This window comes from Spea bombifrons, chromosome 1 (genome assembly GCF_027358695.1).
Source record: "Spea bombifrons isolate aSpeBom1 chromosome 1, aSpeBom1.2.pri, whole genome shotgun sequence".
Lineage (NCBI taxonomy): Eukaryota > Metazoa > Chordata > Amphibia > Anura > Pelobatidae > Spea > Spea bombifrons.
The window spans coordinates 33528196-33672374 of NC_071087.1; the positions used below are offsets into that span (position 1 = coordinate 33528196).

A 144179-nucleotide genomic window follows, 5' to 3' on the forward strand; every position below is an offset into this window, starting at 1 on the left:
ATGATGTAAGTCTCTTCTTTATGCATAACAACATGAGCAGGCTAGACGTTGAATCACAAGCTAGAATCAGCCAGTCCCTTTGGAAATGTGGCTGAAAGAATTTCAGATGATTAATAAATTATTTTTGGGCAGAGAACTGGGCGCTCACAATGAATAAGATTCATTTTCATATTGATTTTTTGTGATTGGAATTATTTAAAATTTTGCACCACTTTCTAATTTTATGTTTCAGTACAATCTTACTACCATTAAAGCCTACTATTGATTGATCCTAAAATTGGTGGGGTTTTTTTTTATTAGGAGAACTGTTCTGAACACACACATAAAAAAGAAAGTAAAAAATATAGGCTTGATATTTTCATATGGGTTTTATAAATACTATTTTTATAATAGTGTATTTATATAATTCCAACATTTTCGCTGTGTTTACAAAGGGTATATAGAATAACGAACTAAACAAAGACAAACTTTAGGCTGTGAGGGTCAAGAGGTTGTAGGTTCTTGTTAGAAACAGAACACGTTAAACAGAAAAGCAAAACACTACATAATGTATGCACACAAACTGAACCAGGATTAGTATCAAATGCATAAGATCTCAGTTTGCCAACTTTTTGTCCTGCGTTATAAGTGGAATTTCTTTGGCTCCTTATCCGAGTTCCAGCACCTGTTGAGTCGCCAGGTGGCAGTCTGTATTCGCTGTAACTTTAGGAAAGTGAGAGGGAAAGAAAGAAAGAAAGAGGAGGGGGAGAAGGGGGAAAGAAGGAGAGAGGGAGTCAAGTAATTTCATCGGCTCTAAACTCTTTCCCATTTGTTACAGCAAGGAGAAAACTTTAAACAGACACCCACACTGAGCTCTCTTCAAGCTAAGGAAATTGTTTCCCCTTTTTTTTCACTTCTGAGTTTCTCAGAGGCACAAGAATCCTAACCTGCAAAGCAAGCAAACCCCTGAGTGACCCACAACTCTATTAAGTGCCTGGAAGGATCGCCCTGCTGCGTGGAACCTGCTGCCAAGCAGGGATCTCACTTGCTCTATTACTTACATGCTGTTGGGTCACTGCGCTGATCAGGAAAGACCGTGTGAGGAAGTCTGGTGCAAAGCCAAAAAGAGTAAGGTAAATAATCAGCACAGCCGTGGAGCACAGACTTTGTTACTGCCTAAAAAAGGAACTGCCGGTGAGAAAAAAAGGGTGGTATACGGAGACACATTTTTATCTCACATTGTCCTAAGGGGACACATTTGCTGACTATCACATTGTTTTCCCGCAGGGAGTCTTGCTATAGAATCAGGCTTTCTCTTAGCAAACATAGCAATATTTCTTTTCATAACAGTTACTTCTGTCTGGATTGCTTACTTACTTAAAACTTAATTTTATTAGTAAGTTCTTTTTTTTTTTTTTTGAAAATAGACACTAGCATCTTAAACATAATTCTTTACATTTTATTATCATGTAACTTTTTATTCTTTTTTCTCGTTTAAAATTGAAGTGGACTTCTTGGAAAACAATATATTTTTATTTTAATTTTTTTTTTGCCCAGCTTCACTTTCAAAAGGTTTTCTTTTTAAGCAATTTTGCCAGCTGGATTTTAAAACTGGATTTGATTACTTTATCATATTTTGAGTTTCACACTGGAGGAAGAAAAGAAACACAATATCGGAAAAGAGTTGTCTTTTCATGGGATTATGAGGGATCTACCCCGTGATTATCTGCTACCAATGTTGCCAAAACAGGCTCAGAGCTTTCTTGTAAGTGGTGCAGTTATCATGCACTTCTGCTGCTGAGGTTAACTTTGAACTTGCAAATCTCAAGTGCTATTAAGTGTTTTTGCTCACCTCCCATTCATCCAAATGATCCTCTTGGTACTTCTCATCAGAGTCCTGACTTTTAGCCTGGACTCCCGGCTACATGGAGTACAAGCTGAATCCAATTTGAACAGCAAGTTTCACTATGGAAATGCCAAGGAACAAAATGGTAAGGATTTATATGTCTTTTAAGAAAAAAAAGTTTACAAGTTGGCTTAATCATATACTTCTGCTGCAAGTGATGTGGTACGGGCATGCAAGGTTCAGTCTAACCAGGCACCGCAAAAATATATACAAAAGAACGTCAATATTGAGTGGTAAGAAAATAAACTCTCTTTCCCTTTTAACCTAAATTATATTTGTGCCTCTAGACCTAGATCCGTTTGCGGTTTTGAACTTGTGAATGGCTTCTATTTCTTTCTATGCTGGAAACAAGCTAATCTTACATAGGAAATTAGAATTACTTTCAGCTTTCAAGCGTACCTGAAATGTTTAGAAAATCCTCAACTGAACGATCCCAGGGGCTAAATGTAAGCAAGTCAACAGAAAGACTTCTTTCATACAGCCTGGCTGCTTCAGGTAGTCTCATTTACTGATCCTTCGAACTCCACTCGATTGACATTATTCAGGTTCTAAGAAGCTTGTCCTGTTGATTTTAGATTCTAAATTCTATTTTTTTTTGTGTAGAGTGAATAATAAGTGCATTAAGTTGGAAAAGTAAAATTAAGTGCTGATCTAATTCTACCATTGCGTATGATGTTTGTGGTAAGGGTTTGGCACGAAAACACTCACCGTGTGAAGCCTCAATGTTTACCTTTGCTTCAGGAAACAAAATCAAAGGGTCTTAAAGCATTTTATTTGTGTACATGAACGTACGTTTTGTGGTTTTCATTAGGTTAGGAACCGTGAAACAAAGAATGGGTTAATTTCTTCTAAAGATTAAACGCACCTCGCACTTCTTTATCACTTGTACTGGAGCTGTTAGAGAGAGAGCCTGATATTGTTGCTGCATGCTGCTTGGAAATGTGTTGACATATGGCACCTGCACGCTGCCAGAGATCGTGATCAAAGACCAACGCAGGGATCAATCTCTAATCAGACTTTACCATGGAGGACCAAAGAAAACTGATCAAACAAAAAGTGGGAATCCTGCTATGTTATGACAGAAATTGATCAAGATGACCTTTGAATTCTCTCTATAGTGCTGCAAAAGAATTTATGTCTACAGTATGCTCTGAACCTACGCTTAAGTGTCCCCATGGCTTATTATTTTATGGCATTGTAGACGTTTGTTGAAGTTAGAAAGTTTTTCAAGCATGAAGATTATAGGGGGTTTTCTGAATGCATTGGAAGTGCCAGACATGTATAATTAAATTCAGGCTGGTATGCTACACATTGGCTGAGACTAGTAATATTGCAGCGTTAAAAATGTAAAACCTGGTGCATACTATAACACGTAAGATTATTGCAATTTTTTGTTTTATTGATGTTAATGTATCAGGGAAAATGATCTCATGAAAGGTCAAGTAGGCTTAATAAAATACAGCTACTCTTTACCTGCCTTGAAAAGCATGTAAAAATAAAAACAGATGTTTGAATTTTGTCAGCGATCTTTGGTGGTCTATAACGTATTCCTTAAGAAAACGTATATTATGTTAGGCAGATCTGATCCCCCCGTGTAAATGTACGTCAGTCCAGTATAACTCTTCAGCTGCTGCAGAACCTCCTTTGAAGCAGATTGGTGCCTGGCTGTAGACCAATATAGACCAATTACATTAAATAGAGTTACAAAAAGCTCAATAGGTTTTCTATGAAGCTTTCATCTGGTATTTGGGATACCAACCAAAAATCAGCCATGGGCCTCTGCCAGACTTTATGTACACTGAGATATGTCATATCCCTCAATATTCCAGGTGTTCGAACTTCGCAAAGAGGCAGCGGGAGCTACAAGGGAATTCTGCCTTCAGCACAGACCTCCATTGGCTTTTTTATCTCCTGATAAAAGGAGTCCAGAGGCTGATCTCCCCAACCTGGCCCATACTCCGTAGAGCACGCAAAAGCAGGATAGTGTGGCAGCTACATGCAGTATATAAACTGATGTATAGGTTTCAAAACTAAGATGTTATTTTATAGTTATTGTACCCATGGTGAGAAGTCAGTTTATGAAAAAAACTAGAAGCCTTCATAACAAGAATGCAGTAGGGCTAAGAGACATGCAGGACAATGGTAGATATGGCTGAAGGGTCCTCCTGCTCCATCAAGTGGTAACAGAACCTGGTTAAGATGACATAGCGTATTGGGAATGTGATTAATTATGGCCTAGAATCACACACACTGAGCCTAGTTTGGGAAGATGGCATGGATATGAAACATCAACTGACACATATCCCTTGTACAACTTCTTCATGGGTATTTTGTTATATCCTGGTACTATTCGGCATTAAGGTGAATACAAGAAACAGGTTGCAGTCATAGTTCTGTGTTTCCTCTAGAGAGGATGGGGAAAGTTAATGTTAGCCAAGCCCAAAAAAGCTTCTTTCAAACCACCTCTTCCTTAATATACCTCCCCCATCCTACCAAGCCTCATTAATCCTTCTCCTCAGACCTTTCCTTCCCCATCCTCAGCTCCATTCCCTTTCTAGCCCCATCACAATGTTCAATTTCCTCTCCATCCTCATGGAACCTCCCTACCTATTCCCGCTGCTCACGTTCTAAGGGCAGGTAGGTTGGCTTCCTCAACAGAAATTACTTTTGTCGCAGCAATGCCACAGTATTAAGTATGTACACTTAACTGATTGTAGTGGTGAATATCCTTACAGTGGTTTACGTCATGCGTCACTTAAATCTTCATTCATTCTTTTCTGCATTTTCTTTTATACTCTTCCTGATATAGTGAATAATGCATGAACGGTAGAAGACGTTGAAGGTCGAAGTAGGATGGTTAACATTATAGACTTAGGTTGCCTCACTGGCACTTTTGAGGTCTAAGTAACCTGCCTTCTTGAGTGGTCTCTGATCTTCATTTCAAAACTCCATTATGTTATTGGGGTATTCAGGGAAACTTCTTAAGTACAGAATATTATTTTTTAATATTTACCTACTGTTTAAAACCACCTGTTTCTTGTGCAAAACTGACGGAATGTACACCATCAAAGCAAAAATGAAAAAAAAAAACAATAAAAGATAATTATTAATCACATTGGTAGGGTAGTATAGTGTAGGGTGGGGCAAAGGGCAGGGCTCTCCACTTACATCATAATTATTTGTTATTTTAGGAAATTAGCAATTCAGAATGCATTCTATACTTTAATTGCTTTGCTGCTTTGAATGTCTGTGCTCGCCAGTTGTGTCTTTCATATTATGACCATGTTAAAAGGTCACAGGGGTATCACATTTCAATCTGCAGATTTGTGATAATGTTTTGACATACCCCTAGAAAAGGGCAATTAAGTCAGGTCGGAGTTCTAGAATGATACATTATGTGCATGAAACTTTTTGTTCTGTCCTGCAGGTTATAATATATTTATTTTTTAGGTCACGCTAAATGTGTGTGTCTAAGATATCTGTGTATGCAAATATCCAAGTAGCCTTTCTTATGCCGAATATACATTTGCATGGGCTACACTTTGAAAAGTAATTAATCTTAGTGAAATTGGATTGTTGTATGTGCCACAAAGCTAATCTACTAAAAACATACAAGATACATATAGTACGAATACTTTATTGAAAATCAATTACGCTAAATGCTACCAGAACCATTTAGAACATCGTACAGCCAGAAATGAGAAATAAACCCAATAACGTAGCATACTTCTGCAGGTCACTGGGTGTAACTACTGTTATACGAGGATAATGTGCCCTGAAGTGTTTTATAAGCCCTTGCTAATTCATCTCCACACCCACGACTGGATTGTGTTTTACTTGCTAGAATTATCTGCAACATGTGGTTCTATTTTCAACACTTACCTATATCCCTTCCAGTGTCTGGAAGCTGGTGACTTGAGACAAGAGATCGTCTATGGCCCTGCCATCGAGAGACTGGGTTTTTTAAACTTTCTAAATCAAAGAATACTGGTTTCAATTTACAGATAAAAAGAAAAAGTCAAATAAAACCTTCTAGCCATGTGAACTGCTGCAGGGCTCAACACACACCATTAATGTAGGTTCCTGGTAGCAGTAGGTAAGGTTGGAAGACATTTATATTAGAAATATATAGAATGTATGTATGTGTGTGGATGTATATATACATATATATATTCTCAACTGTTTAAAAGATTTAAGCACAATTAAGCACAGACAAACTATATAAAATGTTCATCGGTATTTGTTAACCTGTTTGTGGATCTCTGAAGAAATGACTTTGTTTCCGCTGAGTTATTGTTGGCTACAGCTATTGTAGGAGCTATTGGTGAACAATCATTTGATTTCTACGGTGGTTGCACCAGTTTAACTACTTTTCAACATGAATATCGTTGTCATATGGACCAATGTGCCCCATTTGGATGGGGATACATATGCCATGCTCCATAATGTTTAGTACCGCTGCTGTGCTGTATGTATTTCTTAATTCATAAACATTGAAAAAGAAATTATGGCGCACGTACTGGAATCAGTTTTCTCAAGAGACAGAAGAAAAGAAGAAGTTGTCTGCATATGTGCAACCCTGTAGCAATGTAGAATGGAATGTACGAGAGATAAGACCCGGGAGCCTTTAAGCATTTGGTTTGTACTGAGAATTGCTATATCAACATTAAGGTTCATGTTTAGTTTATTACCTTAGGGCTTAATAACACATTTGTCACCACTAGGAAATTCCTAGACCTGCCAGAAAAGATAGTGGTTTGTCTTATTTAGAAAAGACTCATTCACAGTAGGATAACTGAGCGATCCGCTAATATGATTACCATGTCAAGTTTTCTGCCTAATTAAAATGTTTTATAGTTAACAGGCACAGATTGTGCATTGGTTTGGGCATAAAACTGTGTTTTAATTGAAAACGACTCTGAAGAAAACTACGGGTGCTTGGTATATCAAATGTTATAGAATTTGAGTTTCACTTTTCTAAAAACTTCTGTTATTCTATGGAATATCATATTCAAACTGGTAAGTGCTGTAATTTATGGATAAAAGTGAATTGCAGTGAACAGCATTCTTTGCATTAATATTTTAGTTTTAGCATGTACTACATCTGAGATGTTTACCTTTCCAATCCCTTTAAGTGAAAATAAAATATTTTTGGCACGTTTCTAAACACTAATGTAAAAAAGTAATGATGGGCTCACATGAGAAGTGCACAAATTAAAGCATTTGGTGACAAACATTTGAGACTTCATTAGACTTCTGACAATGAGTGAAACATCTAGGTCCATTTGCAAACGGGCTATCAATTTTCTGTACTCGTTACACCCAATGATATCTACCCTTAGAACACTATTATTGTCCTAGAGATGTATTGTTTCCTTAAATAGCCTACTTTATAATTGACTCTGCATGACCCTGCTTACAAATATTGTAGAGAACCTCAAACAGCTCAGCCCTCTAAGCAACTGCAATGGTTACCTCTATGGTGATGCTGACCTTAACCATCCATTACAAACAGAAATGGATGTGTCTAATATATTCAGGTAAAAAAGAATGGTGCCAGTGGAAATCTGAAGCATTCCATCACCTGGATGGTTATTTACCCTAACTTATCTAATAAAGCTTAGGACAGATGAGGATATTTGAGACAGACTTAGTTGAAGAGATTCATTATATTAAACATAGAATTTGATTTATTTGTTTATTTAGTGCCATCTTATTCTGCAGATCTGTACAATTCATAACATAACAAGTTGGACTTACATAGAGCCCTATGGTTTTCAGTGGTTTGCAATCCAAGACAACACTAGTCTATAAGTAGGTTTCAAATTACCAGCCATAAAGTTCAGTTCATCATGGGTTATCTTCAACTACAATAGAATAGCAGATCACTTTTTGCTTTGCTTTCTATGACTGTGAATCTATTGAGGACTGAGCTTCGTTTGTGTTGGCACTGGTGGGAAACAAAGGCTTTTTGTCAGATTTTTTGTCAACAGTGATTATACAATCAAACAGCTGCAGTGTGTTTTGCTAACTACCCATTATATAAAACGTTCAGCTGCCCACTATTTTGAATAATAATATACAGTGTTTATAATGTGTTGCATAAGAGTAGTGGTACAGTATATTTAGGCTTGGGCTACCCTAGATCTGACCCAAGGCAGTGCCACAGCCACTAGCACATTCCTCTGTACCACTGTCCTCTCTGTTGAGTTGTGGGATATGATGTCATATCCTCTTAAGGATGCATGGCACGCATAACACATGTTGTGCTGGCCAAGCCAACCAGACAAGGGAGCACAGCCTCCATAGTGTAACTGGGCCAGTTTCAAGGGAGATCAGAGCCAACCCATTGAGTAAGCCCAATAGCGAATTTGTTCCCCTTCTTTATGTGAGAATACACCACTTCATGACAGAGTTCTAGTTTTTTCCTCTGCTCACGTTACTGCCCAGTACAAAGCCAGAAAGGATCTTGTGTTCCTGATCAACATTAGCCACTGATTCTAATTCATGTGAACTTGCAGGTACAGACTTTTAATCAGATAGTGGCAACTTTAAAATAAGATATAACATGTCAGCCTCTGGAAAAAGTTATGTGCTTATGATAACAGATGTCCAGAAATCATTTGTTTTTTGTAAAGTTGTTGAATATGTTCTCCAGTGGAGTTAATTTCCTTCCTCTCACATTTCAGCTTTAATCAGCAAGTGAACGACTGTCTGAAAGATCCAATTAGACCTGAGGTGATTTAGAGTTTAGATTTGTGTGATGGCATCTGCAAGTCAGTACAAATTTTAGCAATTAGCAGTCTGTATTTATGACCTTTATGGTTGAATTAGTTAATTAATGGATTAAAAATGGTTTCTAGTGATGTTGTCCAAAACCTTCATTCCTGTTTTTAAGGGTATAATGATCTTATTTTCCCTATACAACTGGGTGTAACGCTCCACACACAGTGAACAGACATATCACTCTTCTGGGACTCTACAACATACACCAGTTCCTCTTTGAAAAAAATCAACTTTTGGGACCCATCTTTGCCTTAGTCGGGTCCTTTTTCGTTTGCTTTTTTATGTCTCATTAACAATAGGTGCTGTAGACAGGACCACATTTGGAAGCTCAGGCCTGTGTCCAAACATATCTAATATATAAAGTAGCTATGTCACCATCAACTCGGTCTACAAGGACAAGTGTTTTGACCAGCCCCGTACAGCTCCACTGTGCTCTGACCCACACCCTTTTCACACCAGCAGGCATAATCCCTGCGGGTGGACAGAGATCAGGCTGTGAAATGATGGCCGGCTGGTCTCCCCTCCGACAGCTGGGGCCAAGCGTTTTTAAATTTAGAAGGGAGAGAGTGAAAGGAGAGGAGCAGACATAACAAAGAGGGTGTGAAAGAAGAAATAAAGGATAAAGAGGGAGAAGAAAAAAGTGAACATAATTTTAATGATGGACAAATGCTAGAATACATATACAGTATTTGTCACCACCAGAAGACATTTTGAAGTTTTGAAAAAACAATGCAGACTGACAGAAATATAAATATATTTGCATTAGGCTATATTTAAAGGTTAAAGCAAGTCTAAAGAATATTAATGGTGCTTAAAATAATGCTATGACTTCAAATCAAATCAGCACACCTCAGTTTTGGTAATGCTGACATACATAACCTTTCTATTTAAAGTAACTTTTTACAAGTACAGGCTACAGACAATAACATGTCTGAACGAAGTCTGAAGGAGGTTTGTCTACGTGCTGAGCCTAATATTCCACATAGCAAGTTCAGGAAAATGCATGTTAATCTTTTGCACTGATGTTTCCTCATTATCACACATCATTTGATCAATGCTAATTTAAGAAGCTATTATTTCCCTTGTGCTTCATAGTAATTGCCAGTACATCTTTCCGTGATTATCACTGCATCTACAACTTATCAAATATGTACCTTGGGTGACTTTTACAAAAGTGTTAGAAAATAATTAGCACCAGAAAAAAATAATTAATCTGAATAAAAAAAAGTCCTAAGAATTTAGTTTCAAATAATATTCAAAAATATTTAATTACATAAAACATTAGAAAAAAAATCTTCTGTTCATATCAGAAAATATATATTTTTGCATTCCGTACTTACAATATAGGGCTCTGATTTTGATTACCATATACTTCTTCCATGAAATTTATTTTCTACTACATTCTTTGTTATTGCAGGGTAAGCAAGGGTTTTACAGAAATGCACTTTTATACATTTGGCTTTTATTCTACACAGAATAAAGTTACTTAGTTAATAACACTTTAAGTTTAGAAATCACAACCATATCTCTGGTTCCCTTAGTCGAGCGTACGTTGATTATGTGTAAGCCACAGATTTATGAAAGGATGTATCAGCCAAGGGATGCGTCCAATTTTTGATTCCATGGTTATGAACAATTTGGCTACCAACATTATACTACTTAGCAAGTATTTTATATATAAACTAAAGACTTGACAAATAAGAGTAATTCCTCGTAAAGAAAGCCTGACCTTTATTAGTTTGTTGGGTAATAGATCTCTGACACAATAACTTGATACAAAACTGGATCCTGGACAGAGGCCCTATTTTGGGTCCACTTGTTCAAATGTCAAATGTAAATACGTTTTTCAATACTCGTTTACCCCAGGAACTGAACATGTGACAGCTTAGTCCTGTGTAATTGTTATAGCTCAGATGCTTAAAAACTGGATTTGATGACAGATAAGAACCATTTGGTCCAACTAGTCTGCCTGTTTTTCCTGATGTACACCTGATGAAGACTCAAACCTTAATAAGTCCTTGGTTTTGTCGTTCAAGATACCTGGCTGTGGAGGTATCAAATCCAAGCCATGGGCTTTGCGAACTCATCAGATACCCAAAATCTTTAATACACAAGATGTGGATAAACAAAACGAAACGCGTCTGACATCCGTTTCCTTTCTTCCAATAACTATAGTTACATGATCCAATGTATAGGAGAGCTGGCATAAAAAGCGGTGAGGTAGATCTGAGCCACGTCTCTTCAGTGCTTTGGTCCTTGCATGTATAAGGACATCTGGTATCCGGCATGTTGTGCTTTGCTCACCCGCTTCTTGTGTATTGAGGATTCATGGTATCTGATGAGTGAGTGTCTAAACCCGGAGGCGTGTATACATATTTGAAGAACAGGCAAAGTTAGCACTAGGCCCTAGTAAGTTATCAAAAAACACAGCGGGGGGGGGGTCAAAGTGAAAACAGTTAAGAGAAGAAATGATCTTAGCTCTCAAAAATCTGCTTCGTTTTCTTTTGTTACATGGGGAACAGAAATGTAACTGAACTGATTGCTATAGGCCATACTGTCTGGATATCTTGCCAACTATCCATATATGTGCAGCATGTCATGGTGCCAGGGGTAAAGCCATACTTTGAAGAATGCATCCCATAAGGATATCTCCTAAAACCACTAAAGCCCTCTTGGGCCATAGAGCACTTACAATCCAATCCTTAATCCTTCCTGTTTTTAAATTTGGCACTGTGACAAAAACCATAGTTTTTTAAGGATCAAATTCTTAATAATAGATCCCATTACAATATACATTATATATATATATATATATATATATATATATATATATATATATATATATATATATATATATATATATACATATCATTTTCCTTGAATGGAACATCAGACACAATAATGGGGAATATAGTGTCTCTAAGGGAGGGAAGTATATGGACTTAAAATATATTTGTAAGTAGAGTTGTTGACAGCAAGTGGATGAAGTTAAACTGAGTGAGCAAATTTTGACACATACTAATACCTCATACAAATAAATGAAATATATTCTCCAAATCACAGCTGTAAACAATCACAATGCAATGTATGAAAAAGAGGTTCCTTGTCCTTCCAATCCTTTTCAAGCAGACAAAAAAAATGGAAAAGATTGAAAATTGATTTTTTTTACTTTACTCTGTATCAATGTATGTCTGGAAACGTGTCAGCAAAGTAAATTACTATGTGGTTTTTGCTTTGCAAAACATGATGCAATAAGATATAAGTTGCTGATTTATATAGAGAGCACCACCCTGCCATCACATCTAGCATCATCATACTATAAAGTTGTGTTATAGTACTGCCTTTTACCTAATATTGCAGTATTCTTTTTTAATCCCCGTTGAACCGAAACCTGCTTCGATATTTATTCATATAATGCCAAATTCAGTCATCCAATGGCTGCGTAAAGGTTAATAAGTTTCCAACTGTAGATAAATTATAAAACGCATAGCTCTTTAGTGTCAAAGGCAAGGTCTCCCTGAAAGGCTAAGCCAGAGTTAAGTGAAAATATTTTTCTTTTGTTTCTGATCCTCGTGTTAGTTTGCATGACAAACTGGCTTTCTGTGTGATCGCCTTTGATATGCCAGATGCATGGATTTCATATTTTTCACCTTAGCTCTCTGTACTTCTAAAGCTGTATAATAACCTCTGAGAACCTCAAATGATTAGACATGCAAGTCTTTATTTAGGAGTGTCATTTGTCTGATCAAAGGAAACGTCGTGCTCATTTTATGATGCAGCTGAACGACTTACGCGGCACTATTAAGGCCCCAGAAAACCTTTAAGCGTTTTAAGTAGGTATGATGTCTCCAGACTACAAACAGTGTTTTCAGATTATTATTTTTTTTTTACTGGCAGCGGTGGATTATACGAGGCTGCGGCCTTCTGAGGTAAGGCTGTGTGACTTACTTGTGGTTCTGGGACTATTTCAAACACTCTAAAGCAAAATAAATGTAATGCATGTAATGGTCTCTTTATGGAGAAATCATAAAAAACTACATAGCCGTGAAAACATATTAAGTCATTTAGTAGAACTTTCCCTTTTTTGTGCGTGAAGGGTGTATATTTGCAGTCTAGAATTAAGGGTTTGATGTATATTTTAGAATTCTATAGTCAAAACATTACTTGCACGAAAGTTTATATGTCAAAGCTGACTTTTTTTGGCTTTAGAGCTATTTTTGTGGCTTCTGAATGGAACAAAACAGATTTTTTTGGCCTTAATCATTCTGTCCACAAGGCAAAGGGTCCAACACAGAAAAGTCCCTTCGCAAAAAAAGAAGTAGGCATGCGATGAGAAAATAGGGTTAATGTATGATACAGTCCAAGAATATTTCTTACATCACTAGATATTACATCATCATGGGATACTACTACAGTACCACGCCATAAAATCAGGATCATAATTACAGAGTTTTCCTTCTGGGTCTCTGCATGTCTGGGCTTGTCTTGAAATAATCCACTTCTAGTTTACTTGAGTGAATATGGGTCAATGCCAGAACATACCACAACAGCAAAGCTGCTAACAGAGAGTCTTATGTTTTACTTGACAAGGACTAGATATTAGACACTTTTTCTGTAATATCTACTGTGATCAGCCATGGCAAAAGCATGTCAATTATATAACAACTTGTTGATCACAGCGTACATTAACAATCCTTCAGTACAAAGAAAGTGTGATAAAGAAAATTAAGTTAAAAGGATCCTGTAACATGATGAACACACATTTGTTTTAGTTCATAAAGCTGTTTATTTGGCAAAATAAAAATGTAAATGCCGCCCAAGAAGCATCCGTAGCATGAAGTGTATCCCGTTCGGCAAAGAGTGAATAGATCTCTCTTTACCCTCAATAAATGGGGGTGAGACAGTGAAACTAGGCCTTAGACAAAAAGAAACTGAGCCAGCGGGCAAGTACAGGTCCTTGCATATGACCAGAAGATGCCACAAGGGCCCTTTGCCAGATAAGAAGAAAATCTGCAATAATACCAAATTCCACCTAAAGCCTACTCAAGCCGTTTATGTCATAGACAGGTGGTAGTGTCCTAATTGCTCTAGGGACTTTACATATAAAATAAACGCTGTATAAAAATGTTTTTGCATTTTCTTATAATTCACTATGTGGCCACTTTTCAATGCTGAAATTGATGTAATATTGCCATATAGTCTATAAAAATAAATCACAATTGCATCCACCAGTGTCAGTATCTAAAAGTGTCTCATCTTGGCCAGATAGTCTTTGGCCCCCTGTTAAACAAAAACCACATAGACCTACGTCCAACCTAAAGATTCTTTGAAAAAAGAAAATTGGCCCATTTTTAGAAGGTTATACATATACCTGCTCATCAACCCATACAGTGCTAGCCATGTATAACATACATGGATGGCAAACTGGGCTTTTCTATTTTGTAGCAGGGCAGCTGCCTTCATCAGAGGTCTTTCATTGTTTGAATGTACAAGTGAGACTTCTTCTACCTACTTAACCTGACCCTAGGAAGAATTTGAGTATTCTCTTGGGGTGGCTCCACTTATATGCCGGTGCTTTTACTAACACTCCATAAAGTGTATATTCTTTCTGCCTGTTTGCTAAAAGTAAATACTTGCAGTGGCAATATTTCAACATTTAATTGTAATTAATGTACAGCTGCAGTCGAATCGGTCATCATTACAAATGTGTACCAAGAACTCTGTGTTTCAAAGCCTCTTAATTTTTCTTACACACTACACTACAGTGTCTACCCACCTGTCATTGGGACAGAATGTGCTAATTATTGTGTCTATAAAAGTGACATAGTTTCCTAGCAAACCTCCGTAGTCGCTTCCATATCCAGTGCATTTTTCAACAACTCAAACGAGACAAATCTGGGTGGTCTGCATATACAATAAGTGTCTGCAAAGTTTCAAGATTTTTTTTTTTCATTTTTGACCTGACAGCACCTCAATGAAAATCCACGTAACAGTTTTTTGTTCTTTACTAACAAAAAAAAAAGGTGAGTTGAATATGAAGTCAGGATATCTTATAATAATAACGTCTGTAGTTTGCTACATGCTGTTTCCTGCGCAGAAGGTATAATAGCTCAAAATATTTTAAAAGTAAATTAACTGTTTTGTGTTGAATGTTTTAACTTCACCACTGTGGATTGTCTTTGGGTGGTGCGTTCTTAATTTCATCTGCCAAAACAGAAATCATTCTGAATTTCTTTATTGTACTTAAGTTGATATGGTTCTGCTGTCTTGTACAACTATACTTCTCCGTTCTGGCATCTGGACAAAACAGAAGCATAATCCACAGGGAAAGTTCTAGAATAAGCACATGTGATGTGTTAGGCTCTAAAGTGCACAGTGTAGGAAAGGAGAAAGATTAAAACCATACTGGTTGTATTTACATATGTACACACTTGGTCTGCTGAGTTTCTAGACATTTAGTACCTGGTAAATTTAAACATTTATATGTGATTTTTTTTTTTTTCATATTTAGTGATTACCCATGTGCTTTGTTAAATTTAAACCTGAAGTTGAGCCAAAAATAATTTAAAAAGTAGTTAAGAGATTCAAACCATACAAGTTTGGACCCCTGATATAAATTATGCAGTTTTCTGCGCTTCACAAGAAAGCCATACATTCAGTCTTTAACGCCATAACTAAATAAGTACTCTTTTTCTCTCTACTAGGAGCAAACATGTTCTGCTTTGTTACCAATGAGCTGTCAGTCCCAGAATTGGAAGGCATGTGGACTGTGATGTATCCTAGGGTGGCAGGTTCAGGGGACAGATTACCCTCTTTGGTGATCAGCATACTTGGGAAATTCTGGGCTCCGGCTACCTGGAGCCTTCCCTTGTGGGATGCGGCCGCTGATGATGAGGGGGGGGTGTCCCATTGATATCGGGGAGTGTTCCTACTGATGTCAGTGGGTTGAAATTGAGGGAAATGGGTGGAGAGTGTGGGGGTTTCAAGCTCCCGCGGCCCGGAGGATACATGTGTTGACCCAGGGAACTCCAGGAGAAGCACCACTTCCTCAATGGGCTGGTTACAGGGTAGATCTCTGTTCTCCCCAACCAGACCAATTAAATTATGAAGGCTAAGCCCGCACAGTACAGCATCCGTATACTGCATTAAAAGGCCTTGTATACCTCTAAGGCACAGAGTGCCAGGATATGACGTGAAGATGGTTGCCTCGGAGGGGACGACTGGGGGAGCTGGACTGGGTTGGGGCTAGGGCAGCTCCAAAGGTAAATAAAATACAAAAATTAAAAAAAAATGATTATTTCATTGTATTATATGTTAAAATATCCAATGTTTACCTTCTTGCAATATAGAAGATATGAGAGCTGAGTTGAGTTCGGTAACATCATTGGTGTCAAACTCAGAGAGATCTCAAGTATGGCAATGAGGTTACCCAAAAACTAAAAAGTTCAACCAATGCTAAGGACTGGGGTATTCCTTACAACACTTAGGTGGATCCACATCTTTACAAATCGCCGATTATCTCGCAGCTTCCTTCTGTTTTCCATCAACTGAATTCTCAATTTGTTTAAGACGCCACTTCAGTCATGTTAAAGGCATATTGTAGTCCATTTTTCATTGGACAGTTATTGGAGTTAGCAAAATAAACTCCTTTAACATCTCAGCACTCTACCACCATTTATTTTAATGGGAAAGCAGGTCGCATTGACTTCAAAGGGAGTGCTACTGGGCATGCCGAAGAAGAATGCTTGCTCATTACACTTCCTGATTTCAGTAGAGAACACCAGCAAAGGGGTTAAAGGAGACAAAAGTACATAAATAAAGAATGCATGCATTCAGTAAAATGCATTGGAGTTCATGCAAAATGGATTCACTTTTGAAGTTTCAGTATCACTAGGTTATCTTTTCTTTGAATTTTATGGATATCAGCAAACAGAACAATGTTAAAGAAAAGTTAGACGAAATGTAAAACAAAGGTCAAAGAGTTAACGGCCATCTGCAGGAAAAGTGGTTTGATGTTATCGATACAATGCATTAACACAATGTCCTTTTGTTATAGCGATCAAGTGAACTGATTTCATGTAGTAGTTTATTAGGAAAACAGATGCCTGACAATTAGGATAGAAAGTAGGGTAATTACAAAGGTCGATTTCCATTGGATCATTTCGTTTGCTTTATTGTGATATTACCACATACAGACATACAGTTGTGTGAAAAAGAAAGTACACCCTTTATGAATTCTATGGTTTTACACATAAGGACATAATAACAATCATCTGTTCCTTATCAGGTCTAAAATAAACAGGCTGGTACAACATGTCCTTCTGGGGCAGAATGCTGGGGCAGAATGCTGGGGTATGATCTCACACCCTGGTACTTCGCAGAGAGAATGGCAGGTGCAGAGATACACACTGCCATGGGTAAGGCCAATGGCAGTACCCATCTTAAATACACCATTCCTTATAGAGCAAGAGTAGAAGGATAGCCGATTACCCAAAAACTGTTTCAGGTCTGGAAAGGTGACTGGTCTATCCTACGAGAGAACTGTAGTAAATACATCTAAAATAAAGAAATATTTCAGGTATAGCAGCATGAATTTAAACAAAAATGTTGAGATTAAATGAGTTCCTTTGGACTAGATCATTTGATATCATTTTAGTGAAAGCAAAATGGTGAGCTGATCTTGGCAACTGAAATTAATTAGTTGATGGTTTTCTAGTACCCATTAATGTGAAGATTATGTGGATGTGATTTCTATATGTGGGCATATTGGATACTATAATGGGACCGGATGTTTTGGTTTTATACTGAAATAAAGGCTTTGGGGAGATAATTTCGAAGAGACATTAACATTCCAAATATTCAGGGAGGTTTTTTTTTAGTTAGAATTGGTTGTCTCTGATCCTTGAACTATTGTTTCTTGCTCTGAAGGCAGAAGCGGTGAAATGTTGTTGGTAGACCACCCATATTCAGCTCCTGGCTGACCTTTATTTATTGCTAAATGCTACGAAAGTGATGTGATGCCACTCTATTCACTAACATAGATCTTGAGCTCTACCTCTTTCATCCGCCTCCTTAATCTCCTCATTTTATGTTCTTTTCTCATCATATTATTAACTAAACCTTCTCTATGCTACTTCTTACATTTTTCTCTTTTTCTCTCTCTGTCTTTGTCTCCACCCCATCTCTCTCTCTCTCTCTCTCTCTCTCTCTCTCTCTCTCTCTCTCTCTCTCTCTCTCTCTCTCATATATATATATATATATATAAAGACTCAAGAACTGAGATCCTGAGATCCATTTTTTTTACTTGCCTTTGAAGTGTGCTCTGTCCCCATATTCCGGTTACTTTTCAAATACACAGCTCAATATCGTGACCTGCTACTTCTGGGGCTTGTTAAACAGTACATGTTTATCCTTTCTGCAAGACATAGCAGCAAAAAACATTAATCACAGCCTGTCAACCCAAACAAAAATCTCAACCAAATGAGGTTCAATGTCTTTTAGCCGTCAGATCAACAATGACATATCCATAATTATAATGCAGACTTTTTTGCTCTAGGTCACGTATAGTTTTCTCTGTCGTCTTAAATCGGCATGCGTACAAAAACAATTACATGTTGAACATAACAAGTACAAACTATGCTGAGGACTTAAAAAGGTTAGAAAACTGTGAAAACCTAATAACCAGTCAGCAGTAAATAAATACCAGTTTGGAAATAACAGGATGGCTGTTCTAGGGTACTCCGGTAATAGGAAAAATAGTATATTTTTCAAATAATTTTATCCTAAATTGAGTTCTTATGTAGCTAATATTCACAGACAGCTGTTTAACCTCCTCACCTCTCATTAATAATTTCCTGAAGCTAGTTTTAAAATGCAAAACTTTTTTTTGTTTTGCAAGAAAGGGTATGTTTTTTAATTGCTTTCAATGACTAACTTGTATAGTGAGAAGTGCTAGACTCTGCTGAATTCCTTTTAATAGGAACCTATTCATTCTTTGTCTAGTGGCGTACATTTTTCTTAGCAAGTGCCTGCATGCTACGTTGGCAAATTACGTCCCTGACATACTGTTCTGTTGCTATTTATATTGTACCAAAGTTTTTTTTTTAATTTTAAAGCTTAATTTTATTCCTTTACTTTGAAAATAATAATAATAATAATATTAATAATAATAACAACAAAAAACCACAAGGATGGGCACATGTATCTCATATTAAAGATATTTCTTTATAAATAGTATAACATTTTCTTGAATAGATGATGTCGGGAAAGGATGCTCCACTGTTTTTATGGAAATGTGCTAATAGTGACCCTCTCTCCTGAACCGCCCTTTCTGTATACGTGTTAGCCAGTTACATACACTGTGTATCTATGATGCAAGCTTCTTTGATCAGAAGCATAGAACTAGCGGTGATAACAGACCACACATTTTCGTTTTAGTGAAATAAGGTTTTTTCCATTTTAATGAACTCATTTTGTAGTTTGTTTACATTTCAGGAAAAATGTTCCCTAAGGGACTTTTTGGACTGGTAATGCACCCAAGGCTTGCAGGCACTCGGACTGATTTCTTCCCGGGCCTTTTGGCTTATTTACATATTTAGATTTGTGTAAAATATAGGACATGGCTCATCGTATAAACAAACAAGGCAGCTGCCTGAGTGACAGATCTGTAAGGCGTTCTCATTTGTGTTAGAAAGCAAGTGTATGCAGGACGGCAGTGTTAAGACATCATTTACCTAGGGAGCCAGGATCCCTATAGGTGGCCCTAGTGTTCCGGCTGATGTTTGTGCACCAAACATATCTGTGTTTTACGTATTATTTCTCATAAGGACTGGTTTTTAACTTTTCTATTGATATTGTGTTACATTAAACTACTTAAATTGTTTCAAATTACCATGGTTTCCATCATTTTTTCTTCTCAAATGCTTTTGAAAAAAAGGCATTAAAATCCCCTCCATTGTATTGCTTTGATTAAAACACTATACTTTTCTTGAAACGTTCCAGTACATGTGATTGGAAAGCGATATAGGCTAATGTATTAATTTAAACTTTTTGCCATTGTAGCCTTGTTGTTGTGCTAAGCAGAGACTGGCATTACCTGCCAATGTTTATATTATATTCCTCTTTATACAGTGCCATTCCTATGTGAGAAGAGTGGGGCATGTTTATTCCATACTTAGCCTCTAAAATAAAGCTGAAAAATACTGACTCTTACACATGTAGAAGGATCATTCATATACAACATTCAACCAACGAAGATCACTTAAACATTCTGTAATGCTTGTCATTATTATACTTATTATAAAAAATTATCATACATATTGCATCTGAATAATCCCTATGATGAATTGCGTTCATTGGCTTCACAAATATATGCTTGTCTCGTAGAAGCAAGGTTACTATGTAACAAAGTTAGCTTTTACATACATTTTAGACTTGCACTATGGTGGCGAAATGCCTGTATAGCCTGTGGAGTGCCACCCTGTCTGCTAATCTGTTTGCACTTACACGACTGTTGACATCTCCCCAGTGTTGTAAAAAGCTCACTCTTTCCTAGAATCCAGGTGCTATGTGAGTTCCATTTCTTCCACATGTTAAGCTATAGACTTTACACAATTCGTTTTATTTCCCCAATCCCCCAACCATTTCATTAAATTTATTGCTACTTTTTAACCAAGATGACTGGCAGAAAATAATCTAGACATTTTTGTCTCCTGATATCATTCTGGATTCATGCCATTGCTCATATACGGCATTTATGCGCTCTCAAGGTATTATTAATAATTTATTTTGGAATTTATATCTTTTTTGCTGCAGCTGCACTTTAGGCAAAACTATTTTTTTCAACACTATTGAGTGATAGCTATTTCAAATATTTTAGCTAGGGTAAATCATAATTTAGTGCACTATGTGACTAGTTTATATGAAGTTATAACTATTACATTATACCACATGCTGCCTGTTTCCAAAGATGGACGGATCATATTAGACATCACTGGGTTCATCGAGAATCCAACTTAGATCTGTGTCTTCATTAATGGTAAAGATCAATATTCACATTTCAGTCATTTTACAATGCAGATGGCCCATTCATATAGAAATAAATAACAGTAGCAATAAGAGCACTTTCATATCCCATTGTACAGCACTGCAGTACATAATAGTGCTTTATAGACCAATAAATAATAATGTAAAACATTTACTACAATAGTTGGAGGAACATGGATACTAACTGTATTTGTTATTCATCAAGGAGGAGGCCAAATCCTTGAAATTGTTGAGACAGGAAACCATTTGTAGAATAGTAGTTACTTGTTAAATTTGCTTTAACACCTTCGTGTTATTTTGGAATGGGGTGATTTCTATTTCCGGGAAACTTCTTTTTAGGATTACAAAGTTTTGAGGTATGAAAAGCAAGTTTTGTGTATATATATAAATATATATTATTATGTATGTGGACAGCCTTTCTTAAACCTGTTTTTAACAAGTTAAATAAATTGAATGTTTACTTTAAATCACTGTCAGACAGAAAGTGGACTTGTCTGTCTCTGAGAAGAATAAAACGTGTTCAGTCGTATATACAGCAGTCCAGCAGTGGTATATTATGGCCTGGGCAAACTAGGCCTAGGACGGCAGGTTTAGGAGTGACAGTCCTTCTGTGTAAAACTGGAGGCAGGTCCCTGATATGCTGCTGGTATTTACACTAGAAGGACTGTGTCTTTCTTCAGTGAAAGGGGCGGTTGGGGAGCTGCTCTTGGTCAGACCTTAAGTGGTTTATTTGAAGAAGCCGATCTAAAGCATTGTTGTACAGTTAGTCATATGGTTTCTATTCTACTGCCTATAGCAAACATGGCTCCAGCATCTTTCCCCCTGCATGCACCTGATGATAGGCCCAGTTTTGCCAATCTACTGCAAATATGGCTACCTCTTTGATTTTTTTTGTCAGACCGTCCATATACATGATGTTTATCATGTCTTGCACAAAAGGGTATTGTAACGTTTGTATTGTAGGATTAGCAGAATTTAAAGATACTTTTCTATGTCTCGTGCAGAATGGATTGTTTTCTACATTAATTTTGTATTCCGATTTTTATTCCATTTTCGGAATTTGAATTACAGTACCTACCAAACCTCTTTACAGGATTCAGCCTCAAATAGGTTCATTTATACAGCAGATGATACTCAAGGCATTCATTGGAGACTTAGAGATATTCTTGAATTGTTTCCATAATATGTGTGCCACCCTATCTATGCTTAACTTACATAAATTAGGGAAATACACTATAAATGATAATAAGCATCTAATAAAGTTACAGAACACTTATATAGACGTGCCCATATAATTCACATCTGAAATAATCCTATTTGTAACTTCTGTTCTCCCCCAAACACATAATATACACCTACACATAAACACATACACATACGCTACAGTTCATAAGGCATTACTGGTATTTTAGTTTTGTTCAATTTATGTAATTTATTTTCATTTGAGAGGTGCATAACTATGTGTTATTAACTATACTAACTACAGCTATATTTTCACAGCTTTTAGAAATATATATATATCATTCTTAACAAAATTAATCTATATACCTTAAAAAAAAACATTTTTTTTAGTTCTGCAAACCAGACAAAGGGATCAAAGTAATATAATAAAATGTGGTTCTGTCTTTTCAATTTATACCCAATATATAGGTCTGTCTGCCTCAACACCAGAGAATATCTAAAGGTGTGGATTAGGTAACATAAGCGAATGGAATGTGTGGACTGCCACAGGCACTTTCCCAGTAAAATTTGGCAAACTTAGCACAGCTTGACTTTTGCTTGCCAAGTAGATATTTGAATACGGAGTAATTGGCACTTTTTTCCTTCTTAAGTAAATGGCCATGTTTCTGTCTATGTACTTACTGTTTCTGGTAATTTATGATGCGCTGGATTAGCAACAATACCTTTTTGTGTAACTTTTTATCCTATATCACAGACCTTTTTGGTCCCTTGTAGACGAAGCTAGTCAACAACAGAAATCCAAGACATAAAGCGTACTTGAATAATGTATCGTGTAATTGAAGCTAAAAATGTATCTCTGTTTCTTCTCTGTTGTATATATGTTTATACAACAACATCTTCACCAATTCATAATATCCTCATATGTCCTGGGTTTGATTGTAGTATAAATACACTTTGTCACACTTCATGCTTTTTTTCCCTAAACTTATAATCACATTACTAACTGTCAACACGAAATAACCTTACTAAAACATTAATCCCCTTTCAATAATAACAATATTTTGAGTGTTGGCTTTGCTGACGCTACAATCTATTTTCTACTAATATGCAGCTATTTTAACCGTACACTGCTTGTGCCGCAAGGGCAGCAATTTTTATGTGGGCAGGATGGACAATTCTGTGCTGGCAAATTCTCAACAATGTGCACAATGAAATATATTTGTATGCGTCTGTAAATAAGCTCCTACACGATCCATTTCCAGTCTCCATTCACAGTTAACACAGATTTGTCCAACTGTAAGACTTTTGTTTTGGTTGACTTAGAAATATTTATGGTGGTGATCCCACAAATTACTATGTGTATCACTATTAAAACTTGCTAATACATTTAATTAGGCATTCATTTTGTTCATTTTGTACACACACATATTGCTAGAAACTGTCTTCTTTACTACTTTGTGCTGGTCACTGTAGTCTGCTTTATTCATTTTTATTTGTACTACCAACGGTCTTTTAAATGATTGCTAGTGTTTGGCCCTTCTTATGTGCCTGGTTCTATACATGTTGTTTTTTAGAAACCTACTATATGACTGAACTTTTTTTTATTTCATAGGATATATCTTCATTGTCAATATTACTATAATTAGGAAATTATAAATCAAGCTAAATTGATATTTGGGTTTTTGTTCACAAGATTTTGTTGCCCCTGTAATGCAAATGTTTTTTCCCTATTTTCCCCCCACTGGGAAGTGCAAAATATACAATATATATATATATATATATATATATATATATATATATATATATATCCATATGTTGGCTATAGCTTTGAAAGCGTTATAAAAAGATATGCACAATGCCTGTTGACTTTTGGCCAGATTTAGTGTGACTATGCCTGTAAATTATTTATTTGCCTCTTCACATGTGTAATGGTGTATGACTCTAAAAATCCAGAGGTATTGTTCAGTAGTGTGAAACGTATGTTGCCATCATTATAGTTAATATATTACATAATCACTTGCACTTTGATCAGTGATTTGCAGTTAACATTTATTGAGAGAACATTCAGTTCAGGATCACTGTTGAGGAAAAAATTCTGAAAACCAATGTGATAACTGTATACTGTATATTAATACTATAAACTGTATATATATTTTATATATATTTAATTTAATCTATTCAATATAAATGAGTTGGACACTGTGATTTTTAAGTGCCACTTACCTTTCTAAATGTAACCTATGTTTATGTTATGTCTTGGCTGAGATCCCACATCCACAAAGATCATAGACTGTCACAGTGTCTGCAATCAGAAATCTTTCATCTTATATAAATGTAAATATATGAAAAATAAACACCAGATTATTGTTTTTTTAATCAGTGTTAGTTTTGATGCAAGTTGGGGTTTTTACACATTATATAATATATTACAATATGGTAAACTGATGATTAGTAGCCTGATATAATAAGGTATTTTGTTTTAATATATCATAAGCTGTGATTTATTTTCCTGTAGTGACAAAAAGGGTTTTGTTACATGCCAAATTCTTTGGTCCAGCTGCTACAATCTCTTCATCTAACATTTTCACAGCTTCTGGAAGTCCCAAGGTTAGCTTTCAAGTCATGCCAGTATGGAAAAAACCCCTAGGCAGGAGTTTCAGGGAACAAAAAAAAAAGATCTTTAAAACGATACTTAGTTGTACTTTTAATGTAACAGGCAATTTATAGGTCAATGCCTTTGTATTTTCTGTGTGATGAAGTCCTGCATTTGTTTGATGGGATTTATGTTGTACCACATACTGTATGTCAGGCTCACTGTGTGCTTATGTTGACTATGAGCTGCACTGTATCATGTCTGTATCTATGTCTGGCTAACCGTATACTGATGAGGGCTATACGATATCACTTACACGTGCATAATTGAGGTTATAGCACACAAACTCTGGAGTCCCAAAGGATAATTTAATGTGCCATTCCCCCTAATGTCCTATTATGCTCATGCAAAACACATGTGCAGGTCTGACCAGCACAAAATGAGATTAAATGTATTGGTTTGGGGAAGTTTTCTGATATTATTGTTTATTCCCTGTAATCCCAAAAGCATTCATGTCCTTGTTACGTATTTATCTAAATAGCCTCTGTAAAAATAAAAGGAGTGTGCCCAATTTTCTGTTCTTCCTTGGGCACAAAATGAGCTACATATGGCCCTGGGCTGGGCACTGTCCCTTGTACTTTCAACTGTTTGGCACAAAGATGGCAATGACAAGCTGTTTTGGGACAAAGATGTACTGATGAACTATTTGGGCACATAGAAAGCACTGACAAGCTTTTTGGGGACACATGGCACGGGTGAACTGTTTTGGCACAAAGATAGCACTGGAAAGCTGTTTGGGAACTAATATAGCACTAATGAGTTGTTTGGGGAACAAAGATGGCACTGGTAACTTATGTGGGTACAAAGATGGCACAGACAAGCTGTTTGGGGGCATAGCTGGCACTGTTGAAAGTGATTGCTATGTTACTTGGTGAAGTCGGGGGCCCAAAGAGGTGGAGTAGTTGCCATAGAAAATGAGCGTGGCTAGAAATATTTAGGGGAGGGGTTAACAATATAGCCACAACCACCCAGGGCGACCCTGGGCTCGGCCCTGATCGTAACACTATAAACATTATGATATTTTAATATAGTCATGTTTGCCAATATCAGCGCTCAATTCTTGTAAAATAAAAATATTTTAAGTACTTATTCTACTTTTAAATCTAATTGACAGAGACCTTTGCTAGTTGAACAGGAGACTACAAAGTGGTAACTGATATATATTTTTGTTTATGTTGTGCTTACTGGTTTTGCCTGTTTATATAGAAATTTGAAACTGCAATCTCCATGGTGGCTTGTCTATTCCTTTTCAATAAATCTTATTCATTTGTTACCTAAACTCATTGTTTATAAATATCCCATGATTAAAGCTCCAAGTTGTCATATAAAACCATACCATTATACTTACTTCACCATAGTTCAGTTGAATGTCCTTGAATGCTACCAGCATATTAGGATTCTGTAATCCATAAAAAGTATATAACATGCTGCATTATGGGGCAAAATGTTTTTATATATATATATATATATATATATATATATATATGTGTGTGTGTGTGTGTGTTTAATTTATCTAGTTTAAGAGTTAGAGGTTCTTACCAAATATTCTCTTTAAATATAATTTAGAACTCTGTGTCTATGGACTCCAAATTCAACAGCACGCAGAGGTACTAAGCCAGGGGCGTCCAAGTTTTTTCTGCAGTGGGCCACATCATCAGCATTGTATACGTGCGCGGGCCGCACTCATTTTTCACTGTGAGAAAATATGGCCTTTAATAAAATATGCAGATTAAAATAAATTAAATGACACAAAACCTTTACTTTTCCTCTCACTGATTTCTGGGCCTAGAAAGTAGTTTTGTGACTACAGGATTCTGTATAAGTAAAAATAAAATAGTTCTATTTATTTTAGCGATGCACCAAAATGAAAATTCTGGACCAAAACCGAAAATTCAGGGTTCACTTAGCCAAAACTGAAAATGACCCCCCACACACTTTTAAAAAAGTAAGTTACACACCAAAATTGTACAAAAAATTATATATTATGATTGTTAACAGCAATCTCAGGCATACCCAGATTCCAGCATGTACTGGTTGGCTGGGCATTGTACCGGTATTTTTTGTCCAATTTTAGTGTGTAACCATGCTTTTATTAAAAGTAACACACCACAATTGGACAAAAAAAATCAACAATATGACTTGGCATGATAGGAGTGTGATTGCTAACAGCAAACACTCTTTATACCCAGACAACCAGTAAATGCTGGAACCTAGGCATGATGGGACTGTGATTGCTGTAAGCAGATTGCTGTTAGCTGTTAGCAATCACACTCCTATCATCCCAAGTCAGCCAGTACATGTTGGTACAGGGTGGCTGTAAGTGCAAACCCTATACTGCTGGCAGCATCAATACACAAGGGGGCAGCTAGCCAGGTTTCAGCATGTACTGGCTGACTTGGCATGATAGGAGTGTGATTGCTAACAGAAAACACACTCTTTTTATACCCAGCCAACCAGTAAATGCTGGAACCTAGGCATGATGGGACTGTGATTGCTGTTAGCAGATTGCTGTTAGCTGTTAGCAACCACACTCCTATCATCCCAAGTCAGCCAGTACATGCTGGTACAGGGTGGCTGTAAGTGCATGGCAGCATCAATACACAAGGGGGCAGCTAGCCAGGTTTCAGCATGTACTGGCTGACTTGGCATGATAGGAATGGGATTGTTAACAGCAATCACAGTCCCATCATGCCAAGGTTCCAGCACTTACACATCCATGCTATCACACACACAAATCCATTAATTCACAGATTCATTCCCTCAATCAGGCACACTCATTCAAACACACTCCCCCACCCCCTTACCTGCACTACAGCTCTCTCAATGCCGATCACTGACTTCAGCAGGGGGCGCGGCCTCCCTCGTTCTCCCCACAGAGGAGGCAGGACTGAAGCAGAGAATAGACCCTCCCACAAGTAAGTAGCAGGGCTCTTGCGATCCTGGCTGCTGATCTCACGCGGGCCGCACCTCGAGGTCCCGCGGGCCGCATTTGGCCCGCGGGCCGCATGTTGGACGCCCCTGTACTAAGCCATTAGTTAAGGCTTAGTACTTCCTATTCAAGGCTAATTAGTTGATTTGCAGAGCTTAGTACTACTGAAGGCTTAGGTCCTAGTAATGTTTGGATACCAAAACATTTAGCATCAGCACTGACCAAAATATAAAATAGTAACCTTGTTGTTAGTTTGACCATTGGGAAGATCTTAATTCCACTTTGTCAGATAAATATGGATATTAGCCTTAGATCAAAGTCAGAGTCAAACGTCATGCCTTTTATTGGGTCAACATAGGGCATGGTATACTGTTACTTTTACTGCTTCTTTACATTTCATCTGTAGAAGACATTACCAAGGTCTCGAAGGTTTATGTAACTCACATCTCTTTCTACTTTTTAATGCTGACTCCATAAAAGGTATCAGCTCATCAAAAAAGCCCATCAGTTCCTAAGCAAATTTTCGGAGAACTCTCATTTTTAGTTAATGGTTTTTTTTAGTTTTTTTTTGTTACACAACTCAAATTCAAAGAAAAGGATTAATAGTTCAGCAAAAAGGTTAATTACTTAGGTATATGAAATGCTTACTTACAATGCTGGTCCCAGACAAATTTTCTAATATGCGTCTATGCACTGATTGTGATTCCAAAAAGCTGCTGCCGCCGCCGCCACCACCACTTGTGATACACTAACTATATTACCCCAGAGGCCCACCTGTAATCCACCCCAGCCTATGAAATGACATCACATTAATTAGTGACTTCTGGGGAAAAAAAATATAGAATCAGAAAGGATTTGTTTCTAGTGCAACTGACTTATTATGATTGATATTTATAATGACTGTGAGCTTATTATCAATGGGACTGACTAATTATGATTGATACCAGGAGGAATTTTAAGCCACAGGTGTTAGAGAATGCAGTACTAATTGCTTATATATCTGGTATACTGTACCAATACATGATTTATAATACTACACTATTATTCTGTGATATTCTGTCTTGTGCTTCATGATATCTTTCACAATGATTTCATTTATACCTTTTTTATTATTATACTTCAAATGTCTGTGATGATTGATAATTGCAATATTACTTTAAACACACTTCCGTACTTTTTATGGCTACGTTTACTACATATTTTTTATACCATTGAATCATATCAGAGTAGTAAACACTGGAATGATTTTATATAAAAAGTATAAAAAAATAATATCGTTTTTTATAATATATATACATATATATAATCTATATTCCAGATAACCCAAATAGCTCATACCGTCTCATCTCTATTTCTCCTTTGTTTTGAAGCCCACCCTTCCTATGAGTAACTACATTCTAATGTTTCACCTCTGCATCCAATTTAGTTCTGGAAAATCCATTTAGTGAGCCTTAAACTAAAGTGCTCCCCTATCTAGCAGAAATAATTATGTTACTATCTGTTTATTGAACAAGACTTGTAGTGCTTCAGTGTCAGATTTTCTGCCTCATCAGCTTAACAATAATACACCAATTTCCCCGCTGAGAGACACAATAATTACACTTTCCTGTATTCCCGAAAAATGCAGCCACTGTATGTAGGAAATCCAAGAAACTAGGCTGTCTACAGACAAGCCTGGCAGGAACTGGGAAGGAAAGGATATAATGACACTGAAAGTCTGACCTTTGACGCTTGAAACCAGATGCATGACCCAAACACGACTTCTTTTGTTTTAGGGCTAAACTAGTGAAAATATGTGTGGCTTTGATCTGAAGTCAGGCTTGTAAAAAATGTGCTAGTCAGTACAAGATATGAAAAGTTACTTTAAAACATTGATATTTGAGTTGAAAGAATACAGTGTTAGTCACAATGCTTACAGTAAATTGTTTTTCTTATCTACTGCAGGCATTCTTTTTCTTCTTTTTCCCATCATATTCCACCTCCAAGTGGGTGAGAGGAAGGATTCTGAAAACTCTCATAATACACAGAGCAGTGAATATCTTTTTTTTATGTTTCCCGATGTTTCTCATTGCTCTGCATTTCTAATACTGAAACTGGAAAGAAAGTAGATCTTTCTGCTTCCTCCAACTGGACCACCAAGTGGTGGAATAAAGATAAAACAGAGTGGTGGTTGGGGGACTACCTCTCACAGCTGCACCTTCCGTGACCCCTATTATTACAGACATGTATTGAGACAAATTAGTTTGCGATTCATTTAAAAGTGGTTGAGTATGTCAAGACTAATTTGTTGTAAAGTAAACTACATTAACATTTCTAAAAAAGATGGTTAATGAAACTTATGTTACCTTGGGAGGGTCAAGTCAGAAAACTTCACTTTTCAGAACGGGTAGCAGATACCTGGAATAGACTTCTAGTGGAAGATGTAAAATAAATGAAGCTTGGGAAGTACACAAAGCTATCCTAACAAATTAAGAAAAAATTAATAGGGGCATGGTATCTAGCATGAAGCATTAGATAATAATAATAATAATAATAATAATAATAATAATATGGTTTATTTTATTCGGTTTTTTTAGCACTTTCCCAATGCAAGCAATAGGTTAATAGAACTTCAGTTCAAACACAAAAAGGATAATTTTGTGATGGAAACAAGGAACAGTATTACCCTTGAAACAGATGGGGTAACAATAAACTGTGAATAGCCAATTATCTGAAGACATGGGTTAATCAATAAAATTCTGTGGCAAGTCTGAGAAATGATCCTGTTATTTATGAACTAGCAGCAAAGGTAGATACTAAGCTAGAAATAACTACCACAAGATATGTACAGATTTTACATCAATTTATATATGTTTTTATATTGGTACTACAACCATATAAATGTACAATTATTTGTACTTTATATTTTATATTGATCCATGGGGCATATTGCCCTTTTGGGCAATCAGGGCCCCAGCCCATCACTGCTGAAAGGGCCTGTTACAAAGTAGTTACAAAGTAGCCTCTACCACTTTTGGTGGGAGGCTGTTATAGATAGATATGTCCATAATCTCCCGGCGTTCATCAGTTCGGTTGGCAGCTGAGGGCACCGGTCTGGGTTAGGTCTAGGGCAGCGCCCAAGGTAAATACACCACTGTACTGTATTTATGATAGCTGCATTATGTCCTTCCCTGCTGCATTATGAAGAATCCCTCTTCCCTCATGTTGATAACACTGCAACATTTGTTTGAAAAACCCTCAAACTGCTAATGCGTCACATTACATGCAGTAAATAATTGATGAGACTGTACAAACTCACATGAGAAGAGATAATGCTGGTTAAGTGGATAACAATGTTTCTTTATCTTTCCTATTACATAGGACTTACTCGACATCATACAAATGAGTGGCAAATAGATTTGTTATGGCAGTCCAATCTGTTTAGTTCATGTGTATATATTTGAACAGCACTTTATAATCCCATAAATACTAGCTTTGTGTTTTGGCTTACTCTATTTACTTTGGACCAAATCATGCATTTCTGTTTGGGCTGAAGACTAACCGGTATAGACTTGTAATTGGTTGTGTTACACTGTATTTCTGCAAGTGGGTATCCAAAAAAACAAGGAAAATCATACTTTCATTTGTAAAGAAGCACCTTTAGACTAATATATATATTGTATTCGCTCGATTATAAGACGACCCTGATTATAAGACGACCCCCCCAACATTTGAATATTAATTTAGAAAAAAAGAAAAAGCCTAAATATTAAAACGGCCCTATAGGAAAAAAGTTTATCCGTTTTTATTAGTAAATATTAATTCACATGTAAACTATTTTTTTATAAATATAATACAACCTATGAATGAGAAAAATCTATTTTTTGTTTTTATTTCCTTTTATTTGCTAACCAGCCCCCCAGTTATGCACATCCACCTCACAGCTTGCTACTCTGCCCCCCAGATATGCTCTTATATGCCACTCTGCCTCCCTGATATGCCAGATACCACCTATATGCCATTCTGTCTCCCTGATATTCCTTATAAACCCCTATATGCCACTCTGCCCCCTGATATGCCTTATATCTCCTATATGCCACTCTGCCCCCCGCCGGAAGTGTAGGGTAGCAGTGGAGGTTGTCTGCGCGCATCGCACAGACGCCCACCAGCTGCCAGAGTAGAGGATCCAGGTCTCCTGCAACGCTGCTGGAGATCTGGATCTTAGTCTTGTAGTCAGACCTCTAGTTGAGCATGTGCTCTGAAAAAAACTTGTCTTATAATCGAGCAAATATGGTATAAACGATAACCAAAAAAACATTCTAATTTAAGGAAAACATTGTTTTGCTGACCTATAGCATTTAAAGCATCTCTCTGGGACTTTAAAAGTTAAGCAGACAGTCTTAGCAGCCTGTATGAGCTTCATGTAGTGGCTTGCTCAGGTTCTGTGCATTCCACCACTGTCAAAATGTGTAGGGCAGCATGCAGCAGCAGGTTCCTCGATACGAAACATAAGTACTCTGTACCCTGCTTGGAATGTAACAGTTTTATACTTAACTAATGAGTCTAAAGCGCTAAATGAGTCTAAATGAGTCTAAACAGAGGTTTGAGCAATGTGACACTCTCCGCTAGATAATGTGTAGATGTTTTACAAAGTGATGTGACATTTGCACATAATGGTTCACGAGTTACTGTAAAATTATATTTATAAGCACTATCTCAAGAGAAATGCTTTAGAAGACTGCATGATGCTCTGTTGACACAGCGGGTGCATGAAACAAGGGTATTCTCACAGTTTAGCATACACAATGGTTATCTATAATGAAGTGAATGTATATATCAAGCTAATTTTGCTATTAGATGAAGACAAACACTCTCTACGTGCCGCATGCAATAATATCTGTTATTGGAAGAATTCATGCAAACATTCAGGGATGGTTTTAGGTAGAATCAGTGAAAAGCATACGTGACTCAAAAAGCAGGTTAACATTAGCTAAAGGAATGCAAATATGTGATTGAGTGGACCTGTCAACAAAAAATGTTTTACATTAATCAACAGAGCATAAAAACTGTCTACATGCCATGCACTTGATCCGTTTTCTGATTGGCTGGTAAAACGTTGTAACAATTTATAATTGGGACAGAAATTAGTAAGAGAAATTAGGTTAGCGGAACCATCTGCACTTTTAAAATGATGAGCCCCTTTGTAGGTCCACTGAATTATATTCTTAGTTCGAAACTTAATTTATTGTTTTTACTTCATTAGTATTCCGGAGTTGGACTGCCATGCAAATAGATTAATCTCTTTTGCACCCGGGGCATATCCTGTATTTGGCACCCCTCACACTTTTTAAAATGTAAAAACATCTACAAAATGAAGTGTTTGCAAGAATAGATTTAATTGCCTTATCACAGCATTTTTCCTCCCTTTCTGCACCCCCAGGAATTGCTTGTTTCATGATGAAAGTGGGGGACACAATGGGATACACAATTGCAGTCTCCAGAGTCTTGCTAGCTAGTAGTACACTTGAGGGAAACACTGAGCATGACATCACCAGTGTTCTGCATGTTACCCAGGGCAGCAGAGACTTGTCACACAGTCGCACAGTTTGTCTGTGCCATCTTTGTCCCTAAACAGCTTGTCTGTGCCATCTTTGTCCCCAAAAAGTTTGTTGGTGCCCAGTTTGCCTGGGCCCTTGCTGACATCTTACCTGTAAGAATAGCATGTCTCTCCGTGCTGTGTTCAGACTGATCCAGCATGCAGGACGTGAATTTGATGTCACTTCCTGCACGCTGGATCAGTCAGACAAAGCATTTAGGGAGAGAGCATGGGGAGGGCTGGCACCGTTTGGCCCGGTGACAACCTTGCATCCCCAACCATGCTAATACACTGAAGTGTCACATACGCAGTCATGCTAATACACTTTCTATCACACTCATTCTTCTAACACACACATACACACTCATGGCTGATGGCCCTCTCAAGTATGTCACTGGAGTTCATGGCCACCTTGTGAAATTCAACAAGAGTGCAATTATATTGTGGGGTCACTGATGGATCAGGAAAGCGAGGAAGAACTTGCCCTGCTGTAGGCATCAACAGCACTGTCACTAGTTATGTGTACAGAATCATCTTAGAAAAAAATCAGCCAAGAGAGAAATATCAGCCAAGGTTTTAGACTGCACATTTATACTATGATACTTCATTTGTACATATAATTAACAGTAAGATACCATCAATCAATGATTCCATAAACTAAGTAAAAATGCGAAAGTTATAAAATTTAAATTAACATATAGGAGAATATGTAGATTCACTATGACGTCACAATCCTTTCTCTGGCTCTAAACACACATTGTCAGTACTTATGAGAGGATAAACATTAGTAAATAGATCTACACAGTGTTTTAGGTAAAAGAGATCAAAACTCCTATTTTAGGAAGAATGTTTTCTGTATTTTAAATGATTTTAAATGAGGCATCGCTTCTGGCAAAGGAGATGTGAACCTTTCCATCAACACCTTCTTTTATAGATTCTGTCTGTTCTGTTGCATCTCTGGATGCGATGTCTCCTTCTACTCCAAGAAGGATGTGTGGTGTCAGGTGCAGCATACTATGGCGGCATAGAGTCAATGGGCCAGTTGAGCAGATCAGAAATCTCATTGTCCATTGAGCAGTAAAGCACAGAGGAGCCTGATCATCCATTAGGGCAATCTGCCCCGTGGACCTACTGTCCTAGGCCTTAAACGATTGGACTAGAATGTGCCACTGAATTCTACATGCATTCACCCGAGGACATCTACATTTGAATGGGCATATCCAGTCTTTTGATTTCTGTACCTTTTTTGCCTATAAAGGGTACCACCAGTTTTAGAGATAATGGAAACTGGCCAAACTATGATACTTTCTATTTACTTTCTATTCTATTTGCAAATACCATCAAAATAAATAACTGGATTTACATGGTAAAATTATAATGCACAAATAAAGATAGTTGGATGAATTGTTACAAACATTATGCCTCTTCCATAACCTAGCGACTTCCATATCTACTTTCATTTGTCCATCTGTCTACAAAGGAAAACTTTTGGGATCAAACAGAATAGATTAAATTTAACATCAGACATTTCAATAACGCACCTCCTTCTGGTATGTGATTTCATTATAAACAACATGACATGGTATAACCCTGCAGAAGATTTAAAGCACATGTTAAAGAATTAAAATAACGCGGTTTCAGCAAAACAAATGTAACCCGTGACTAAGTTATGAATATAAAGTCAACTTTGCAACATCTCAGCTAGGCTGAAGTCAGCAAAACGAAATTAGAATGAAGTCATATATCCTGATATAATGTTATTGATGATATAATTTAAACAGTTCTTGGTGGAAAAAGTAGTCTGTTTCACTATATGTAGTTTGCAGGCAGATCTAGTTCAATTAATGATGAGAATAGGGACTAAAATTAAAAGTTTAATGAAATAAGTACGTTTTCTCTTTCATGTCAATTTTATGACAATCCAAGTGATAGAATACAAGTGGGGCAAATTCTCGTCTTGTCATACCCCTTGAGTATATGTATTGTATTAAGCGCTGTGTAAATTGTTGGCTCTATATAAATAAAAGAAGGATAATAGTAATGATACAAATAATTATAATATTGAACAGGCTAGAGAAGGTAAACACAGATTTTTTAACAAAAATAACAAAAATGATTTTGCATTTATTGGCAAATGCATTATACGAAAAGGCAAATAATTTGCATATGTTTAAAGAATTACAGGGACGTTTAAAGAATTACAGGAAGAAAGAAAAGAGTAATGCGGTAACTTTGCTTTCTGGATGGGTAAAGCTTCATCTAGTCTGATCTTCTCAAAACGGTATGAAGTACGCGTACCACACAAATCCACATTTAACACATTTAACAAGTTTTGAATCATAAGTGAAAGTAGAATCAGGAATATTATCTGCCCATATCCCAAATTCAAATTTCTTAGGAACCATGCCATATTAGGTTTCAAGTCCAGCAGAGTGACATCTGAGTTTACATTTAGTCATAGATGGATCAACCACAGTTTAAATCCCAGGAGTTAACCCAGGACAATGTATGGTTTAGGGATTAAACATCAAAGGAAGCCGTAAAAACTGAACATGGGTTACGTTTTGACAGCGCGTTTCATGTCCTACCTATGTTTGAGACGGCTCAGCTTACTTTTCTTACATCTGTCTGTCTCTTAGTTTGATTGGGCTTGGATTTTAAGTCCTTTCTATCTTTATAGTTTTTGAGTGTAAACTATACGCAGATCATGCAAAGATTAAATGTAATGTTCATCTGTAGTAAGTTCTCAAGGTTTCGATTACATCAAAGCTAATTCTTATAGGCAAAACTAAATGAATCTTATCTAAAAATAAATGGAGTAGTAGAAGCATTATTAAACACTCATCTACAGACACCACACAAGCCAGAAGGCTTGTTTTTCCCTCAGAAATCTCATGGTGCTGCCACCTGTCTCACTATGTCTCCACTTTCTCACTATCTCTCTGCTTTCTCACTATCATTTCTTACCTTTTTCCATCTTCTATGGTGGTCCCGTGGTAGGAGGTGTTTCTGTGCCCCCTCACATCGCGCACAGCTTCAGTTTATGCACATATTCTCCCCAACCAGTCCTGCACCTCCAGTGGTAGGCACCACATGCCTGGGCCACCTGGTACCAACACAAGCCCTGTTTGCAATAGTTTGCAAAATGCAAAAGCTTTGATTTTAAAGTGAAATATCACAGTCAAACAGACATGTCTTATAATATTTTAAATATATCCCAGTCTGCAGGGGATCTGTAAATAGGTCCACTGACAGATGGAACAAATGAATACCATCTACGTAGGCAAGGTGCGCAGTTACAGCAGTTTGCAGGTTAACTAGGTCAATGTTTGCCACGAAGCCTGCTGTTGCCTATCCCTGAAAATCCTTAGGTTATATAATGATATAAAGTGAGGCAATTGAACAAATATAATAACATAAACTAGGAAGTGCAATTAAGAGCAAAACTATAGGATTATTTAATATGATTCAATGGAAATCCATTTGAGTGTGACCAGGGAGGTGGCTTAAGTGCATTAGTGACTTCAAAGCAGATAAGGAAAACAAACAGAATGACAGAGTGATCTGTTTGGTAACTTAAAACGCAAAAAGAAAGTACTAAGAAAAGACTAATGGATCAAGCTAGGCAAACAACCGAGCATGGGCTCGCTTTCAGTGTATATGTCTGGTGCTGAGCAAATGGTTGGTGCCATATTTCTTTCTAAATGTTTCTAAAAATATCCACCTTGTGGATTGCACTCACATTTATCTGGCCACGGTGTATTAACTGGTGTATCTTGTTCAGTAAAGAAAATCCTGGTTGGACTAATTTCTCATTTAATTTATAACAGTATGTAAATATCACGTCTGCAAAAATCATTTAATGATGTCATACATGTAAGTATGGTAGTCATCTGGATAATTTAACATTATTGAACCCACATGCACATTAGTTGTAGGAATAATTACACATTACACATTGTATTATCCATAGGTGTATGATCAATAAAGTAACTGTACTATATACTTAAGGTTGAAAAAAATACACAAGTTCATCATCTTCAGCTTTTCCACCCTGGGAGAATGACCAATAATATCACTTATTCTTCCCCATTTTTTCCTAGTATATGCCAAACTAAAAAGGTAATTGAAACTAAACATTTTTTTCCTGAAAAGTACCAAACACCCTTTGTTAATGTATCTATAAATGTGGTTATACTTCCATATAGATTGGACACAAAGCCCATGAAGTTGGCATCACTCACCTTTACAGCCTTTGTTTCTATTCTGGGCACTGGGATGCGATGTTGTTTTAAGGATGGGCAGCATTAAGTATGTTTGCTCTTGAGGGTCATTATTTTATTCTAAATGTTCCAATATACCAAACTGAAGGAGAGGTAGGACTCAGTGAGCAGAACACTATAATCAATATTGAATCTGAATAAGGGAAGCTGTTTGTTCATATGTTGACAGGCTAGTGTTTTTCTTGGAAGCCAACAGATAACTGATGCTATTCAGAAGAGAGCTGTATTGCTGAGTGTCATGGGCCCTAAAGCTTTTGATATCCCCTGCTAAACCAAGTGACTTCTCATTTGAGGAAAACAAAACCTGGCGTTGACCGCTGCACCGGAAGCCGCACTTGCATGTAAGGCTGCATATTTGCATTCAAAAGACATGTAATCCTCATCCAGTAAATGTAACCCATTTGGAATAAATCTGGTAAAGAGTGGAGCGTTTCAACAAAAACCTGTTACAATTCCATTTCAAGGGACTTGTTTTTGTTGTTGGCAATCACAAGTGCAATACATGTTTCCAAAATGCAGTTTGCTATAAATGCAACAAGAAAGGCCACATAAAGAAAACATGTCACTGCAGAAAGAGTACTAAAGGTGTACAACATCACAGTCAGCTGTCAGGCAATTGGAGGAATGTTCACAGACATATACAGAAGTGCTTATGTAAGTACAGTGAAAACACATACTATACGACAGAAGACATACACTGAGGTTTTACTACAGGGTGGTCCATGCACCATGGAGGTAGACTCAGGATTTGCTTCAGAAGAGATGTTTAAGGTATTATGCTCTCAAAGCAGCCCTCCTTTAGTACCTTGTGATGTTAAAGCCATAGATTATAAAACACAGGTTGTTGAAGTGAAATATGCTTGTTTTATTATACTAAAGTATGATAAACACGTTATTTAAATTACGCCTAACAATTACTGTAGTACAAAGAGCAAATTTGCTTGGCAGAGAGTGGATCCCCTGGGAACACTCCATGACTACAGATACGCTATAGAATGTGGATAATGAATTTGTTCAGGTCTTTGAAGAAGGTCTGGGCATGTAGAAAGGGCCTCCTACTCCTTTTCTTTTGGATCACACTGTGCCCCAATTTGTATGAAGCCTTACCGAGTTGCATATCCACTCTGGCCAAAAATCGATGTTGAGATTACTCACCTTTTGGAACAATATATAGTAGAAGCATTTATCCTAAGTGGTGTATGCCGATTTTTTCCAGTAAGGAAGCCAAATGGAGACATCAGAACACTATAAATGTATGATAAGCAAAACTTTGCAGGAGCATCCATATCAAATTCCACCTGTTACTCAAATTATTACTACATTTTGTCAAATTACACATGGAACAAGCATACCAACGTTTAACTGTGGATGATGCAGCACAAAATGAGCTTTCAAAGAAAAACATCTGCAGTCTTAAGTTTCTATTGCACCAGGGGTATTTCAGAAATTCATGGAAGACCTCTTCTCTGGACTCCCAGGTGTTGTGCCCTATTTTGACAATGCCCTTGTTAGAGCAGATTTCATGCACTCATTACCCACAAGACTGTGAGATGTGTTACAACTTTTTTTATGATGCTGGCCTAAAATTGAAATAGGAAAAATGTGTGGAGCAACCAGTGTAGAATTTCTCTGGTAAAATGTAATTAGATTGTAATGCCTTCTACATCAATCCAGAGTATATTACTTTGCACAGGTAAATTCTAGCTTGAACATGCACAGCAAATCAAAATGTTTTTATTGCTGAAGATATCAGTGAGTAAGAAGCTCTGGAATATAACATTTTGATGCAGACCTGAAGCATACACAGGAACAGCCAATGCATTTCTAGGACACTTTTGGAGCAGAATTATTAAAGAAAGGCAGAATTTTAACCTATACAGTAGATGTTGCCTATCTCCACTACATTTAGCTGAACATTGACTAATGCTTGCTTGACAGGAAAGGAAATAATTTAATGTAAATTCATGTCAATTAGCCAAAGTATGTGGACACCTGACCACCACACCTATATGAGCTTGCTGGGCTAAAGGCATTATGACTATGATGTTGCACTCCACCTGCACACTTCTGGGAAGGCTTTCCACAATATTTTGGAGTGTGTCTGTGGGGATTTGTGCCCATTCAGTTAAATGAGGAATTGCGACGTTAGGCGCTGATATTGGATGAGATGACCTGGCTCTCAATTGACATTCCAATTCATCCCAAAGGTGTTCAATGGGGTAAAGCTCAGGGCTCTGTATGGGCCACTTGAGTTGTAACGGCATCCACCAAACCCAGATTCATCAATACGACTTCTAGATAGTAAAGCATGCTTTATCACAGAGTACATGTTCACACTGCTCCAGAGTACAGCGGCAGTGTGCTTTACCCAACTCCAGCCGACACCTGGCATTGTGCACAGTGATCTTTAGTTTGTGTGGAAGAGTTTAACATTGTCAATCCATGCAGCTGCTCACTTCATGGCTCAGTTGTTGCTCCTAGACACTTCCGCTTTCACGATAGCAGCACTTTCACTGGACAAGCAGAAGTTTTGCAAAATGACTTTTGCCAAAGGTGGCATCCTATGACATTTTCAGTGCAACACATTCTTCTACCAATGTTTGCCAATGTGCTTGATTTTATATACCTATTATTAATAGGAAACACCTAACCTTAATAATTAGGAGAGTGTTCACATAGTTTTGGTCATATAGTGCATATACAGCTCATAGGATTCTAGGATAACCTGTGTAATGTGGGCCTGAAATAGAACTGATTAGCCAAGAGTACTAAACTATGAAGTGCAACGCATTGCTCTGCATGAAAGTTGAAAAAGATATTTATTTGGTTTGCTAGGTTTTCTAAAATTAATGTCTGAGAGCTTTCTTGTGGCTACTTAGAAAAAAAAATCAACATACCAATGTTTATTTTTATTCTTGTTTTTCATAAGACTGAGAAACATTTTCATTTACGGATCATAGTAGATTGCTACTTAAGCACTGCTGAGTGAACTCTGACCCAAGTATGCCTCAATGAAATTTCTTAAATAAAAAGAGTTTCATGCACATTAAACCGACTATACTTTATTTTTAACTCATCAGGACAAAATGTGTTTAAATGAATATGGTGTCAGGCTCTGCTCTTATTACTTTAAAACTCTGCTTAAATATGTAACTTTCTTTAAATTCTATACATTATTATAATTATTATTATTAGAATCCATAATGCTAATGTATTGTTTAAGAATTATATTCAATGTAATATAATATTCAGTGGAGATATTATTTGTATTGCTTACTGGAGATATACTGTATAACTTTGCATTAAATGCAACATCAAAGGCTAATTTTAAGGTACAATCCTAGTCAATTGGCAGTATATAAATTGAAAAAGTTGCTTACTTGATTTTTTAGTCCAAGGCTTAACCATTCATAAAACTGCAGTGATACGGTCCAAGGATTTAAACAGAAAGTGAATTGTGGAACACCGTCAAAACATTCGTATAAACATCTTGGCAATGAGTGAATTTGCACAATCAAAAGTCAGCCAACCTAAAAGGGAATGTTTGCTTTTTAAACTGTAGAATATTATGCGTCTATAGCATGGTATAATACAATCGCACTGGCTCATTTAATTCCCGTAATCACAATCACATCTTAAAATCACATACTTCAGCGTGTTGGCCGGATATGTTGAAACATTTATTTTGTCTACCTCACTGCGGGAAAGCATTCTGTACCTTTTCCATGGTGCACAATTTAGTCATACTACTGAAATTCTTATTTAAATGCGCTTGGTTTCAAGTACCTCTCCTTTTGTACCAACATAATATAATGTTTTTCATGTGTCAGCATCTGGCACAGGCAATAATCCCAACTTCTCAGCTTCCTAAGGAACAGATGAGATTTAGCAGGTCAAAGTTGAGGACAAAACCATAAACCAACATTTCAATGCCCTACTTTTTGGGCCAAATTTAATCTTCCCCTTTGACCTGTTCTGTTGACAAGAAACCTGTTAGGGATGATTAGAAACTCTAACAATAGCCACAGGCATTTGAGACCTCTGATTTGCCCAATTGATCCCCGTTTATGAGCCTCAGTCTCTGCTCCACTGCCTTTTTGTTCACAGATTACATACCTATAACCAATGGTAATGAGAGTTGGTTGAATAGGGTTCTAGAAAGGATCACGAGGATTGAGAATTAGCTATGTTAAAGTAACTGATCTTTGGCACTAATTTGTACTTATTTTTACTCTGGTTAAGTAGGTCTAGACTCACCTACCCTGCGATAGGTTGGGCATTGCCACCTTCATTAGCTCCATGTACAATCTGCATATACGTACCACAACACACTGTATGTTGGATAAAGGTGAGAAGGGCTTTTCAGAAACAAATATTAAATTTTCATTACTTTTATTAATAGCCTTGGCATGTACGGAAAATACCTTTTTGGATTTTATACCATTATGTAATGGGATGTAATGCATGCTTTACCATAAACTGGGAATTAGTGAATAGCTGGAATTGTCCCAAAATATAGACTTCAATAAGTAAAGTGTAAGCTGTTTAAAACTATGAAAATAGGCTTGGGTTCCTAAAAATCACTCAAAGGGTTAAAGCAGCCCTGCAATTTCCAGAGCATCTCAAGAAAAACCTAGTTTCCTATACACAACAGCCAAAAAAAAATACTAACACGATAGAAAGTTTATAAATCTCGGTTACAAATCAGCAAAACAACAATTTGCATCATAAATGCAAAAATGGCTATTGCTTAATTAGGAAACAGTGAAAAGTAGAATTTATGATTTTATTATGAAATTTCTGCTGGAACGTATACAGTATGCAGTTGTGTAACCTCTACAAATCTTAGATGAATTATGTTTTGGAAGTACAATGTTTTTGTGATCCTAAGTCAGATTTAAATCTTTGATTTACGCACCCAGGGCCATCTTTAATGCTGGGCAAAAGGGACATGCTGGGCCTGTGCACATACTTCTATCTCCAGTTGGGTACGGATAGGCTGGTGGGGGCCACATACCCCTGTTAAGTGTTAAGATAACCATTTATACACCTTTCATCCCATTCAGGGTCTGGTTATTACCTTATAATCACATTTCCTGGACCTTATACTGTTAAATAACTTATGTTTCCAGGTTTCCTCACACTTGGAAGTCTATTACCTTTCGGTGCTAGCTGAGGTATGGAAGATTTCCTATAGATATGAGCCATGTCTAGCCAAATGCAATAAAGAGAAACTGTGTTTGCTACCAAATCAGTGGCTGCTTGTTAAACTGCCAGACTTTCAAGTCATATTTTGTCTGCTCTGTTCCAACATTTTTTTTTGCCAGACAGTTGGTAATTTCAGCATGTCAGTCCTAAAGCAGGGGTGTAATAGCAACATGTACTTAGCTCAGAACCCAAGGTATATGTTACTAAACACTTGCCCTGAGTTTTAAAACATGCCACCATGGATAAGTGTCTGGTTTCAGAGTACATTTGTGCAGATGGCTCGCCAGCTTGCGCCAAGTGAGCATTGAAACTCCTGCCGATGCAATGAACGCTAGTCTAGTGACTAGTGTTTTAGCTAAGCGTCCCGTAGCTAATAATTGACTTGACAGAAGTGTGTATAACTTGCCTTTCTTCTTACTTTGATGCTCCTCAGTATTTTTGCAGAAGCTACTGGCAAAAAAGGTCTACTTTCGTTGTAACTTCCACAGATGCATTTTTTAGATTTTCTTAAAAAATGTTTTTAAGTATCTCTAGAGCCAACTGTGAGAAAAGATAATTTCCAGGTATTGTTAATGATGAGATGGTAGAAATAGAGTATTCCTACAAAATCAGCAGTGTACAGATCATAATTGCACCATTTTTCGTAGCAATTCAATCTACCCCCATATGTGTAAAAACAGCACTCTTGACACCAGTGACCAACATAGAACAGAGGAGGCAATTACCAAGAGAAGGCCTATCATGTCTACCTGAACATATCTCTTGAACATATAGCTAATTGGAATTAATAGAGAAAGTAAAAAAATCTAAATGATTATTATTTTACAAGCATACCATTATAAAACCGTATTTATTTTTGTTAAAGAGAACTAGGAACGTATGAATTAAAAACACAGCCACAGTGGCATATTCTGGCATAGGCGGACTGGTCCTAGGGTTCCAGGTCCAAGGAATAGCAGGCCCCCTGTAGCGCCACTGATGAATGGGCCAGTTAGAAAGAAGATCACTGACCAAAAATCCGATTAAAACTATGGAGGACTGTTTGTTAGTCTTCATAGTTAATTTCTGCCTACAACCGAGCATCCTTAAAAAGTTGAGCAATGCGATTTGATGTCAGGTCCCGGCACTTGGCATGTGGCACCTCAGAGTGGTTAGCTGTTGGTGGTGCCGACCCTGGGTTAGGCAGCACTGAAGCGAAATACGATTCTTCACAGCTATTTCATGCAACAATAATTCATAAACAGGTTCTGTGGATATATAGAGTCTTGTTTTGCACCCGTTACAGTTGTGTTTTAAAGCCAGCAATGTGTGTACAAAATACGAATTTTTGTGTAGCTGAACAGAATAACACTAAAAAACGGGGTCTCGGAGTACAGAGAAAAATACCTTATATTACCAGACGTAACAGTAGAAGCTTTTATTGTTTCAATTTGAATGAATGCTTTCTGGTCACTAGGTACATATCTCCCCTGACCTGTCCTTTCAACAGTTCTTTATATACAATGTATAGAATAGCAGATGGTACAAGGAGTAGCGATTTATCCTTTCATTCCAGGAGCAAGTGTCTGAATAATGTGTCTGCAAAGATTTAACGTCTTTGGAAGAGACCCACAGCTGCAAAAAATATTTATCTGCATGTCTGTCTTATACTCTTTATTTAACGTGTTATTTGTATGGCATTTAGCAAGTGTAACAAAAAATGAACGGTTAACATATATATATATATTTTTAATAGATGTCCAAGGGTATCCGCAAAAATAAAAAAAAATATTTTTGAGGAATATAATGTTGCACGTTCACCGTATCTATTATGGTAAAATCTAGTGCAAATAAAAAGTAATTTGCTTTTTTTTTTGTAATTGGAATTTCTTAACGTTTAAACATAACATATCGTATACGCAATGATTGCCAAAGGGCACAGTTGCCTATATAGAGTTCATTTTCTCCATTAGCATCACCCTTTATATGAGAGTCATATTGTAGCTACCCCTAGATCCCTGAAAAGTACATAAATCACTATATGAAGCTTTTTGTTATGAGTGACCTGCTTACACCCCTGTGTTTACTATGAAATATTAATCATATTAGTGTCAGCTATGGTTCACCGTTACATTACATATATATTTCAAATCAGATGTAATGAAATGATACATTTCCTGAAAATGACGAAACATTAACCAGTTGACTGCTGGAGGGATGCAAACCACAGCAACGACATTAACGTGTGGCAATATTTTGACCCCAGTGAACTGGTTATTTACTTATAATCAGTTTAACATTTGGAATTCACCACTTGGCCTTTGTAGAAATATTTACAGACCAATGATCTTTTATTGATATCAGTGCTTTTTAACTCAATACAAAATGTCAAACCCACTATTTTTAAGTTTCCTCTGACATCACATATCCGTTGTAATGTATTAAAAAAGTTCAGGATGGAATACTTGACGTGACAGTATATTTTTAGTGTCAATCTTTATAATGTATCGCAAATATACATTTATTTTATGTATACCCAGTAAATTACTGTGTTTATTCATGATTTACTTCAAACAAATATGGAGGCCTTAAGATTCATTTATTCACCCCTTCTGCCATATGCCATAAACATGTCTCTGAGGCAGACACTGGAAAAGAGTGACCTTTTCATACAAAACAACACTATAAATCTAGTGTCATTTTTTTTTTTGCCTTCCAGCATGTTTCTTGCTGATAATTGGAATGTGTTTTCTGTATTTTAGCGGTATAACGATGGCCTGTTTACAAGCCATGTATCTGAATACAGTGGATGTTATTTCATTTTCAAGAAGTTAATTTGATACGGTATTATATAGAGTAAGTTAAACCTGAAATATGAAAGAAAAATAACGGATAATAAATCTATATGTAACACTGTTGGGGTTATTTATAAGGTACCATAGGCATCTGATAGATGCAGTACCTATTATTATCTTTGTGCCATAGTTACATGTATAGGCAAAATTTCCGGCCTATATATACCTACTGGTACCACAATTATATATATATATATATATATTTATATATATATATATATATATATATATATATATACAGTATATATAACCGATCATGGTACCGGTAGGACACCTGACCTATACATAATTCTATATTACTGCAATTTCAGTAGCCAAAGCCTTTACGCTGTCACTGTTGGCCTATCTCAGTGGGTCAAATTATTTATAGGTATTATGAATCAACAGAGATCATTTGCTATTAACCAGTACTTCATTTGTAAAATAGTTATTGTTGTTGTTGCAGAAACATAAGAAAACTATATTCTGTTTTTAAGGTAGTTGAAAAAATAATGCCTAATGACGGCAAGTGATTTTGTTCATCTTTTTTGAAACTTAAAGGATTAAATCAAGTTTGTTCTAAAATTCATATCAAAGATCGTATATCACACGGGAAAATCTAAACAAAATAAATTTCACATACCATTATTGTTGCAGATAACTGCATATTTCAGAAGTCACATGGGGAGGGTTTTTTTTTTTTTAGCATGGGTTGAAAGGGGATTTCAGTCCTTGTTTAAGAGTTATTTGGCAAGCACACTTAACAAAGAGAATTTATGAGCACAAGACTCCTTAGTGGATTTAATGATTATTTTAAAGAAAGGTTGTAGCCATCTGAGTGTTTGGTCATATTAGTGCTTTGAGCTAGACAGTTCAATTCACAGTTCAAGTCATAGGTCACAAAATATTTAAGCTCCCAAAGTCGAACTTGATAAAAGATTCTTTTTTTTCACAGTTTACTAGATCTCATTTGTCTGTCAGTTTAATGTTGTGGAGATGTTAGGTTGCTTTTTTTTGAAATATGAGGAAAGCCTTTTGTTAAGGTTTTTCGGAAGTAATTTTTGACAGGCAAACCATCTGAGTGCTGTTTGCTGCTACATTAGAGATTAATACTATCGGTATAACTCTTTAAAAAAAAACTGTGTTTCAAATTGGGCATTTAGACAAATTAACCAATGGATAATAAGTATTTACAAGAGACAGCCAATGAACAGAGATCATTCAGATACATTAACCAATGAACAGCCAAGGGCATGTAACCCCATCCCCACAGCAAACAGGAAAATACATATATTTATACAATTATATATGTGCTATATAATCAAATACATTGTATGCTTGCCAAAGCATAGCCCTTTTTTCCTTCTGTACCAGTATTTTGCTCTCATCTTATTGTCAAATTGTATATTAAAAAAAAAAATAAAAAAAGGCCTCATATTACACATTTGTATTATTTGAGCCTGAGACTAGGTTAGCGCACCGACATTTTTTCTTTTCCCTGTTTGCACATATTTGAGGTTGTTGGCTCCTCATTGGTCTGGTTGCAGCTTGCTGTCCAAGGGTTAATTGGGAGGAGGTTTAATTGCACCTCCCCCAACACATTAATAAGGTTTTGGTAGCAGTATAAACTGCTTTGTGTGCCCACTATGTAGGAGGTTAGAGTAGGTTCTCTTTGAGAGTGTGCCTTGATGTGGCGGGTGAGCTTAATAATGCTTTGGCCAATTCATATAACCAAAGCCTCTCATTTATATTATCTTTACATATTTGTTGCCAATTTTATTAGGGTAAGAAGCGCAGACAGTTTTTGTTTTTTGTATACATTGTACAGCCAATACACTGTTTCTTGCAGCATGCTTACACCTTTTTGGTAGGCCTCATATTACACATTTGTATTATTTGAGCCTGAGACTAGCTTAGCGCACTGACATTTTTTCTTTTCTCAAATTGTATATTGCCTATGAGAATGTTATTTTTCAGTTTAACTGCCCCCTTTTATTGTAATAGCGTTTATTATATGATGTCACTACAGTTTATAAAACTTGATTCTCAGTCAATGTTTTAGTTGCTGTGTCACCATTTGGATTTAAGGGAATGTAAGTTTTACCAGTTACTTTTTTTTTGTTTCTAGGAATACAATGTGTAAGGGCACTTTAGTGGTAATGTTACTACAAGCTTTCTAAAATATGCACACACGTAGATTTGCTTTGCATTGTTAATCGTTTGCACTAAACTCCACTTAGTATCTTACCATTGTTGAATTCTTCAAAGCCTATACATAGGTCAACAATGAGTCACTCTTTAACCTGGTGCCAGTAAAGTACTGCTGGCAAGGACCGTAAATACAAAATGACTGCAATCTCCTGTTACTAAACAAATGAGAGGTGTCAAAATCCTGAAGCTGTAACCGTATTCATACGCTAAGCATAGTAGTAGGACTATGTTCCTTGAGACCATTTTTGCTAAATGAAGTTTAAATCCCGCATAGGTAGAGTAAGAATTTTCCATGCTGTTCCAGACAGAATCAGGGTTGGATTACAATACTGCGATTAAACAAAGGTGTGTTAAACACCATCCTTACAAAATAACTATTGGAAACGGCTTTGTGTACTTTGTCTGAAATTTGTGTTTCGTTAATGATTTATTGGTTAAGATACATGACTGATGTATTTAGTGAATGGCTACAATTTGATATTGCCGAAAGACCACAGTATAGAACCTACAAAAATGAACTAGGGTTTGTGACTTAAACTTTTGACCATTCGCGACCAGTGACATTTCTGGTAGATCAGAAAAACTGATCTTATGGGACCAGTGACATACCTTATAGGTTAAAATTGGCCCTTCAGTATGGGTTAAAATTAGAGATGCTATACTGAACAGAAGTTTGGATATTCACCTCCTGTAGTATGAAAGTTTACATCCGGGTACCATCAGAAAGTGTTATGGAGAATCCACAGAATTTTTAAATACTCTTGGAGGATCTCTGAAAACTATCCCTGTGGCTGATTTTCTGCAAAGTCCTGCTTCTAGATCATTGTGTGATTAACAGGGAGGGAAGTAAAAATCTACACAAGCATAAAAAGGGTCAAAAATATCGTTTCAAGATACCCCAGTAATGTCAGCAAGACATCATTAGGGCTATGTTCTAATTTACGGTCATGTTGCACTTGTGGCTGAAACATGTAAAAAATTGAAATCTAGGATTCAAACCATTCCTAACATTTTGAATGGTTTACCTCATTTACATGCCTGGTAACTCTGGGTTTCACCTAGGTTTCATTTAGTCACCCTAAATATTCAGATAGTCCCGTCATTTACTAACCCTCCAAAAGGGGGAGGGCTCTGGGCTTCAGGACCTAGAAAGTTGCATTGTATTTCCATTCATTAGAAATATAACATTAAGATATTACAAGATATTAAAAATGAATAAAAGTAGTATAATGTGTACAGGACTGCGTTGGCCCTTGTAAAACATAAAGGGAAGAAATATTTTCTTTTTGAGCATAAACTGCAGTGTTTTATACAGTAATGAAGGTTAGCGTTCAAAAACACCTGTTTTTATTTCATTTTGTTCCAATAAAATTTCTGGAGGCTGCCATTGTTATCACTACACATTTTGGGTGATCATTCCATCTCAGACACCACACTGAGCTGATTCTTCATGATGATGGTAATGAAGTCAGTTCCTCCATAGTCTTTCATTAGTCAGAGTGTCCGACTTCGTGATTAAGCCATTGTTTACCATCAGCCAGTATAATATGGGTGTGTGTGTCTAGTAGACTGGTCTAAAACAACACAATTGGAACACTTACAAATGGCCAATATGCAACTGCTTCAAAACCTAATATTATTTAAAAACTACATAACACAATAATAACACATAAATTGCACAATATTTTACCAGTAAAAAAGCCTATGTGGTATAATACTAAACATATGTTTTTTTTTTATTTCTGCCCCAGTTTTTATTATTTTTTCCTAATATTGTGTTATATGAATAAATATAGTTTCAAACAAACACCCTACTTGCCCTAAAAAAAGAAAAAAACAACACAACAATATAGGAATTGTGTGGATAAACTAAATATAGTAGAGAATGGGGTGGACAAAATGTAGTAGAATAATGAAAAAGTTAGTTAAGGAGTTAATGTAGCTAAATAATGTGTTTAGGACACAAGTATGGGATAGGCATGTGCTTATTTCAAATCTAAGATGAGACAGAGGACTGATCGAGGTTTGCTTCTTTACTTCAGAACAAACAGACAGACAAGATGGGCTCTATTCTAAGGCCATTTATTACTACACTCCCACTCAGACTCGCTGTGTGTTAAGAGACATAAAGTTGTTGGGAAGTTTGTGGGTCGGTGAATGGAATTAAGCAGGTAAATATATCATCCCATTACCGCATCGGCAACATGTATGTATATGGGTTTTGTATATGTTTACCAGTATAAGTGGATAAAAGAAAAACTGCTGGTATACTACCATTTATACTAGCCTGCTACACCTATTACAGTATTTCAAGCACCCTGAATTCTCAGGCTCCATAGTTCATCCTCTGCTGTTCTCCTAACCAGAAGACCCAATAACATTCTACATGAATAGAATTACCACTACCATTCTACACAAGATTACCACTACATGTTTAACATAGGGAGTGAGAAGCTATACTAAGACATTGTGATGAGCCCAGGGAGACAGAGTGTATTTTAAGCTTTTATTTAATAAAAAATGTTTCTATAATAATACATTATTAATAATAGTACACGTGGCTCAGAGAGAGCTTAAAAATGTTTGCATTCTATATGCACATTAATATCTGATTATATTATTTCACATTTCATAATGGGAAGAGAGGAGCTAATGTGAAAGCCTCATCTTGCTTGTGCGCCCAGCAGAAGAAAAGTCATGTTTCCAAGTACTTCTGTCAGTAGGAATTAAAGGCACGTTTAATAGACTCATGCTGATTGATCCAGGATGCCTAAGGATAACTCCAACATACCTGTCAACCTTGTTTTATATGATTACATGCACAATTAAGGGTGACTGGAAATCAGTTATTCACAGGTTTCCAGTGCTATAATTTCCCAAGTAGATGCTGCTTCTCCTTTAGCTAAAGTAAAAGCAAAGCCAAAAGATGAGCAACAGTGCCCTACAAAACAGTGACATTTGTGCTGTTATGATAGTATGTTAAATTACTTTGTAGAACAACGCAGTTGCTGTAAGTTTGAATCTGTCTTCATTTTATTATTTTATTTGTGTTCTCGCTATGTCCTAGCTCTTATCTCCATCAGTTCTGTGGTTGGAAACTTATTTATCCAGGTCTGCTGACTGAGATATTCCTGCAATCCTTTGTTAGAATGTTTGGCGTTATGGTGACTGGAATTTTGCCGTGTTTCCTATGTAAACTGTTTGAAGCTTGTGGTTGAAATTCAACTCTCCTGAGAGTACTTCATGTGTCGCTGGCATTGACATCTGGAATATCTTACTCAGTTATATATTTATGTATTTATTTTTCAAATCATGGATGGAACTAGACAAAATAATACAGATAAGAGGGCCAAAGGCTAATCGGTACAAAGATCTTAAGAAACTCTCACATTTCATTCTCACAAAGAATTGGAATACCGTATTCACCTGAATAGACGTTCAGGTCATCTTATACCTGGAGATAGCAGACACAAAGTTTAAATTTACACCTTGAAATGCCAGGGTTGTCATTTATGCAGTGTTCACTTATATCCACTCATTATGAACACATTTGGTTACAAAAGTAAACTTCTGTGAGTTTAACAGATGATTTAAAGGGGATTTAGAACATCTAACAACCACCTATAATACTATCCTGCATTATGTGGAATGTGTAAGCTCACAGGAGGAGAACAATTATTTAATCAAGTTTGTGCATTACTCATAATGCAGGGAAGAACTTCATAGGTGGTAGTCAACAACATGTTAAATTTAGACGTGTCCAGGGAAAAAAATGGATGATATGGTAACCCCAGACTCCCCAGTGATTGAAGTGTAGTCCCAGCTTTTCTTGACAGGCCATTAACAGCTCAGCACCTGGTGAATTAAGTGAGTTGTTTTAACTGATGTTAGCTTTGGTTCACCCAAGCTGAATACTACTGATCCTATAGAGTGTGCATAAGACACTGAGACAGAGCCACATATATGTACCGTATTTATCGGCGTATAACACGCACTTTTTTAACTAAAATATGAAGCTGAAAACCTACCTGCGTGTTATACGCCGATAAATCCTAGAGCCAGTGGCGGAACTACCGGGGTCGCAGGGGTCGCAACTGCGACCGGGCCCTGGAGTTCTGCCAGTCAGGGGGGCCCAAGGGGTGCCGAGCGGTTGCTGAAGACGACCGCTCGGCAACTCTCGGGCCCCCCTGACTGACAGAAATCCAGGACTCCTCTGCTGGCGGCCGCCGCCGCCTGCCTCAGCCGCTGCCGCCGCATGCCTCAGCGCTTCAACTCCTGTGTTGGAAGTGTGAGGCGTTTGTCTCGGGTGCCGACGCTTCACGCTGGGCGCCGGCATATGACGTCAGACGCCGGCGCTCAGCAGTGAAGCGCCGGCACCCGAGACAAACACCTCACGCTTCCAACACAGGAGTTGAAGGTAAGTGACCGGGGGGGGGGGATCCTGAGAAGGGGGGTTAGGGAGGGAGAGGGGAGATCCTGAGAAGGGGGGTTAGGGAGGGATAGGGGAGATCCTGAGAAGGGGGGTTAGGGAGGGAGAGGGGAGATCCTGAGAAGGGGGGTTAGGGAGGGAGAGGGGAGATCCTGAGAAGGGGGGTTAGGGAATGAGAGAGGAGATCCTGAGAACGGGGGTTAGGGAGTGTGTGTCTGAGTGTGTGTGTCTGAGTGTGTGTGTCTGTGTGTGTCTCTGAGTCTGTGTCTGAGTGTGTGTCTGAGTGTGTTTGTCTGAGTGTGTGTGTCTGAGTGTGTGTGTCTGAGTGTGTGTGTGTCTGAGTGTGTGTGTGTCTTACTGTGTGTGTGTCTTACTGTGTGTGTGTCTGAGTGTGTGTGTGTCTGAGTGTGTGTGTGTGTGTGTGTGTGTGTGTGTGGTTTCCCAGATAGCAGTGATTCTGATGAAGTTTTTTTTGTTCCGTTTTTTTGTTCAAAGAGGTGCTTTTTCTTTCATATTTGCCTTATAAGTGGTATAAATGTTATAATAAATGTTATAATGTAATAAATATTATTCCAACATTAAGTTCATAGCTTCCAAGTTAAAATTATTTTTTCTTACTCAAATTTCCTTGTTAAAATGGGGGTGCGTGTTATACACCAGTGCGTGTTATACGCCGATAAATACGGTATATATATCTATATATACATATATATAGATATATATATATATACACCTGACCATTACACCAACAGGGACTTTTAATATGTAGTTGGCACCCCCTTTGCAGCTATAACAGCTTACACTCTTCTGGGCAGGCTTACCATAAGATGTTGGAATATTTCTGCGGATATTTTTGCCTATTTTTCCAGTAGAGCATTTGTGAGGTCAGGCACTGATGTTGGATGAGAAGGCCTGGCTCCCAATCTCCGTATCAGTTCATCCCAAAGGTGTTCGATGGGGTTGTGGTCAGGGCTCGCTGCGGCGCAGTCAAGTTCTTCCACATCAAATTCATCCAACCATGTCTTTATAGACCTTGCTTTGTTCACTGGCGCACAGTCATTCTGGGATAGAAAAGGGTATTTGCAAAACTCTTCCCACAAAGTTGGAAGCATAGCATTGGCCAAATTTTCTTGGTATGTTCTCTTCAGCATATCAAGGCATTTTGGACAATGCTATGCTTCTAACTTCCTGGCACAGCTAAGCACCTGAGTTCCTGTGTGTGCAGATTCCTGATTCTGGTGTCTAACTTTGTGGGGACGGTTTGGGGAAGGCTCTTTTCTATCCCAGCATAACTGTGCCCCAGTAAACAAAGCAAGATCCATAAAGACATGGTTGAATGAATAGCAGAGATGCTCTTGTCGTTAGGGTGTAAAATACTCTTGCCATAAAGTGGTTAACTCAATTTTCACGGTTAAATAATGCATTGCAAATCTTGTCCAGCTGTGATGAAATCCAAAATGCCTGCTCCAAGTAATTAACGGGTTAACGTGATTTCTGCTTTATGGGGATTAGTTGTATTGAGATACTATACAGGTAATAAAAGCCGCAGATGATATGCTATTCAGAAACAAAAAATTGTTAAAACAAAACAGTAGGAATGTAGAGAGGAATGTTACAATAAAGATGCTCGGAATTTAAGAAGACATTTATTTCTCCTGTGATGCATACCTTTCATTGTCCCCACTGTTTCACATAACAGAGTAAGTACAAAGCTAGACAGAGTTTCAGATTTGGAAATATAGCAACATCCCCGCCAACTGCAAAACTCATTCTGCATATACTTTTGACCCTGTGTCATCCCCCCTGAGTAGTCACTGTAGGTACGCTTTGTAAGTTTTACAATAAGGAAAAATGTTGTAACATAGCCTTGGAAAGAATTTCCCTGACCAAATCTTTTATTCAACAGCATGATGCGTATAGTCTGAAAATCCTACCAGCACATACTGTATGTATATTGAAAGACAATTTCTATCTATAAAGTTGACAAAGCATTAACATTGGAACAACCCTTGGACTGGCCATCTTGCACACCAGGCAAATGTCTAGTGGGACGCTGGTTTGATATGCGTGGCCACATGCTGTGTGAGTATAAAAATATAACGTGCAACCAACCACAAATATGTATTTCAGTGGCCAAAAAAGTGCCAGGGTCACTTAGTCATCCCCAGTTGGCCCTGCATGGGGATAATGAAATTAGTATGAGAATATTAGCTGTAGCTGTAGCTACAATCTGATATTATCTTACTATATACATTCCTCTGTTTTAGTACCTAACTTGTAACAAATATTCCTAAAGAGAAGGTATTTCTAACCTGACTCACCACACTTTGCAACTTTATGCATAAAATATTTTCCTTAGTTTCCATTTTTCAGTAACTAATAGTACTTGCTCTCCTCTAGGCATTGTTATAATGTGTCATTGTCCTTTGAAAAAAATGCTAAGAACTAGTTAAATAACATTATATTTCTTTTTAATGTTTCTGCATCCGACTGACTTCAAACATGTCACAATAGATTTCCATAGCATGTTAATTATTACAATGTATATGTTCCAGGCTTGGAAAAGAATGTTCATTGTGTGTAGTGTTCACTGAGAAATTAGTAAATTATTATTTAAATCAATCCCAGTGACATATGCTTGTAACGTCTTGAAAGGATTCATTGTACCATCTAGTGGTGAGTTTGAGTATTACAATTAACTGTTTTACAATCAATGAAAGCTCTGGCTTAATGTAAACTGAAATATGAAAGCATGCATTACCCATTCTCAGTACTTTAAATAAGAGTTGTCTGCAAAGAGGTATAAAAGTCAATAATCAAAATAATTAAAACATATATTTGAAAAATGTCACACTTTAAATTTATTCAAAAATAGAAGTGTGATAATTCAATGTGAAAACAGTTGTTACCGCTGGTATACTGAAATTGTTGAAGTGGGAAAAAGAATGTCTAACAGCTGTATATAGGCATATTTATAACCCATGTATATCTAAATACTTTTTCAAGCTCCAAAATGTTACTAAATCAGAGCTGGTGTCAGTCTGGCCACTGATAATTTCATATCAGTGAAATATATATATATTCCATTTTTATTTGGTTAAAATTGATATACATTTATGTTTGTTGATGTTTATACTGCAGAGAATAACATAATTTATGTGAAATATATGTCAGTTGGTAATTTAAGTTTATGAACAAGCATCTGGAATGTTTCTTTATGGCCCAGGAGATTGTGATGCTATTTAAACTTAGGGCTAAAGGCAGAAGAACATAATGGGAGACCATTTAGCATAAGGTTTAATTACACAGAGTATGACCTTTCCCCCTAATTTGGAATTTCGTGACTTAAAGGGGTTCTTAAACTGCACTTGTTGATTTATGTTTGAATGGTTAGATTATTTTGTAAACATACAAGATCACATAAAGTGACAGTAATGAACAAAAGCTAGCAAATATTCTACAAGTCTATGTTTGTGGTAGGATGTCTGAGACACATGGTTGGTCTGTAGTTGTGTGGACATGATCAGTAAAGTGTCAACAATAGATGAATATGTCCATGTAGCACAAATGCACTTGACATTGACTGTAATATATATATATATATATATATATAAAAATCAAATCTTATTAGGGATTTCAAATGTATCCTGATAGAACACTGTAATGACAACTGAGGAACTATCACTGTACATAGGACACCAAATGTTATCTGCATATATCTGTTATCTATAAAATAAATACATTCCTTTGAAGCTTGGACATTAATAACTATTTTTATAATGGTACAGATATCGTAATGTTAAGTCTTTACTATATACATGTGTGAACCTTGTATTTTTTGATAAAGGCCTCCACGTTGAATGAGGCTATGGTATAGTCATGGAAGTATGAAGTTTATTATGTATTATATTCACAAGCAATGTTTTTTTACTTAGAATACATTAAAATATTGGTGGGAAACTACATTAATTATTTGTATTATTATTTTTTAATAAAGTTCTAATAATTTACACAGTACCTTAGCCAGTATATATATATATATATATATATATATATATATATATATACCAATTGATATATAGTAACTCTACTTTATTAAACTGATTTTATAGCATGCTAAAGACACAGTGAGGCATGTATTTTCAAAAAAAAACAACATAAATATGAACAGTTTGGTTATACATACTGATAGAGTAAGAACTCACTTAAAGTTAAAACCTGACTAAGCTGACCTCTGTGATGGTGAAACATGCATTGGGCACTATTACGGAACCTCCCTAAGCGCCAATTCATCTTTCAAGTATACACTCTTTAGTAATGTTTGACTTTTTGAAACTCAGAAAGGTTTTTAATGCAGATACTATGTAGTACTGTTGAGTTGTGGATATTTAGGGAGCTTTTCCTTTCTAAGTTGAGCACTCCGCACATACAAGCACATACTGTAACACCATACACCCACACATGCTAACATACATGCACACAAGCGTACATCATACATAAATAGGCATGCCCTAACACAATATATTAACATGCACATTCTAACTGTATTCATTCAGTCACACATACACATGCTGCACCGTACACACAGATGCTAACGACATATACTAACATCATACACTTGCACATTCACACAGTCTCCCTTACACCATGAATATACACACACCCCTTTACTTCTCTCCCTCTCTCACTTTCCTTCTTTCACAGGTCTCCCTCTCTCATAGCCCTCATTTCCCTTACTCTATCCAAGTGTTCTCATCCCTTCCCTCTTTTCTAGTATGAAACCTTTTTTCAGGCAGCTCATGTGCGGACTACTGCTCTTCTACTGCGTAGTCACATAACATCTGTTATATTATGATGCCCGACGCACTGGTTACTGGGGTGCCTAAGACCAGGACAGGTGGGGCATGGGGCCCTATACAAAGGCTGATTGGGAACCACTCACAGCTGCTAAAAAGTTTACTATAGTAAATATACTATAACTCTTGCATCTGTTATTTTCAGCTCTAATTGTGCCATAACCTGCATTGTAATTAATTAATTGTTGACCAATGACTTAAGAAGTCTGCTAAGAAATATATGCAATTATGCAATGTACTTAGGTGCTGAGATACAATAGTTCAATAGTTACATGGGTACCAGTCAACAATAGCATCCTAGGGTACTGTTTACATTTTTGTAATGATCTTATAGCTTAAAAACCAGCACTTGAGCTTAAATCACATGTCACTGCGATGTTTCTGTGTGTCGGCTCTGTCTTTCTGGTTGCCTTCCAAATTTTACTTGCCCAAAGGGATGGAGGCTATCAACATCCTGTGCCTAGTAGAGCATATGAATTAAATCCTGCCCTAAAGGGAGAAGTTAGAGCAAATGATAAGTTATTTAGATGATTTAGAAGGAAGGACAAGAATGCAGTAATAATATACTATTAACCATAAGAGTCTTCCTTTCTACTTGCATATTAGTAATCTTAATTAGATTGTCTATCCCCTTATCTAACCCTTTTAACTTATGCTTTATCTGATCACTTGGATATAGTTCAGGAAGAAATTAGGGTTAATGTATAAGTACTACTTACTAAATACTACCGCACTGAAATATTTCTACTACGCATACTTTAACCCCTTAAGAACAATGGGCAGTCCCTAAGCCCATTGAAAACAATGCATTTTGATTACATGTATTGGCTTTGCCATTAAGGGGTTAAAAGTAAAAGAAAACAGGTAAAATTAGCAGCATAGGATATTTTATTTTTTATAAAGTCCCTTTAAAGGTCGCTGACTTCATTTGCTCACAAACTTTCCAGTGCTTTTGTACTGATAGAACACCAGGTGTCTTTTGTCCTTAACTGTCTAACATATTATGGATGGTTTTATGGTAGACTAGTTTACCCTCTGAAGCACTCATGTTGTCTCTTTAAACCTGAGTAACGGTAATTTATTTTGCTGTGTGTGGTCTGCTGAATGTTCTGTCTATCAATATCCAGCACTCATGGGTAAATTTCATTCCTTTTTAAAAACTTAAGCAAGAAAAAAAGCATATGGGACAGACAAAACACATTTAATAATTAACTTTGCCTTCCATCCAAGCAACACATTGAGAGCTCAAGGCTTTATCCCTTTGTACTCAGGAAACATTTTCTTTATGTGGAAAGACCAGTCTATACCTTATTTATCCCTTGAGATCACTTGAAGCAAAATGGGAAGCTATTTGCAACACAAAATCTTATTGTATGTAGGGTTTTCTCATAATAGAGATACTGTATATACCGCTGTAGCCATAAAAATGATATATAACATACCCATTTCAACAAGGGTCCAGAATGATATATATATATTATATTGTTGTTTGTGGACTTAAACATCAATCTATATTTTCTTGCTGTTGACCTTTTCTTGGCAGGTTCAAAGTCACATGGGACTGTAATATTCCAAGTCATTAGTATTCAAACCAATAGATTAAAAGTATACTTAAGGTTTGGGTTAAAATGTAAGAATGTCTTCAGTTGTTTGTATTTTAAGTAACCCAGTGTATTTTGAAACATTCTAGGATATGTATAAAACTTTAGGGCTGGACTGGTGATGATGAGGTGGGCCTGGCACTTTAAAGATGGCAGCCGCCTTATGATGTAAGTGTGGCTGATGACTGGATGTGTGCGGCCACACGCTACGTTTTTATACTCGCACAGCGTGCGGTGGCCATACACTGCGACACCTGATCTGCTGCTAGTGGCCTGTTAATCCTTTATAATCATTGTTAAAATTGACTTAAATATATTCTAATACACTTATATGAGCAGAGCATTATAAATAGGTTAAATCAACTTTTTATTAAACCATTTGGTCGTTTTAAACATGTATGTAATGTTTTCCCCGTTAATCCCTTTACATGTTTGAATTGATTAGTGGATTATTTGGTAAATTGGTCTCCTAGTATTAGGTTGTAATAGGCGATATACATGGGAACTCTCTGGAGTTGACCCAGAGTCTGAGGACTAGGTTCCCCTCTGCGAAGTACAAGTATCCCAACATTTTAAATGGCTGAAGAGGGGTATTTTAGTTTTAGCAGGTGTGGCTAGAGGTCAGGACTTTTAAAGTTGCGTATTGACCTATATATTGCTACTTATGTAATTAGGTGAGACAGTTAAGGGAAGAAGAATGCATTTCTATGTGCATAATTGTAAACCCATTTCCTACTGTTTCTGTAAACATTATTGTGACTTTTAGGGCTTTAGGACACTGTGATAAACTTTCATCCAGAAAACTTTATGAACTCATAGAAAAGAAAAACTTCAAAGGAGTGTCAGTGGAAATTGGTTCCTAAAGAGGGACTCTTGGGAGAAAGGATGAGGTCAGTTGCCTGCTAACAAACCCATCTCCAGTTAAGTTGTGTCTTGAAACTGCAAAACTTACAAGACTGTCCTACATGTGACCCTTCTGCCTATCAATACCTATACAAATATTAATGTAAGAGATGCATGGTGCCCGTTTTCCAGAAGGGTGAACATCATGGAAGGAGTTGAATGGCATTGAAAGATTTGCATGAGCCTAATGTTTCAAGTGTATTTATTGTGCTGTATTGGTTAGCGGCCTCATGAAAATAAAATGAGTCTTTAATCTGCTTTGAACCACTAATCCAGAAAGAAGGGCTAATACACGTGAAAATATTTGCCTTCAGTCAATGAAGAGAATAACTAATTCGAGTTTAGAACGTCTTGAATAATATATGAATTCCTGAAGAATTACCTTAGGTTTTTGACATTAAAGCTCAGTAACTACGAGCTGTACTGAAACTACCTCAATGACGAATGACTTTATAATTCACTGTAATGCGTTTACTAACCATTTTATTTTACCAGATATACAGCTGTGGTTATTGCAAAAATTAAATAGTATTTCATTAACACTCTATTTGTTTTCTTGTTATTTCATAAGTAATGCACATGATATGCTAAGCTTTTTTATAAATGTATAACTGCTGTTGAACTACAATAAACTCTTTACCATTCCTTGCAAAGCAATGGATTACATATTGTGGGTATTGTGGTTTTAAAGGATAACAACGATGTTTGCACTCCACCTACCTGTACTGTACATATCCGGGAGATAAAATGACCTGTCGAAAGTCTGTCCAAATTTTTCTCCGCTGCAGTCTAGTAACTTATCAATAGTTTTCATTTAATAACTTCCGTATCAGAGGACAAGATGCAGTTGAATTCAGGTAGAGCCAACATAACTGCTGAACTTTAGTCCAGTAATCTACAAACAATATTTGCCTGGCCTAAAACTTTCTGAGGATCGTGGGTGTTGTAGGTCAAAGACAACTAAAGAACTACCCCTTGTGTGCGATTTTTGGGGAAAGTCAATCTGTCCATATGGTGGAGTTTTTGACTTTTCAAATGTACTTTTGGTGAATTAAGGAATTGTTTAGTTAATGGATGTTGTATTCAGGCTTGAAGATAAACTTGGAGGTGCTTGGAAGTTTACTCCTTTGTTATGGTCATGCATGCCTATGATTGACTTATACATTTTAGTAATGGTCTACGATATTAGTGTCGGTAGCATCATCATATGACGGCCGAAAGAAAAGTAAAGAATGCTTGATGCATACTCAAGCCAAGATAATATTGCCATTCGTATGACTATCCTAGAAATGAAGATGTTTGATCTCACCAGTATTTACTGGTATTTACCCAGTGAATTCATTATTTTATTATTTCATTTGTTTTTTTTGGTTGGTGCACTCATTTTTGTTCTTTGTTCACTAGGAGGCTCACGTAGTGGGTGTAAATATCAGTTTCCTTTTCCGAACTTAGATTTAGCTAGAGTTCAGGTTGCATTAAAAGTTCTAACTTTCAGACAATCTTTGTATGATATACTTTTTTAATATGGACTTGATACCCGTGTAGCGTGCAACACCTATAATTGGTTGTCCTTTATCTATTCAGTGTTGAAACATCTGGCTGACAGCTGTTCATGACAAAACTGTTTGCTTAAAATGGCGGTGTAATTAATCATAGCAGGAGACGTAAGAGCTTATGTACTGCACAAGTACCTGTAGGTATAACCGTCACAGTTTTTATGCCTGGGCATTCCTGTGAAAAGCATGGTCTGTTGGATCCTTTATGTCCAATGAAGTGCAAAGGGATGTGGATGCTCAACATCCAAGCACACAAGGAGTTAACACAATGTGTGAAAAGGGTGCAATTTTTTTCCGAAACAGTATATATATAATAATAAATGTCCTTATTATTAAATGGCTACATTGTGGCAGTACGTTTATTTGATGGAAGAAAAAGTAATGCATGCACGCAGCATCTAAGCCAAATTATTGGGTCTATTTACTAAAGATTGAGTGATTGTGAGTTGGAAGTCTAGTTAAGTTCTAGGGCTTGTGCATTTGGCTATTTTTTCAATCTAAATTCAACTTCCAATGGCACAAAGAAAAAAATATGTAATTAGTACACTGACTCAGAAGGAGATGACTAAAGTTGAAGCGAGTCATTATGGAAAATATAGCGACTTGCAGATTCAAATAGAGCTGACTGTTGTGTGCACAGCTCAACTCACGAAAGAGACTTGACTTGCTAGGCCTAATTATGTTGAGGAGAAAAGTTAGACAAAACTACTTGTGCTTGGTAATTAACAATAACTAAATAACATCCCATACTGTATGGGATAATAAGGAAGGAAAATGCTATCATAGGTCCCTTCATAATATGCTAACAGTAAGGCATAAACTGATATCAGCTTTGTCTAGGAATCCACTTGCAAACACTTGCACAATCAAACTGGCATGATGGATGCTTGCATCGATTCAATGGCAATTTGATTGTGAATTTGTGAGTTGGATTTTGCCGGTGCTTGTGGCTTAATTCCTTCATTACCCTATATACGTCCACAAAAGTTATGGCAAGATTACTGTTAGGATGTACCTGTAGGCCATACGTTTTTCACAATCACAGAGACATGTGTGGGGCTGGACTCAGAAGCCAGCAACAAAAATGTATATAACGGCCCTAGCATATGCTAGTCCATTGTTACATATTGCTTGATCGGGCGTTCCCTTCCGATAGGTGTCACTGCTGACATTCATGGTAAGGTCTTTGGTGCTAAGGAGAGATCCAGCTGGCATCTCCGATCGCTTTCCCTTCTGGCTGATAGCACACTATGTAGCCCTCCTTGCTGATCGCAGTGTGATCAGTGCAAGGGAGATCACAGGGAAGGGAATGAGAAACACGATTCCTTTCTCTACCCACAAAGTTAAAAAAATTTAAATAAGAGTCACTTTTTAATGAAAAATAAAATAAAAAAATAAACACATTGAGCTTAGTGATGTGGGTGTGACACCACTGGCATACATAGGATCCCCTCTATCCATATTGTACTGATAACAGTGGAAAAATAAATATTAATTATAACTTTAAAAAAAGCCCAGCACCCCATTCTCCGAGCCCTACATGCAAAAATTATAAACCCCACCCCCATTCACTTCCCCTAAACCCCTTAAGAATACTATCCTTTAGGGTACTTTGTAAGGGATAGATGTGACCTTCTAGAACATAAACAAATATATATGTGTGTGTATGTCTGTAATCAAGGGATGTTGCCGAACATAAAGTGGGTCATTTTTTTACCAGTGGCCCCTACTGTGTAGAGAAAATTCTAAGCAAAATTCCAAATACAATTTTTTTTTTATTTTAGTATAGGTTTTGTACATACTAGCATTCATAATTATTATTATTATTTTGTCTGTATGCTTTCAAACAAATGCTCTATTTTTTCTGAAAGTAAAGGATGTATAATTTGTATGGCTACATAAAACATGGAAAATAAGAATCTTGATTAAAACAACATATGGTAAAAACGTCAAAAAAAATGTCCAGTATGTAGTGTCCAAAAGAAAACCTTGGTATGGAAAGGGTTGAGTTAAGTAATGTTAACCTTTAACTTTACTGACAACTCAGGTTTCTAACGAATGAACCACTGAATTAGAAAATTCGTTTTTTCAGCTGCGTCATCTGATTTCACACGTTTCCTATTATCCAATGTGTGACTGTTGGTAATTTTGTTTTTTAGGAGTGCAAGATTCCCAGCATGAGAAGATTGTTTCAGTCTCGTTTAATGGAAGCATTCACAGTCCGAAATTCCCCCACACTTACCCACGAAGCACCATAGTAGTATGGAGATTAATTGCAGAGGAGGAAAATGTTCGGATACAACTGACCTTTGATGAAAAGTTTGGGTTAGAGGACCCAGAAGATGACATTTGCAAGTAGGTGGAATTTTATACATGATCCATAGGAATAAGTCGTTGTAGGTCAATTTGGTCTATGTTCTAAAACGCAGCATAATAAAATTGTATGATAAATTCAGTACATTTCAGGCATCTCTCTCTTAATATCTGTGTAATGTGGACACCAAGTGCACTTTTAGAATCTCAGGATTTATATATGAAGTTTACTTAGTTTCACTTTACTGGTAAAACAGCTGTTTGTGACACTTAATATATGGTATAGATGGTCATGCCTTAAAATGAATAGTGTGTGAAACCTATAAAAAAAAAACCCTGGGACCATGTTAATGTTCCGCATAATCTCTTACATCTGTTTCTTTTCTTTTAGCTGCAGATTATAAGGTTTTTGGGATTGTATTGCAAGTATAAGCCAACAACATTTTTGTTCCCATACTTAAAACTCAGTGTTATCTTACATATGTTTTAAAGTGGACCTGACTCCTGCGACCAACTTTAATAGATTTTAAACCATCAAAGTAAACTGAGAAAATATTTGCTAGTTCTGAGGAGAGCCCTTACAAAAAAATACTGCAGTTTTTCTGAAGTAATACTGCAGTTTTTTGGACATGAAAAAACTGCAATACTGCACTTTTACTGCAGTATTACTGCACATTTACTGCAGTTTTACTGCATTTGTACTTCACTGTACTGCAGTGTTACTGCATATTTACTGCACTTTTTTTATATATATTGCAAACCTACAGTTGTAATTCAATATACTGCAGCTTTATTGCATTTGTACTTCCATACAAAAATAACTGCAGTAAAACTGCAGTACAGTGAAGTACAAATGCAGTAAAACTGCAAAAAACCTGCAGTATTACTTCAGAAAAACTGCAGTAATTTTTTCGTAAGGGAGTAGATTGGCGATAATAGGCACATTGTGTTACTTTTTTTTAAAATAAAAAGGATTTTTGGTGCAAAGTTTGTAATGTGCTGTAATCAATCCATTGATCCAGTCAGCAGATTGCTATGATGTTACATCACTTTTCAAACTTTGTATTGTAATCACTTTTTATACATATCCTCTACAAAAACTGTTGACACATACAGCTAGACTTGGGTGGAAACCATAGAATTATATAATTTTTTTTGCCCTCTGGTATGGATTAGCTGAATTTTAGGGTTATTCCAGGTATCTACTTTCTTTTTATGTAAAAAATACAGCTTCAGATCATGGTTTCTTTATGTAGAGCTTTATGGGTAAATATATATGCTTTCTGTACTTGTATTCCATTATCCCCTAATTTATAATTTAATTATATTTTTTATCTAGGGCCTAAATTGTATATGTTTCTATATTATCAAATTTAAACATATAATTGAAAGCCGGTATCAAAGTATAGCAAATGGCACTCAAAAAGTTTACTTTGAAAAAGTATTTTTCCAACATAAGTAGCTTGTAGTGTCTCCACAGGATCCAAGCATGTGGATTACAATATAGAAACAAGCATTTAGTTAAAGGTGTTGGTGTAGAGCTATGTGGATTTCATCATCATACCTGGGAACTCTCCGGGTGAGCGCTGCTCCTCCGGCTCTCCGGGTCAAGACCCGAATCCTCCGGGTCGCGGGAGCGCCGGGAACGCCGCCGACGTCAGCGGGACTGCCCACCAACGTCAGCGGGACCACCCACTGAAGTCAGTGTGCAGTCCTGGCTGCGTCCCGCAAGGGAAGGTTCCAGGTAGCCGGAGCCGAGGCGTTCCCAGGTATGTTCATCACACAATGTATGGAAACTAACAAGACGGGACTGTCATCAGAAATCGTGGGGCCAAGTACAGCCTTAAAGCCTTGGCCTCAAGCCCACTCATCAGTCAGTCCCATGTCCATTCCATTGGCCTGCAATTGTGAGTCCCCCCCACAAAGATTTCAGTTTGTTTTGCAATTGTTTTGTTCAAGTTATAGGTCACATTAAAGGTGGAAAAAGTTCTGGCATGATTTATCTTTGTGTCATTCTCTAACATCACAAGAACCTGGCATTTTAACAGGGGTGCATAGACTTTTTATATCCACTGTATAAATATATATTACCTATATGGACAAACGTATCGGTCACCTGACCATCACACCAACAGGGACTTTTGGGGAGTCGGTTGATGCCAGAGGAGGCTACTGCAGGCAACCAATAGAGTCACTCCTATAGACATTTAACTCCTGACAGCAAACCTACGGATTTCCGCTCTCGTTAACCCCTGTGATGCTGCATAGATAAGGTAGACTAGATGGTGAAGGGACCAGGGAGATTAGTAAACGAAGACAAACACGAAGATTCTTTATGTTGTGTGTCTTCGTATACGTTTTGCCGCCGCCATGTCTAGAATGCAATGTGTGTCAATCTCCTTTTGGCAATCGTTATTTTCAGGTCCGACTATCCATCTACTCTTTGTTTTATCCTTTATAAATCCTAGAAGCCAATAGGGCTAGTTGGGATTTGTGGTTCAACAGCAGCCGTAGACCATATTTGAGGATTTTATTGACCCATATTCCCCTAGTTTGTAACACATAATCTTTGTATTATATGAAAAACGTAGACAAAAAAATCTAGCATATATATATATATGTATTGTGACTATGTTGCATATATATTATTAAGTTAAACAACATAAACTGCATTTATCTCTCTGTCTCATATTGAGGTCTGAAAAAAAGAGATAATTATCAGATGAACTTGAAAAGATTATTTAAATTGGTGATAGTTTTGTATGATAGTAGGGATGGTATTTAGCTTTAACAATTTCAAATGAGATCACCCCTGGGCAATCACTGCCTAATTATTGGATTTTGCAAATTGAGCCTAATTTACTCCTTTTGATTAATTGGAGCGTGAAGCCTTGCTTGCTCAAGTGCAGGACGCCTGAGCCCCCAGGTGTTGCCTTCATGGAATTTAAGTCACTATGAGTGAAAGCCTCCACTGCGGTGCTGAGGAAGTTCATGAAATGTAATCAGATGATATTCCTTAATAAACTAATAAAATAAGATTATTGTATTGACCATAAGGACACAGTCAAATTGGTCAAGCCACTAGGTGTCCATTGTATTGTGTTACATGAAAACAATATTAGCATTATGCTGAAATTTCTTAAATTATGAAAAAACATTAAAAATAAGAAGTTATCCTTTGACATAGTACAGTTTAGAACTAAGGTGGGCTGGATACTTGATTGTGAAGAGGAAACTAGAGTGTCGATGGAAGCGAAGGACAGTTTACATCTAAGACCGAGTTGCTTCACTGGCTTGCCTCCCAGAGTAAGTAATAGAAACAAACAAAGTCATTATAAATAGAAATAGGTTTAAGGCTATCTTTTACAGAAAATATTGGCAAGGATCAAATACAGTCTGATATCTACAAGCTAAAAGACTGAATGAGCCAAGTGGTTGCTATGTTCCATCATAACTAACTGGAATACACTGGCACGGTATCAGAGTCTTCTGGTTCAACTAAAACCTTTGCTACACATACTGGGTCTCAACACAGCCACATTTCTCACCTCGATCTATCATGTTTTTGTCTCTTATGTTTCCTCTAAATGAAACATTCTACAAAGGTCCGTTTGGATGACAACAACATATTTCTTAGAGTAGAATAGTAAATAGCATACAATGAAAACATCTTTTGTTTTGACGTTATATTGTTTGTTTTAGAGAAATGTTTCATCGATAAAAATAACTTGTATCTAATTTTGACAATTTAGCATACTGTATGTATAAAAATGAATCTTTCACAATCTGTTTGAGCATATAGTACTGACTCCTCAAAAATGTATATTACATTTATTTTTAGAATGTCAGCAGATTGTTTAGCACTACTGCAACAAGGGGACGGTTAAAATGAACATTGACATTAAAACTGTCAATATTTAACAAAGTTAACACATGTAAGACTTTTGCAGAAGGAGAAAAGAAGCTTAGCTCTGAAAACCTTACAATCTATTAGGATGTTAACACGGAACAGGCAGCAGGAAAGGGACTGTTTTGGTGAGGCTAGGTTTCCACTTGGGTTTTTGTCCTGCGTTTTTTTCTTGATGAAAAACGCCAAGAAAACTGCCACTGCATTCTCCTGAGTTTTGGCGTTTTTTCTGGAGTTTTTTCTGGCGTTTTAGCCTCTCTGTGGAAATTGCTTTTTTTTTTTTACCTTAGGCAGTTTTTCCAGCCTTTACAAGTTAGAATTGTCACCCAGCTAAAAGGGATTAGGATAAATGGCAAGTATCTGCCCCCTCCTGATGTCATTTACTTGGTAGAGTTCTACTTAAACACGCCCCGGTGGACCCTTTTGTCTCTTTTCTGTGGTTTGTCAGGCATGCTTTATTCCGAATGTCTGCTCCTCTAGAAAGATTGGCCCCAAATGATGGTGCAAATTGTTTGCTGTTGCTTTTGGCACGCAGGATCCAGTCGCGTATGTTTGTTTGTAATGGCATGTTTGTTCCCAATGGTGTAAAATTCAATATGAACTTTGTTTTCTATGAAACTGTTTGTTTCCGGCCTATTTCTCGTAGGACACACAGATACTGGGTCCATCCTCTGCATTGTAACTGTGGAAAACAACGCCATAAAAAACGCTAAGGCAATAAACCCACATGGCTTTTTCATGGCGTTTTTTCTCTCCCATAGACTTCTATTGGAGAAAAACGCCAAGATTTCCTTGCAAAAAACGCCAGAGTGTCAACATGCTGCGATTTTGAAAAACTGCCACAGAGCCCAAAAAAGCAGAAAAACGCCAAAGAGGACTGAAAAAACGCCAAACAGAAAAACGCCAAGTGGATATGGCATTGTGCGATTTCCTATTGAAGAACAGCTAACATCTGGCTGCAGCGTTTTTTCACTAAAAAAACGCCGTGTGGCTGAATTGGCGTTTTTATGGGCGTTTTTAGCAAAAAAAAAACAAGTGGAAACCTAGCCTGAGGGTGATGTGGGGAAGTCAGTGGTGTAGAGATCTCAAAGGTGGGGATGTTTTTTCAGAATTCAGGTTAAGGGTATTCTAGTGCAATATTGAAATATTCAATATTAAGTTTAATTAATATATGTAAGTTTTTTAACATATTCCAAACTCACTGAAGACTGCTACAACTTAGTTATTAAAACTCAAACTCCCAATCCTAAAGCAGTAAGAAACTATCTGTGTGGGTTCTTCAGATTGATAAAAAGGTAACTGCTGTCAAGTTGTTATTGAGCACTGTCAAGACAGACTTGACAACCAGTTAAGATGATCAGTATGAGGTTTTACCTCCTGCTGAGGAGTCAAGTTGATTTAATTTTTTGCCAGTTTGTTCTGCTTTGCATCTCATCTTAAAAATTAAGAGTCAAGTCACCACAGCTTCAATTTATATGGCAAACCTATTGGCGTAAGCAAAACCCCAAATTGCTCCATCAGAGCCAACTCCATTGAGTTGACCTTGGCAACTCCCTGACTCAAGCGGACCATCATTGAATAGATTCCCAAGAGTGTTTTATCTTTTCTATTTCCTTTGCCATTGCCAGTGAAGCCATCTGCAGCAACTACAATCCTCACAAAAGCATTTAAAAATAAGCAAAAAAATATTTGTTAATTTATACAGGAAGCACCAACACATTTCAGTATTTTAGAATAGACAAGCTAAACCTTGATGACAGTGCTTGTATAGGCACATCAGAGTGTAAGCTAGCTGACCTATAGTTATAATTAGTGCATGCAGATTTATGAAATGTTTAAGTATGTACATTGCCAGCTATTGGTCAAATAAAGGCATATATATTTAAATAATTTTAATTATGTTATTGCTGCTTTCACATTTGTGAATTATAATGTATTGCATTGCCCTGTTAAGGTAAATCTATCAAGGCAAACAACATACAAAGCTTCATTGAAAAGTAAAACCATTTCCTCATTTTAGACTTTTTCATCTCTGGAGTGGGATTAATGTTCCAGGAATATGAGTTATTCTACTTTAAAATAAACAGTTCGAGCAGGTCATAGTGAGAGACTTTCAAAGACTGGGAAATTTGAAATGAAATTCAGAATTTTTAGTTTTACACAACAGTCACATCCTTAAAGGGCAACAAAAATAGAAACAATTGCCCATTAAAGGACCAGGATGCACCCACCGGATTTCTGTGGTTGAAGAAAAGTATAATCATCATGGTTTGTGGCTTGCAGATACAAAAAACAAAACCATACTAAACTTGCATTCCAGGACTTACTGCTTTTATCTGTCCACATTTCTCAATAAGTCTTACTGTGGGAATTTATCTTCCGTGGCATGAACATTTCTGTGTTAACCACTGGTGGTTTGAGGAACACATAAAAAGGGTAAACTGTAACCTTTGCATAACCTCGCACAAGGAAGTTAAAGGGTCATTTCAGCCATCACTTTAATGGGTATGATAGCTGAGAGGTTCCTTAAAATGTATGTGGTATCCCCCTTGCAAAGGCTTTTGCAGAGGTGTAACTAGAAAACACAGGGTCCTGGTGTGAATAATTGCCCCGGGCCCCCTAACTCCAACAGCTGGTCTGTGCCATCTTTGCCCCCACACAACTGGACTGTGCCTTCTTTGCCCCTTGCCCCCCCTTCCAACATTTAACATGTGTAAACACAATTACACAAATCATACACACTAACTCATTCTTAATAACATACACTCCATCTCACCCCACTTACACAATTACACATCCATGCTCACACACACTCACACACACATACACAATTATACATCCATGCTCATACAGCATCCATGCTCCTGCAGCTTTGCCCGCGCACACTGTAGTTATGGCAGTAGGCTTTTGTCTCTTTGCCGTAACTACATATTTATATTATGTAGATTCTATGCTACTTCTATGGTTTTCTGTGAATCATCATAGATGTCAGGACTAAAGAGAGCGCACTGACTATATTGTATATGGAGCACATAACTTCATGTGCAAACTAGATCAGCTTTAAGGAATATTAAATATAGCAGCAATGGATACACTTAAAAGAACACCATAGTCCCAATGCTTTAATTGTTTTCTTTGTCTTGGAAACAATTTGCATGAATTCCAATGCAATTGACTACATGCAAATCAGGACATTATTGGAGGCCTCTTTCTCATTTTCCAGGAAATGTACCTAAGTAAAGATTGGATGTAACTCCAATAGAAAAGAATGCACACAACATGCAATAAAATGCATTGGAGACTTCAATATGAATTAACTTAAGATAGGAGTGACCCGTTAAGGCCACCAAATGGATAGGATAACTTTCATTGTGTGGTAATTTCTTAATTTTTTTTTAAAAGCCAAATTAAACTCAAATAATGATCCCTTATGTTTTATCTAAAGCCTTTGTGCCCTTCCCTGACCTCAAGGCTACTGTGGCCATCCTCCCGAGGGTTTAAACTATTGTGGCTTTGTCAGCAAACATCTTCTAAACCTGGCGTATTCTTAGTTTCTGAGATGCAATACATTCTTCCTTTAATAATTAAAGGTAATTTCTCAAACAGAACCTTAATTTTCACCCCAGGCTCTTATTTATGGATCTATAACTTACACAGATGTTTGCAGCCAAGTACAATATGAATGTATATAAAAGATCATCACCTGCACACACTAGCCAGGTATTTGCATTGCAAAATCTTGATCTCCCTATCTAGATATGAAGTTAATCAAAGCTCCTTTTAACGAGAGCTACTATAAAGTTCACCTCTCATTCAGTGCAATGGTCTGCTAATAATCTCATAGGGATATTTATGCTCCTTTTTACATCACTGGTTAAGAAAATATTTATATTACATCTGTATAATATTTTATTTATCATCCTGTTCCTCTGGTATGTGCACTTAAAGTTTTTCCAATGCTGCTGGATCTTAAATCATGTTGTTTAAAATTGAGTTTGTTGAATTCCTTATTAAAATGCCTTGTACTTTTATAGCTCATGAATTTATTGTTACATAAATTATATCGATGATATGTGATTGCAGGAAAAAGTGATATATTTGTAAAGTTTATTTAAGTAACTTTTATTGCTGACCCAGGTCAATGCAAATTGTTGAATGAAGAAAAAGAACTAATATTTTATTTCTACATGCGTTCGCTTTTATTTCCTGATATAGGGTCATATAAGCAGAAATTCCTATAATTTGTATTTCTTTTGGAAGGAATGACTTAAAGTGTTTTATGAGATTGGTTAGGGGGTGTGCTTGACCCAGCATATCATTTCAATTTAATGCTATGGGGCTTGACCTCTACCTTGATATTAAAATTTTAGGAATGCATATAATAAATGGATGTACAAAAGAGGCAGAGATCCTAGCAGACATGAATGTGAAACCAGTCATATAGTTTTAGTCTATTGATTAGCTACATAAGCTTCCATGACCCCAGAAATCAATTATTCGGATCATCTGATGATTACATCTGAAGGTCTCAAAAGCTTAAGTAACTTTATATCCTTTTCAATATTGGCCACCAAAAAGAAATCAGCTTCAACCAAAAGTTCAATTTTCTCTCTTCTTAGTAAACCATCATGTACAAAGAGGTTTTTTTCTGTCCATAAACAATACATATAATACCATTGTTATTCACCTTGGTACATTGATGTTATGATACAAAACACATTTGAGACTCTCAACGGACAGTTTCTTCATAGTCTGTTCTAGGACATGTCCCCGCTTGGGAGTATCTCACGTTTTAGCTCTCTTGTGCCATTATAGAGGAATAATTTTCATCTACATATCAGTCTGATCCTAGTCCAGGACCAAAATGTAAGGTAAATTTCCCCTGCATGAGGGAACAAACAACCCCAGACATACATTTTGGCTTTCATTGACCTCATCAGTAGGGTACAGTTGGTATACCTCTAGGCACAAGACAGCAATAAGGTCCACGTCTAGATTCATCTTTACATTTAGGGTGGGTCCCAAGAGATCCTCAAATGATGATAAAATATCATATGGAACAAATCTTAGATGTTCATTGGTGTTATATCCAGTTTTTGCTGTTTCTATGGTCATGATTTCTTCCATTCCCTGTTCCCCTTGTAAGCCACCAAGATTGAATACTGGCAGAGCTTCCTGATTTCTAATCTTTCCGACAATGCTGTTTTTATGTGTGTACAATAAGTATAATAAACCAATAATCTACAACAGAGAATAGTTGGAGAGAGAATGTAGTTTGTAATCTCATTACTAGCCTAAATCTACAGAAAAAAATAAGAAGCCTGCCATAATACATAAATGTTTGCTACCCTAACTTTATAATACTTATGTTCAGATGGATTGGCTTGTTTTTTTAGATGCACAGATACATACTATAGCAAAATATGACAAACATATAACAATATAAAAAAATATTTTTTCTATTTTTGGGCAGAAAGAGATTTAGATATATAGATCTTGGTCTACAAAGACTATGAAGACCTGTTACTGGAAGGAAAACATAAGGTAATAGCCCACAGGTGTTATCTGTGAGACATGCAGATGTGTTACTATACACACAATCTGAGAAAAGGGAAGAGGTGAAATAGGAACTTTAGACACCTTGGTATGACACATGCTCGTAATATAGTATTTATATTTTTTCCTGGTACATGTACATAGTTTTCAACACTCCTTAACTGGACTGCTTTGGATATTTTTCATTTAATTGCAATTAAAATGTTATATATATTTTATATTTCATTTATCCCTTTTATCTACTTCTGTAACATCAATAAAGTCAGTAGACAATAGTCAGGGCTTTTTTTCTTTGCTGTTAAATTTTTCTAAAGTTGTATATCATTATAGTAATTGACTCCTGTATAATACTTGCTAGATTCAGTGGAGCCATTAAGTCAAGTCTTAAGTGGGTAAACATATCGGGTGGATCAATTTTTATCTCCATACTAACTTGAACATTTATATGGAAGTATTCTCTGTGGGCATTATCTGTTTTTGATACTGCCCATATAATATATGTATTTATGGCCAGATAAAAAGAATAATAGATTATGCTATGTATGATTTAGACACTAGTGATACCATTAAGTTTAAATGTATAGAAGCAATAAAAGATATTAATGCTTTAATGTATGTAGGTAAGAACCCGTTTGGGCCCCTGCTTATGTGTTATTTTACTGAAACTAAGACAGGTTAAAAAGGTAAAATCTTGGGTTTTGTTTTGCTTTTGAATTATAACTCATAAAAGGTATGCGGCAAAATAGACTTTTTCAGCAATAACACCAGGTGGTTAAAAACTGGTGTTTTCATTGGAAAGTCAACCTGCGTTTTTCTAATTAAACAAATCTGGAGTCGTAATCTTAATGGATGATTGCATAATCAGAACTGCTTTTTGACAAGAATCCCATTTTTATCAATGGCCAAAAGGGGTATTTTCATTTACAGACCAGTATTTATAAGCCGAGAGCAAATAAATTGGGTTCCCGACATTAACTGACAGCGACGGTAGCTTAACTCTTAACCATAGTTAATCATTTGTGTTTATCTTCTTTCTAGGTAGTAGACTGATGGGAAATGATTTAGATGCTGTAGCTTAGAAGTAATAGACATTATGGACACTGTTCAAAATATTAAAGATTGGATAAACTGCACAGGGAGGAGAATCCCTAAAAAAATGGAAAGGATCGTGCTTCAAAAACAGAAATCAGAAAGACAAATACTGTGACCATAAGCATTATCTTGAGGAAAATAAGATAATAACAATGTACTTTGTGGCTTCCTAGAAAATAAATGCTTTTAAAGGAATAGCAAAGTAATTTAAATAAGTCACAGTAAATATTTATGTTACTTCAGACATTAACATTAACTAATTTTTGATCTTTAACATCTTTATAAAATCCTGAACTCCATTACAGAATTACTATTTAATTAACGCATAGTTACAAATACAACATTTTGCTATGCGTAGGAAATAACAATTAAAGGATTTGAAAAGTAGTTATTAAGCTGTAATAAAATGTTCATCAGCTTGCAAACTAATCTACTTAACAATTTTTATAGAAGACACCATTAGCCGTAATATGTGTTTTGTAAAATGCCTGGCAGAAAGATCATTTTAAGAAACAGTTGATAGTTCAAAGCCTGTTGGAAGACCTAATTCTAAGTTTAGCCGTGCTATAAAAATAAACCGGCAAGTGGAAGCTGGAAATAGCACAATCCATACGTTTAGTCATTAAAACCCACACTTAGTTGTACTGTGCATGAGAGTTTCCCAAGACTGTTACAGATGGTACGTGTTACTAATTTTGCCCTAAGCCTTTGTGGTGTATTAACAACGAGTTGAAGGTGAATTGCAGAAAGAGTAAAGAGTATGAGCACTTCAAAAATCATAATTAATGTGGTGACATGGACTTCATCTGGCCATGTCACTGCTTAATGAACAACTCACCTATAAACCTGTTTGCAATCCCTTAATCTGTGAATGTTTATTAGTATGTATCTATATGATTTGTTGTCCTACAGTTTTTCTACCCTAGCTAGGAGAAACATGGCCTAAGTTTGCGTTGGTGTATAGAACAGAACTTTGTATGGGTTGCTGGTGGTTTCTCCAGAGAGCAAAGTAAGCTGGTTACTATCCCTCCAAGGAGTATACTGGGGAGTATAGTGCAGAGTTTGCTGAAGATATTGTCTCGCCTTAGTTGCCAAAGACTTTACTTTATTTTTCCAGAGAAGCCTGCAGAACCTACGTTTGCTTGTTGTTGTTGTTGGCTGTCTATCCTTAGCTAACAAAGTATTGAGGCAGATAGCACAAAGTACATTTTTATTTATATATGTAATGTGTTAAAAAAAAAATAGGCCCAGACCTCTAAAACTAATGGAGGTTCAGTACAAGAGCTCCAAAATGTATAAACGCATCTTTGAATTTAGCCTGAATGTTACCTGGCATGAATTACATAGATATCTACCCTATTGTAAGTCTTATCATGGTCAGGTATTGGCTATTAGGAGAATTATTTAAAAACTGTGTTATATAAAGGTGTAATCATTCAGAGACACTGATATCCATGACAGGCTAATGGAACTTATCAGTACATATGCAATAATTTAGTAATATGTTCTATCATCCTCACCTGACCAGAAGTATTGAAGAAATAAATATTCTTTATACACTTGTGCATTTTTGGACAATTTTTCATTAATATTGTGTATAGTATGGCCATATGATCATGGAGAATGGTACTTTGAATTACAAGTAAGGAGAATGTATTTGCCCAAGGTGTCCAAAAAGTCAGGAAAGGGAAGTCCAGATAAGAGAATATTACTGTCAATATATAAGAAAAATATTTAGGCATGTGTTGTGTCATGAAAGGGTTGGGTCCAGGAAAGGCTGCACAAATGAAAATGGCAGTGTGAGGGTTTCAGTTGATTAAATATCAATAACACCTAAGCCCTAAAGGATAAATGAGGTTGCCAACATAAGACGTACAGAAAAAGAGATCAATAGAGAACCAAGAAGTACATCCCGGGGAACACCAACATTGCTTCATTTAATTGCCCTAAATTGTACTTTTCTGCTGAAAAACATTTTGCTACTCAATTTTGCAGAGTTCCTTATAAAGTAAGCCTATTTCAAACCTACTGTACAGGAAACCTAAAAATACTGGCTTAACGCTATCATGCATTCAATAAATGTAAAACAAATGTGTTCTTAGCTTTTTGAATGATTGCTCATACATGTAAGAGTAGTACACATCAGCTCTTATTAAAGAGAATAATTGTGTTTCTCTCACTAGGCAATAGTGATGGCTTTAGAATTATCAAATACCTAAGTTCTGAGTGCTAAATGTCTTCTTATTTCTGCATTGAACTTGAGGAAATCAAGATTACACTTTCTTTTTTTATACTAAACTGAAATAGGTAAATGTTAATTAAGAAATGTTATTATGTTGTTTGCAAGAACTTTCCTACCAATATAGCGATCACCAACTGGACAAGTCATTTTTTTCAGTTCATGTAAACGAGAAGAAGCCTTGAGGAGCAAAAGAAAAAATGGTCTCTCCTTATATTGTAGGCATTAGCTAGAGCAGTAGTATAATTGCTTTATATAGACATTCAGGATATAAAATATGCCTTAACTTAACAACGTTGATAGCATTTGTAACTATATAGAAGGCATTACGTTTCAACATTCTCTGGAGCTAAAGAATTTATATTGTAAGGGTCAGATTACTGAGAAACCCCTAGATAGATAGTGTGTGTTTTCTCCTTATTATGCCACTTTGTGTAAAATGTATGGCTAATCTGATGAAATCAATCCTTTAACTTCCTGGGATGTCAAAACACCATGTGGAGTCTAATTGTCTGTATACTTGACCTAAAAAGCAAAGGCTCGGTCTTGACATAGTTACCGAAGCATATATTTAATAAAGAATATTGGAATTCGAAACAAAATATCAAAACATGCCTGGCAAATGAATGACAACTTGCTATGCCAAGTATCTCATTAATTTGGCTAACAGTCATCATACAATGTCCTGGGTGCTGAATGTTTGCAAGTACAGTTAAGGCAACTTGCAGTAAAGCTGTAAAGAATCCTTCTCTGTTTAGCCAGTTGAAATAGCAGACATACCATCTGCTCTACTTCAAGCTAGACAGTTGTGTTTCTTCACCTGCCACCCAGCCATCTCCTAGAATCCTCTTTCTTGGCATGTTGCTCATTCATGTTACACAAACATTTACCACCTTTAGCCACAGTAGGAGGATTTAAATGTGCTGTTTCACCCAGGGGGCCAAGAGACGTTCTGCATCGTGTAGGAAAAAACAATAAAAATAATCAGTCAGTATCTTAAAAACTGTGGTTAAGAGTTTATTGAAATACTACAGTTGCCTAGAAATAGAGTCTTGCCATTCCTCTAAAGCCTTCCTTTATGTATTACATCACAGCGGTCTGTCAACAGCCACCTGCCATTTGATGCTCATGCAAAGCGTTAGAGGTCCTAATACACAGTTATAGGGCGTGTGTTTGATTGAATGAGGTGTTTTGTGGGATAGGTGTGATTGGAGTGTTGTGTGATCGGTGTGAGGTCTCTTTAAGCTGGAAGAACTTAAAGTTAACGTCACTTCTGTGATGTCAGAAATAGGCAGGCTGAGCAGTGAAGGCAGACAGGATTAAGAGGCCCCGCTGAAATCTTTTCAACAAGAAAATACAGCAAAACAGTATGCCATTTTAAAAAAAAGCTGTAAACCATAGTAGTACATAATAATATAAAAAGCTAAGAAAGTTGGGTGTCTATGTGGATAAACATAGTGTGTAAAATTGTCACATTTTGTCACTTGACAGGGATCAATCTCAGGACCCTTTTCATTCCCTTCCTTCTTTATCATCCGATTCTCTTGATAAACTACCTTCCTAGTGCTGGTGCAATTTTTCTAATTCTCAAGCATTCACACGATGAGTGTTCACTGCACATGTGACATCAGGGATACGCATCTGTTCATACTTTGAGTAGTGATTTAATCACTATATTAGCTATGTGTACACAATCCATTTAGCATATATTTTGCAACCTTATTTGCTAATAGTGTAGTGCTTGATATATGTGAAATGTGTGTGAACAAACTGTTCTGGATATGTGTGTCTTAATTTTGAGAAAAGGAAGGTTAAATGTATAATTTTGAAAAGGACCATGTGACATATGTGTTACACTTACTCATTATGCTGTTCTGCATATAACAATGCATCACGTTGAGTGGTCACTGCAGTTTCCTTTGATGAGGCAAATATGGTTCCACTTTAATTCATTTGTGTAGAAAATCATTCCTTTTTTAAAAATATTTTATAATAACCTAAGGCAGTTATTTTCCTCCTGACTTAATATACCTATTACATCTAAGAAACAAATAAAAACTTGAGAGTTCCAGCTCCTTCTTATGTGCGGTAATCAGGTTCCACTTATCCAATGGTTCAGGGTTTCCTGGGACATAAAGAAGTAAATCCAGGACCAGGACTCACCACATTATTACTGGACTGGCCAAGTGAAACCTGGATAAGTAGCAACCCTATGTAAGGAACCTTCATGTCCAATTTGGGCCAGCCCTGTCTAAATAACTTGAAACCACCCGGTGACAATTTTCCCCCTGGGCCTGGAGCCTAAACAGGAAATGTAGGGAAGGCAAACAGTTCCATAGGACAATGGCTTATTTATTTATATATACAATGAAAATATAACTCTAATACAGCATGTATGCAATGAAAATAAATAAAATATAATAAAGATGATATTGAACAATATTTATTTTAATAATTTAATTTTCTACATTTGATTTAGGTAAAAAGTCAAGCCATTAAGTTATAGTGTTGCTATAGTTAACAATAGAAACTGCATAAACGTGTAACATGATTGAAAGGCATTTGTACAGAATTTCCTATGTTGTACACACTAAGAAAAAAACATAGAAGGTAATTTGAGAAATACGTACAGCGTGTCTCCTTTTCAGTTTGCTGATTCTGCATGCTGGCATCCAAAGGATTTCCCTCGGACAGAAAATAACTCGCAGCCAAGTTCTTTTGATTCAGAAAAACAACCAGGCGTTTCAGTTTAAAGAGAAAGGGAATCAAAATTCTCTCCGTTACAATGACACAAGCCTACCTTGAACAAGGTTAGCCATCTTGAAACACAGGTTAAAAGGGGGGGAATCTGCTCCAAGAATAGTCTACCTTTTTAACAGCTGTACTGTCAAATTTAAGTTTTACTCCTATGGAGTAATGCAGGATTGTGTGTTGTGTGCTCTTGAACGTAAAGCGTGTTTGCGTGTTCTGCACAAACATACCTGTTGGCCTATTAGCCTCTTACCTTGTTTATTTAAATAATTATCTTTTTTTGCTGTCTCGGTGATGAGCTGCCTTTCTGTAGCACACATTCAGGGAAATGCTAGTTGGTATGGATTCAGGAGAATAATATCCAGTTACTCATTGCAACTTGTATGACTAAAGTTTGCAAAAAGTGATACACGGGTCAGGTAAAATATATATCTCATAAGGTCCTTGGGGCCTTATTTGGTAACATACCCGCCTACTATTTTCTTTTTATCACTTGAAGTTTATTGGGTTTACAAAAAGTAAAACGAAAACACAACATAGTCCATGTAGTACGGTGTAAAAGAGCAATGAAAATACACAAACTAAACATAGAAAACACTAAATAAAGAACAAGCAGAGACTGTAGCAGAGACAGGAGCAATCACACTCTGCGTGTTGTTTTGTTTTTTTTTTACCATTCCCCCCCATGGAATTAATTTATTTCATCCATTTGCCACAAGAGGGGTAAGGGGGAGAGCACCGGCCCAGGTTTGCCTAAGGCCCTGTTATCATTTTAGATGACCCTGACCATCGTAGTCATTATGTGTGAAGAGGGGTTAATTGCCCGGGATGGCAGACATGCAGGTTATTCCCTACGCCTCAGTAGAAGAGTATTTACCCAGGTTTACAGGCACCATCTACTGGTTTCTTCCATTTCATTTAGCCCGGTGTTATTAGGGCTAGTGGGTGTCTGTATGCACCAACTGTGTCTTACCAAGAAGGAATTCGTTTGAAACAAAAACAACAGTGCCCAATGGTTAATATCACACAGGGCGGGAAATCTTATTTTCTATTGCTGCATTTTTATTGCAGCTATTTGTGGAACACAATACTTAGCTGTTTCCGAATATTTTGTGTACATTCCTCATATTTTACGTAAGTGTCTCCTATCCCTGCTTAGGAAAATACAAACAAGTGTTATAGTTTTGAATTGATCTATACTTTGGCATGGCATATGTTGACATTATTTTTTGTAGTGCTCATATAAGGTATAGGCCAGGATCAAGATGTCAGTCAAACAGGCACTTCCAAGTGGGATGGGTGGATATTACCGAGCACCTCTTGATGGTCAATTACCATTTCTCAGACATCTGATAGAGTATGTTCACCTTAATGCCATAATGCCACCACTTTAGTTTTGAAGTCATTGCAGCTGTGCTTTATAGAAAATAAAGGACTAATTCATAAATTCCAAAATGCGAACCAAAACTTTGTCGACAACCCAGACTTGTTTGTTGAACATAAAAGGGCATAAATCCTTTTGCGTTCCCTAGGGAAAGGCTTGAAAAGGGAGTAATTATTATAAACCACTTAGTGCTATATGCTGCGTATCATGTTGCCGTGAGAAAGTTATGTTTGATTGGTTCATAAAACTGGTTTGGTAAATCCTATCTGTTCTTATTTAAGCAGTTGCATACAGAGAAACACTATACAATTGTTTTTATATTGTAAGGTAAATACAAGTCTTTAGAATTATAATTTATTTATTCTTAACTTATACACACAGACTTTAGGTTTTATATATCTTGAACACATTTAACCGAGGTGTGCCTACAAATATTTTATATAAACATGGATCAAATATAGTATCAGGAATATTATATTATAGTGTATAGTGTACCATTAATAGGATAAAGTCTCACTGGAGAAAGCTTAGCCGCGACGGAAAGTAGCAGCCAGTTTTAGGAAGTTCCCAGGTATGAAAATAATCATATTCAGAATGTTCTTCAGGGGTTATTAGGAATAAAACAAAACACTACATGCATTTTAAGAAAATACCAAAACAACACAAGTTTTGATGGTAGAGAAGTTAGCATTGTGGGGACACAGTCTTATCTTATAAATTAATAATTTATAAATAATAATAATTTGACATTTCTTTATTACAACTATATGCATGTTTTTTAATATATATATATCTTTTTTAGGTATGATTTCGTGGAGATCGAAGACCTCAGTGATGGCACGATCCTCGGTCGCTGGTGTGGTTCAAGCACAGTGCCAAGCAAGCAAATATCTAAAGGAAATCAGATAAGAGTACGCTTTGTATCTGATGAATATTTGCCCTCAGAACCAGGGTTCTGCATCCATTACACAATTCTTACCCCGGTAAGCAGTACGTTTTTAAACACAGTACAGTGCTTATTAGTTAGTGCTGTGCTGTGCTGTAATCTGATCATTCAGGTCATATGCAATGAGCGGAGTTAATGAAAGATAAACAACCTTTTCAGGCAAGCAATGTATTCTTTACATGAAAACTAAATATATACCCAGGTGTCTTACTTTGCAGATTTGGGATGTGCCAACGATTTGTCTTTGTGGTGGTCAGTCATGTGAAAACTCTTGCTTAAACATATTTTTCCCCCTTTGCAAGGAAATTCAGTATCCATAAACACACATTCAGTAGGACTGTGGCAGGTTTAGACGTGTACATGAAAAAGAGTATATATAATATACAGTATATTAGGGAACGGAAAGAATACACAAGATATTTTTAAGGTACAATTAATGTAATGTATTCATGGTAGTAAGAACAGAGCATTTCAATATAGAACTTGCCGCACACCACATTTCCCACCCCTGCAACATCAGTGGGGACTGCCAACAGACTTAAGTGGGACTGCCTGCGACATAAGTGGGGCTGACCACCAACATCAGCAAGACGACCTACCGGCATACCTGCTTCTTGCTCCTGTTATTTTGAGGCTTTTGCCCCTGCACATAGTTGGGGAAGATGATGATAGAACAACTGTACCTACCACTTTCTCATTTTTACCAGGGTGCTCTGGGCACATGACACTATGCCTATTTCGTGACTTGAATGCAAGGTATCCCACCAAGCTCATTGTGTTGTATTTACGCAGAATACATTTTCAACGTTTAAATGGAAGACCAAAGATAGCAACTTGCTCGGGACTGTACTGATCATGTACAACAGGCCATATCTTAAGACACGGCACATGTCCAATGCCTGTTTGATGGCAAAGAAGGCATTTTGCATGCACAGAATGTGACTGACAAGTATGTTACTGCATGAATAATACCTGTGTGTAATATAGCTACAGCCACATTCAGTCCTGATCGGCTAATACAGAACATAGGCAATTATGGGAAACTACCAAAACATTCTTTCCCTTAAATAATACATATTGTTTAAATATATAATTTAAATAGTATATAGTTTCTGGCAAACCTGTTGGCAAGAATTAAAGCCAAGCCACCTAGGTATCAGTAACCTTTCATCACGGCACCATATACTTGTTCCTCAAGCTTTTTAAATGTTATTTATCTTGTTGATGAACAACTGTTTATATTCATCAACAGTAATATATTTTCCAAAGATTTTTTTAAATCAGACTGTTAAATCAGTTTGTCTGGTCGTTATGGGGTGTAAGTGTTTTCGTGATTACGTAATGAAACCTCCAACCTACAGCAGTTTGTTTGACAATTCTTTTTAGACGCTCTGCTTTGACTTGATGATTGAATGGACAGAAAGTTGACATAGGTATTTAAAAATACAAGTCTTGGGCTAGAACTGATTATGATGTAGGGCATAGTTTCATGTTTGGAGGAAGTAAAATGTTTCTCTCAATAGTCTAGGATTTGAAAGCACAGGATGAATTCTATGGCTGGAATATAAAAACAAAATTAGAATGTGGATCATAGGGTGAAGATTATTTTGTTTTATTTCTCTTACAGGAATAAATTCAATATGCTATATTTATGACAGAGATGATGGATTTGATTTTAAACTACTTTAGTGTTTCAAGCCATTTTTGTGATGCCCATATATACTCTAAGGGCATCAGGATGATTCTTTGAGTCAGACTAGAGTTGGCTCCTTCATATACTAATATGATTTAATGTTATTCAAGCATCCCCAAATGGTCTTATTTGACTAGTAAATGGCCGACGAAGTCCCTTATTAAATACGGCTGAAAATTCCGTATGGCCACTAGAGTACAATCCTTGTGTTGGAATATTTAAGTGTTACTCTTCAAAGAAACTCGGCCTATTTAGCGAGCTCATTGACGTGCTGTGTTCAAATGAAAAATGTAATTACCCAATGGAGTGGACACATTAATTTATACATTGATTAGTTTATAAAGCTATGGCCTATTTAGGAAGAGGTAGTTTGAGATGGCCTTTTGCTTGAAAGTCCTCCTTACCTGTTGTTTTAGTAAGTAAAATTGTTATGTTATGTACTATTTGTTATGTCTTGTTTACCCATTGCACAGCGCTATGCTGATGATGGAGCTATGTAAAACAATAAAAAATTATTAAAAAACAATAAAAGTAGGAGGGGAAGTGGTCAAATATTGCTCCGCTGTCCGGACAAAGAGTCAATTGAACCTAAGATGTGGGGAAAACATTGATATTGTTGACTATTTGCTGTTATAATTGTTTATTGCTGTTATTGGAGAGTTGTCGAGTGTGTACAGTAAAACTGAGTAGTCATAGTCTGCCTTGCTGGTAAGTGGACAGACCATATAATATTTTGACACGGGGTGATTATCCAATGCAGGTTATTTCTCCAGACACTGCATACTTGGCATGAGCTTCAAACAAAAATTGGCAACAAGTATATTATTCATCTGAAATAAGTGGTGTTCTGTTCTGTGTTCTACTGAAAATATTTTTATGCTGATACGAATGAGAATGTAACTTTGCAATCCATTTAAAATATCCAAATACGGTTAATTTTGCAAGGAGTAAATAGATTTCTTTACACAAAAACAAAGGTGTGTATGTTTAAAGTACATGAATCTACACCTAATACTATAGGATGTTGAATTACTAATGTATTTCAAGTCTTCTAAAAATGTATTTCTGTGTTTTTGAAAATGCAATATTTAAAAGTTGCTGTTTCATTAAAATTTTATGTTGGTGGAAAGTGCAAGAATCAATATATATATATTACACACTCGCAATGATGTATATTTATCTGGGACGCTGGTGATTTTCATGCGCTGTCCCATTGAACCAATGATCTGCCTAACTTTTGCAGGCAGTAGAGATCATGGGCTATTTAGGGGAATATGGAATTTTCCCCTAAATTATCACGGGTCCACTCTGCATTCTAGGCTATTGTGGCTATTTCCACTTTTAGCCTCTAGTGGCCACTCTACCTGGTTTTGGAACTCTTGTTCCAATCTAATGGTGTCAACTGGGGCCTTGTTAACAACCTCATCCTGTGCATCCGAGCCCTATAAGTAGCTGCTGCTTTCTGCAAATGGGGCCTTTGCATTGCATTTGCAGCCTCCTGTTGTCATAGCACCCCCTATTAGTTGCCGTTAGCTGTGATTTTTGCACCCAGCAGGACCTTGTACCCCAAACCTGGGGACTCAACCACCTGGGGACAGGGTTCCAGTGTCTCCTGTTATCTCTTTCTTATGCAGCTTTGCTACCAGCCCTGTTTCATTTGTACTCCCAGGCAGGTGCCCTGTCCTAAGGATTCCAGCCTGTGCCCTGCCTGCGGGCTTCCAGCCAAGTGCCCTGTCCAAGGGCTTCTAGGCAAGTTTCTTGTCCCAGAGCTTCCAGGCCAGTGCCCTGTACAAGGGCTTTAAATTCATGTCTACCCTATCGAGTCCTGCTAGTCTGGCCAACGTCTCAGTCCTGTCTTGTCTCAGCCCTTTCTTGTTCTAACCTGACTTAGTATCAACCAGACAACACCTCCTGCAGCAAGGCTCCTCCCTGACCTTCTTGCCTGGGTTTTCAGAAAAATCTATTGAGTTCTGTGCTTTTTCAGCATAGACCTCAATCACAGCAACTACATGTTATTCTCACAACTAAGGCTGTGTCATATCCACCAGTAGGAGATTTATTCGATGTGCTAGTTCTACCACTTTTTGCCACAAACCTTCCACAAAGTATCTTAGGAGGTAAATATCACTAAAATAGTTTCAGTAACTGAAAAACTAAAACTACAAGGTATAGACAATTCTGGTAAATTAACAGAGTTATGCTAATGGATGTAGAGGTAACAGTTTATACTTCAATAATATTCCTTACAAAATTTGGAGATTCAAAAGTTCTCACCAGAATGTTTGTACATATTGGACTTCAAGGAAACTTTCTTTACTGATTGGAAAAACAATTCGCTTATTTCTTAACAAATACAAACTGCTGCGATAAGTGTGGTTGTTATCTGTCACTTTAAAAAAGAGTAAGTTTAACTGGTTTCTGAGTTGTAGACTATTTTGGACATGTATATTGTTAAAGTCTCTGGCAGAAAAAAAATGATTAAAATTAAAAACATATTCCAATGTAGTCCCTAGAGCATCTTTCCTTAAAATTAAAGAAAGAAAATAACCTATTTACCTTCCCCTTTAACACATATGTTAGCACTTATAATCAAATGTGCACTTTGGGATTTGGGCTACTGCTTCTACTAATTCCCCTGGCCGTCTCTATATATATACAAGGTATTGTAATAATTGTCATTTAACTCATGGCTGGAATTACATTCTATATCGGTATAGAATATGTTCTCTGTGTGTTCTTGTTCAGCAGTAATTATGCTTTTGCTTATTTAAAACTTCATAATTAATTCTTCAACAAAGCTCAAAGTGATTCTGCCTAAAAGCTAAGAATTCTGTTAACATGAACATAAGTCTCACTTTTTCCAGGTTCTCTAAAACAAATGTGTATCATATAATATTTTATAATCTTTAGTAAATGTATTGTAAAGAAGATTTTTACTTCAGTTTTAATTTCAGTTTAAGGGTCCAACCTTTCTAGAATCTGGAAGAAGTTGCAGATCTGAATGGTGTCTTAACTGGGGAGGGCATGCTAAATATGTTTTTGGATACTAAGTATGTTTGAATCATTAGTTTTGCAAAAAAACAGTGCCTTATTTTTACGAACTCACATATTTTTGAATACATGTTTATCTTGGAATATTATAATATAAAAATATTCTCTGTGCATTTTGTCTGAAGTTTGGACCAGTTTAGCAAACAATCTAGGTATTTTCTTTGCAATTTTTTGCACATAGCCTGGGATTGAAAAAATTTCATTAAGGGGGACCTTAATTTAAAAATCTAAAATGTCAAAAAATAGATCACAAATATCCCATCATTTTAGATGAGCTGATTGCTGTGCAACACAAACTCGCTTCTGTAACTTAACTCATGTTGGAATCAACAGTAAGGTCATTAGTTGTTGGTTATTTCCCAAGTTCATCTGACAATGGGCCATTAACATAAAATTCACCAAAAAGCACATGCTTTAAGTTCCACATTTCCATGGTGTCAAAGAAAATTTGTGTTGGCTTAATGATCTATGCCTAATTATTATGCCTATTCGGTTTTATGACCAATATACTTTTCCACATACTGCTGTGTTTCTTACATTTTTTATACCAATATAAACAGAAAAGAATTACATGTGGCTTTTAAGTCTGTTCACTAAAAAATGTAGTGGTCAGTCAATTGGGAAAACAACTCGTATATTCACTGACAAGCAAAGTTGTTTCTTCAACTGTAAATTTGTGGAGTTACAGACGAAGGCAAGTCAGAATTAACATGTCCTCACCTAAAACTTCAAAAAATTGGCTATATCTATATACTATAGTTGAAAAGTTGAGGGTCATTTAGTTGTTTTCATTGAAAGCAAGGAAAATTTCCAGCTGTGCTGACATGATTGCTAAAGGGTTTTCTAATGACCATCATTGGGCACAGAATAGATCACTTGTTCCACTTGAGTTTTCTTTATTTCGTATCAGGCATCTTTTTCATTTTATTTTTTTTACAGATGTGCACTGTATGCACAGTAATGAAACAAGAAAGCAGGCCATGTGTTAGGAAGATAGCTGATTCCTGTTTCAATTATTTGGAATGTATTTTTTGAATGATGTTACCGTATTGGCTCGGATATAGGCCGCCCCCGTATATAGGCCGCACCCTAAAAGTTTGGTGCTAAAAGTTTGGTGCCGGCACCGGAAGTTGTATACGCGTATTGCGTAGATGTCCCCCGCCGACCCGCAGGACACCCGAGAGTCTTCTCTGGTAAGTCTTGGGGGCAGAAGTAAAACGCATCGTGTGGACGGTCAGCCGGTGACCGTCCGCACGATGCACTTAGACAACCTCCCGTGCCGGCACCCCCCCCCCGGGGAAAGTGCTGGCAGGGGAGGCTGTCTGAGCACATCCGAGAGTAGGATGCAGGTCCCCTGCACCGCTGCGGGGGATCTGTATCCTAACCCCGCTGCCTGCCCGGGCGCTAGACCCCGAATATAGGCCGCACCCCCACTTTAAAGACTTAAAGTGGGGGAAAAAAGTGCGGCCTATATTTGAGCCAATACGGTATATATACTACGTGAATTTGAGGGAATCTATAATGAATGCTGTGCTTTATATATAGATTTCTATGAATCTCATGGTTGGAATCACTATATTAATAAAACATAACACCCAACCTTTAACATTTTTAGTAACGTAGATGTTGCAGAACATAGCTTGCATGCAGTCGTCAGATGAAGTCTTTTAGCAGGTGTTTGTGTTATTAGAAGTGAAATTTAACTTTATTGTTAGATAATAGCAATATAGGTTTAGGGAGTGTTTCCCCAATTGTACCAGCCTATAAAATTATTAGGATTAATAATTGGCATTCATCATCTGTCTGATTTATGACCTGCGCAATGCTAATACAAATAAAAGCACCTATAGGCATACTTGTTTATTTTTGGAAGCATACAGTACATGTAAAACAAGCGAACACAGGTGTTTAAATTAAATAACGTGGAATTATATATCCATTCAAATTAAGTGAGTAATAATTATATGCATCCAGTGTATCCATCAGAGACATTCTGAGCTGAAAGATTTAGAAGCTGTAGATTATAGCTAAAGAAACGGAGATTTGACAATGTATTGATTTTCTATATTGGTTACTTTACTGTATAAAATTAACCTTGTAATATGTAAATACTATGTTTAAGCAATGTAAACTACCTTCTTTAATATAAGATGCAGGTAAAATAGAAACCTTGATTTAATTTACGTAGTATACACCGTAGCGCTTTTTCTAATCCTGGTCCCGCACATATTTCTCTCTGTTGCCACATCTGTCTACAGCTCTCTTCTTCCATAACTTCATTCTCTCTGCGAGCAGGGCCCTCATTACCTAACACATCGGGTTGTCTTAGTCAGCCAATACTTGTTCTACCAATAGTGGAAACACTAAAGAAGCCAGACTGTAAAATATTTCCAGCTCCTAGATTTGTGTCAGAACTTGGAAAGATAAACTAAGCAGCACATGTTTGGATTCCTATCAGTGGAGACATTATTATACAATATATTTATTTAAATTAGATTAATACATAGAATATTAACTGGCCAGTATAATACATTCTTCATAACCCATATCACTTTAATAATTCACCAGCTGTCTAAATATTCTTCAATCCTAATATTGAAATCTGTTAACTTTATGTGGTTAACCCCTAATTAGAAAATCTGTTTCCATCATGCGTCTTGGATCATTCAAGTTTTCATCACATCAGTGACTCAAATAACAAAGTATCGTACTCACCATGGAATTGAGTTGCCAACATCACTCAGCCAAAATAGGAAATTCAGGGAGAGAAAAAAATGGAAATACAAAGCCAATGATAATAAATACAGCCAGAAGCAAGTAACAAAAAGCATTTCACAATGTCCATCTCCCCATACCTACTTACTGAGATTAGGAAATATTCATTAACACAGTTATGGTTTATCTTAACGTCATATGATTGCTCAGCTGCTGAATAATTAATTCACCATTCTTTATATTAGTTTGGCAGCAGCATCCAAATTTAACCATTATCAGAGCACAACAAGTTAAACAAAAAAATAAATCAATTGGCTTCAAAGACCATAATCTTACCAATTGGAGAACTGAGGTTTCAGTAGAATGTTCAATACATAGCTCCAAGACATTAGGAGATTACCGAGGGGTCTATCCGATACTGAATAAAGATTAAATAAAAAAAAAATTAATTGCAGATTACAAACAAGTGCAGGCATCATATTAAAATGATTGCATCTTTACACATAATATATTTTTATTTAAACGTATTCCTTATGATGGTTTGCAAACTGATAGTGATCATTGTACCAATGCTATTAAATACATTTTAGGTAACTGTAGCTAATTTATCTTATATGTATAATCAGTGTACAATGAATGAAGCCTAGTTGTTAATTTAAAACATTTAATTAAAGTTGACATCGTATTGACACTAAATAATCCTTAAAATACCCCAGTTTCTATCTCTTTCATGGAATGCTTAGCTGTAACACAAAGACAGGACATTGCCAGGATGAAAAGCTTTGTTGCCATATCAGCACAAAAAAAAGCTTTTTTATGCAATTATAAAATTGTTGTGAGACAGCCCCTTTAACTCAAATTCTCTAGAGATGACGTCCGGCCAAAATATGGAATTTCTTATCTCCTGTAACAGAAAAAAAACTGGTCAGAATAAATGCAATGCATGCAATTCTACCCTTTCACTTACTTTCTGATAATGTTCTATTTATTATTTCCAATTTATTTAAACTACAAAAATAGCTTTCGGTGGTGGTTTCCAAAGTAAAAAAAAAAGGTGTCTGAATTGTCCCAGGGCATGTCTGCATGCCTTGCTTGCTCCTTAAATGTTTTAAAACGCAAATGGTTTGACATGGCTTCAGTGAAATTTTATATACTTTATAGACTATACCTAGGAACCCTGATTTTGTTCTGTTTGGTAGGTTTTATAGGATTTTTGTATAGAAATGCAGTCTGGCATTTTTTAATCTCTACGATGGGTTTGAAGTGAAGGTCACTTGTCAAATTTATCTGAATTTGGCCAATGGAGTTAAGGAATAAATCTCTTGTAGAGTATTCATTCCATAATATTTTGCAGCTGTTGCTAAGATATGAAACAGAAAAATGGCTGCCCCTGGAATACTATCAAGTAACAAATAGCTTAAAATTATTAAATTTAAGACTTCAGTCTTATTTCAAAACAAATTATATTTTTTCTTTTAGAAGATACTGTACAGAGTTGGCCAAGTAATATTAGATGGTGTTGGACAACTTGTTTGTATTTTTTTATATTGCCAATCAAGCGCTGAAGATAGTGAAGAGAGTGTTTCATCCATAAAATGTCATACAAATGGTGAATATTTTACCTAATAAATGTGAATAATGTTCTATGAATGCATTAGAGGCAGGCATAATTTGACTGAATGCCACATGAAATACAACAGTGATGTCATATTTGTTCCACACATTATTGACTATGTTGCAAATCAGCTTTAATTATTTTCAAGACATTGGGGGAAATCCTATAAAAATAAATTAATTAGAAAAAAGGATGAAGACTTGGAATGGGATCATAAGATAACCAGGGTAGGGATCTGGTTCTTTTAATAGCTTCAATGTACATTACGCCCTATTATCCTAAGCCATTAAATGGTTAGCTTACCATAAAAAAAATGTATGTATATATTTGATCTTTCAGCAATCTTTATCAAGGCCGCTCAAGCCCCAGTATGCCACCTTGCGCAGACAGAATAACTCACATGCACACAGACACTGCCACTAACATGCACTCAACAATAACGCACATGTACACAGACACACACACTAACATTCAACCTAACACACATCTGCACAGACACACACACTAACATTCACACTAACACACATCTGCACAGACACATACACTAACATACCCACACACATACTTACATTTGCAGACACACACAGACACCTACAATAGCAGACACACTTGGCCACTCACACAAATACTCTCATCCATAGACTCACTCTAACACAGCGCAAAGGAATTAGATGGTGCTATATAAAACCATAAATAATAATAATAACTCACCCACTTACTCACTCACACCAACACAACCAGGCTCTCAACACTAACATGCACATTATTATTATTATCCTTTATTTATATTGCGCCAACAGTTTACGCAGCGCTTAATACAATACATAAATTCAAGGGATATGACAAGAATTGACAGACTAAGACAAACCGATACATTTGGTGGAGAGAGCCCTGCTCGCAAGCTTACAATCTAGAGGGAAATGGGGTGACAAACATAAGGCACAGAGAAAGGGTGAGAGGTAGTGTGGTGGTTGTATCGATGACAAGGAAGTTCTAGCAGCTAAGATGGTATGCTTCTCTGAAGAAGTGGGTTTTTAGATGTTTCTTGAATGTCGGGAGGGAGGGTGAATGCTGAAGGTTCCTTGGGAGTAGATTCCAGAGATATGGGGCAGCTCGAGTGAAATCTTGTAGACGGGAAAAGGAAGAGGTGATGAGTGAGGAGGAGAGCCTTAGCCCATGGGAGGAACGTAGGGATCGAGTAGGAGAGTATTTGCTAATGAGGTCAGAAATGTACGGAGGAGCAGTATTATGGATGGCCTTATATGTTAGTACCAGGATCTTAAATTTAATTCTAAAGGTAATTGGGAGCCAGTGGAGGGATTCACAGAGGGGGGAAGCAGAAGAGGAGCGACGTGCAAGGAAGATGAGCCTAGCAGCGGCATTTAGGATAGACTGTAGAGGAGAGAGTCGAGACAGTGGAGTGCCAACCAGAAGAGTGTTGCAGTAGTCAAGACGGGAAATGATAAGGGAATGAACCAGGGTTTTTGTGGATTCTTGGGTGAGGAATGGGCGGATACGAGAGATGTTTTTTAGGTGCAAGCGGCAGGATCTGGCGAGTGACTGAATGTGAGGGATGAAGGAGAGGTTTGAGTCAAGGATGACCCCAAGGCATCGGGTCTGGTTAGTAGGAGAGATAGTTGTGTTGTTAATGGTGATAGAGAATTCAGGTAGTGGAGTGGAGATGGAGGGAGGGAAGATAATGAGTTCAGTTTTAGAAAGATTAAGTTTCAGGTAGTGTTGTGACATCCATGAAGAAATAGCAGACAAGCAATTGGTAATACGGGACAGGAGAGATGGAGAGAGATCAGGAGAAGACAGGTAGATTTGGGTATCATCTGCATATAGGTGATACTGGAGGCTAAATGAGTTGATTAGTTTGCCTAGAGAGGAAGTATAAAGAGAGAACAGCAGAGGGCCAAGGACTGAACCTTGGGGGACACCAACCGAAAGTGGAAGGGGTGATGATGTCTTGCCAGAGAAGTTGACAGAGAAGGAACGGTTAGACAGATATGAGGAGATCCAGGAGAGAGCTGTATCTCGAATGCCTATAGAAGCAAGTGAGTCTAGAAGAAGGTGGTGATCAACAGTATCGAAAGCAGCAGAGAGATCCAGTAGAATTAGAATAGAGTAGTGACCTTTTGCTTTGGCAGAGAGCAAGTCATTGGAGACTTTTGTTAGAGCTGTTTCCGTAGAGTGAAGGGGTTTGAAACCAGACTGTAGAGGGTCAAGGAGGGAATTAGAGGAGAGGAAGTTAGTGAGGCGATTGTACACAATCCGTTCAAGGAGCTTAGAGGTAAAAGGAAGCAGAGAGATAGGGCGGTAGTTAGTCAAACAGACGGGATCTGAGGAAGGATTCTTTAGAATGGGTGTGATTAGCGCATGCTTGAAGGCAGATGGTTCAGTTCCAGATGATAGAGAAAGATTAAATAGGTGGGTAAGTGATGGACCAAGGGATGGACATAGAGACTTTGTGAGGTGTGAAGGGATGGGGTCGAGGGGACAGGTTGTTGGGTGAGAGGAAGAAAGAAGAGTGGCTATCTCTTCTTCGGTTGTAGGGGAAAAGGCAGTTAGTATAGTAAGAGTGGAGAGAGTGGTGTTGAGTGGTGTAGGAGGGAGTTGTAAGGAAGAGAGGTCTTTTCTAATAGTCTCGATCTTCTCTTTGAAGTGGGTAGCAAGATCTTGGGCAGTGAGAGAGGTTTGTGGTGTGGGTGTGGAGGGACAGAGAAGGGAGTTGAAAGTAGAAAAAAGGCGTCGTGGGTTGGAAGAAAGAGAGGATATGAGAGTGGAGAAGTAGAGCTGTTTGGTGAGAGAGAGGGCAGAGTTGTAGGTGTGGAGCATGAATTTATAGTGAGTAAAGTCTTCATTGGATTTGGATTTTCTGAAGTAACGCTCAGCCGTGCGGCAGCACTTCTGAAGAAACCGTGTGGTTTTGGTATGCCATGGTTGGCGTTAAAATTGTCGGGGGTAACTTGTAGTAATTGGAGCTATGGTGTCGAGGGATGAAGCAAGTGTGTTATTATAAAAAGAGGCTGCTGTGTCTGGGCAGGAAAGGGTTAACATGGAAGGTAAGAGAGGTTCAAGTGAGGCTGACAGTTGGGTAATGGTATTGTCTGGTAATGGCCTACAAGTATGAGGTGAGCGCTGTAAGTTTGTCTTGTTAGGGGTTAGCACTGGAGAAAAGGATAGAAGGTGGTGGTCAGACAGAGGGAACGGGTAGATGGAGAAGTCTGAAAGCGAGCATGATCTTGAGAAAACCAGATCAAGTGAGTGTCCCTCAGTGTGTGTAGGGGAATTAGTCCATTGAGAGAGACCAGAGGAGGATGTCAGGGAGAGGAGTTTGGAGCTAGCAGAGTTGTTAGATATATCTAGAGGAATGTTAAAGTCACCCAGAATGAGACAGGGGATATTAGGAGAGAGGAAGAAAGGGAGCCAGGCAGAAAAGTGGTCAAAGAACTGCGAGGTAGGACCTGGAGGGCGATATATGACAGCAATTTGAAGAGAGAGTGGAGAGAAAAGACGGATTGTGTGAGCTTCAAAGGAACCGAATGAGAGGGAGGGCTTGGTATATTCTGGAAGGTGCAGTGAGGTGAGAGAAGGATGCCTACACCACCACCCTTTCTGCCATCAGGCCTAGGAGTGTGGCTGAAGTGTAGTCCTCCGAAGGAGAGTGCAGCAGAAGCAGTAGTGTCATGGGAGGGGATCCAGGTTTCAGTAAGAGCTAGGAGGTTAAAAGCATGGGATAGAAAAAGGTCATGTATACAAGCAAGTTTGTTGCATACCGAGCGGGCATTCCATAGGGCACAGTTAAAGACGGGAGGTAGCTTATGGTTGGAGATGATAGGAATAAGATTGGTTAGGTTGCGCATGTTGATTGAGTTTGCTGGTTTAGAGTGATAGGAATAGGGAAGACTATGTGGGGGACAGGAGTAGTAGAGCAAATATAGGTAGGTTTCACATATAAAGGTTTAGTGTAGAGGTACTGGGATAACTTTGATGGCAGAGAGATGGGGAGGGATAGGATCTGGAATGCTTTAATGGGGAGTAGTGGGTAGTAAAGGGATCTACAGTTTGGTGCCCTCTACTGGCGTGTTCCAATAGAGCTGGTACTTAACTGTCTATATATTAGAACACCACTGGGGCGGGTGGGAGAGGGGCAGGGAGGGCGGGCAAAAAAACAGTTGATTGTGGGGAACATGAAGGTGGGTATTGCAGGTTGTGAGGGCTGTAATAGAGAGTGCTAAATAGTGTTAAAGTGGACGGGGGCAGTAAGAGGGCACATATAGGAGATAAGGGGTTAGTGGAGCAGAAAGATAGAAAGTAAAATATAACACACTTAAGTAGTGACAGGCATGACATAAATTTTACCAAATAAAAACAAATAAAACAATCAGTGGAAAAATGCTGCAACTCCCAGTAAGGGCATTCCTAGGCCATAAAGCATAGATAGACAGAAACAGGGTAATAGACAATTCAGGCACAGAAACAGGAAAATGATAATAACAATACAGAAAACAATAACAGATAATAAAGGAGATCTCTTGGGCCACTCTGTATACCTTGTAGCAAAGTATGCAGGTTTGCTTGGGCTTCAGTTGATTGTGGGGAACATGAAGGTGGGTATTGCTCATACACTTACATACTCAGGCTGTCAGGTCTCTACCTCCCCTGTCAATGGCGCCACTTGTCCTGGATATTCTATTTTTCTGCTACGCGGTGGGACTTTGTAATTTACTCATCTTACACCTGTCTCTTTTGGTGTAGGTGCCTCTAGCTTTTTGTTCCTAACAATGCTCAACCCCGCCTCCTAACTTGGGAATAATAATGCTACTGTCTTTCTTGGTGACCCCATTCTGCTCCTGCTTGAAACTTGGCAATTTAAAGCTTTTTCATGTTTTATAAACTCTCCTCCCTTGCTTTTATAACTTCTTTCTCACCTTTTAGTGTCTCTTCTGGTTAGTTCTTGCTGTCTCTTTTCCCTTTGATCTCCCTTCCCTTGTCTCTGATTCTTGTACAATTTATTTTTGTGTCCTCTCGTTTTTTCTTGCATTCAAATCCTCTTCCTCATTTATTCCGTGTATTTCTACCTCTCCCTTTCCTCTTTTGCTGTCTTCTTTTTTTCTGCCGTATTCTCATCCAAGTATAAAGAGAAAGAAAAAGAGAAAGCAACGGCAAAAGAGACTGCAAAAAGTCAGCAGAACAAGATAAGACAAAAAGAGGATTGAAGAGTGGGGGGGACTTGTAAAACACATAAAAAGAGGCACAGACATCATTAAAAGAGATGATAGCATAAGAAACCAATAGAAAAAGGCAGAAAAAAAATACATTCAACTACAATTAATTTGGAACTTAACTTTAAATAATTTTCCCTAACTGTGTTCTTTTTTCTGTAGGTAGAACAATGCAAAGTGCCTAAATGACAAGGAAGAGGTTACACTAGAGATCTATCTCAGAATTTCATGTTCTATAGGGTTGTTACTAAGTACATTACATATAGGGTTGTTACTAAGTACATTACATCTGCAGTTTTAACCTCTAACTTGTTGACGGTAAATAAGAACTATTCGCCACATCCAGTCTGCCCATTTCCCCCGATGTAATACTCAGGTCTTAATCCTTGGTCTTGTCTAAACTTCAGGATAGCTTTGTGCCTATGCCATGCATGTTTGAATTCAATTTCTGTATTAGCATCTACCACTTCTGATGGGAGGCTGTTCCATTTATCTTATACCATCTCTGTAAAGTAAAACTTTCTTACATACATCTAAACTTCTGACCTTCTAGTTTCATACTTTGACCTTTTGTTCTTACATTCCTCCTCCTTTGAAATAACATTCCCTCACGTACTTTGTCAAATCCAGTGTAGCTAAGTGCTTCTCTCATAGCTCCTGTTTCTCTTGATTCCTCCAAGCTATACATGTGGAGTTCCCTTAGTCTTTCCTGATATTTTTTATCCTGCAAAACATTCACCGTGTTGGTAGCCCACCTCTGAACTCTCTCCAGTGTGTCAATATGCTTCTGGAGATGGGGTTTCATGAAATGTGTACAATACTCTTGGTGAAACCTGACCAGAGATCTGTCAGAACCACCTACCTCTTCCTGCTACTAATGCCTCTAGCTATACAACTCAGAAGTCTGCTTGCTTTTTTGCAACTCTTAAATGCATTACTTGTAATTCCTCAGAAATAATTTCTCCTAAGTCCCTCTCTTCCATTGTCACTGACATAACCATCCCATGTGCATTATTTTAAGTGTATCAACATTAAACTGCAGTTGCCACACTCTGGACCATTCCTCTTATTTCATTTAATTGACTTGCCATTTGGCTTGTTCCACCAGGAATGTCTACCTTGTTGCAAAAAGACATACCTTACCCTTAAGATCTTTTGTAATAACACTGAAGCTATTGTGAAAGCTGGAAAATGTTACATTCTGGGTCAATTAGGTTTGTCTGCTAAATATTTGAAAATTTGGATACAGTAGTTAGGTTCCACAGCCTTTATCTGAGAAGATAGCATCTAGCAATTATGAATCATTGTATACCAGACTTCAGAACCAAATAAATCAAAACCTAATAAATCTTGTGTTTTTATGAAAATGTAAACTATATCTTTGCTACTTTTAACTTGAAATTGTTGCCAATAAAAGTACAAAAATGGGTTACTGGTTTGGTGCCAGAATCTCATGTTTCTCCTGGTAAACGTGGAATCCCCACATCAGACAAGGGTTCTTATTCTCTGGCATGGAAACTATTTTAATGTCTTGAACTCTTGTTCAAATGGCCTTAAGAGTATTTTGTTTCCAGTCTCATTGTTACCATTGGAAAATACAGACTACACCATATATAGTTTTTCATGTTAACAAAAATGTATATGTCATTTTAGGACTAATCTCCCCAATTTCAAAATCTAGATCATTACCAAGTATTGTCTTCCAAAGCAATTACCCATCTTTGTGATATATCAAAGAAACTAAACTGCCCAACACAGAACTCAAGACAAAAAAAATCACACCTCTGTTTCTTAGGTAATAAACACTTGAAAAGGTGCCAGCTTAGAAGAGCAGACGGAACCCTCCATCACTGGGGCCACGGGAGAGGCCTGACAGCCAGCCTCCTCCCTACCAACTATGGGCCCTGGCTTTGTAAAGACCCCCAGAAGCATATCATCACATCCCTTGCTGAGGGGATTATCTCTGGCAGACAGCCATGATATGCAACCAGGGAGTGACCGCCATTGTTTTAGTTTAATGTCAGACCCCCCCACCCCATAGTGCACTACTATGTTGTAAAAGTCAGTCCCCCCCCCCAGTACCACCACTACAGACAATTACCCCGGCCATCCCTGGAACTGATTTGGGCCAGTAATAGATAGTGGATGTTGGGACCCCATTGTATTGTTAATCCCTTTACTGCCCCTGTTGTCTCTGGGAGGCAGATTATGGGGGGCGGTTTGTATCCTAATATCTTGTTGTATGGTAATGTGCGCTTTGCTGGCTATATCCAGCCATGTGTGTCCAAAATAAAGCAGTTTTCGTTTTGGTTATACCGTATGCTGAGTCTCGGCTAGTGACTGGGAAACCTGGAAATATTTTCCTTAGAAAGACAGAGAAAGTAAGAAAAAAAGAGAGAAAAAAAAGAAAGAAAAAAATAAAGAAATGGAGAAACACAGAGAAAGAAAAAAAGAGAAGAAAAGTTAACAAAATGACTAAAGGAATGCGTAGTTTGAAATGGAATGTTTAAAATATGAGAAAATAAAACAGGTGATAAAGATTGTAGGCTTGCAGGACAATGTTTGCATGCTTTAGGATAGCAGCAGTGTTGTTATTCAGTCGACAAATGTTTCCTCTTCCCTTTTGTGATGTTCTGCAGGCTTTTGAGAGTGGCCAGATGTGATGGGAGAAGTAGTTCAGGAACAATCGCCAGTAGTGCATGGTTCACTTTTTTACAATTACAAAAATGGAAATAAGGCTATGGTATAATTAATTGTTTGCGGGTACAAAACTTTACCATGGCTGCTTCCTTCTTCCTCTCTGCTGACACTGCAAATAATGAAAAGATTTAAATTAACACACAGACAAACTGAGAAATGTGTCCAGTCTATGAATAATGATGAAAACGTCTCTTACAATGAAATATAACGGTGCTGGATGCTTTGCAGAGTATACTGTCAAGATGTCCTCACTGCTTTGGAAAGGAATGAATAGATTTGTGTCTCAGTGTGAAATACCTTTTGACAAACACTGTGGAGTGTACAATTGAGTGGAATTTTGTTCACAATGGCCCGTTTCTTACACAGCTTTGCTCTCCATCTTACGAACCCAATAAAAAAGCAATGTAAAACAAAATACTCTTCCAGACATTTGTTTGGCAAGCCAGCGAGGCCTACTACACATAACCCAGCATGAGATGAAAAACCCAGTAGTGAAAGTCGTGTTCCTCATCGTGACCTGACTACACCCCCTGGAAAGATTCCAAGTGTATCTGTTTCAAAGAATTGTATTGTTTTCACAGCAAATCACGACATGGAAACATTGTGATGGACATTGCGTGCCGCTGCACTTGGTGTGCTTCATTCAACATTTTTAAGCGTGTTAACGCTAACAGAAAGAGACACATCAGAAATAGCGATTTTAACTTAACAAAACAAGTTTGTGAGGTATCCTGTGCATGTTAGATGTGAATTCTTCTTGTGATTGATTTTACCAATCATAATATTTTAATGTTGTGCTAATGGTTGCCATGAGGTGTACGATGTTATGATAAAGTTTGAAGTCACTGTGTTGCGTTAAAAGTATACCTTCCAGGCTAACATGACAAGGTATACTAACCGACCTTTAGAGTCGAATTTCTAGCAATAGTATAGCTACAAATATATTTACATCAAACACCTGTATGCCTTTAGTGTACATCAGATCAAGTTAATCCGTGAACAAAATGAAAAGATTTCGATGCTTTCACCTGTGTGATCAGCGACACTATTGCTGCATGCAGTCAGGTGTATCCAGAGTGCACCCTCATACTAAAGCATTGACTTACCAAATGAGCAGGGGGGTACAAAGAGTGCCCACCCAAGGGGTATTTGCTCAGTGTGCCGAATTGCCAGTCCAAACATGGTTGTCGAGCCCTGTTTATATAGTGTATGCATTTGGATGGACAATACATCCCTACCTCATCCTAATGAGACAGTATGAACAAACTTTATTTACGGTTTCTATTCCAGAGATGCAAGCAATAGGTACATATATGTATAAATAAATGTATGTGTTAGTGTGTGTGTCTATATGGCGATTGCATTTTCTAATCATGTATGGTATTTATTTATTTTTATAACTAAAAAAGGCACAAAAATAGATTTTTCCATACATAATAATTGGTTGGACAATACAAGCCAAATGCATAAATCTGATATAAGCTGAATAAGTCTTATATTATTTTACTAGGGTCTGATGCATGCTTTTTGAAAAATCCCCAGATTTGACTGTCTTACTTAATACATACCCTGAATTCCCATCATTATAAGTAATATGGAATTTTTACTTCTAAAAGAGAGACCTAATTCATTTTAACTGTAAACCTACAAGATGGTAATGGTACCGGTATGGTGTTATGGTGATGTTAGAAGTCTTCTAACAGTATATTCTTTCCTCAGCAACAAGCAGAACCTGCAAGTCCAACCGTTGCTCCACCATTGGCACTACCATTTGATCTACTAAGTGAAACTGTTGCTCGTTTTGAAACTGTGGAAGAAGTCATACGATTCCTTGAACCAGAGAGATGGCATTTAGACATAGAAGAACTATATAGACCATCTTGGCAATTACTTGGGAAGTCTTTTATCCATGGAAGAAAATCCAGAGGTATGTATAATACAGACGTGGTTTCATATAGACATGACACGCAAATCAGCATTAGCAGATGTTACACATTAAACATCATTTTCTATTATTGCCCGACATGTGTCACACGATAACGAAGCATTGCCTAAAAGATTATGAGCAAGGCAAGTTTAACAAGGTTTGCTACATTGCAAAGTCCTATTACCTCCTAAGGGATATGGCCCAAAAAACACTTAGGGTGTAATGGTATATCCTACTTATTCTAGAAGCAGGTGGTGCGAAACGCTTTAAGCAGGTTCTCTTTCCCTCGGCTGGTATGTTCATTACTGTTTTTTTGTTTAAAATCCGACAAAATATAATTTTTACTACAGGACTGCGGATCCTAATAAAAGAACTGTTGCATGATTTTAATGATATTTTTGTTGACCGTTTCTTCTTTGAAGGAATGCCAGTGGTTTGTTATTATGTCATAATAGAGACTCCATAAAGACCCCTTCCAAATGATCACAATCACGCTGATTCTAGTGTGGATCAAAATAAAGAAAAATATTTCAAAAATAGTAAATATAATTAAAATAGATACTATGCAATTTAAAATAAGTAAATACACACAAAAACAGGGGTGCCACAATAAGGGGTATCGACTGTTTACAAAAGATGTTGAAATTCTCAAAGGGCTCTCTAGTCAAAAAAGCTTTGGTTGAGTATAAATTAAATACTAGAAATGGTTTTCATATATAATATTTTATAATATTATATAACTATTTTGTGATGGACTATACTGTATAGTAAATCTATTAACATGAAAAACTGTTTGACCATGAAACAAAATATACAATGTGTGTGTGGATTTTGGTAAAAGCAGCACAAAATCTTCTGTTTTGTGGGTGGGAAATACCCTTGTCATAAATGGATTTAAAATATTCCTTGGAAGGCTTTGGCCATTCAATAATACTGTAATGAACGCTGCACTTAATTATAAACTATTAAAGTTGGTATATAACACTCTTAACATTTCTTAACTAATACCCAGTTAAACTAAACTAAAATCAGACCTCAACATAAAATGGATGGAGGAAAATCAGCACTTAAAAAGCAATATATATCCAAAAAAATACATACAGTAATGATTTTTGTTAATAACTCTACATATCTATGCATTCTTGTGGATATCTGATTTTTTTATTGATGTTTTGACATCGTGAAACATCAGTTATAAATCCCCTTTACCCTAGATTTGACTTGACACATTTTGAATAAAGATACATTTCTTGAAGTACTAGCATGTTTAAAACAAAGAAAGGAATATATTGAAAAAGGCTTGTGGGTTCCAATCTGAAGATTTAAGAATGTTTGCATGCTTGCATTAACTGAGATGTCATCTATATATCCCTTGGTCCAACTATGATAAGCCGTATTAAATAATTTCATACAAAATAAGAAAAATGTGAAAAAATAACAAATGTTTCTAATTGTATACACAAACACAATAATGAATTCTCAATTCTTAAGAGAAGTATTTATTTTCAGACAAAAAATGATCTCAAATGATAGTGGAGATCATTACAATAGGCATGTATATTGGATATTGAGATATTAGGAAAAGGAAAAAGGAAGACATTTAATTTTATTTAATCATGTAATAGACAATGTTTGAAAGGGGAAAATTGTAACATGATATGATCTTTTGAAAAAGATCATGCAGTTGGACACATCTCGCAAAGTCATATAAAAACCAATAGCATGCATCTTGTGGAGATTAAAGAAGGTATCACCCACCCTTGGAATTTCTTCATGGAGAATTAAACATATACATTTTTGTCTTTACAGTGATGGATTTGAGTCTTTTAAAAGAAGAAGTGAGACTATATAGCTGTACACCACGGAACTTTTCAGTCTCATTAAGAGAGGAACTTAAGCGAACAGATGCCATTTTCTGGCCAAGTTGTCTACTGGTGAAGAGATGTGGAGGAAACTGTGCATGTTGCGCTCATCATTGCAATGATTGCCAGTGCATCCCTACCAAAGTCACCAAAAAATATCACGAGGTATTTCATCTTTTGTGACACAATCATTGCATAATTTATATCTGTCACTAGTTTTATTTAGCCTGCATGCTTTCCTGAAGTAAAAAAAACAATCGCCAATGGAGTGTAGCTGTTTATTGGACCACTCTTTTGGTTGATTTGATATGATGATAATACCACATTTAAAATGTTATTCTTATACTTCTTTTACTGCAAATGAATTAAGGAGTTAATGTAGTAGAGGTTACCTATGTAGGAGGATAATTATACACCAGACTGCTGTGGCAAGGCTATAAGGATAGCTGGGAAATCTCTGGGTTCTCCTAGAGACCCCAGGTCTCCAGGTCACCACCATGAGTAGTTTGCACCCATATAAGAAGCTCCACCTAGCCCAAAAATCATAATTGTATCTATTTTTGCCTTTTTACATAATGATTCATTAGAAAACAATGACATTTAGTTTATTACCTCAAATTTTAGGTACTTCAAGTTAAACAAAGGAGTGGAATGAGAGGACTGCAGAAATCTTTGACAGATGTGCCTTTGGAACACCATGAAGAGTGTGCATGTCTGTGCTCGGGTAACACGGGAGGATAATTTGATAGCTGGGAGCCTTCATTTATAGAAGCACATACACGTTACTGCTGTTTCTTTTGGGAATAGCAGATTTTTACACTGTAAACAAGGAAGTCTCTCTTCAGCTGCCAGCCCTGGAGATCTACAGCAACGTGATGCCATGTTAAGAGAACACTACTTTGTGACCCTTCCCCTTGGGTTTTGTATTAAAGTCGTATGGGTTTGAAGCCCAGACACCACGTACATAAATGGACAATGTCAAGTTGGCCTTTATTTTTGTCATACACGAATAATGCCTTTTGTTTCTATGGAACAGTGTCAATCATTCATTGGAATGGCCGGACGGATTCTTTTAAGAGCTGTATCCTTCAATATAAAGGCATGTTAGAAACTTAATTGATGTCAGGTATAAAAAACACATGAAACATCTTTGCATGATCTTAAGCCTATATGTATGCTGTTGTGGTGTGAATTACCACGTAGCAACATTATGAGTTAACATAAGAAAAATGTGTGGTTTTTCACTTTGAAGTGTCATATGACTTGACCTACCACAATCCTAAGCAATGTATTGGGACCAACATGGTAACGAACTACAACATAAATGCATACACTCGTCTTTACCCGCTAGTGGTTTCTTCATTTTTTTTTTGTTACTTTTGTACATTTTATATACTTTTGACTTATCTGTTTTTTTTTTCTTATTGCGTGCAATGTATCTTTTTTAAATAGTGTATTTAATGTAGTTTTTTTTTCAGCATAAAAGAACTGTTCTTTATTATTATATCTTGTGTTGCAAAACCCAGTAAAATAATGATCGAAAAAAAGTTGTTTATTTGTATATGGTGCTAAAATCTGGGTTTGTTTAAATTTTAGTAAAATGGCAGAGGAATATATTGGTATCAAGCTGCTATGAAAAATACACTTAAAATTGTACTTTTAACTTAATTTGAGTTTTTTTTTTAAGGAAGAATGTGATCATTTTCTAAAATATAAATACATCTGATTTGGGTTAGTGCTTCATATTACTCAGTTGTCTTTTGAAAACATAATACACAAACATACGTTTCCATAATATCAGGTATGGTATAATGTGTAAGATCTTATTTAATCCCACCCAATCACCACAACTATAAATCATTCTGTATTATGTATGATTTACGGAGTACGTGGAGAAAAAAATCATTTGTAAATGTTTTATTAGCTTGATAATAGCAATAGTCACATTGATACTTTTTGATCACATGTAAATGTTTTTCTTACTTCTATTTGTACTGATGTTGTGCTTCCCTAAACATTTTTCGCCCATTGTCCTTTTTCTGTTATACTAGATTTCACATTTGTATAACTGCAGAAATAAATAGTATACACAGTCTTAATCTCCCTTTTAAAAGAGACTCATGAAAAATATTTGATGTAGGGCTTACAGTTTAGCAATAAATATTGATGCCGCTTTTTTAAAGGGCAGTTTATGAACCCCTAAAGATGAAAGCTGGTGTTTTGCAATGGTTGATCCATTTTTGCTGTGGTTTGTAACCACATCTAATTGTTCCATATTGAGTTACAAGTAGAAAGTCAGCTCTGCTAGGAAAAACCTTTGAATGGTGAACTGAATGCATCATAAGGTGTTACATACAACTCAGTATTTGATGTATTTTAAATAATTGTAAATACAGTAGTTTAGCAATGTTGGTTTATGCTTAGCAGTATTTCTGTTAATAATAAAATATTTTATCAATATAGTGTGGTGTTTTTTTTTAAAGTTTCTTTAATCCACATTCTGTAATTGTGCATATTTAGGTTGTTCATTGAATGGGAATTTCCTTGGAGAACCAAGTTCAAGATTTCGCCATAAGGAACAATCTGTCATGTAATATATCATAAACCATTTTTTAATTTCAGCTGCTCTTTCCCATTTTGAACAATATGATGCTTTGATAAATGAAACCATATTTATTTTGATGGCACTGTGGATTGTAGGGAATTCTGGAAATCTGGAAATTTTAGAGTGGGATATTATACAATTCAACAAATATAAAATATATTGTTTTGTAGAATATTTTTGCCAATGAATGTTCCTATGTGGATCGTGATAGGATGCAAAGCTCTGTCCTGTAATAAGACACAGTGGCCTGTTTAGTAGGCTAGCTTGATAAGGTCATGGACAGATCAGGCTAGGTTCAATCCTTGTCCAGACACTAGCAGAAAATTATTTTTGAATATAGCATGAAGCAGCTTGGAAAGTGGAAACATTGGTCCTTTTTAAAAATAGAAATACCTAAAAAGACCTATTTTATATAAGTCCATATGTCTTGCACTCACTGTTTACAATGGTGTAATTTGCCTCAATGCTGCTCCCAAACTGTTTAAATACACAAAAGTGAGGTGCTTGTAGGAATTTACTTCAATGAAAAATATTCATTTCAAATAATATATTTGAAAAAAGGTTTTTTGTGGAAGTCAAGTCTTATGAGTGCTTCGCCTTTGTGAATAAGTATCCACAACTTTCCATGGGAGGAAAGTCCCTCTAATCAGAATTTACCATTACTATTATAAGGTGTCCCGCAGAATATCACTATTCGCAAATTACCAATACACCTTGTTACATTACAAAACAAGGAAGTAACTTGATTGCTAGACTCATTACTCTTTGGAAGTCTATCAGACCACCTTAAACATACAGGCCCCTCTACACGTTAAGGGCCCTCTCCTGCTGTCCCTGACCTCCAAGTACCAAATGTCACAGCCAATATAATTGATATGTACTCTCAAGAGGTTAAAAATCTCACACTCCTAATTCTCTTGATTAACAGCTAACCAGCCATTATGAGACACAAACGTTCAAATAACTTTGTTGACTTTGAACTCTGGTCCAATTAATTTACTCCAAAATAATATCTACTCCTCCTCCATGATCCCTGCAGTTTAATTGAGGACCACATAATAAGGTACCCAGGAACAAATCTAAAAAGCAGTAATAGGCAAAACCAATCACATGAACGTAGCCTCTGCTGGGGAAAAACATCTGACATGTTAGAAACTTCATTGATGTCAGGTATAAAAAAAACGCATGAAACATCTTTGCACGATCTTATGCCTATATGTATGCTGTTGTGGTGTGAAATACCACATATCAACATTATAAGTTAACATAAGAAAAATTTGTGTTTTTTCCCTTTGAAGTGTCATACGACATGACCCAACACAATCCTAAGCAATGTATTGGGACCAACATGGTAATGAACTACAATATAAATGCATACGCTTGTCTTTACCCACTTATTTTGTTACTTTTGTACATTTAATATACTTTTGACTTTATTATTATATCTTGTGTTGCAAAACCCAGTAAAATAATGACTGAAAAAAGTTGTTTATTTGTATATGGTGCTAAAATCTGGGTTTGTTTAAATTGTAGTAAAATGGCAGAGGAATATATTGGTATCAAGCTGCTATGAAAAATACACTTAAAATTGTACTTTTAACTTAATTTGAGGGGGTTTTTTAAGGAAGAATGTGATCATTTTCTAAAATAAAGAAAATCTGATTTGGGTTAGTGCTTCATATTACTCAGTTGTCTTTTGAAAACATAATACACAAACATACTTTTCCATAATCAGGGATGGTATAATGTGTAAGATCTATTTAATCCCACCCAATCTCCCAATCAACTATAAATCATTCTGTATTAAGAACGATTTAAGAATTACCTGGAGAAAAAATCATTTGTAAAATTAATATTAGCTTTATAAGAGTAATAGTCACATTGATACTTTTTGATCACATGTAAATGTTTTTCTCACTTCTATTTGTACTGATGTTGTGCTTCCCTAAACATTTTTTGCCAATTGTCCTTTTTCAAATTTTTTTCACATTTGTATAACTGCAGAAAAAAATAGTATACACAGTCTTAATCTCCCTATAAAAGAGACTCATGAAAAATATATTTGCCAAGAGCTGGCCTATATTCTTCCCACCGTCAAAAATGAATAGTATATGTGTGAGCTTGTCAAGGGTAGCACAGTGAGCAGCCTCACACCTCATTCCCTAGCAAAACCAATCACATGGCCTTAGCCTCTGGTGGGGGAAAAATATCTCACATCTGACATCCTAGAAGGCAAAGTGTTGCATGCCATGTTGCCCAATACGTAACTGAGTTGTCCAAAATCAAGGTCAAACAAACCACTGTATCTAGAAAAGAAAAAAAAAAGGTAAACAAAAGGATACACAAGACCTAACAAACCCCTTAATTATGCTGCAAAACTTTCAATTAATGTTTAGTTATCTCAGTTTTTTAATATTAGCCCTATTTAATCCCACATCACCCAAGGTCACATATGTGTGTTTGAATGTATACGTGGAACCACTTAAACTTCCAGTGACTTATTGCGCTGATCACGCCATCCTCTAGGCCCCAGTAAGCAGCCTGTATGGCTACACCGATACAGAAAGAACACTGCTTGAAAATTGTCATGAATTTATAATGTGATAATGCTTCACCGTTGAAATGGATCACTAATGTGGCTTGGTCACTCAATAATGTTTTAACGTTAGACTGGTGCCCCTTGCTTATAATTAGACCATCAGGTGCCCGCCATCTTTTTTTTATCTGTTCTGGATTCATGAATGGCAATGGTGTTGCTATCCTTTTAGAAACATTTATCTGATTCATGGGTGAACCAAATTTGTTTCCAACAAGCCATAACAAAATAATTCGAATCGTATGAAGAAAGTGTACCTGCAACTTTACACCAAAGAAGAACAATCCCTCCATACAAGACAGTAGGCAAACCAAGTGGCAAGACTTGTCTATCACTAGGTCTCAAATCTAGAGCTGAAAACCGATAAAACAACTTCACAAGCAACAGTTGTGAGTGCCAACTTTCCCTTACAACAGCTTGTCTGTGCCATATTTGCCCCAAACAGTTTCCCTGTGCGATATTTGCCCCCTCCAAACAGCATATTTGTAGCATATTTGCACCAGTTTACCAGTGCCCCCAAACAGCTTGTCTGTGCCATCTTTGTCACCAAACATGTCTGTGCCCCAAACAGCTTGCATGTGCCATATTTATCCTCACACATCTTGCCAATCCCCCCCAGATTGTCTGTGCCATCTTTGTGGGCACACAGGGGCAAAATATATTTTCATTGGCAGCCCTAGCCACACAAATAATTAGATGGTTAAACTCAAGACCAGGAAATCTCCTGGTATTCCAGTAGGCCAATCCAGCTGTATATGTAATTGCACGTAAAACACACACTAAAGCTTCAGGAAGTGGCCCAAAAACACTAAACCAAAGCAGCCCAGAGGCAATTTCTCACCCCGTTACCAGTAATGTATTTGGATTTAAAGATATACTTCACTCTCCATGCCCAATGGCATAATAAAATGATCAGAAGTATAGTTAAAATGATACCATGTATTGGTTAACTGAAAGTGTCATTGCAAGTTTTCAAGACAAAGTTGTTAAGTTTCTTCCTTGGGGATTAATGAAGCTAAATACAAAAGCACAGTTCACAAGTTTACAAAAAGGCATAATGACCTAATGTAAATTTAACACACAAAAGAAGCATTTACAAAATCTGCCAAAGTTATACTGCAACTACTGGAATGAATCAATCAAAAAGCAATAGGAGGAAGAAACACACAAAAAAAATTACAATAGTTCACGCATTTGCCGAACAGCCTAGACGACAGCATAATAAATATTCTATTTAAAATAGAACCGGTCTAACTTTATACAGAAAACACTGATTCATCTAAAGTTGCTGGCAGACACACATCATCACCTAAAACCAGGAACAAGGCCATACACAAAGCTGTCGATGTTCTTTGGTGTGCTCCTTGGTCAACAACCGCAAAGCAAAAAAAACACTCCATATTACTAGTGAGAACTGAAACATTGTGTCATCATACATGATGTTTTGGTGTCTGGGTATCCCACCTACAATAACCTGGTGGCGTATAGCTGTGTTGTTTTATTTTTACATATGATAAGTTCCTGGATATATTTATTTGCTATATTATAATGTTTTGGGATGTTTTACACTACAAAAAGATTATGCATCTATATAAAAACATACAAGTTTAGTTCTACCATCCACTGTTTGGCACTTAGTTTGCAACTATTTTGACTTTTTTGAGATATGTAACCTTGTATGTTTTTATAATTTAACTTTTATTGTAAAATTTCAGACTTTCAACTACGCTAGGACCTTATGTTTAGAATGATTTTATGTCAAGAAGCAAGATATAGCATATTACATTGAAAGCCCACACTCATTACGGTTTCTCTGGACTAGAAAGGGACATTTTCACAACTTCACCAGGGTAGTCTTGGCGTTGTAACTATCTATGTGCACACGTGGGCCTTCTCCGAGCAGGTTTCCCTCACTCTCTGCCTAGGTTTTGCCTACTCTTTGACGTGCACACGGACCAAAAAGATTTTGCTCATTCCTTTTTGGCTCAATCATTTTCTGCCTCTTTGGTTCGGACAAAACATCACTGTTATATTGAAAGGAAACGAATTCAGATGATTCAAGAGCTGTGCAGACTGGGGATGAGATGGTCAATAAAATTCTAGAACAACTAATAATGTAAGGTTTATATCCGCTTAACCACAATTTATTCTAAAAATACCTACAGAAAACATGATGAACGCATTGGGTAATGAGGAAACAATTTGCCTTTAGTGTTCACAGCTGCTTCTTCCAAATTCAGCTACTAAAACCCATGGCTTTTAATTACTAACAAAGGAAAAGAAAGTACATTTACAAAATTCAAGATGAGGCGAGTGCGGATTACTAATACTGCTGGTTAAACCCACAGATACCACGGTAAGGGGAGCTTAAACCAGTCAGAATTTCAGTATAATGTTATCTCTGCCAAAAACAAATTAATAAAAATAAACCAATACTGTGCAACTGACATCTGTAATAATTTGCGTTTTGTGATGTTGAAATAATCAAGTGTTTAAAGGGCCACCTCACTCTTTACTAAGTGAGAGGTTCCTTTAATGTTTTTATGATATCCCCATTTTAAATACATGAGCAGATTATGCAGAGTTCCCTCCATAGGCATCTAACCCCCCCCACCCACCATGTGTGGGCTCATCAAGCAGCCAATCAGTAGTGCTAAATGTTGGACCATGGAGGGTTGGGGAGCTGCAGCTTCTCCTTTAGGTATGTACTTTTTTTCCACATGCATTCATTGTTAAGGGGGCTCCCTGGAACTGTATTTTTAGGCGAAACACAATGCTACAAGTCTCAACGTGGAAGAGAGGGAGGCATTGCTTGACCTTTATCTCCTCAATCTCACTGGAAATGGGATGGGGTTGTGAGACAGGGGTTATAAATGAGCATAACCCTCCCCAAAGTAATTTAATTACCCCCCACTACAAAAGTTCCAACAGGCAAATCCTGCATTCACAAATTCTGCATTTGCAAGTTGCCTTTTTATCTTAACTCACATATACTTGCATCTCCTGCATGCAAATGTTACTGTGGATCGGAGAATTTCTACAATTCACGGCATTATATACATAACACACATATAGTTCACATGGGATGATGTTACACAAGAATTATTATATGAGGTCTCAGCCACTTCAGTAAGAATCTTTATTTAACTAATATGTTATAAGTTATAATGTACTGTATTTTGCAAACTCCATTCAGAAAATACGGGTGTATACTGCCTCCAACAAAAATGTTGTGGTTTTTTTTTTGTTTTGTTTTTTACTTACAACATGTCTGGACATGTGTAAAAATCTATGTGGTTTGTCAGTGGAAAATTGGAAAACACTCCAAAATGTTCTGTTGCTACTGAGCAACATATTCTTTTAAAACTTTTTTTACATATAAAAGTTAAATAATGTCTGTAAATCCATATTTGTGCTGTCAAAAAATCCAAACATTAAGCAGACCATATAAGTTTAATTTTACCCTGTAGTCTTTGGCACTGAATTTGGTCAGGTTTGCATCTATTCTGACTATTTTAAGATATGTAACCTTGTATTCATTCATGAATCATAACGATTAAATGTGCCCTTCTTCTTCGAAAGCTTTTCAATTTTTACAACAACAATCAGCGTTGTCTTTTGTGTAACATGACAATTTCTTGACTTGTGCACATGGACCAAAAGCGATTCGTACAACATTTTGGTTTCTTTTTGGTCCATTTGTTTTCCAACAACAAATCTTGTTTTCCTGCCCTTTTGGTTCAGATGAACTTTGGAAGGATTTTTTCATTCAGAAATTCATTTTGTTGTCACTCAACCTCACGCATGCTCTCTCATACTATTTCATGCTCGCTCACGCTCTCATTCATTCACCCTTTCTCATGTTCTCTCTCAATATCCGCCTACCTTCTCTGGAGGCCTTAACAGAATGGGTACCGGAGAGAAGCAGATGAAGAAAGTGGAGCTATGGAAAACGAGACAGGGACACAGAAGCAGTGGCGGAGAAAGTAGGGAGACATTGAGAGAGAGTACGAATTGGCAAATTTCCTTATAATTTAAATTCATACAAATCTAAATGTACAAGTCTAATAATTGTGTTTTACTTGCACAAAATTATAAATGAAGCAAAATGTAACACAATTAAAGAATTATTTTTGGGGAAAGCTTTGGGGATTTAACAGTATTAGGGGTTTTTAAAAGTATTAAAATGAGCAAGTTTGTGGAACCTTTAAAACATTTCAGCCGAATATTGCTACATCCACGTTGTTTTCAAAATGTCCATTGTAACTTAAAAGTATACATAGAAATCCATATTCCTATTACTAATATAAACATCAGACTAAATGAAGCATTTTACATCAATCATCTAAAATTACACATTTGTTACAACGCATTCATACCACACATACATCTCAAGTTCTCCACTGGATGTATGGATTTACATTATTAGAAATCCACAAAACAAAGGTCTCATGAAAGCTGCTTCTAGAAATAAGTACAGCAGCCAAATGACAGATGCATTAGTTAGGAAGGCTTAACTGAATCCCCTGAGGTCTCTGGTCTATTGAAGGGAAGGCAAAAATGTGATTCCAAGGCCCACATCCATCATATCTGAACTTTACAGCAGACGTCCCCAGGAAAGGCTAACACAAAACTTGACATGTTAGGAGGTTCCATGGGGAACATATGTTCAGTTTGTATATAATGCAAGACTGCCATGGAAAAACAACTGAAACACAGAAAATATATGGCAAGATGAATGGCCCTTTGTCATATGCTTTTTAGGATTACGACTAAGCTCAAAATAGATATATTGCAATAGGACAGCAAAATTGGCTCATTTTTCATGTCTCTGATTGATAGACGGAATGCCATTTATTGCTTGTGTGGCTTGCAAGAAATCGCTGTGAGATACAATATTTCTATGAATTAAGAGGGGTTAAGCTCAGATGCTAAGGAAGAACTATTGTATCCTTCAGGTTAAAGCCCCTCTGCACCTTAGGGATTTACACGCATTAAAACCTTTTTATATTGATACAATTTTCAGTTTGAATGGAATTATCGATTTTATGACAATTATGCCTAGAGGCATTTAACATACATAATTATGAAAATGGTAGCAAATTATGGTATGTAAATATGGTTGTTTACAATCCATAGTGTATTATGACCTCATATCTTCATGCTGTCTTGTTGTCTCCCCCTGCTGGTAGAAGGGGGTTTTGGTTTTACTGAATATTGGATGCCCAATGAAACTAAATTATTTTTGATGTATGGGTGATCTTGAAATATACATATTGAAGGTCCACAATTATTGAGATCAATGTAAGGTTTTTATTTACTGAGACAATTACATTTTTGTTAGCAAAACCTTTTGTATTTATTAACCTAAATGAATAGATTATGGACAATAAGACAACAATATATTGTAGTTTAAACACTCCTATTTAGCATCAGAGGGCTATAGGAAGACTTTCCAGAAGCTGATAATACCATTAAATAAATAGCAAATGTTAATGAGGATATCTAGCCATCCTTGATTTGCTATAGTTAGAAGCACCAGTATTACTATTATCACCAATATGATATTTGTACAAATTACAAAGACAAAATAGTTGTTTATTTCATACACTTTGTCTAAATTTTGGGAATTTTGAATATATAGTAACTATGTTCATTTAGCGCAAAAATGCAAGTGTGCTAGGAATTGATGAATGAGAAATAATTTGCAACTAACCCACAATTTGTTAGTTGGTGGATAAACTGTGGATGTGTATAATTTCAATATGATGGACATGCAGTCTGCTTGATATCGTAAAGGCATGGATACTCGATACTTGTAAATATTAATTTTATAAATGTTGTAATGAAAAACTGCTTTAATTGCCTTATCCTATAATAGTAAAACAATAATGCAATTCTCTAAAAGCACCTGAAATATCCAAGAAGCCTGTTAAGACTTATCAAGAACATTCCAACAAAACATATCTGTAGATTTGAAGAAATTTAACAATAGCACTGTTTGTAAATTTGCAGAAATATAACCGCAATTGAAATTGTATCACATGGCAGATTAGATAATATTGCGTAAAATGTCATAAGCTGCAAAATATAGGTAACCAATTTAATACAATCACATATAAAGGACAGGGAGACATCTATGCTATACAATACCTCATGCAGATGGAACTAAGAGACAAATGTGAAGAAGCTAGTCTAGATCCACTTTGCGAAATAATATTTATTTCTTGCACCAGACAACATGCCGCCATAAAAGATAAACTTCATTCCATTTTTCTCTGAATGTTCATAGGATGGCTTTTGTTAAATACATACATGGACTCTAGGCAAGCGGCAGAAAATACAGTATCGCTTACTTTGAATTTAACCCTTGGAGACCATAGCAATCAGCAATGAACTGCAAAGAATGCATCCGCATAATTATTATGTTTAGCTGATGTGGACCTTATGCTTGTAAGGAAGTTCTGCATTGAGTTTGGAGCATGTAGATGTTTCTAGCAATCACAACCAATGCATTTATAGTTGTATATAAGTACATTAAAGCCTTAACTCATATACGCGTTAGAGAAATATTTAACAATGATCATATTGTAAAAGTGACAAACTGTGAGGAGATGAAGGTACACAGTAGGCAGCATCCTTGGGACATCAGGTTCTGCATCCATGGTTCAAGGCTACAATTATAATTCTTTCAAAGGACCTTCCAAAGGTATTGCTACAAAAGTTGTGGTAAATTGACTCATCTCCTGTAAAATAAATAAAATAATTGAGGAGGACAATGTGAGTGAATGTAACAATAGTACCTCCACTATTACTTTCAATCATTTTTGGAAAACTTTCACACTTTATAATTTGATTAAATATATCGCAATTCTTGTTAGACTATACATTCACAAATGTGAGTCCTAAAGAAAAAAGGGGAAATTCAACAGTTCAAAGGAAGTGTAGAAATACTGGGGAGATGCACAGCATTTTACACCAATCTATGGGTTTCAGGCCAAATGGGGTAATTCTCAAGGTCAAAGTCTTTCATAATGTACTCTAACTGATAATATCTGAGTGATTGGTTGTTTTAGTACTAATGCATAACAACAAAACACGTGGCTTACATGTCCCCTCTCTCTTCTTTCCTCCAAACTATACATTAGACATGTGAAAAAGGGCCAAAAATTATTTTGACAAATTTTTTGGTTCCAAAAATTTTTGGCCCATTCATTTTTGGGCAACAAATTTCATTCCCTGCCCATAGAGTTCATCTGAAAATTAGGGGGCATTTTTTATTTTTTATTTATTTTACAACGGAATTCGTTGCCAAGTACCCACATTTACTCACACTCTGATTCTTGTTGACTCTCTCTCACATGTTCTAAATGTTTCAAGCTTCTCTGACAACCACTTCCGCTTCTTCATCTTCTATCTTTGCCCTTTCAACTTCTTTTATCTTTTACCTTCTTTTACCGCAAACTTCTGCCAAAATGGGAGCGCCCTAAGGTGAACATACGTCAAAATCTGTGATGTCCTCCCACCTGCTTGGAGGACGTCACTGCGTGTGCCGTCAATTTGGCCGGGTAATGTCCACGGAGATGCGGAAGAAGATCGAAGATGAAAAATATATATATATCTGTTACAATGTTTCTATGCTAATAGGTAGTGTCATACAGCTTTCAGAAAAAGTCCCTACTTCTAAGAAAGAAAAAAGAACATTATATATCAGTGATATACTGACAGCTGCGGGCTGTTGCTGTATGGGTAAGCATATCCTAAACAAAAAAGATCAAAGACTCTGCCACCATGTTGATTTACAAATGGGACAAAATAATTGTTCTTCTCAGTAAGAGAGATACACGTGATTACTGAGTTTGATGTTTTATTCCTTTGTAGATACCGATCAATACTCTACATACATTGTAAAGTGCAATTCAGTTACAGTCATAATATTCCAGTGAGAATAAATAATGCAAACACTTGTAGGGATAGTCAGTTTAGATATAGTTCTAAAAATACACAGATCAGACTTTAATCTCATGTTTTGTCCCTCTTTTGTTTGCTTCTAGTACCAATCCCACGATCAAACATAATGCTTGTTTTTATTAGGCTTGCAATATCTGGAATGGTTCTAGAAATACATAGCACTCTTTTTGTTTTTACATTTAATCTTGACTCATTCATTGTACAGTTTACAATATGAAATTCTGGGGGACAACTGTAGTCAGGACACACCAAAAAAACATAAAACTTGTGAAATGTTATCATTAAATGTGCAGTTTCGCCTAATCTGCTGAATTTAAAACTAAATGCACATTGGAAACATCATCCCCAGTACTGTTAAATGCTACAAACCTTCCCAGAAATATTTCTGCAATCACATGTCTTTTGCTGGAAACACTTTATTTACCATGTGACACAATAGGAGGAACAGCATTATTGTTGCCATAGAAACAGAAAACGCTTCTAAATTTAAGTTATTGTGTTGTTTAACTGTGAGTGAACCTCAGGAGGAGAGAAAAAAACAACAGCTCTGCCTAAGATATTAGCTTAAAATGTTAGAGACTGTAATACATGTTTTCACTGAGCAGAATAGCATATTTCATACTAAGATGATGGGAACATTTATTTAAATAAGACGTTCCAAGCTATTATTACATCTGTATCCAAGTCAACTATATAAAGAATAACCAAAGAGAACATTCACCAAGAATGCACAAAAATGGGCATACCCAGGAAGTCTCCAGGTGTGGCTTGGAGCCTCTGGGTGAAGTGATGCTTTCCTGGGCCTCTATGTTATTTTCTATTCACTGGCATGGGGAGCACCATTTCGCCCTGCCACTGTCTGCCCACTTTGCCTACTGATCAAATCTGGGGGTAGTACCGCCCCTATGCATGGCAAGACTGCCCCTATATCTAGCTGGCCCCGCCTACACAGCCCTGCACCTCACTAAGCTATTCCCTCAAAAAAAGAGAGCTCGAGGCAGGCTGTTCTTGGATGTTTCCGCGTATGAAAAAGAGAGAATCCACTGTAGGTGCTGACATTTTAGTTTAGCCACCTTTGTTGTGTTACTTGCATCTCTTTATACCCTCATAGTCTTTCTACATGGAAAAACAAATAAATATAGAATTCCTTCTGCATTCGGTGTACCCCTGTATTCATAAAGGATAGGATATGATAAATCTGAAGTAAAAGAAACAAAGCCAACTCTAACGATATTGTTTCTTTCATGGGGCATTATGCACGGGGCATGTCATCAGCTAGTCTCAGATACTTTCCGGCTATTCTAAACATTTTTATTTAGGGACATTACATTGCCCTAGAATGGGATTGCCTGTAGGCCTAGGCATGAGTCAAAGACCTAAACGGTCAGGTTATTATCTGTTGGCAACATGCAAAGGTTTCTAAATTATCTAATAAAATAATACATTATGGAAAACTCACAGCTCAGTACACCTGAATACGTATTATCAGGGACAAACATATATAAGTTGGATAAAATGGTACATGATGAAGCATTTCATATTTGTGATTAAGGTTTTTATGTATTTAAAATATAGTTACGGATATACAGTGCGATCTCTATATTGTTAAGGTACCAATAAAAATGAAACTCTGCATATTGTTATTAAACAATACCTAGACACATGGGCTAAATGTGTAACAAATGTGTTGCATAAGTTTTATTAAACAGTTAAAAACTAGTTTCATGTGACAAAAATCGATTATCTAAGGACCATAGAGACGAAATTTAATACTCAGATGGCAATTAGAAAGTAGACACACTTAAAGATATAAATAAGCCATCTGGATTTTGTTGCCGCCTATACCATGACAAATGTGTTAAATGAAATATAATTCTTTCATGCTGATATCACAAGGATTCTTTGAATTGTTAAACAGCTGGAGCTTCAAATATATAAAAATCTTAATCTTGTTTCACACCATACAGATGTTTTATTTTTTTCAGAATGGCCTAGTATGTATAATATCACTTTTATCGTTATTGTGCTATTCTTTTAGCGTTCTCACAGTGTTAATCACTAATAAGTCCTAAATTTACATTGAGTGTATACAGTATTATCAATGTGAAAGTGAGTACAACTAGAGTTGGTTCCAAGACAAAGCCAGCATATTTTGTCAGGAACACTTAGATACTTTTTATGCAGCCATTTGGCCACCAGTCATCGCTAAACATCCATGGCACATGGCTGGAATACGATTGGAAGCCCTCAGACAAGGGCTCATGGCTGGAACATGGCTGGAAGCCCTCACCCATGGCACATGGCAGAGAGCCATCAGGCATGCCATTTATGGTCAGACATTTTTCTGTGTTGCTTAGCATTTTTGGGGGCATTTATGTGTTATGTCAGAGAAATCCAACCAAACTTGTTCAGTTGAATCTCCTGATTACAGATATAGCCCACATGCATAGGTTTTCTATGTTTTTTTTGTTCTTGTTGTAATATTTGCATTCCGGTTAAACAAAAATGTGGTGTTATAGGTTTATGATATTATTTAGATTATAATTTCTTTATGATTAATGCAATGTATAATTATCTATTAAGATTTAGTGTACTCACACTTTCGTATTATAAGTATACTAGTAGATATATATAGTAAGTATATTAGTAGATATCAGACAGCCAGGAAGTATGATGGTTAACTGTCCAGATTTGCGCTTTGTGCTTTGTTTTTATATTGAGTACGTGTCACGATCTGATAGGTGGGTTTCGTGGTAAACAACTTTGAGTGACATGTTTAAGGTTTTGCAGGTGTCCGTTCGTGGTAAAAAACTTTGAGTGACATTCTACGTTCTAGAGTGACGTTCTAGAGGAGTAAAACCACCTTTTAATGCTTGTGTCATTCCATTGAAATCAGCGGAATATTCAAACTGTATTTCCAAGCAAGCTCTGGCTACTTGATATATCAGCTTTATTCAATAAAGTCACAGATGCTTCATATCCTCAAAAATTTTATTTAAACCACTTTGGATATGTGTTAAATTTCCAAATCACATTTTAGTGTTGGAATGTCCATAGTATTAAGTACCGTATTCACACCTGTTAAAGATCCTTGTATTACATCAATATAGTCTTATTTTTACCAAACCATTGCTCCATACCTTTTTTCATATTAAGCAAATATTTCTTATACTGTGCAAATATGTGGAATTTCCTCTGGGAAATAAAGGGGTAGTAAAAGTATTATTAAACACTCATCTGCAGACACCAGACAAGCCAGAAGGCTTGTTTTTCCTTCAGAAATCTCATGGTGCTGCCACAACCACAAGGGATTCTGGGTAGGCACATGCAAATAAGGCTAACAATTATCACCTTTGCCTCTCTATCCACTTTATACATGGATCCCTTGAAAGTAATTGCCCGCTGTACAAGACAGCCTTTAGACAAAACTCGGGAAGAGGTACAATAGCCAGATCACCACTCATGGACAGCTGTTTCGTCCTTAATGGGACTCGTCAGCATGAGGTTGTGATAATAGCTTAATAGTTGAGGCTTGACTTAGACTTTGTATCTAATATCCATAACAACAACCAGAAGCGCTTCTACTCATGTATTGTCTTTGTTTACCAACATTTCTTGTCTTTCGTTCAATATTCTTTTTATACAATATGTCTATCACGACCAATTTGTCACTGCTGGTAATGAACCTATAAAAAACTATTCAACCATGGATCATCTACAAGTGCTACTTGTTGAATTGGTGGTTTTTGGCCTTTGGTTCTAGGGATTGTACTATATGTTGTAAAGTCTCTTCCATTTTATCCTAACAGAATTTCCCTTTAAAGAGTTGATATGTTCTTTTGTTTCCTATGTAAATTTTAATGATTGTATTATGCAAAGAACATTTTCAAATGTTTAGGTATTACAGGACAAAGTTCCCCATGTTGGTCATGTCACAAACCCTCATTCTCATGAACAAATGGAATCAGTGGAGTGTACAGTCGCTGTTTAAAGAACTCTTTTAGGAACTTCAAACAAGACTCCGTACCCTTTAGAAGATCATATTAAGGTTTTACATTTTCAGCAAATCCTTCAATGAATTTCCTTAGTTTCAATATTTGAGACAAATTGTGTAATTCCTCATGTTAAGTTGGTACTGTGAGGAAATAACTAGCTTTGATACTTTCCTGTGCTGGTTTTCTACGTCCTGGACAAACACGAATCCTTAAGCACTGTACTTATGGTTGCATCAGCTTTAATTTTATCTGAGATTCCTGTAATAGAGGGAATAGCTCAGTCAAAAGAATCAAATGCTCTTCCCCCGTTTCAGTCTGCAGAACCATGTCATCAACATAGTATTCTGGTTTAGAAAACATTTGCTAACGGCTGGTGAAATTAAGTTGGTTGACTGTAAAATACTTGAGGTAAAACAGTAAATACCTATTGCGGACTTTGAAAAGAAAAAGTACATTTGTACTGACAACGCTGTGTGAGGAAAATAAACTGTTGCTCACACGTAAAATTATAAAAACTAACATTTGCCAGTAATTGTGACATCATATTGGGGTGTCTGCTACCACGTGTGCTAAAAGTTGTGTATATTTGTTTAGTATTCTAAAACCAATAGATTTGTAACGGACTATAAAGATTGTTTTTATGGGCTGTTTGATTTTCTTAGTACCTGTCTTTGTATTAAATTATTTATCATACTTGCGACATTTACTGGCTGGCCAAATTGTTAGATATTTAGTTGCCAATATATCTAAATGTCTCTGTGACCAAAGTTAAGATGCTGGAGCTTCAGTGTTGTAGACTCTAAGTTCTTGAAAATATGGAGGCGAAAGAGACCCCTTTCATAATATCAGTTAGAGGTTAGCTTTTACCATATAAATGGGCAATGTTTGAATACTCCTAATTCTGTTGGACCAATTATCTAGCATCAAAAACTGGTCAAAAACTTTTCCTAGCACTCATGTTTCACTCATGCCAAAGAAAACATGAATTTCTTACACTCTGCAAGCGTTCTGTTGGGGGGGTCTAAGCAAACCCCCTGTGTGCATGAGGTGCTCCCACTCATTTCAGTGTAAATTTTTGACACTGAATGCCTTCTCCAAGCAGCAAATCAGTTGTGTGGAACGTTGGACCACAGAGCAGATGGAGAGCAGCAGCTTTTTCTAAAGGTGACTTTGGTTCTAGGCTTCCTGGTACACTAGAGTGCCCCTTTAATTATCCAGAAACCATGAAAAAAGTTTCACTTTGAAAACATAAACTTTAAGACAAAGATATTCATTATATACGTTTTCTTTAAAAAAAAAAAGAAAAGAAAAAAAATGTGTTCTGTACTGACTATATTTGTTATTTACTGAGCTGGCACCATGATTTTTTCTATGTTATTTTTCTTAGTTTATGGAATAACTGCACTTTCCTGAGATGTATATTTTCAAAGGTTTATACTTGACATCAAGATGAACACATTTGCAGCAGGACAGTATGTCTATAAATAGGAGGTATTTCAAAATAAAATATAGGATATACTTTTATGGTCAGATGATGGAACTTCTGTATGGAATAGATAAGGACAAAGAAACAAAAATAGTCAACATTAGTAACAAAATGACAGTTAAAAGTGTAAAAATAGACAGAAAGTGGAAAAGCAAAGCTGGATCTCAAAGAAAAACAATGGAAAATTCAACTTCATGTGTTCTTTGACTATGCTTACATCGTGGGTGGCATTTTATCAAATTACTGTTTAACTTGAAAGTAACCAGCATCATCCATCACGTCAGTGATGAGACCAAGAAATGCCAAAAACGATTTCTGTTTATACATATAAAGTATTAAAGTTGTATTTTTTTATGTTTAAATCTGTATGTGTACACCAAACCTTCTCCAAATTCAGCATATTCCAATAAGGGCTATTTTTGCTTGTAAATTGATCACAGATATTGTTTTATATTTCATAATACATGATTTATACACAGGGAACCATTAACCAATTATTCAATCAACAAGTTATAAAGAAATGGTGAAATAAATCCAAAAGTAAAGCCAACATCTACCATGATCAGCTTAAACTTTGTAATACATTCTTTATGGTTTTATTACATTGTTATGAATTGTTTTTAATTTACTCCCTATGGCTTTGTTTAACACTGCCTGTCTTTGAGATGTGCAGGAGACTTATCCTATTTAATTAAGTAACCTCCAAATTACACATTTTTATTATATTATACTGTAGTTAATTACAATTATTTATATAGCGCCAGCAGATTCTGTAGTGCTTTACAATCAATATATATATATGGGGTAGTAGAAGTATATATATATATATATATATATATATACTCTTCATGATCATGACCTATATTTAACAAGATCTATTATAGGAAAACTATTTTTTGAGAATTCTTGATCTGTATAGACACATTATTATGAATTATATTACATTAATGCGTTTAAGGTTGGAGGCATTGAATTTGTTTAGTTTCTTAGAAAATGCACAAGCATGACAAGGGCATCAGGGTTCAGTACAATGTTACCTAAGCGTTGATGGAGTTGGAGGAAGGCAATCAAGATGTGGGATTGTGATGAGCTGGTATGTGCGGTCTTCACCTGAGTTTGGTTGGTGGTAGGATAGAAGGGAAGAGCATGACCCTTCATAATATCTATCTCTGGTAAAAAAAAATCTATTATCTATGTGAAAAAAATACAGTACAATGCTTTGTACAGGCCTGTATCTTGGCCTAGGCCAGCACCTTACTGGGGGCAAGATAAAAAGCTGCCCCCACTACCTGCTCAGACTCCCCTACCCAGAGCCAGTCCTGGGGGTCATTTCCAAATCTCTTCCTCCACAAATCTATCTGCATTACTGACCGCACAGTTCACTTCTGCAAAAAAGCCATGAGGAAAGCCTACTACTCCAATTGAGGGAGAGGGTTTCCCCAAAAGCTACACCCTTTTGATGGAGTGCAACAGGAGTAATGATGTGCTGGGGGGCAGTCCACACCAGGTCCTTCTTATCTAATGTGGGACCCCCGATGAGTGGACCAAGCTGCTCCCTTAAGGTAAAGGAGTAAGTAAGGGAAGGAGGGACAGGGTAAGGAAAGGAGTATGCATGTATGACTGTATATACATTAGAGGGTATAAGTGTTGAGTATGTATGTATGTGTCAGCATGAATGTATAAGTATGTGATCATATACAGTTGTTCTCAAAAGTTTGCATACCCTGGCCAAAATCTTGAAATATTGGCATTGATTTTAAAAATATGATTGATCATGCACAAAAACTGTCTTTAATTTAAGACTATTGATCTTATAAAGCTATTATAATCACATAGTTGTTTGGCTTCTTTTTAAATCAGTAATGGAACTTTATAAAGATGGAAAATGATATAAAAAAAAAAAAAGATATTCGCTCAATCACTTATTAAGAAGTGGATAATTCAGGGATCTCTTGATACCAAGCAAAGGTCCGGTAGACCAAGAAAGATTTCAGCCACAACTGCCAGAAGAATTGTTTAAGATACAAAGAAAAACCCACAGGTAACCTAATAAGAAATACAGCCTGCTCTTGAAAAAGAACAATACAAGGGTACTTGAACAAAAATGGGTGATATCTGTTATCATTTGAGTTGCCAGAAAGAAGCTTTTACTGTGTCAATGTCATAAAAAAGCCTGGTAACAATATGCCCGGCACTTTGACAAGCCTCACAGCTTCTGGCACACTGTATTTTGGAGTGACGAGACCAAAATAGAGATTTATGGTCACAACCATAAGCGCTATGTTTGGAGAGAGGTCAACAAGGCCTAGAGCCTATAGATCTCAAACGTGCGGTTCATACAAGATGACCAAAGACTTTGCATGACCTGGAAGTATTTTGCGAAGACCAATGGGCGGCTATACCACCAGCAAGAATTTAGGGTCTCCTAGACAACTATTACTAAATAATGCACGCTATCATTGATGTTAAAGGGAGCAATACACAGTATTTGGAACTAAGGTTATGCAGACTTTTGAACAGGGGTAATTTCATTTTTTCTTTGTTGCCATGTATTGTTTTGTGATTGTGCCATTATGTTATAACCTACAGTTGAATATGAACCCCATCATTTTTTGCATGCTTATTCATATTTTCTTTAAAAACTATACATATATTACTAATTCTCCAAGAGTATGCAAACTTTTGAGCACAACTGTACAAGGTTGGCACTGCTAAGCTGTTTGGGGACAAATATGGAAGAGATAACCTGTTTGGGCACAAATATGGCGCTGTTAAGCTGTTTGTGGACAAAAATGCCATTATTAAGCTGTTTGGGGGCAAAGATGTCAGAGACAAGCTCTTTGGGCACAAATATGGTACTTTCTCATTTGTTGAGGGAGAAAGATGCTACTGTTAAGCTGTTTGTGGACATATATGTCAGAGACAAGCTTTTGGGGGACAAAGTTGGCACTGTTAAACTGTTTGAGGAAAAGATGGCACTGTTAAGCTGCTTGGGTACATAGATGACACTGTAAAGATGTTTGGGCCAAAGATGGCACTGTATGTATGGCGCAAATGGTTTGTGAATATTCAGTAACAGTGGTTGCTGTTACACAATAATTAACTGACCACGTGCTAATTTAACCACCTTGAGCATCTATGATCTTACTAGTATAGTTGGCTTCGATGGCTGATCTTTTAAAAAGTGATTGAATTCCCACTCTTCATTACTTTAATGATTATTATATCTTAAAATAATAGCTAAAACATTTGCTAAACAGTTGAAATGGTGCACAAGACAAACAAATATAAAAGTAGGTACTCGGCATCAATGAGTTTAGTTAGGCCTAGAGCAGCACAAAACCTAAATACACCACTGCCTACATGTTAGCTGTGTCTGTGACTACTACATATTTGGAATCCAGATAAAGCAGATTAAACAATATACCAAGTTTGATTTAAATGATATTCATGTTGTTAATGCTGTTGGAACTATTGTTGGAACACTGAGACAAATGAAGATGATATAACATCTGAGGGCATATAAAGAAACCTATCTTTGCTGGAGAATGGTAAGGAGAAGTGACCCACTCGTAAACCGCCATGATTTGAAATTACCTGGGGAAATTTCTTTAAAAAAAACAATGAATCCCTTATATCTCCAGAGCTGTTCTCTGGTGGTCCATTTGTCTTCAGCATTATAACGGTCTGGTGTAGTAAATCCATGACAGGGCTGAGCCTGGGCATCCACTGAGGAGAAGGAATGGTAGAAAAGCTGTCCATGAGGTGTGTCGCAGAGGCCTTGCCCTGTTGTAAAAGTATTACACCAGGCCAGAAAAATACAAATGTATAAGTGGAGCAAGAGAAGTGTAGAAATGCTGCTGGAGAACACAAATGATACAGAGAACAAGGAGCAAAGTGAAGGAGAAGTGGAGACATGAAGAAAATAGGGAGACATTGACAGAGGGCATAAATATGTGAGAGTGAGTGAGACAGAGTGTGTGAGAAAACATATGAGAGTGACAAAATGCAAATAACAATTCAGTGCTCTCTGCTTTGTTTTCATTTGTATCGCTGGGACCTGTTTTCAGACATTCGTACAAATTGGGAGATTTCATTTAAATTCAATTTTGGAATTTAATTGCACAAGTCTAGTAACAAGATCTATACCATAACACAAGAGGAAAATTATAAAAGAACCTAAGATACAGAATTCATCAACACTTTTCATTTACGATTATACAGTATCTAATAAATTATTGAAACAAAGAGTTTAGTTTTATTCCAGATTTCCCAGAATTACATGAATAACAATGCTTTAACAGTAGTAAAAATAAACACATAAATTTAAGTCATATTTGAGGGAATTATTCAATCCAAGAGCTTCCAAAATGTGGCATAAGACTAAAAGCATAGCTCTTTTCATGAAAATACTTTTTCTGCCTACACCTGGCCTCAACTGATTGCAACTCAAATTTTCCCCTACCCAGCGGCATATTCTGGCCTAGGCCAACTAGAGTGACAGATCTAGGGGGTGGCAGCCCCTCTGCTTCATAACAAAGAGCCAATCTCCCAGCCATACTGGAGTGCCACTACTTAATGAGTCAGTAAAAAGGGCGATCGCCTATATCCCAAAGTCACTTGGGTTCTACCTAGGGTTAGGCCTACACCCAAATATGATGCATTAAGCAGTAACTGGCAGCCATAGGAAGGGAGACTATGAATAGTGCCTTGGGGCAAGCCTAAGTAAATACATTGCTGGATAGCATATCCCCACATTTAGATTTCCTTTCTGAAATGTAGATTTAAAAAAAATAATAACATGATATCTGTAGGGTAAAAAAATACTTTATATATTGCACTAGCCAATATGAATTGACTGACTCCCACATACAATCCTATATGAATTGTTACCGAGCAAGATCTGGACAGGTGGGTACACACTCAAGCCAACTGTATTGCGCAGCTAGGAATTTTGTCATCCAAATTGAGCTGGAGCTAGAACCAGCCATGACATTGACCTCCCCCTCCAGTAAATTAACCTCGATTTGTCCTTGAAACCTTAGGGCTGACTTTAATATTGATTGAAGCTTTAAATATTTGCATGAACCCACCACCACTCCCTGGCATGCAATCACACCCTCCACTCAAAGACCAAAAAACCCTAACAGGAAACTAAAGTACTTGCTGCGCTGACTCCAGATTAGGAGGAGACTGTTAGAGTCAGTAAGGTCTTCCCGCTTTGTGACCCTAGTGTGACTCTAGGTCCTCCCACCACATGCAGGATAGGGGAGGAATGCAATGCTATTCAAAATGCATAGAAAATGAACGGTGCCAGCTATAGTTCAGGCCCCTGTGCAGACCACCCCCGTGGTGCCCCCTCCCCAGTAATCAACTCCTTCACTGTGTCACACCTCTTTTCCTCCCTCATGTAGTTCAGGTATAGATCAAATCAAATAAACAGATGGAAACACTGCATTGCAGGTATAGATCAAATGAATAAGACATAGAATCCTTTATTTGGAGGTATTAATAAATAACACATGAAACATAGCATTGCAGGTACAGAGCAACTAAATAACACACAAACTCAGCCTTGCAGGTATGGATCAAGTAAAAAATCAGCACTGAAGGTATCAGTCAAATAAATAATGCATGGAAATCCTAAAATGCATAGAATAGCATGAAATGTATAGATCACATAGATCACCCCCCCCCCCAAGGCCAGCTCATGCACACAGATTGAATCCACAGGACCTTCCTAGGTCTGTAAAAATTGGATGTAAAGGACAAGCTATGTTTATCCCCAAAGAGCGTGTCTAGGCAACGTTTGCCCCAAACAGCCTCCCAGTGCCATATTTGCCCCATACAGCCTCCCAGTGCCATTGTTGCCCCAAGCAGTCTCCCTGTGCCATCTTTGCCCAAGCAACCTCCCTGTGCCACCCACATCCATGCTATCACATACTCATTCATTCACTCATTCACAGATACCTATTCACAAATATTCGTTCAGATATTCATTGACAAATATTCATTCACTTATTCACAGATATTCAGCATTTTTTTAAAATATTCTAAAAGCTTATAAATATATTTTTCATGCATTGTTCAAAAGGGCATGTGAGGAAAAGTAAGAAAGGAAGAAGTGTGAAAGAAAGGAATGTATAATTTATATACACATGTCCTGTGTCCTGGCTGCTAAAATAAGATACTTTTTAAAATTTTCCTCAAATATAAATAAAGTTAAACTTTATAATAATGGATTATGGGGATCTTCATAAACACCCTTGCCACCTATAGCTAATGACCAGAGTATAAGGATTAGACATTACTAACTTTTTAAGAGTTTACATCAAAATGTGATGAGGCAGAAACTATATAGAAACAATATCCAAGAAAGGCATTAAAAAAAACTAAAGTCGATTAAATTCACCTAAATTGTGAACAAACCAACTCCCGGTCACATAGGAATGTAACATGTGTTCTAATAGACATTTAGTGCATATAATGTTATCTCATAATGTATGCTATTGTCCATTAAAAAAGGAACCCCTTGATACAAACTATTACTAGGACAACTTTTACAGATATATTTACAGATATATTTATCAATCATTTTATATATATATATATATATATATATATATATATTTCTTGCATATATTTATGGGTAGTAATTAAGAATGTAATTAGAAACTCTCTCACACAGTTTCTCATTTTCTCTCTCAAGTTCTCCCTACCTTCACTGACAACCACTTGTGTCTCTGCTTGTTCTTTTCTGCTTTTTGGTCTCCTCAGCTCATAGGTCTTGTTCAGCTCTGCTTCTTGCTTTTCATCCAGCTATCCTCTGCATTATTCTAATAAATGCTTCTCTTTTTTCCCTGTTGCGGGAGTAAAAAGAAGAGGCCAGGATAATGTAGGGGATAGCTAGGAGAAGAAGGAGAAGAACAAGGAGAGGAGCTGCAGAGAATGAGATGGAAAAGCAGAGACACGGAGTTGTCTGAGAAGGTAGGGAGACATTCAGAGAGAGAGTGTGACAGAGAGTAAGAGAGTAAGATCAAGAGTGTGAGAGGGAGTGAGAGAATGTGAGTGATAACAGATTTTGTTTCTAAATCAAAATAACCCTCCAATTTGTACTTACCAAAAGGTAAGTAAACTAAATTATTAGTTGTTTGAAAAGTAATGGATCAAGTGTGTACGTAGGTGTTTATGAGTGTGTAAAAGTAAATGTTTCAATATCCTTTGAAAAAAAGAACACTGTGCATGGATGCCACTTCAATTAGTGAGCGTCAGATAAGTGCCCAAAATATTGAAAAACTTACGGCTTTCAAAGGACACACTATAATTAAAAACAGTTAACACATTTATCTGCTGAATAGTTTAAAAGAAATGTGTTTAATCCTCTAAATATATTCTTAGATAAAATTGTAAACAGTAAGAAGGAAACTATTTTTCAGAAAGCAGCATGTGTATAATTTACAGACTGAAAATGAACACAAGCAGCCTCGCTGAACTATATACAGTTCTAAGTCTATGTTGATTTCAGTGATAAACTTTACAATATTACAAAGCATGAACAGCTGTGTATAAACATTGATTAAACTTACATACACCTCATGCAATTAATAAAATTATTCTATTTGTACTAAACAGAATTACAAGTCATGTGAGAGCACCAAATATCTGTGAGAAATCATTATACGTCATAATTTTATATGGCTCGCAAGCCTGAGTTATTGCAAAGGTCAAGCGCAGACACGGACTGGCCATCTGGCACACTGGGCAAAAGCTGTCCCCGTGCCCCTTGATTTTAAGGAGGTACATTGAGAAGCCAGAATAATAAAGATGGAGTTGTAGAGAAACAAACACATTTCTGCATCTCTCTCTCTGCAAATCCGCCAGCGTTATCCTTTGATGTTGGTGCAGTATTTACGGTATTAAGGGGGAAGAACATAATGCACAAAAATAATTCTATAATATTTAGGGCTGATGTTTAACTTTTTATGGCTGGGTTTTAATAACAGTCTGGCTCTTTTCACTCTCCTGGATATTTGACTTTTGTTAAATGATTAAGCTGAGGGACAGCGTGAAAAGAGGCAAGCTAATGGATATTAAACACCCCTAGTAGGATTTTAAATGTAGGACTTCAACAGTGGCACTAAGCAGCTACCTAATTATGGTATGATGCAGCTTAACTATGCTTCCGCTTGACTGTGCCCCAGCTTGAGCTGACCAATATCATTTATTAGATTAGGGCAGGGGCGTCCAACCTGCGGCCCTCCAGCTGCTGCAGGACTACATCTCCCATCCTCCTCAGCCAGCCCCTTAGCTGAAAGAGCATTATGGGAGATGTAGTCCTGCAGCAGCTGGAGGGCCGCAGGTTGGACGCCCCTGGATTAGGGCAACTATTTGTACAACGGAAAAAAATAACAACAAGAACAAATGTGTGTATGGTTGAAAAACCATCTTATCAATACTGAGGAATATCAGAAACGCTTACACACGATTCCTAAGCCTCTACTGCTTTAGACAGTGATGACAGTGACCCACATAGGAAGACCACATTTTGGGGTTTCAAGGATAGTTGGGGTAAGTCTTCTGCACATGTGTGTCTTTGTTACTCAAGTGGGAATGCGTGAAGAATATTGCATTTGGGCCTGGTTACTATAAAAAAAAAAACCCACCATAATTATACAATGCATCTAGGAAAATTTAAATAATAATAATGCAGTGTTTGCAGGGCTCATTCATCCTTTGGAAGGGGAAACAGATTTCCCCTGCACCCTCATACTTGTGGTCTTGCATGGCTGAGAGAAGCAAGCTCTGGGAAATGGCATCCTATGTTAGAGCTTGGCTTCACTCAGAGATGCAGAGACCACAATGAGGGAAAAAGTGGTAATGGGACATTCCAGCCATCACGTTTATTTTAATTTATATGATAGGTGGGTAGTCCCTTTAAAGTTTCATGTGGTACATTTTGCAAATTTATAGGAGGAAGCACTTTCCTGCCACCCATTGGCTGTTTAAGCTGTCAATCAGTAGAAGGACATGCTCCCCTTGATTTCATTGGAAGTGCTTTACTGCTACTGATGATTGCTTAAGCAAGCAATCAGTGGCAATAAATTTCGAATGGAGGAAAAAGACAGCTTTGCAGCATGGCTTTTTCTTGGAAAAATGCATATTAAGCTACTCACTGATTACTTTATTATGCATTTTTCTATATTGTGGACATCATGGAAATTAGACTGTCCTTTAAGCAGCTGTACTGTTTGACCGTTATAGGTTCAGAAGCCCTGCTTGACCCTGTCTAAGGGCATAATGTAACAATTCTAAAATACATACAAACATCTTGTTTTATAAATTGCTACCATAACAAAAATTAATAATGAATATGTAGTATTGTTATGACAGAATAATCCATTAAAGGTGAAGATTACATTGGTGGATCCAGCAAAAAGAAATGTTGCCGGTGATGTGAGTTACTGTGGGTGTCTAAGGTCACAAGGAAGTTTCTTGCTTACCCATTTCTGTATGTGGTGTGGTGTCTACAGGAATGTGGGTAAAGGAGGTTTAGGAAAATATTTCAATGTTTAATCCTATGTTATTATAGATCAAGCATCTTTGATATTTTTTCTGTATATCCTCTGGTACAGGAAAACATGTAGCCACTAATTACATATTTCTACTTTTGTTGGGTTGAATTTCATTACTTAGCAGGTGCTCTTATTTAAATGTAGATGAGGTTATTTTTATTATTTAAAGTAATGGCACATCAGGTATTTATATACAATACAAGGCAGGACACAACTCACATTTTTTAATTTAGTTTCTCTTGTCTTGTCCATGTATGGTTTGTTCACAGGGACAACTTAAACTGAACGGCACAGCCAAGAAGCTGGCATTGTGTACAGGAACATCTGCAGAGAGAACATCTGCTGTGGAGGATAGCAGGGCTAAGGTCCTGTGTGACTTCCAGATGGAGACAGGCAAGCAGATACTGGCCAGTGAATCCAACATCTTGGTGATAGACAAGGACCAGAGCACAGCGGTGGTAATAGATGTAGTGGCCCCAAGTAACAGTAACACCTGGAAGAAGGAGTATGAGAAGCTGGGGAAGTATCAGGGCCTGAAAAAAATAACTAGAAAAAGATGTGGAGATTAATTTCCCTAGCCCCCCTTTGTCCCTGCCCTAAATGTTCCTGCCTTTGGAGCTGGCCCTGTCTGCAGCCCTTTGTTCTCTAAAGAGAACAATTGCATGCTGGGCCAACCTGGGCAGCATTTTTGGTGTGCCTGGGGGCAAATCACCTTAATGGTGCTCACTCCAAGGCAGTCCCTCGCTGGTTTCTAAACTTTCTAAAACTAAACTAGCACAGTTTTTAAGAGACATGGATCATTAAGGAGAAGAAGAAAACGACAGACATTTTTCTTTTACTTCTCTTTACTTTCTTTTACTTCTGATGCAACCCTTATCATGGGATACTTTAAGAGGTCCCTTAGGTGTAACAGCAAGATATCAAGGTTGCTGCATAATTTACATCATATAAAAGTATTGGACATCTTGCTACGGTTTCATATTTTTCTCTTTTGTCTTCTTATTTTTATTTCTGCCCCATTATATTTTATACTTGTACTCTAATTCCTGCAATTGTAAATATATATCTTTTAACTGATGTTTACTGATCATTTTACTGATTTTACTTCCTCCAAATACACTGAATAATGGTGACCTCGCTTACTCTTCTCCTGTGTTCTATGAAGCATTTATAAATGAGATCTGAAATAAACCGTCTCCTACAGCTCCGACGCCATATGTCTTGTATAAGCTGTAAACTGTACATTTCTTGTACTACTCATTTAGGTCCATTTAAGGATAATTTGTTCAATAAAGATTACAGTAAAACCTAATATAAACTTTCCTGTAGATCATTTGTGATTTATTTTAAATGTTTTTAACTAACTGGATATGCCATCTATTAAACCTTGTTAATTATTGCAATACTGTTATACTAAGGTGCATGCAGTATTTTCAAAAATTGTGTTTCCAGCTCATTAACTATGTACTTAAAATGATCAGAAGCAATATGCTTTATACAATGCATGCTGTCTTAAAAGCATTACATGTGAAATTTGCTCACTTCTGAAACATAGTAATTTTCTTTCTACAAATATTTGAAATAACTACTTTCCTGCAAAAAAAATATGGACCTCCAAACTCAAGGCATGTATACTGAATCAATGCTTCCCCCAAGTGGTAAAGCTAGAACTGCATATACAAAAGCCACACATCCAAGTTTAACAAGTTGCTGAGCACCACCTTGTATTACGAGGGTGAAAAACATGATCAAATAATTTATTCCCTTCTGTGGCAACAGAAAACTGTGTTTACAGACTGTAGCAAAACCTAGCAGTGGTAAAGAAAAATAAATCAGTGTATTCTACATCAGTGGTTTGCTACCTAGTCCTTAAGGCACATCAGTGGCCCAGGTTTTATCTCCTTACTGGAATAGAATGGAATGCAGTAATAACTAAATCCTGTACTTTTAGGGTATTCGAGTGAGAACTGTTCTAAATTACTGTTCTTCTGAAATGATGTAAGCAATATGTTTGTAAAGATGTAATATTAATAACGATAATCACAGAATTTATGAAGAAGAAGACAACTGATGACGTGTCCAGTTTACTAGAGTTTACAATTTGAAGAATGTGAACATTATGGAACCACTGAAGACTTGATAACATTCCTTAAACAGTCTGTATGTCGCTGAGTACTTATAGTTGAGTCTTTGACAAATATTTGCTTTTTGTTTCAATTAAAGGGAATAATACCATGCCATAATGAGCAACTCAGTAAAATGTCTCATCTTGAAAGCTCCCCAGCAAGGGGAAAAATGCTTGTGTTTTTTACTGCTCCATTATATTAACTAACTGTCACGTACAAGTAGTAGGAGACACAGTAGTCAGGTAGGACTCCAGGACAGAATGAGTTCAAACAAGCCGAGGTCAGGATTCCGGAGAGCATGATAATCGATAAACGTAGCCGAGGTCAGGATTCAGGAGATCAGGATAAATGATAAACGTAGCCGAGGTCAGGATTCAGGAGATCAACGTAGTCAGACGAGCCAAAGTCAAAACACGGGAAAACAGTAATGAAAACGCTATCTGGGCACTACCACAAGGCATAGACAACCATCAGAAGACAAGGTCTGGCTGAACCGAAGAGGTTTAAATAGGGAACCGCAGGGGAAGTTCGAATCTCCCGCCAAACCGTCATGATGTCACTTCCCGTGTCCGGGAATGATGAGTGTGGCGTAATCTCCCTTCATACAGTCCTGCGGTTTGGGAGTTCACCACTAGAGGGCGCGTGAGCGCTGAAGCAGGACACCGTCTACCAGGAGGTCTGCCTCTCCTGCGCGGCACTTCAGAGGACGGCGGAGGAAGGGGCTGTGCGGTGGAGGGGGGTCTCCCTCTCCCCCGTGGCGGCTGCTGCAGAGGTGGCTGTGCGTTGGAGGGAGGTCTCCCTCCTTCGTGGCGGCTGCTGCAGAGGTGGCCGTGCGTTGGGGGGGTCTCCCTCTCCTTCGTGGCGGCTGCTGTGGAGGTGGCCATGCATTGGAGGGAGGTCTCCCTCTCCTACGCGGCGGCTGTTGCAACAACGTGGGAGCCGAAGACAGGTGAGTAACACTAACATTTCATTCTAGTAAATTTATACAACCAGAGGAACTCTATAGTTATGCATTCTTTATCATATGGGTTTGCTCTGGAAGCTCCTGTTACAAAAGCTGATGACCTCTGATGACCTCCACACCTCTTACCTAGCTTTCCCACTTCCTTACTGCCTCAACCTGACCCTACCCCTGTTGGCACACAAATAAAGATGGAGCAGGAATAGGCAGGTATGCCATCATGGAAAGTTCCTACCAGGGCCAGACTGAGGCTGAAGACCATCAGGTTTGGTTCCCACATATGTTTACAGGGAAAGGTAATAAGCATTGCTCTTCCTTTTATCAAATGATCCAGATTACCACAATATTTTCCTTATATTAAATGCAATGTATTTAATTAATTGAGGAAATGTAATACCGTGAAGACTTTGCTCCATATAGCTTTTTCTCATTAGTTTTCTGTCTGGCATAGGTTTGTGGAAAATATGTGCAAGAAATAATAGCAATTTAATTTAAACAAAGAACATAGTAATGTTGAAGTATGTTCTTGGCAAAAGTTAAATCGTCCTCGTTTGTTTCTTTTTAAGGTAGACAATGGTAAGCAGACACATGCAAAATGTGATATTATTATCAGTGGAAACATTGAAAAACAGGAGGTGATGAAAATGCATTATATTTAAATAAGGTTATATACCTTCAGAAGACAAAGAAAGCCTATCTTGTTTCCATTAATGTAATAGAGGACAATTACCAATTTTGGAGGCCTAGAGACAGAATGCCTTAGGGTGATCTTTCAGTAGATATGCTTTGTAAGATAAAAAAAGATTAAAAAAAAGTTGGTATTTCTTAAGTTGGGTTTAATACTATATATTGCATCTCTTGGAATAAAGTCTCTACAACTTTAAAAAGTTGTACATGCATTGTTTTAGTTGTAATTAATATTATAATACCAGCTGGGTATACAGTCTATCCTTACTGATATTGCAGGATCTGCGGACCCTGTTTTCCCCCACAGATTCTTGCATGTATGTTAACCCCTTTATGGCCAGGGTTTTTTCACCCTAGTCCAGGGGCGTCCAACGTGAGGTCCAACGAGGTAAGTAGGGCCAGCCGGTCCAATGCTTAATGTGGCAGAGCCTGTCCTGGTGTATATGTCTGGGTGTCGGTGTGGCAGAGCCTGTATGTATTTGGGTGTCAGTGTGGCAGATCCTGTCTTGGTGTGTGTGTGTCTGGGTGTCGGTGTGGCAGAGCCTGTCCTGATTTGTGTGTGTGTGTGTTTGGGTGTTGGTATGGTAGAGCCTGTGCTGGTGTGTGTGTTTGGGGGTCAGTGTGGCAGATCCTATTCTGGTGTGTATTTGGTTGTCTATTTCCTGGCACTTTCTGAAGCCAACTTTTGGCACCAACTGTATTGTTGGTTTTCTACAATATGGGAATTACTTAGGTCTAGCTGTGTCAACAGTTAATAGAGTAAACACATACAATAACAAACTGGTGCAAAGGAGAAGAGGGCCCTGCTCTTGCGAGCTTAGAACCCCTATACATTAAAAATATACCTTTCAATATAATAGAATCTGCAGAGAACACATCTTTGTTGAATATCATTGGAGAAACATGACATTGCCAATTATTACAGAATATTTCTTAATAAACTTGAGGGCAAATTCCAAAAAGAAATAGTATGAAGCTATTCATACTAAAATATGTTTTTAGCAATTAGACCTGGTATGTCCTTTGTATCGGCTGTTCTAAAAACAATAGGTCTTTATATAATTAAAAGGTATGCTCTGTCCTAGATAGGTTATACATTCCTGAGACATGGTTCTTTTTGTTGGAGACTGATAAATATCAAGCAGCTATTTAAGTGGTGCCAGCAATCAGATAAGAAATGTGCTGTCTGAAGTTAGTGTTCCAACGTTACCTACGGTAACTAATACTTGCCAATAACTGCTGAAAACTAAAATTACAGATAACTGCTTAAACTATCAAGAAACTGTTGAGAATACAACAAAGGCTTTAGAAAACCAGACTACATTTTCAACTACAACTATAAAAATGACAAATGATCATAGAAATACACAAGTTAAGCATACTCGATAGTCGTACTTGTTAAGGGCTCTTTAGAGATTATTGTCAGCACCTACTCTTTGAAGATCTATGCAAGACATTATGAGATTGTACGTACTAGTGTGAGCAGAAATGCTGACGATGAAACTGTTTCACAGCTCTGTAAGCAACTATTCTCAGACATTGGGAGACATGATCTAAGTTTTAAATATACAAACTTCTTCTGTCCCATCTGTACCTGGAATCGTGCATGCTTTGCTGTCAGATATCAGGACCCATCAGGACTCTACTGAGTAAGATGGGACTGTTGGCAACTTAATTTTAAGTATATTGACAGCTTTAATTTCAAGTCTAAATACACGTTAGGCGAAAACAGATTAAAGTGCTTGGGATCCTGGAGCACTTATACAAAAAGGCCCATGTTGTGGCAAACAGTTTTTCCACTTTACCATAAATAAAACAAAAACAGTTTATTGCAGATTCCTCATCGGTCTTTAATGATTTCACACCTTTTTCATATTCATATTATATTAATAGTATATTTTTAAAATAATGTAGGACACAACATAGAGGTGGAAAAACTAGGCTTTTAAGCTTTTTTTTTTTTAACTGACTTAGGTTTTTTATCAGCCATTATACTTGAAGGCCCCCTCCGTGTTATCGGGGGCTGCAGTCCTTTCACCAGCAGGGTACAAGCTCCTGCACAGTCTGTGACTGGGGACAAAAACCCAGGTGGCAAATAGAAAAAGTTTGGTAAGAACACCTCACCTTCCTTGTATATGGAGTATTAGCGAAGTTTAGGCAACAGCTAGGTGCTGCTGAAAAAAAGCTATCCAACCCTGAACTTTAATAACGAATATTCGAACTAGCAAACAGCGCACTTCTGTCCTCTGCCTCTAAATATAAAGTATTGTAGCGGATTCTTGTGTGAATTAAATAAATATTCTTTATTGGATCATATTAAGATCATAAGTCTATGGAAAAAAACAAGTCTGACATGTTTCACCAAAACAGCTTAATCATAGACACAAATCCAGGTAACATGGGGGGGGGGAGGGAGGACAGTGAAGCAAGAGGAAGGAGGCTGAAGTTTTCAGGCAGCCACATATCCATTTGTATGGGTGCTAGCCCTGTTATCTTAGCCCAATGTACCAGATAAACACTGTTACTTCTTATTATACTGCCTGTGGTAAATAATAGAATGGCTTAGTTTTAATCACCAGTTGGACACTCTGACTAATCAAAGTCTACTGCTGAATGTGGTGCTTGAGCAGGAAAAGTCATCCAAACTATCACTAGGTCTGTAGATAATGGAAGTTTACTGGAACATAATGAGACAAAACCAGGTGTTTGTCAATGCTTCGTCAGTAAGTTGTATTACTGTAAACAGCACTGTTTTTTTATCCTCAAGGAAATTGTTTCCAGGGACAAATAAAGCGGCCCGTAATAGTGTCACTCAGAGCAGTACAATTCTAAAGCCAGAGACATCGGTCAGATTTCTTACAATATATGTTATTTATGTAACATATTTTCCTTACCCACAGGAAATATGAATCGGATCATTTCGACTCGTTCACTAAAATGATCCGATTCATGATCCGAATCTTCGGATCACTCAGTGTGACTCACAGGAGTTACTGTTTACCAGTCCTTACGTGCAGGCACACTAACGATTGGCCCCGCTCCTTTCATTAGTCAATGAACCCTCCTGCTTGCCTACTCGAGTGATGTCACTGAAGGCAGAGAGTCATTCAAAGATTCGGATCTTACAGGGATCCGAATCACTGTAAGATCCGGATCACTGTAAGATCGAATCTTTGATTCCCCTTTGATTCCCCTTTACCTCCAACTGCACCTTAAGTTAACTTTATTAAATTAATTAAATTAACCCTCAGCATTAAATTAACCCATAACACCCCATCAACCATGACTGCCCCTAAAATTAACCCTAAACACCCCATTAAGCATAACTGCCCCTAAATTAACCCTAAACACCGAATCAACCATAACTGCCCCTAAATTTACCCTAAACACATGTAGCCCTAAGTAGCAACATACTCCTCAACTTTAACACAGATGACATATTGATTACAATAATGAAATGTTACTTGCCAGGATTCCTGTATTCCTTATCACTATTATCTAATAGATTGCCACTTTACAAAGAGCAGGGTCATCTTCTCCTTCTGTACCAGTATGTTTGATGTTTGCCAAATTGTATATTGTCAGTTGTAACGTGATTTTTTGTTCTCTCTGGCACTATTAATAACTCTATAAATAACATGTAACATAACATCGTGTTATATTTAATATTCCAATTTATTTATTGATGTTGCAGAAATCAGTGTTTCTAAAAATACATAAAACAACACTGTAATGCAATAATGCTCATGAAAAAGCTACACCAAAAGGCATTTGCTTTCTACTAATAATATAAAAAAATATATATCACATAATCTTACTGAAAAATAATAATAACAAACTAGGGAAAAACCATAAACACTAGACTTGTGCATATGGACCAAGAATTTGCACAAATTTTTCATTTAGTATTTGGCCCATTCATTTTTGGACAATGAATTTCTCGTTCTTCTGCTTTTTCTTCTCGTTCTCTGCGTTTTCATTTACTCTCTGGTCAGGTTGTCCCTGTGGCGCATGCCGAGGATCCACCGAATTCTGAAGTGCTCCAGGAGGCCGGAATAATACAGACCGATCCAAAGAGGAAGAGAAGCACATAAATGCGCTTTTGCATTAGGAAGGAGCCCCGGCACTCACCATGGGTACAACCTCTCCCCATTACTCCAATGAGGCGAAAACGAAGTTGAAATATTAGAATTTTAATCTGAATTTTGTTTTCCGCACTCACTCACCCTCTGTCACACTATCACACACTCTCTGTCACACTCTCTCTGAATGTCTCTCTAAGTTGTCCTGCTCTTTTTCCACAGATCTGCTTCTGGTTCTCCACTTCTTCTTCATATTCTCCATGTCTGCCTTACCCTGGCGTCCTGCAGCACTTCCACATCAGGACAACCTCTCCCACATTTCTCCAGTTGGGGGACACCTGACCGTTTAGTCAATCTGCTAGTTAATCCCGAGTAAGGAAATCTTACCTGACCCCAAATTTGCAACAAAGTTGGAGAACACTCAGCCGCCTCCTTGTAGAACATTTTTATTCAGCACTGGGCATCTATTCTTCCTTCGCGCCAGGGTTTTTTCTTTAAAAAAATACTAAAATCTAGACATAAATATACATTTGAATGTAACTGTTCATGATTATTGGTCTGAAAATAGTATAAAATATATTTGCAACAGATAAATGCACATGCTGGCACAGATGTCAAACACAAAATTCTTAAAAACCTGAGTTTAAAAGGTACCTAAAGGATGTTTATTTTTAAGATGAATGGTCTTAGAAGAGCCATGTCTGCAGCAAAGACAAAGTGGCTTCATTACAACATACCTTTCAATGTTTTACATGTCCAAAGAGTTTTTAGGAGGCTCTGTTAGTGGCATTGCTTTTGTGGAGAAATTAGTAATATATTGAGAGCTATTTATCTTATGACATAACAAGAATGATATAATAAAAACATATATTAACACATTGTCTGCTCGCCCTTCCAGTTTCCAGAGGAACTAATTATTTACCCCCATATGGAAAAAGTAACACAAGTGTTATGTATAAAAATTCATTTTTAGAGAATTAATCCCTTTTTATACATAACCACCATTATACTGTAGGGAACTAAACTGCTGTTTTATATCTTTTGTACAATGTGCTATACCTCTTTATATTGAGTTACTACTTAGATGCATGCTTAAAATGTACTTGAAGGACACATGCTTTAAATATACTTCAAGGGCCTCAAAGGTCCTGTTTAAAAGAATGCTACGTCAAGCATACACAAACCTGAATTTCTTACCATATTAGATGCTTCCATATTCTGAAGACACGGGTCAAATGAGGGAATGGACAAGCTGAATGAATTCATATCTAATTATGGAAATTCTACAAAATAACTAAGACTGTTAAAGCATTATTAGAGCAGCAGCAGAACCTGGAGATTGGGGGCTTCTTCCAGTTGTTTCTAATGCACTGCCCCCCCCCCCAGAATTATTGTACTTGCCTGTCCTGCTGAAAAGAATAGGTGATAGGTGGCGCCATGTTCATCCTTTCATTGTTATGGATCTGTACGGGATGTTTAATGCTAATAACATTTTAATGAATATATCGACGAAAGGGCAGCAGATCACTATGTTACAGTTGCTATAACCTGTTTCCTTGATATTTGATATATGCTGATTTTGACCTTATTATGAGGAATCATTATTACACCTTAAATGATTACATTTTATTGATGTTGTATTGATCTCATCACAATGTATTTTAATTTACGTATTCTAATATTGTCTAATCTTAGCTTCTATTTGAAAAAAAAATAATAGAATATGTGCATGTTTTTTTATTGAATCATGATTATTCTATTATTAACTTTTTTTAAAGTTACAAGTTATGGATTTATCACCAAAATAATATTTTGTTCTGCAGCAAGGGTCTACGGATTACATTCGTTTCCATGGCAATCAATTATGTCATGAGCTCATTGTTCACATGACGTTAGTTTTAGGTATTACCCGGCCCAGTGTTAGTCTAGTGTCTGTACTTTAAGGTTTATTTTATCCTCCTTTCCCCATTCATTAGGACAGTCATATAACCACAACCTCCATTTTGTATTCTACCCCTACACATGTGCTGAAGCTCTTTGAGAGAAATATATTTTTACCTTACAAGGTTTATCAGGTCTGAATTGGCCGTCTGACACAACAAGCAAATGCCCAGTGGGCTGCTAGGCGACAGCACCCTATAAATCGAGTGTTGGATTGTGTGGCTGCTGGCTAATGTAATATGTGGCCTCGTATATCCATCCGTCACCTGCACACGTCTGTACTTACATAAATGAAAAGCAAAAGAGGACGTTAGCTCACCTGCGTAATGTTTGTTTGAATTCAATTGACTGCTGGAGTCCGCACACTGTAAGTAAGCTGTTTCTTGTATCAGCTACATCTGTTTACCTACAATCACAGTAGATGAAAACAGTATTTATAAAGTCCGATTTATTGTAAGGAATCACCTTGCACCCGGGTAAGCTGTGACACCTGTCCTCAGTAGCTCTAAAGAAGACTTAATTTACATATTACTAACAAATACCTGTTTTATGATATATGATATATATATATATATATATATATATATATATATATATATATATATATATATATATATATATATATTATATATATATGCTAAGCACTTTAGCATCGCATTATTGATGTTGCTGTAATGGCATTGTTGCATTGGTTTAGCACACAGTTTTGTTGAGCCTTCCTAGAGGTGAAGTTTGATATAACTCTCCACACATTTCACCCCTTGGCTTTTTTTAGTATATTGACAAAGGCTTCACAGTAAAAGGTAATATGTACATGAAGAATGCTGCAATATCCTTTTCAAATACAAGCCCCTGCACCCCCTGTCCTATGGTATAGAGGCTTTATATGACCCCTAAGTTAAGTGGGTTGTCTGGGTTAGGTTTTTCCAGAGCCCGGCTAGCAGGGAGGTTTACGTTAGAGGTTCTTAAGGCTGGTCAGCTTGGGCCATTAAACCGTAACCAGGGAGGTACTTGTTATGTTCACCTGCAAATAAAAATCACAGTTTGCCAAATGCAAATTGGATGAAAGTCTAACTTGCTAAATCACTAAAATCAATATGCATTAGTACTCAAAAAAATTAAATCCCAACTCAAATACACTTGACTTTTTAAATTCAATTACAATGTGAGTTGAAATTAAGTTGACCAGCAAGGCCAACCCCCACCATGCAGAGACCCCAAAGGGTCTGTAACCCTGGATTACAGAGAAATCTAAGTAGATTTTAGTAGAATGAAACTGGAGTTTCACTCAAGTGTGGATATAAATAAATCTCTATCAAAATGACAACCTCTGTACTGGAGCTCTAGGAAAAAGCACTAATTCAAATGACTCTCTGTTGCTAGTAAGCTGACTCAGAGATACGCATCAGGTCTCTTTATATTATTAAAACAGACAGGGTATCGCTAACTAAAATGTTCCATTTGACAGCTATTTAAAATTGGTTATTTCCACTTTGTAGCTCATGCTACAAAGCTGGTATTAGAAGACTTGGAAATTTGACTTCTAAATAAAGTTGTCACTCAAATAGGCTACTGAGATGTGAAGAATCCATAATTTACTAAAAAAAAAAAAAAACTCCTTTTTGTTAGTATAGCGTCTGGTGTAATTAACTCTCCCTAAATATTCCAAAAATACTCCTAACATTAGTGTTACTTAAAACTGGCTAGAAAATGCAAAGCATTGTTGACATATTACTGGATTAAATAATGTAAAAGTAATATTATATATCTAACCATGACTTCAATGGGAACATTACATACCTGTTAGGTGGGAAATAATGGGGGTATGAAATAATCGGTGTTATGGGTGTTATAACACCCATAACACACATAACTATTGTGTTATGGGTGTTATGCTAAAAAGTGTACTGGTGCAAAATTTGAACAGTGGTCTTTATCCCCATAGCGACTACTGTACTTATTGTTCGAATCAGCATGATCATTAAATTAGCTCAAAAGTGAATGTACACTGCGCCTGATGTCTAGATTAGCTGCAATTACCGTTGGTGTCTCAAGCAGCAAAGAAGCAATAAACATAAACAAGTGGGTTGTGCGCTTATTACACCAAAGTGCAAAAAAGATTAAAACTTGGCATCTTCATTCTTATTCACAAAGAAAAGAGTCCTCAAAATCAATCTCCAAAAAAATGCTCCTCTACTACTCGCACTACATGCAGCACCAGATGAAGGGAGGGCGAAACGCATAGTGTGCGTAGTGGAGGATTGTGAATCGTTTCCAGTTTTGAATAATCTTTCCCACTGTAGAATGATGGACTTTAAATTGTTTGGAAATGGTCTTATAACCCTTCCCAGATTGATGGGCAGCAACAATTGCATCAGGCAATTGCCGATGTCCTTCCTACTGGGCATTGTGCAAACACACACCAGAATGCCCCAGACCAGCAAACTGCTGAACCTTTTATAGAGGTGGTCACACTTGCTTATTAATTAATCAATTAACCAAGGACATTTAATTAGCAGCACCTGTCTGCTACTTAGCATCTTAATTCCTATGGAAGCAGTAAGTGTGTACTTAGTTTTTCACACATGGCTTCACCATTTTGGCTTTATTTTTGTTCAATAAATCATGACATGGTGTAATATGTCACGTTTTGTTGTTTATCTGAGGTTGTATTTACCTAATTTTCAGACCTGCTAAGGAAAAGATGATATGTAAAAGCCTAAAATCACTACTCCTTCCAATAGATAAAGGATGAAAGGAGAAGTATGGGCTGGGTTCTGTGTTTTAAAGTCTCATACCATTCCATTCACTTTCAAGTTAATAAATCCAAATTAAGTTACATGTTGCAATATATTGCTGAATAAACAATTAGCCTTGCACACTGTATATGAGTATCCAACACATGCAATAACTATCTGACTTGAAAAAGTCTCTGTAGTGCATCTTTTTTCTGCTCTGAGCTTTTGTAGTGCAAGAGAACAGAAAGTCAGCGAAAGCATTTTATGCAGACCAGTCGAATTATGAAAATACGTGCTTAATTAAATCTCCGTTGTTTGAAAATGTGTCATATGCAGTGTAACACTCTGCAGTCTATATATTTGAATTAAATCCTAGAACCCTTTCATAAGCACCTTGAAAGTAGGTTATATTCTGGTTGCTAGGAAACAAGAGCAGAGCATAGCAACCAGTATCACAGAGAAAATAAATTAACAGTGTTAGCTGGGGACCCATATTTCAGTCATTTTTAATGATGCTATCTTGTAAAAAAGGAATTTGAAACTTAATAATTATTCTGAATGAACAGTTTTGACTTAAATGATTAAGCAAATGTCTATATAGCAACCAGTTATTTACTAGAGTCAAGGGCATCGGGAAAGAATAAAAAATCAGGGGGTTGAGTTAACAGAAAACTAAAAAAAATGATAGGTTTAATCATTAAAGAGCTAGCTGGCCAGAGAGTTGATGTTATGTGTTTATATGTATTTTCCATGTCATCTTCAGCACCCATCTGAAGTAGGGCAGGAAGAGCAAGACTATTAAAAGGGGCCTACCCTCCCACATATCCAGTATTCTTTGTGCTCCACCTGCAGGAAGGAGCAAGACCTTCTCCTTTTTTCCAGGTCCAGGCAGAGCTGACTTGGTTGACTCATCTTGCAGTAAATCAGCCCTGCATATGGAAGATACTGGGAAAGGTAGCAAGGTTGACAGTGTATTTCAGGGTTACATTAAAAACTTTCCCTGAGGATGAGACTATGTCAAATATTGTCATGGATGAGTGGTAATATCCAGAGAATAAACTCAGTATGTTCCCCTTTGGGAAAGAGGTTGAGCTCTGGGAAATGCCTAAAGGGTTGATGCTGCTGTGGCTAAAGCTACATGCTGAAGTATATTCCTTTTGGGGGGATGCTTCTTACATTCCAGATTCCATGGATCAAAAGGCAGAAGAGACTATTAGGCATCCTTTTGAAGGAATCGCTACTAATTTATGCCCAGGCATAGCCTCAGCCTCTGTAGCCAGATTATAAAAAATTTAATTTTCCCAAAAGGAAGAAGATCTGCTCTCTGAAGATAACCTGGATGATCAGCAAGGTAAGCAGCAAGGAGAGTTATCTGGATGAAACCATGGTCAGTGGACACCATATTTCGGACACAATCCTTTCATGGGCCCAGTGTTCAAGACTACCATAGGGGTTCCAGACTTTGCCAGAAGAGACCATTCAGTGCCAGATATCTACCTGGTACGGGACTGAGTAGAGATGACAA

The 144179-nt window shown here is 36.9% G+C and overlaps 1 protein-coding gene across 1 annotated transcript; it reads left to right on the plus strand.

Annotated features, from left to right (window-relative positions):
- Positions 1 to 1514: 1514 nt before the first annotated feature.
- Positions 1515 to 102760, plus strand: PDGFC (platelet derived growth factor C). Its single transcript, XM_053460390.1, has 6 exons — positions 1515 to 1970; positions 63075 to 63270; positions 80960 to 81140; positions 99825 to 100032; positions 101842 to 102059; positions 102519 to 102760. The coding sequence occupies exons 1-6, from the start codon at positions 1847 to 1849 to the stop codon at positions 102633 to 102635; spliced, it is 1044 nt and encodes a 347-aa protein (XP_053316365.1). The 5' UTR covers positions 1515 to 1846; the 3' UTR covers positions 102636 to 102760.
- Positions 102761 to 144179: the final 41419 nt, after the last annotated feature.

Excerpts from the sequence above, each read along its gene's own strand:
- PDGFC (XM_053460390.1), top strand. The coding sequence starts at position 1,847 with ATGATCCTCTTGGTACTTCTCATCAGAGTCCTGACTTTTAGCCTGGAC. Across the intron at positions 63,271-80,959 it reads CCAGAAGATGACATTTGCAA|GTATGATTTCGTGGAGATCG; the intron begins GTAGGTGGAATT and ends TATCTTTTTTAG. Across the intron at positions 81,141-99,824 it reads ATTACACAATTCTTACCCCG|CAACAAGCAGAACCTGCAAG; the intron begins GTAAGCAGTACG and ends TTCTTTCCTCAG.